Source organism: Micropterus dolomieu, linkage group LG19 (genome assembly GCF_021292245.1).
Source record: "Micropterus dolomieu isolate WLL.071019.BEF.003 ecotype Adirondacks linkage group LG19, ASM2129224v1, whole genome shotgun sequence".
Taxonomy (NCBI): Eukaryota; Metazoa; Chordata; class Actinopteri; order Centrarchiformes; family Centrarchidae; genus Micropterus; species Micropterus dolomieu.
Genome location: NC_060168.1, coordinates 28,365,847 through 28,510,025, shown reverse-complemented (window position 1 = coordinate 28,510,025; position 144,179 = coordinate 28,365,847). Strand labels below are relative to the sequence as shown.

The window sequence follows — 144,179 nt, the reverse complement described above, 5'->3', positions numbered from 1 at the left end:
AATTGTTGGTATGTAGAAGGACACAACTTCCGGACATCTGCACAAAGATCAGATACACCAACATCTCAACCTCCACAGCTCTAAATAAAAGGCCCACCACTCCCTGCATTAACAGTGAAGGTTGGCATTAGACAGAAATTGTGTGCTTTAGAATCATCCATTATAAATGGAAACCCTTGGATACTGGACTGAACTGTGAAGTAGCCAGCTGCAAAATCACATCTGCCATTAATTGAACATTTTTATATAATGCATTACTTGTTAAGAGTAGGTTATGATGCAGGTTGTAACAAATATCTTCTACTTGCGCCCTTTTTCACTGCAGGTCTGTCTCAGTGTATGTGAAATCTCAGAGCTCACACAGACCGAGTCAGTAAGTCAGACATGAAAACATGTAGACAAACTGTGGCCCCTGTGAAAGGGGTCAGATCTCAAATCTCATGCAGATGATCTCTAAGCAAAACTTTCCATCTGCTCTGCCATGCTGCCCTGCTGTCCCAAGAGAGTGCTTAAACAGACTGTCCAGAAATTAGGAGTGCAACCAGAACTCTCTTGATTGAAAGGAAGAAAGTTGTCTCATTGTTGGAAAGCAGTTTCTCAACGGATATCATGATACGAATGTCATGATGAATAAACACAGACTTTCTGCATAACTGAACATGCATTTTTTTTTACTACATCACCAATCAACCAGGTGTTCACTTAAATCAGAAATAACTGCAGCACTATCTGACTAACTCAAAGATTCTACCTTTTATTCAACTAACATTATCATTGGCCCTTCAAATACACCTTGAAACACATATGTTTATAACTGCAGACTCTACAATGAGTCAGTCAGTGTTGCTACGGTATTTATCACATGTGGTGCGTGAGATGTGATACAGATGATAGCTACTGGATTTTACCACTTTATAGTTTATCTGGAGAAAAAACAGCCCACTATGCTAAGAATTACATCCATATCAGATAATTCCACACTTCCTGATTTATGTCCAGAGTCACCATTCAGTGCTAGAATGTTTGCCTTTTCATTAGTCATTATTTTGGTATTTCCCTAGCTGTAACCAACTGTTGACAAACCTCAGCCAGTTAATTTACCTGAACCTTGATGTTTCCCAAAAAAGAATGGGAAGGCTGCACGCTCAAAACTCAGATGCAATCATTTATTTCAACTGGGGAACAACATTTTAAATTGCTTTCTTCTTTCCCTAACTTTAATCAATCTGCACAGGTATTGAATAAATCAAGAATTTTTTACGTTGATATTAGAAGTAAAAAAAAAAACTGTCCTTGAATGTAATTTCAGGTTTTGCAATATTGACTCTCTTGTCTAGCAGTAAGATTGAGAACAAATAAGTCTGCTTGGCTAACACAGGGTGTAAAGTAAAGTCCTGCCTTTAAACCTTACTAGAGCAAATGTTTGTATTGTCAACAAATAAAAGTAAAAGTACCCATGGTGTAGTAAATGTTCCCTGTAAGTGCTTTACTATTATGATGTTTATGGATTAATAAGATATTGATGATATATCCCATCCCAATGGGAAATAGCAGTGTCATAGTTTGCATCAGTTTACGTAACTAAAATAAACATACAATTACAGTTACGAAACACACACAAAACACACATGTTTTTTGTACCAGTCATTGCTGCAAAGTTGAAGGAGCCTCTGACTTTGTTTTCTGACCATTCGTTCGTGCAGAGGATGTGAGGATTAATATTCCTGCTACAGTATGTTGCATTTTACAACTGTGGATATGTAGGGTGGTGCTAATTTTAACTACTTTATATACTGTCCGGGTGTTTAATTTGCAGCAATGCATCATCTTCTATAAGATTATCATGTGTCAGTAGCATCGCTGTCCTGTGAGAACCAAGTATCTCAAAAGAAGTTAACTATTCATGAACTCAGAACAACAGCCGTTTCCAGCTGATCTAAGGTCAGTTTTCATAGTTTATTTAGATGAAGAAGTAATATAATTTTCTCAACCCTTAAAGGAACACTCCCCCCTTCTTTTTATCAGAAAAAAATAAATTCAAAATGAGAAGTACAGTTTTCACTGGACAGGAAAGGTACGAAAAATTTCAATTTAAAAAGTACCTATTAATTAAAACTGTCAGAGAAATGTAGTGCAGTAAAAAGTACAATATTAGTCTTGTACTTAAGTGAGTAAATGTACTTACATTCCACCACTACTGAAAGGATTTGAATGTTGAGCTCAAGTTTGCAGAGCAAAACACTCACATAAGCTGAACATAGCTTAATTCCTTGAAGCCTCTCTGTGCTCTTTCCATCTTCAACAGGAGCTGGCATTAAGCACAACCAGATGTATCTGTTTTACGACAGATACATCTGAAAATAAAATGACAGCCACCCATATTATCTCCTTATATGTCCCCTTGTACATCTACCCAGCTCCCCATGACACCATATTTCCTGTAATCTACACCTCATCCTAAACTCTGCAACCAGCATTTCCAAAGTTCGGATCATTGATTGGTAACTTTGACGCCTGGACTTTGGCCCCAAGCCCAAAATGATAACTGTTCATATGGGACAATGGAGCTAAGTGCTAAATCAATGAGGCCAGCCTCTCTGATGTGGATATAGCGTTACCGAGAAAGCCAGTGGCACGAGGTGGGGAAGATGTTTCCCTTGGGAAGACTTTTGGAGACACACCACCACCGCCGGCCAAAACTTCAGTCCTGGGGTTCATCATTCACACGATCAATTACAGCACCTTAGCAAAGTGCCTGTTTTGAAGGAGTCACAGTTTGTCTATCAATGTCCTCTCGTGTGGCTTAATTGATGTTACAACAATCATACTCACCAACAGCATTAATTGTCTTTGTTTTTGTCATGTCTGTCATCTCTGTGGGCCAGGTTTAGGGTTTTAAGAAGTTCTAGTCCGAGTTTGGTCAACAGTGTATGTAGGTATGCATATGATCTTGTACATGTGTGAATAACTGAAATAGTGAAAGTCAGGCTGAGGAATTGATTGAAAGAAAGGGAATAAGGTCAGGAAAAAAAAGCAGAACCCAATGAGTTTGATTTGCCCCAAAGCTGCAAGGTGTCTCATTAACGTCAGGACACTTCGCTGTCCAAATATTTCCTGTCAGGTTGCCATGTTATCACAGGGATAGGTCATTTTTTTTAAAACCTCAGCTTCGGTTTCAAATGAATTTCCGGCTTTGTAGCCATGCCTAAGCTTTGACTGGACCACAGTATGATTATGGTAGGGGGCGATTTCGGCGGCTTGGTGATTATTAGGGCCGCACAGTATTGTTCTTGGGCACGCTAAATTAGCTCGCCCGTCCCAAATGGACATTACGCATGCACACAACACCAAACTGCGCTGTCAGGGAGGAGTCTGGGCGATGTTGCCGCCACATTAAGTTGTTTCCATCATTAGGCTCACTGTTGCTTATTTCCCTTGTGAGTCGTGTGTTTTTGTTCTGAGGGATAGGTCTATCAAGGTCGGATGTGAGGCTCAAATGTACTGTTGAACAGTTATGTGTCAATGATTATGTGTCCCACTATATGTCTTTTTTTTTGGTTTTCTTTTGTCTCTTTAAATTAAAAAACAAATCCCATGAAACGCATCGAAGAAAATGAGGATTTAAGTTTCAGACAACACAAGCATTTGCCAAATGAGCAATTTCTCAAATAACACCACAGTATCCGTAATCAGCCCCACTGCCAGGGTCTCTGTCTCTTACTGTGATAATGGTGGCTGATGTGGTTGGTTGAAATTAGCCTTCGCATCTATTCTCTCCATTGTCTTGGATGTGATTGTGTCTGAAACTGGATGTCAAGGCAGGGCACAATGTAGGGGTTGGTACAAAGCATTCAGTTAAACAATGCTTTACAGAGAACTGTATAGAAATTCCTTTAAAAAATCAAGAAATTGCAGTTATTTGTAAAAAAAAAAATAATCTAAAACGTTAATAGAAGGCAGGGCATATAGTCAAGGATTATGGGATTTGTAAGAAAGATTTTGATATATAGAATCACCAATGAATGGATGATCGACAAAAGTTCATTTGATGCTTCCAGCTACTAAGGGCACAGCTATTTCTGATTCAGCTCTGGGATCTGTGCATCTATCTTTATTCTCTTAAGGGTAAGAGTTAAACTGCTTACCCAGGAGACCCCTCTGCTGACCAGCTCTGTGAACATAAGGGGGCTCTAAAGACTGGGCAGCTAGCAGGCAGACTGAGCAGTTGTGTCTAGAAACCTGATAGAACGCCCCTCACCCAAAACTTAAAATACCAGCAGAGATCAATAGCTGCAGCATGTTATCTATTGTCCAGCACAGAGTATCGTAGGTCTGAACGTTTCAGCTAGGCCAGATAGATACCTAACTCATCTGCAACAGATCTTCTGTAGATCTCTAACTTCAGTCAAATGTACCCACAAGTAAACACAGTTATGGTGATTTTAAGGTCAGAGACATCCGGGCTAAAATGGGCTAAATTTGAGTAAAATGTTTTTAGTCATTTCAATTTAGTTAACTGAAAGTTGTAAAAACAACAATTATTTTCCACCAAACGTGGCCCAAAATCATCACATTTCATTATATGTGGTTACTTTGCAAAAACCAACAACATTCCTTGTCTGGGCTTTAGAAACTTTTAAGAAGATTCAGACTTTATTCAGACTTCATGAGGGCAAGCTCAGAAAACAAAGATTTTGTGTGAAATGCATCTTAACGCTTTTTCATCAGCAGAAGTAATAAAAGAATTGTATATTAATGTTTATGTAACAACTATCGCCCCACAGGTCCCCCAGAGGAGACAAAAAATGCAAATAATTGTACATTTAATGAGTATCCTGTCATCTTTGCCTATTCTAAAACAATATGGAAGACACAATGAATTATTTCCCTGTTTTAAATAAAGAAAAATAAAACATTTCCCTGTATAATTAAAAGCTGGTCTGCAGCCTCTGGGCGTCTCAGACATTGTCTCAAACTGTGAGAAAAGATGAAAAACAGATCCTGCATAATCAACAACGCCCTCTACGAGTCAGTGCAAGCGCACCTCACTCAGACGCCTGTGTGGAATGCATTCTGGGTAACGTGCTGTCTAGCCCTCATGTCCGTCATCTTAAATAGCAGCAAAGACAGAACACTTGTGGACCTCTCTGGCAGATTTATGGGCTGTTAATGTCTTCCCCCTTCACCCGCTGTATTCCTGCTGCTTTTGTTTTGACGGTGCTGAATGCAGGTTGCGATTCTCCAGCCTGAGACTTGATAAATCATTGAATCCTCTCAAGTTGAGTCACTTCTAAGCTTTGGTTTTCTGGACAGTCCGGTGAGCAGGATCTGGCGGCAGAGGTCAGCCAACCCCTCGGGGCGGCGGGGTCAAGTTTAGTGAGACTTTTTAGCAGATGGTGTTTGGAGTTCAGACTGTCACTCAGGAAGAACAGAGAAAGAGGAGAAAATACACTTTATGGCATTAATTGACTTGTGTGTGTCTCAATATTGACCCTGCTTCCCCCGAAAACGCTCCCCACCTTGTCTCCAAAATGAGACACTTAAGGTCAAAACGTCAGCAAAACAGTCCTTAAATACCACTTATTCACTGCTCACTTAAATATTGATGATAAACTGAGTGGCTCAGTCCAGTTCTTCTTCAATTGGAAATCAATTCTTTTAGCTTCTTTTGCAAACATCAGAAGAGTAGGATACTCATTAACTTTGTAAATTGGAAGTCATTCTTTCCACATAAAACAATCTTAGAAGGTTTAATCTGACTTTCTTTTGCCAAAGAAAGTTACTCACACAAAACTATTTTACAAAATATTAAAATTTTGAGTACATTTTATTAGTACTTTTATGCATTAATGGCCATAGAAGTTTTATCTCCAAAGTCACAGTGGCAGGAGCTAATTAAGGCACCTATGGTTCTGTAAGTAAAAATCCTATATATTTTTTACTTAGTCAGTGTTACATGACCCACAGTTCTTCCACATCTTGGATTGGCATGAAACTCTCTTGGTTGAATCACCAGTCTAACTGCAATAGAAAATATCTTTGTCAAAAAGTCATAGGTACAATCCTGTGTACATCCAATCTTCAAGGGTTATGTTCATAGGTGTAATTTACAGTGGAACATGTCCCCACCACTTTTTGAAATGATTTCAAAAATGGCTGACCCATTTTAAACCATAAATTGTTGCAGTGCAATGAAATATAGAAGGAACAAATGTGCATCAAAGACGTGCATGCACCAATCAGAAACTTTTTGGCCAAGTTTTCTGTTCTCTCCCTTTGAAAATGACAAAAGAGGAGGGTAAGACTAAATCATGCCTGCATACAATATCTCACAAAAGTGAGCACACCCCACACATTTTTGGAAATCCTGGACAGTTTCACTTAGGGTTGTACTGACTTTTATTGCCAGCAGTTTAGACATTAACTCTTCTCCATAGCTACGACGGCAGAGGCCAATTCGGTATTTAGAACCTAGAGCTAACTTACCTTCTATAAGGTTCTACCTGCAAAGCAACAATTAGTGCTCGTAATGAACACAGGAAAACCAACCAAGTCCCTCCTCTTTACTGTGCCACTTCACTGCTGTAGGACTTAGGTTAGGTTAAGGGTGATGAAAAGATCATTTAGGTTTTGAAACCTTGATGCAGAATTATGACAGTGACTACATCCAGAGCTGAGACTTACTGAAAAGTGATGTCTCCAGCTTGTCAGGTAAAAAAATTGATATATACAGATGCATTATGTTCTTTGTTACTTCACACTAAAGGAATCCAGCCTCTGCTTTTCTTCCTCAGTATTTTTTTTCAGTCTCAATCAATCACCTGTTTTGTTGGTTGGGGAGCCATCTTTGCATCCTGATGTTAATCAAATAAACGGCACATGTTTTACATGAGTTTACCATCCCATATTCATCACAGCTTGCTTGTATTCTAATGGCGTAATTATTCTAATGTTGATTAAGCCACTTGGGTAATTAGCATTTATGATTGCGACTGCATCCGCAGGTGAATTGAAGGGAGTGAAAAATAAAGTAACAAGACACAGCCCCAACCACATTTAGACATGTTGTAGAAGCTTGTAGTAGCTGCAGATAATAGTGTTTTATACAGAGAGACATTTGTGCAAATCAGTAAACTTAAATTCTGCTTCAAACTAAATTTCTTCCTTAATTTAACATTTAAAGTTAAGGTTAAAATCTATACGAGGAGAGCAGGTTTAAGCAGTGCAGCTGAAGGAAGCCACAGTCTTTAAGTGAGTGAGATCAGGTTCCTGAAGCGAGATAGCTCAGTGAACTGAGCCGTGACTTAAGGCACCGCTCTTAGTGTACTTTTTTCTTGCTTTGGGAAAACATGTCTGTTGAAACAGTCAACAGAGTGCACCGACGCACAGTGGCTTTACCCTGCATTTACTCAGGTTACCCCATATGGACGCCTCGCCACATGGTCCCCTCGGCCCTCCAGCAGCAACCACAGCTCCCTGCCCTTGAGAGGGACAGAGGATACGTTGAGAAGACGTTGTGTGTGTGTGTGTTTGAGTTTGCATTTGTGTGTGTGTGGGTTTGTGTGTTTAGTTGGTCTACCACCTCTAAGGCTACATTCACAATGCAGACCTTCATGCTAAATTACAAATTTGAATGACTGATCTGTTCAAATAGACATGACAATACCTGTCATGTCTCTTTATGTACATCATAAAGATGTACATAGCTTTTTTTTAGCTCTGTTTTTGGTCTCCTTGAACTACCTGGCTTTTTATGCTCCACTATGTCCACTGTGCTGGACAATGTTAGTATTTCTTTTCACCTGTTGAGACAAAACATACTGACTAGTGCATCTTTAAAGATGGAACCAATATTATTAGTAAAAATGATTTATAGGTAGAAGAAAAATCTGGAATAAACCAGATAGCAGAAAAGATGATTTTATTAAAACATCAGAAATGTGACAGGAGCTAAACAGTTTCAGTGACCAAAATACAGACATGCCTCTCTGCAATGATGATGATGAGTTATTACTTCTATCCAAATTCTGAGAAACAGCAACAATTTATGTTTATTGTTAGGCTTCAACCTCTAATGCCATATTACAGTAACAAAGAAGGAAGTCAGGTGAAGTTTAAAGAGTGATAAAGTCTGCATAAGGTGGTTGGGATGGATGGATTAATGGACGGATGGGTCAAACAAACGCAAGACTTTAACCAATAAACAAAGGACTTTCACACTGAGGTCTGAGTCCCATGTAAAACCAAGTCAATGTTGACTAATTTAAAGCTTTAAGTTAAATAACATTATGTAGGAGACTTACATCAAGTGAGTTAAGTCTTACATACATAGTTATTTTAACCCAAACCACGACCTTTTCCTAAATCTAACCAAGTAGTTTTGTTGCCTAAACCTAACCTAATAGTTACAATAATAATTACTACTGTTTCACAATGTTAACCATGTGTTTAACGCCATGTGACTTATGTTACGTGACATATGTAATGTGCTTAAGATCCAGTATGCCTGTCCCTGGATTGGTACTTTCCAACAGTCATACAGTGTGTTAGCCTGAAGAAGCAATGAGCGAAACGTGTTGCTCACAATAAATGCAATAAAGTCTCATGCGGTAGTTTGTTTTTGATTAGTCATGTTGTTTTGGAGTTTAATTAACCTTTTTTGTTGTTTAGGTATTAGGACATGTTGGTTGCTGGAGCTTTTAAATGTCCAACAGATAGTGTTTGCTTGCCTGTCACAGATCAGTTCGCTGATGTTTCAAGCATTGATGAGGTGGGTTGGTATAGGTTTTTTTTAAAATATGGGCTTGAAATGTGGCAGTTTAGACTATTCTGTCTCCCCTTTCACAAGTGTACTGAAGAATGCAAATAAACAATCTTTATTTTTGAATCAGATACCCCTTAAGAAATATGATTTTGTTCAAGGCCTTGCAAAGATCATAAATGATACACTTTAAAAATGAGTAAGGAAACATTTAAAATGTGTAGTTACGTGTTTATTCTGGGACAGTAAAGACAGAGCTAAAGGGTGCTGGATGCTGGGGGTTGGTGCTGATGGTGGGGGTATGATGAGCTGTAGTGCTCATCCATCAAGACCACTTACACGCCATAGGATCTGCTCTATAGCTGAGGGGGGAAATTAAGTTATAGACCCACATCTGCTGATACCCGCTGGTTCATTAGAGGATCCGCCTGCTTAGACAGCAACTGTGCGGCATCGAACACACTGCAAGAAATGAGGAGCTTGTTACAAATATGCAACCTATCCTTTGTGGAAAAATACCTGAAGATTATCTTTTATCTATTATCTATCTCTGTTAAAGTTAAAGATGTCCTGTCCAAAAATATGTTTCTATCCTTGAAACAAACACATTTTGTAATGATTTTTTACATTTAAACAAAGTGAAAATCATTCAAACATGTATTTGACATGATGTGAAACCAACTGGTGCTTTAAGATATCATAATTTTTTTAAGTGTAAATTTTAAAAAGACACAGTTCTTTGACTATAAAATAAGCTGTCCAACGTATTGTCTGATTATACTTATTTAAACAATGACAATCTTGTAAGAAAGAAGTCGAGATTGGCATGAAGATCTAGATTTCTTACAGTGCATCTCTTCAGTAGCAGAGCTCTTTAGAAAGGAGGAGGGTGGAGTAGAAAAGGAGGAAGGGCAGAGATTCAGAGTTCATTTTAAACAAGAGGCCGCTATCAGCATGAGTCTGCCACTACAGCCCAATGCGAATTAAACTGATTGGATGCAATTGGTTTGGTGCTCATGTTGCTGACATTGACAAAAAGTTAGTTGGTTGTTGTTTCAATTAGTGGAGGTGGGGGCGCTGACCGATGGGAGCAAGGATATAACTGAGGGCAGCTGAGGGAGGAGATGGCTGCTTTTACTTATAGAATTTGGTTGTATTGAAGTTTATCATGTATCATACAGATTTTTACAGATTTAATTTTTTTTGCTCCAGTATTCTGGTGCCAGCGTCTAACGTGCTCCCAGCAACTCCTCGCCGTTTCTGATTAAATCGCCTTCATTCAGCCATCTCCACCACCTTTCCTCCTGCCTGCCTCCTGCCATCATCAGCCATGTTTCCTCTGTCCATGAGCCTTACTTATTGCTGTCTTAACTTTTTTCTTCACATTCACCATCAAGTCTGTGTCCTCTCTTGGGTCTGTTAAAAACTTAAACCTAACACACATAGTTGTTTCATTGTTCGTGACAGAGTCTGCCATTCCCACATTCAAATTAACTTCACATGGACAAAGGATTCACAGAAAGTGATGCGTGCATGTTATCCATTCTTACTGTATTTAAATTTTTATCTCATTGACATCAGCCTCATTGTTTATTGTTCACTCTCCCACAGCTGTATCAGAGCTGGATTAAGTTACTACTAATGAAACTTTAAATTTCCTACTGCTGCTGCTTCCCAGCAGGAACAGCATTCAACTGGTGAAACATGGGGTGTCTTTTACTGTTAAGCAGTCACAACATAGACAATATACTCGTCACAGATGTTAGCAAAAAACAGGATAACAGGCATTTTGACAGCTATCAGTTTTAAATATTGAAGGGTGTGATGGAAGAAGAAGGAGCAGACACAGTGCGCTGCAGGCTGCACACCTCCAATTTTACTGTCTTGCAGTTTGTGAGTCGAGTGCAGCATGAAATCAGATCGCTGCTGCTCGTGGCATGATGGGAAACAACCAATTATTGAATGACTTTTTCACTGAAGACATGTGAGCGTGTTTGGTTGCACTGCAAACAAATACACCGGTTCTTTTGTATTTCTCACAAGGTAGCTGAGTACAAGGTTCTTCTGCTTTAAGGTTCAAGGTTCACACATAGACTACCATTTCAACATTCAAATTATTTACCAAAGGGAAAGCTGTAAGAAGTGAAAAGTGCAAAACTTTATGTTGAGGAATTCCAAGTGAAATGCTGATCTACTTGCTGAATTAGTTTCAGCACTTTGTTCTATTTCTAACTAAAGACAGTGTACAGTTCTGTATGGATTTAGGCACTTGAAATATTGTTTTGTAGTTTTGTTGTCATTTTAATGCATTTTGTTCTGCCATTTCAAAGTGACAAAATTAATTAATTAATTAATTAATTAAACTAAAGACAAACAAACTTTGTAATTGAAGCTACATGTTTACAACAACAGCTAAGATATAGAAAAGGCAATAAAAAGAATATTAGGTGAATCTAGCAACACATTCATTCATACCATCAGGAAGAAGGTATTTTTACTGCTGACCATTAAGCCGCCCCAAAAAAAAATTTGTTCGCATTTTAGGGTCTCAGATGACATTTTCATCTTGACTATCAGTGATAGCATACATCTCAAATATTAAAAGTAACCAATTTTTAGGTGCTGGGAAAACAAAAAAAACTAGAATAATTGATATCAAAAAGTTTGTATAGTAAAACAATTAAAATAATGGGTAACTGTTTTGGAGGATACATTCATTGCTCAATTTCTTAATAGATTTTGAGGGAGTGGAGTATGTTATGGTCCGTTTAACCCTCAGCAGGAATTGCAGGAATTCAAACCAGCAACCTTCACATCAAAAACTATCCTGTGCTACCTTGTGGACTCTTTGGAATGAAAATACTTGAAGCATACTGTGGATGGTCGTCAAATCCTCAAGTTGCTCCAGACTGTGGAGCATTTTTCAATTAAGCATTTCATTTCTGACTGTTGAAGCGAAACTGCTGAGGCTTGAAATGTATGAATGATGGCACTTAGTGAGAAACTACCGTCCACACCCCATTAACCACCATCATTCACGAAGTAGATTGCACGATTAGGGCAAATCATAAGTCAAATGTGCAATTCAACATGCCTTCCTCTGGCCCCTATCTCCTCTCAATTTTTAGATCTGCAGCAGTTGGAGATGTGAGAGTGGGACGATGCTGGCTGCTTGACTCACTCGCCCCATAAGGGTACTTCCTTCCTAAGTATTGCTTTTCCCCTTATCTAGATTCTTCTGATTAGCCAATCTGGACTATAAACAAGTGTTAGGTGTCAGGTAAAACATTCACAGCAGACTAAACTGACTTATGTAAATTTACTTCAACCACAGGTTTACAGTTCAGTTGGTAAACATGTTAAGAATTATTTATATAAACCTGTATAAAAATTTGCACACAAAACAAAAATATGAACTTACTTATCACACTTACATTATCTTTATTTAAAAAACACATCCGTCAAACAAAATGAGAGCTAAATAATTTTTTTGCAGTATATATTTTGCACTTTAGTGTGTCACTTTATTATTATTGTATATATGTACAAATGAAGGGCCAGTTTTGTGACATTTTTAATGGCAGTATTATCGAGATAAAGTGGAGAATTTGATTTGCACACATAATCACTGAATACAGTAGATAGACAAGAATCACCACACCTGACATGCAATCCAGTACAACACTTCTGCAATAAAAAATGCTTTTGTGAAGTGTATACATTACATTGTTGTTGAAACTGTGGTGTAGAGGTATTTATTTGAGATTTTGAGGCATTTGTTAGGTGTTCCTCTTATTGTATTATTTTGTTTTATGCTCTGTAAATGCCCTGTATTTGTATACAGAGTATATATACCTTTATAGTCTTTGCGACCACTCAAAGCGCTTTTACACTACATCGCATTCACCATTCACACACATTCATAAAGTGAGCCTAAGTGCTCAAACAGAAACTAACATTCACTCATATTCATACACTGGTGGAGCCAGTGCCACCAGGGGCAATTGGGGGTTCAGTATCTTGCCCAAGGACACTTCGACATGTAGCCTGGAGGAGTCGGGATTGAACCGCTGATCTTACAATCAACGGGCAACCCTGAGACATAGCCACCCCTATTATGTCTTCTAATATGAAGTAATAATTTATTAGCTGGCTTGCTGTGTCTTGTGTTGTTGCGCTTTCTTGATGTTTGGTTGACGACTCAGCCAAAGGTTCACAAACAGAGGTTTAGCCACTAGCAATAAATCTCGAGTTGATATCGGACATTGGTAACATTACTGTACAGCGTGTTACTGTAAGTGCTCTTGTGTCGGTTGCTGTCTAGATTTGTTGGCTAGCTTGCCACCCAAGTTTCAAGAAACATTATGCTTCTGCAGGACCCAGGTGAGCTGGCAACAGAACCGGTCTCAACAGCAGTGGCGGCTCCTGCCAAATCTCTCAGGGGGGGTCAAATGTTGCGATGATGGCTAAGGTGACCAGTTCAGTGGTCTTAGTCTGCTATAAGACAAGGATTGTTCCTTAGGCTACATACTGTACTGTATTTGTGAACAGCTACATCCTGAAGTTCATTGTCAATGTCTACAATGAATGAACAATCCACAGTTAAGATCTACCGATCTTTAGACCTTTGGCTGTAAAGGCAACTACTTTAGCAATAATGAAAAAAAGAATGACTCTCACAATCATGTGATTTAGCAGTGACAAACCTTTTATTTAAGAACAACAAATCCAGAATAAAGCGCACATGCACTGGGCTGATGATGTGCAATGAATAAAATTATTTACAGTTAATCTTGCGTTGCAGCTAAGGGACCCGTCTCAAGTAATAGGCTACAGTAATGTCATAATGTCACATATGCTGTATATGAAGGTGGATCAAACGTAGCTAATCTTAAATGTTTAAAGGGGTACAGAGGAGCACAGTATTTATTTTATTCTTTAAGTTACACACATTACACAAGACTAATAAAATCCACTTTTATCCTGTAGATACACAGTATTATTAGGGGTGTGGGCTGTATTAATGTATCCACTGTTCTCCTGTACTCTATAATCATACAGTAACAACGAGCTATGTGCTGTTCTCCCATTCTCACTATTTACACATAAACATCAAGGTGTGTAAGGGGAAATATAAAAGGTATATTCTATTTCCTTTCCTACTTCTCCTTCTTCTTTTTACCCTCCTCTGACATGATGCCAGTGGTGATCACATCATGCTACCTCCTCTTTCTTCTTCGGTTTCTGGCAATAAAACAAAACAAGATGTCAAATAATTGTTACTGGTTAAGTGCAGCTAACTTTAAATTGACTCCACCACCAAACATAAAACATGGTTTAATAACAATCACATTTAACATAAGCATAAAATTCGGCTTAATAATAACTATCAAGATTATTAGCTTAGCCTATGGCATTTTACGGAGCATAAATTAGCCTAGCGGCTAGCGGACTTTTTCTCTCCTCATAGCTTAACAAATTACATGTATTATTTATACTGTGTCTTACTCACCGCTGGTAAAGTCGCTGCATCTCCTGACACCACAGTCGAATTTTCAGCCTGAACGTACGTTTTCTACAGTAGCTGCTCGTAGTGAGAGCAACAAGCTGGAGGACCGCCAAATCGTTTTCAGGTGGCAGAAGCGTAGCCCTCCCGGAACCCGTAGAGATTGCATTGCAGCGGCCGCAGCTCGAAAAAAACTGCCTTTACATGAAAGTCTATGAGAGAGATCTGGGTGATTTACTACCAGACTGAAATCGCACCAAAAGAGGCGGGACTCCCCGGAACAGGACGCTGCGTGGACAGTGATATTCAGAGACAAACTGTCTGTCAGTCAGCAACAGTCACAGCTAACTAACAGTGTGATAGAAAGTGTGAGAAAAATCCCCTGCCTTTCCCGGCTTGGCGGTGCGTCGCCCGGTTGCCCTAATGAACAAGCCGCCCCTGCTCAACAGCGTCTTTGGACATAACGTGTTGTAATATCAGAGGTGAATAAACTGAAGAGGACGTTGAAGGAAGAAGCTAAGAAGAGAAAAGGAGAGTGACCAAGCAAGATGCTGCAAGACAGACACTGAGCGGGTGTTCTTATTGTTGGACTAGTAAGTAACATTGCAATGTCCATATCGTACTCGCTTGATGTTTAGCTGTGTTAGCACAGGGGGCGAATTGCTAGTTTTTGACCACATCTTACATAATGTTGCTTTAAACAGACTTTATTGGCATTGTTAAGCAGACCCAGAGCAGTGAAAGTGAAGAAACAAGTCCAACTACAACAAGTGAGTCAGTCTCAATGGCTAACAACACTTCACCAAACCAAAGTTCTTACTGCGGTTTTACTACAACACCCAGTAAACATTTCACTGTTTGTACTGTTGTTTTAAAATTCACAAGCTGTGCAAAACAAAATGTATGATTTCCGTCATATAAAGCACAGCTGTTACACTGGTACTGACAAGAAAAACTGGAGCAACAGTCCTCTGTCTTATCACAAAAGATTAAAGGTTTCATCAATGTTACCATCTTCACTGTTAATGGCCATTAACCTGATCTCCCCTCAGTATCCGTCAAGGTGAGGGTAATGCAACTCAAGCAGAAGATCAGAGATAGGCTGTTGGATGAATGAATCTGGGCCGGCTTGATTGAAAGTAAAGCCATGGTGGTAGTATTTGCGTTTCTCCAAACACTCTCAGCTTTGTCTCTGGATTATTATGGGCCAACATCAATGGTTTGAACCCCATATATCACCTCTTCAGTGATGGTGGCTGAGGGTGTTCTCACGCGCTGTGAAGGAGACATCCTGTGAAAACCAAGAGATCTGTACCCAGACTTTATAAAAGTAACAAAACTGCAACGGGTCAAACTTATTTCCCTGTTGATCAAAGCAAATGGTAATGACTGCAAATTTTGTCCTGTTCATGATGTGTTGAATATACTAAGATGAGATTCTAAAATTTATGTTTGACCCCTGTAGGTTTTCATGCTGTATGATGAGAGCTGAAAGAGATATTTTATGTAGTTGTTTTGTTTCTAATTGTTCATTTATATGTTGTGTTTTCACCGAGGAACCATGGCAAAGACAATTTACTGTCACCTGCAGAGAGACAGACATTAAATTTTTGCTTATTCTATTTCTAATTATTCCTACATGGAACATTTGGAATAAGACTGCCATGTAATGCAGTTTCTTCATTACTAAAGTTTTGCACCAAGGTAAATTTCGCTGCTGTAGTACTTTAACTAGGCAATATTTTTCTGTAAAATTACACCCAGGTGGGTGTCCTGCTTGGTAGGCCTTATCATGTGATCACATGACATCCCTGCATTCATGTCAGCCTGAATCACAAAGTGGGGCTGCAACCGTGAAACATGCCCCATTCTTACTAATTGAAATACTGTAGACCCTATTGCCCAAATGTAATTATAACGTCAAGTATGGGCACTAGAGGAAACAGCAAGAAACAAATTGAAATTTAAGAGTGAAATACAAACTGTCTCCAGCAGTGCATGAGTGCTCATAGTGCCCACAAGACCTGGCCTGGAAAATCTGGTATATGTAAAAAATAAATAAATAAATAAACATCCTGGGTCATTAGAATTTTAAAAACTAAAAACAAAAAAAATCCAATACATTATTTTGGACACCTCTACCCAAGTCAATCTACATTTTTCTCCACATATTAGAATTTAGGATTAAATGGACAGGGGGGAGGCTGGGATTGAACCACCTACTATACCCATAACTTATTGAGTGGGTGCTAAGATCACAGGTGCTCTGGCTAAATAGTTGCACATTTGAAAATGTGTGCTTATTGCTGCCATAATGCCATTATCTGTCGGAAACAATAAGAAAACTTTAAACAGTATTTTTCAGAAAATGCCCATGCCATGGACAAAATCCTTTTTGTGGGGAGGTTCAGTGGTAGAATAAGTACTGAGATCTTTAACTTAAAGGTGCAATGTCTTAGATATGACCAGAATTTTAGTTTAAAACATAAAAAAATCTTACCTTATCAATAGAATGTGAAGTAGTAACAGTTCTGACCTCTCCTGTCCCTGAACGTGCTGTGTCTTTGATGTCCCCGGACTCAATATTGGTCGGAGATGCTGTCTATCACCTTGGTACTGTATTCCCTGGCATCAAACTGGCCTACAATGGTCTCAGAGGATGCGTTTGGTTCAGGTCTGACCGTGATCACTGGGAGGCTGAAACGTGAAGCACATTTCTGCCAAAAACTAGTAATTACAGATGTCAAATAACTGTAGTGGGGTAAGCAGTTTACTATTTTTCCTCTGAAATGTGATGTAGGTTTTAATGTAGATAGCAAAAGATAAGTACCACAAAAGTGCAGTACAGTACTTAATGCACGTAGTTACTTTTGACTGTTGTTTTCTATGCCACTATATTTTGCGTTATATTCACACTTTTTTACACTTTACTCCTGACACTCAAAGAAAAGCATTATAAAATAAATGAAGGTATCGAAAAGGGACCGAAAAAATGGCAATGAGTTGTTTGCAATGTTCCAGACTGCATTATTTCTTCTTATTAGGCATGTAATTTACCCATCAGCCCAAAAGGACTCATGTCACTCCATTACTGAGTGACCTCCACTGACAACTCATGGCCTCCTGAATCAAATTCAAGTCACTATTGCTTGCATGCAGAGTGACTACTGGGTCTGCACCCATCTACCTAAACTCCTTAATACAAGTCCTTCTTGGCCACTATGCTCCTCCAACGAATGCCGCCTGGCTTTGTCATCCCTTCACACAAAGCAATCTCAGTCCGTGTTCTCATCTGTGACACCACAATGGTGGAACGAGCTACCACATGCCATCAGAGCAGGGGCGTCCCCCTCTAACTTCAAGAAGCTCCTGAAAACTCATCTCTTCAGAGAATACTTTCTCTAACTCATCTCTTCTGAGAATGACCTCTAACTTCTGTTCCTTCCTGTGCTCTTCTTCTTCTTCTTCTTCTTCTTCTTCTTCTATCCCCTTACAATTATCTTGTATTGATTGCACTTTTTGTTCACTCTTACTTCTTTCCCTAGATGTTTACCCCATTGTTGCGATATGTGGTATTAGCGCTTACCAGTATTTATTAGTGCTCTTACTAGTATGTATTGTCAGTTGTAGATCTCGTGCTGTACTTGATGCTTTGTTGATGCTTGTATGTTGTTTCTCAAATATAAGTCGCTTTGGATAAAAGCATCTGCCAAATGAGTAAATGTAAATGTAAATATAATTTCTCAAACTCTTACCTCTCGCTGACATCAGGGGTTTAAGGATTAACTATCATTGATTTTCTACATGTTAAAATTCTGTTCCCTACCTTAACAGAGATATTAGTTCCCACAAAGGTTAGTTTTAATTGTAAAAGAATAATGAGCACTCCATCAGCAGAGGAACATAATGATAGCTAAGAACAGCGTGTAGGTTGTATCAACACTTTTCCCCCGGCGCTGCTGTTGTGACTCCCCTCACGTTCAGAAGCTGTCAGCAGGTCGACCGCAGGGAGCTCAGAGTGCAGATGACAGGTGGAAGAGCAGAGCGGCTGCACTGGAATGAAAATGGCACAGGCTGGACAGCATGGCGACAAAATGTTTCAAGAGGCTGGATAGTTCAGAGGATCCAGGCAAGAGATGCTATCCAGATGCCTCTTTTCAGCCTTAGCTGAAGTGTTCATTCCATGAGTCAGTGTGTCGATCACTGGTTGTGAGTGAAGGGGGGGGGTTAGTTCCACTGTTTTTCCAAGCTATGATTTTCAGGCTTCTGCTTTGGCAAGACAATGGCAGATGGGAATGCGTCGATATTAGCAAAGGCACTCTGCGTGCAAGGACACGCCGTACAAAGTTCAACGGTATCACGCTCCTTCTCTGACTATGCGGCTGTGTAACGTTTGTGTACAGTTTCCTTCTCTGAACCACTTAAGTAACTCTTGTAAGCTGTGAAAACTTGTGCCTGCATGTTCTTGTGTTTGTTTTTCTAAAGCTCCTTAGGGTTTGTTCCAATAAAACATCATTATTTTGACTGATATTAAATTTACAAACCGCTAATCTTTGGAAATGAAAACATTTGGATTCAGACACAACCTTGAGACAGAGCCAGTTGTTGTTCTGAGGTTAAACCCCACAACACCTGCTTCATCATTAACATAAGAAGCAGCAACAGGCTCATTTTAAGCTCTGACATAAATTAACTTGTGTCCTTCTTAATAAAAGCACCATATCTTGTTTCCGGAGGACTACGATCCATTGGGACTAATGCATTTTCCTCCTGCTGGAAGGCTGTGCTGCCGACGACAGAGCCGTTTCACGCAAGCTGCTGAAAATGGCACCCAGTTCGCTCAGTCTTAATCCAGATATTTCAATCTTGACACTTTTATGGGTGGACAGTCAAAGAAGGGTAGAGGTTGCACTGCCATGGAACAAAACAATTCCCTGAGTTACAGTAGCCAGGAATTTGGCCGCGGTGGATAAACCCAGATGTGGAAGATCACATTTCAGATGATATGATACAATAAAAAAGCCCAGACAAGCCTCTGCAACAGCTCTTTGTAAAGGTATGTGCCACACTTTCCACACTTTCCATGGGTGATCAAGTTTTTGATGACAAGTTTTTGATGACTCTTCTCAGGGCTTCCTCAAAAAAAATGGATCTTTAAAAGTGCGGACATGGCGAAACAGCTGAACTCTTGAAATAGCTAACATGCATGCTGCGGCTGTGTGTTTTCATCCACCTATGGCGCCCTCACCGCTAAATTCTAGTCACCGCAAGTGGATTGACCTCTCTTTGTAACCGGAGATGAAGTTGTACTTTGGAATTCACAAACTTTCATCTCTGCAGTCAAAACCTTTCATCGCAAATGGCTCAAAGTCTTGATCTGCCGTCAGTTATCTGCCAAGAAAAGTAAACAATGTCCACATTTAAAGAAATATAGGGTAACAGAGACACTGAGAAATATTTTAATTAAGCGAAGCTCATGGAAGTTTAACGTGTTCAAGTGATTCACAGCCCCAGCCCATGAGTAGACACAAAGAGTGGAAGAAGTAATCAGATCCTTTCAAAAGTAGCGACAACACAATAAAAAAGCATAATTGTGCATTTAAAGTGCACAATTTTTCCAGTGTATGTGTCATGATTTGGGAAATGTATGTATTTTAATGTACCCGGATAAAGTGGAGCTAATTCGACTACTATATAAATTGTTGTATAGTTAAATGTCTTATAATGCATCGCATTTTGGGTGGTGATGGTGCAATGGATAAAACACATGCCTTTGGTGTGAGAGACCTTGGTTCAAGTCCACTGTGACAAACCAATGTGTCCCTGAGCAAGACATTTAACCCCTAGTTGCTCCAGAGGCGTGTGACCTCTGACATATATAACAATTGTAAGTCGGTTTGGATAAAAGCGTCAGCTGAATGACCGCTAGATTTTATAAGATGATCAGTATACTTGCTATGTAAAATTGTAATCTTTTAAATCTTTAAAGCAACGTGTTACCACAACTGTCAGATATATGCTGTTCACTATGGTCATTACATGTTACTACTTGTTTTATGTCTGTTGTTGCTGTATGTGATCTCCTGATGTGTTTGTTTTTGTATTATGTGGGCTCACCAAAGTATCAGCTATGTTGAAATGGCATATATTGCATTGGATCTGTGTAAAGATTACAATTTGTCCAAGACTGTCCTCACCAGAAAAACTTGTTAAAGCTTAAAAGTTATGAACAGTTGTGAACAGAATGCTCAAATATCTATTTTTTGTGGAGTTTTCAGCAGCATCTCATACTTTAGCAGAAGAAACATGACATTGATAAAACACCCCAAAACATATTAGGAGGAGGTCAGGGGGCACAACAACTTCAACTTTGACACCCAATATTGAAGTTTGTGTCCTGTCTACTACGAATCATGAGTGTTGGCTTCTTTTACCCTGAAAACCGCCTTTCCATAAACATATAGCTTTAGTTTTGTTTTCAAGAAAAAACATTGAAAAGACAACAGCTGAACAACTTGGCACTAGACAACTGTTTTGATGTCTTCCAGTCAGGATATTGTCAACACCACAGCGCCGAGACTGCGCTTGTTAAGGATTTCAATGACATCCACTTAAATAGTGGTAGAACATTATTGGATCTCAGTGGTACAATCGACACGGTCAACCACAACATATTACTAGACCAACTGGGAAACTGCGTGGGACTTTCTGGCACAGTACTACACTGGTTTAAATCTACAAGGATTTTAACGACAGGGACTACTTTGAAAAAAATGTTTTTGGATCCGAAGGAGACCGCATAAAAGTCACCGCTCTCCTTAAACATGCCAGAAATCTTGGTGTAATCATGCACTCTGTCCAGCAGCCACATTAAAACAATTACAAAGTCAGCCTAATATCACTTGAAGAATATATGAAGGATTAAAGGACTTACGTCTCAGCAGTATTTGGAAAAACATTTCTCTCAGCTCTTTAAAATCTTCAAGGGTGAAGTCTTTTCTTTCTGACGCTGCCTTTTGTTAAATTAAATTTAAGGCTTTTGATTAATATCTTACACTGCACTGTAACTTTTACTCTGCTGTTTTAGGTTGTTTTTATTTTCTATTTAACTCTTTTTAATTGTATTTAAATGTCTTTTTATATTATTTTGCTTTTATGTTTTATGTAAAGCACTTTGAATTGCCTTGTTGTTGTAATGTGCTGTACAGATTAACTTGCTTTTTTTAAACCTTTATCTATTCAGGGGAGCTTCACTGAGAGCAAGTCTTTTTTTGCGGGAAGACCCTGATCACATCCACACCTCAAAGCTACTCAGTACAACCACAGTCTGATCTGCTGGCCACTGAGCATCTCCACTGGAACAGTTGGGGTAGAGGGCCTTGCTCAAGGGCACCTCAGTGGTGGTAAATGAGGGAGGGCAAGTGCTGCATGTTCACTTTCCACACCCAGCCTTGCCTTGCTTTGCCTTGCCTTAGGCAGGATTTTTGTTAAAAATATGTTATCACCAAGGTCAAGCGGAGATAACCCTCATGACAGCAGTAGTGTTATTTTTTGAAGATTTGACAAAGCTCATGCAGAGACACATCACCCATTTTCACTTTTTTCTTACAAGGTGAGTAGTCTCATGTAAAATCAGTGGAATGGGGGATTCCACTGATTTTACATGAGACTACTCACCAGTCACTTTAACCAGTCGTTAACCATAGAAATGTCAGATCAGCAATCGTTTGTTGTTTTAAGAACAGTCAACACAGGAGACACTGATAAACACCTATATCTATCTACCTACCTTTCCATTTCCAGAGACACACAGACACCTTTCAGTTCAATAGGCTCTTAAATAAGGCACAAAGACATGCATGTACATGCACACACCAGTCGTTGTTTGTTTTTAACTGATTTCAACCACAAGCAAAGTGAGATTGGAGTGCTGCATACATGCAGCTCACTGATTTAAGATTCCTTCTCTTCCCTCTTCCTGCAAAAGAGCAATCATTTCTTCATTAGCCTTTTATTTGTTTCTAACTGTTCCACTTCAGGGGTAACACACACAGTTTATTTGGGTACTCTTAATTACAAAAGGGAGATTGTGTGCCCTCCTCGCCAAAATGAATGTCTCTCTCAGCCTCCCAGAGGGCAACGGCAGCTTAGAGTTGGACTGTATCTGATTGCATTTTCCAGGATTGATGAAGTTATCGAAATACTGACCAGACTGACTTGGACCTTATCTCGCTTGTGTACGGCTGTGAAGTCTTTAACCTGTGTCTTTCACCCTTAAGGTGAGGAGGATTAAGAGGAGAAATGCCTTTATTTCCTATTTGTTACTTTGTGAGATTTTTTTTCTTTCAAAGGAGAAGCCTGAGGGCTGTGAGCTCAGTCACGATAAATTGCATTGCAGTGCTTTTTCTCTCTTCAGATAGCCGATAAGGAGGTATAGCTACCTTCAGGAACTTTTCATTTTTCTTTCCGTTATTAAACACAGTGATAGAATCGGTTTCCCCTAGTTGATTCAGAAATGTCAGGGTTGACAACAGAAGAAGAAATATAGCTTGCTGTTCGCAGTTTACTGTCAACTTCAACATCAGACATAAGACAAAAACAGTTTTGCAGACACAAGTGAACACCACACATGCATGCATACAGAAATCTCCTACAACTTAAGTTTATATGAATCTACTTAACAACAACTACTGGATAACAACATTTAGAAAATGCAGGACATACTCATACAATATAGTGCAAGGAAACGCAAGGTGATCAGGGAAGTGGTTACCATACAACTTGACTTTAACCATAGTCCCTCTTTTTTTCTTAAAAGTCCTGAAAACTTGATTTCAAGGTAGGCAAGTAGACTTTAGAATGTATCTATAACATTAAATAGGCATGTTTATATAAGCAGCAGTTAAATGAATAATACGAAATTTGGGGAAAGATTTAACCTTAGTGGCCTGGCAACACAGGCTAACATTGAAACAACTGTCATCAACTTTTGATTCAAATATTGTTCAATCCTGATTGGTGCACAGGTATCCTATACCTCAGCAAAATGCTGACTCGAAAAATCAGGGTATCTTAAATTAACCAATTGCTTTAATTTGCCTTAAAGGTGGGTAACCTTGGAGAAACCAGCAGGGATCCAACAGAAAAAAATCCTAACCCCTCCTTCTAGGCCTCCTTCAAAAGTCACTCCCCCAAAACACATTTTCATGTGCAATGAGGTGCAAGTACGAGCAGGTAGGCAAGTAGACATGTAGGCCTATTAAATGACATGCTACGACCATCTCTTTATTTGATTGCTGTCAGTGAATGAAGAGAATTTCAACAAAAATACATCTGACATACATTATCTAGCCAGCAGCACCTCCTCCGCAACGCCTGGCAGGAAATCATGGCTCTGTGTCTTTGCATAGCTTTTTTCAACTGTGACTAACTTTGCTTAGGTAGGTCTGCTTAGGTAGGGCACAGTGGCCTTTTTTTTAATGCTGAAAACAGATACCTGTTGCTGCTTTAAACAGGTTTAACGAGAACCTTGAGACATGAGCTAAAAGAGGCTAAAAAGCTCTAGGCTACAGTTAGATTCAAACCCCAGTCCCCCACACACCAGGCACATGTCTTATCCACTACACCATTTCATATTTAAATTGTTTTAACCCCAAATAACCTAATCATGCTTAAGTTGCATGACTGACTATTGTAGAGAAAGGAAAGCATTTAGGCAGCACAGTGGCGCAGCGGATAGCAAGAAGGTCCGGTGTATAATCCTTAATCGTGCCTGGCCTTTCTGTGTTGAGTTGGCAGGTTCTCCCTGTGTCTGCGTGGCTATTTTTTCGGTGCTCCATCTTCCCCCCACAGTCCAAATATATGCAGGTTCATCGGTGTGAGTGTGAATGGTTGTTCCTGCGATGGACTGGTGTCCTGTCCAGGGTGTACCCCGCGATTGGCTCCAGTCCCCCTGTGACCCTGTACACAGGGTTAACGGTTGACAATGAGTGAGTGTGAAATACGTTGACAGTAAACATTTAGTAGATAACTTCCATACAATTATAATTACATATATAGTTATTTTTTCATTAAAACAGGGTATCTGGTATGTTGTTTCCTTCAAAATGTCATGAGCTAATGCAAAGTAGTTTCTCATACACATACTTGAAAAAAAAAAACATTTTTGAAGGGTGAGGCTGAAAGGCCTTAAATCTCATCCACAATTGATAATGGATTATTTTACTGTACATTAATTCACTTTACAGCCATTACAAGAAGAAGAATGCTTGGGCTTGCAAATGGCAAACTACGACTGTCAACGGCATGATGTATGATAGCTTATTATATTCCCCTCATTATGATTAATAACATAGGAAGGAATCCTCCTTTCTTGTCAAGATGGAAAATGTAATTAGCCGCCTTGGCTGGTGTTGCAGCCAGGCATCCTCTTGGCTGCTTGCTTCCCCAAGATAAAACACCCAGTTTACAGCGGGAGACTTAGCATCCACTGCATGGAAACCTGCTACCGGTTATACTTCATATGCATCCTTTTCTTTCTATTTTTTATAAGCTGTGTTTAAACAAGGGCTGGCAAAATTGGATTTACTCATGATTTTAAGCTGACATGAACCTTCATGGTATAAATCCTTTTACTCTTTCTAAGAGGTAGTAAGATATACAAAACTGCTGCTTTATTTAAGGAAGGTTGCTGTTAAGAGAGTTAAAAATATAATAAACTTGACAGACTTGTTCATATTTGTAGTTGTGTGCCTAATGATGATCACACACTGGAGGTCATGGTTTACCCATATTTGTATTTACTACTGGGCAGAGGTGTGTGAGGGGTTTGGGGTGGGGTGATGGTGGTGGTGGAAGTGAGTAATGGCAAAGAGCAATGGGAGGGCATTCTCATCATTTCTGCTGCTGCACCTGCAATCACCACCTATGAGACTGATCGAGCTAAACATCAATTAATGCAGTGATATCCTCACTGAGACCTGGCTTGCTCTCACCTGGACTCACAGCAGCAGCCTCCTGATTACAGTAATAATTCTGTTCAACCAAGAGACACTGATGGAAGATGGTGTTTGCACAAACAACATTTCAGTCAACTTGTTAATACTAAACCAAATGTGATAGCCGCCATCTGAAATATGAGGCTGCTTGTGTGATGAAAGATGAAAGTAAAATTGTTTCTCGAGACCTTAACTGTCTCAACATACATTTAAAGGTCGTAATGATTTAATGGGTTATTGTTTTTTGTTTGCTTGTTTCTAATCTAACTAAATCATTGATGTAGTTGATAACAGTAAGAATAGTAAAATGACTTAATGTACTTAGTAAATTATCTCTAAGCTAAACTGGTTTAAAGACAGTGCTGCCCATTAAAAAATGAGCATAATCAGATTACACGTCTGAGTTGGTAAATACAAATGATTGAAGTGGATGATTACAGTTTCATGTAGGTATTCAGAACTAGATCACATACTGAAATTAAAAACACAGACCCTTCTCATGATCTCCGCATGTAAGAGGAGGGAACCAGAAGGTCACAGGTTTGATCTGACACAATCTTTGTTAAGATTTCTTCACCAGAAAAAGAGCAGAATTCTTATCGAATGCTTAAAGATGGCTGTTTGCGTCTCCTACCAACTCTCATCGTTGGTTCCTTTTAACCATGACCACAACTTTTCTTAACCTTGTCCAAGTACTATTACTTGCTTAAATGTATCCAAACGATAACCATTGCATGTATTGTTTTCATATATTGTTCATATCATCTATCCACGAGTATTTGTTGACCGTGATGTGCTGCCGATTGGGGCGCCCAATCAGAAACCCCTCATGTGGGTTGTTTTGGAAGCAATGCCTTCACTAGACAAGAAGGTTTATCCTGGATGATTCTGCAGATATTACATTCAATCCCATTCAAGTCCATCACCAACAAAGTCTCACTTTACAGTATCCATGCATGGCAACAGCAGTGTGGTCAAAGTTAGGGTTCAGCAACACTTGGTTATGGTTAGAGATACTGGACTGTTTGGAAGGTAATGACAAATTACAATGACACTGAATCCCTGCCTGCATTGTCCTTGGATGATATTTTGGATAAAATTACAAAATTGTGATAAGTTAACATTTTTGTCAGTGGGAGCTACAGTTGAAAGTGTTCAGTTGTTTCAAATGAGACACAAATGGTGAGACACAGATATTTCTTTATTACCATGTTAGATGTGTGACAAATACATTGAAACATATGTTTATGTGGAATGTAACATTCTGAATGTATCCGTTTTTTTCTCCAGAGACATTTGTTATTGCACTCACAGCAGTTTCACTGAGCCAGTGTTAGCATGTTGGACTATAACACAACAATGCAAAGAAAGCCAAATAGCTTTATTTACAGTAATTGTTATTCAGGGAGACTCTGTTTAGACTCTGTTTTACACACTGGCTCATACTGTAAGAGCAACTGAAATGTGTTTGATACAGAAATGGATCACATCTAAAAATAGATGAGTACAAACAAAAATAAAAATTCTATCTGGCACCAGCAGCAATTAGAAACTGGACATGAAGTCCTGTGCTGTGAACATTACTGCAGTCAACACCTTGCTGGCTCTGCAATCACCTCTGCCCTTATTGGCCACGGTTCAACCCCCATCAGCCCCGTCTGCACTGTCTCTCCCTCTCAGTCTTCCTACAGCCTCAATAAAGAAAATATAAAGAGTGTGTGCGTGGACTGAGCAACTCTCCTATTAGAGGAAGGGGAGAAAATCACCAACAGCAATCGACTAACAGCAACTTGAGATGGCGGGCTCTCATCCATCACTCTGCATGTTTGCGGACGCCATATGAAAACACAAACAAGCAATCAATTGTTTTGCTCACAGCTTGGGGCCTCCTAATAGAGCACATTTATCTGACGCCGTGGTGGTAGCACCAGCAATACTTTAATTTGTGAGACATTATGTTGAGTTAATGCCTACCAGGTTGCTGTTCAACCGGGGGGACTTGGCACATTTGGCGGCGCTGTAAAAGTCGGCATCGTGCTGTATTGTACTGGGACACGGTGATGTAAATGATCTCACCCGCTGTATCTTTAATGGGTTGTGAAATGAATTTATGTGGGAATATTTAGAGAGGAATATTGCCTTGTATCATGGCATAATTAGAAACTGCTCTGCCCTGTACTGAAGCTGCTGTACTATGGTTGGCTCACTGTTTGTCCTTCGACCGCCCCTGTGATTGGATGAGAGAAAGCCTGTTAGAGAGAGAGAGAGAGGGAGGGAAGCCAGCCTCTAATAATGATGTGCCCTTAGGCCTAATGCTCTCTCTCTCTCTCTTCTCTTCTCTTCTCTTCTGGTCTTCTGGTCTAGTAAACACAAACACACACACAGCACAGATTCATTCTTCCTCAGATGTGTATGATGCCAATAAAGAGTTAATCACATCATTACACATTAAAAGCCTGTTTTTCCTTCATGTTGTTGCAAATAAATTTTAAAATCTTGATTCCTGGAACATAAACAAGGATCCAGTCAATAAAATGTTTTTTTCTTCAATCAAGAAATTAAATGACCTAAAAACCAACATGTTTTTTTGTGATGTTAAGTAGTCTTTTTTCCAAATTCTGGTTAATTGATTTTGGATACAACAAGGGTTGTAGTTTTAGTGGAGGATAAATATCCCAAAACAAATTCATATATTTCTGAAAATACTACTATGCTTTCCTTACTTATTGTACATTTGTCTTATAATAATCTCCAGCTTCAGGTCACACTATAACAGCCTTGCTGCCTATGTTCACGTTTTCAGTGTCTCTCATTGCATCAAATGACAAGTCACAAAGCCTGGTGACTCAATCTAGTATGTTCATTTTCTTAAACCCACTGTTTGTTATTACACTGTCTTGCTTTCATTTAAATGGGGCTTCATCTTGAAAAGGCTGCTATAATTTTGTCTTCCAGTGTCTCGTTATTCTTGAAATAATGGACTGGCTGCACCATAAAAATGTTTAGTGTTTTTGAAAAATAAACCATATGCTTGTTAATGAAAAGGGAGATAAACTCTAGCTGTTGATCATCATTAAACATCTATAATTCTAATTGCCTGTATTTTAGAAAATCACCATTTTTTGTTTTCTCCTCTCCATCTTCACCAACCCCATATTCCTGTGATGATTTGATGTTCCTTCATATAATGTGGCTACATGAGTATGATCTATCCATTTAGCTTTGCAAGTCTCTTGGCCCTCAAAGGAGATTAAAATGTATGACCTACAGTGGCTCATCATCATCCCCTAAATAACAACCCATACAAAAATCACCCAAGCTATTTGCAGAAAATTATTTGTCTTTTTCCTGACAATAGAATAAAATGGAATTTAATTGACTACTGTGGACAAATGAGATCGTTGCTGCAACAAATAGAATGCTTAAGGAAAACACACACAAAAAATAAACACCAGTCTACAACAACAACAACAAAGGCATTAAAATATATGAAAAAAAAATGGATATATTTAGATTATAAACATAATAAAACTCAACTCAAAAATTACATACAATATGAATGAATGGAAGTATTAAGAATGTGATGACAAGGGACACAACCTTCTTCAGTTTGCCTCTTCATTAATGATTAGAATATAGGCTACTGATTAATGAATACTATTACATTTTACACAGCTTTATAACCGCTAACCCATAGAAACAGGAATGGGCTTACCCTCCATTACATCCCAGGATATCATTCATGTACACTTTTATTTGGAGGCAGATGTCAACCTCCTCCCCCCTCCTCCCTCTCCAGAATCGCCCGGAGCCAGTCTCCTGCCCGCTGCCCGGGGTTGGGGAGGCTGAGCTCGGCCTGACAGGCGGCTGGTGGCTCTTCAATGCGGCGGAGGAAATTAAATTACTGCTCCTGTTGCAAGCTTTGTAAACAAGACAAAAGCCAATGATACGGCCAATTACACTTAAATACGACGCATGTGTACAACAGGCTCTCAGAGCAGCCCGGTTTTAGACTGTGGAATCAGGGGTGGAGAGGAGGATAAACAGAGTGGGCAGCCCTTTTTTGTTATTATTTGTCTTGTAGAGATTTACCACAGTTTTACCCAAACGCCCAAATTATTTTGATTTATTTCTGTAAATTTATCAAAGCAGTTTGCACAAAACTGGTGCTGTCTTTTGAGCGAACAAGATGTGACACATAAAAAACGTTATCATCAGGCTAAATCAAAGGTTCGTAGGCTATATCAAAATATCCATGCAAAATAAAAACATGCATTTCCTATAAAAGATCCAGGTTAAATTAAACTATATAAAAGTATACATATACATACATAGGGTTAGGGTTGTAATTCCTGAAAACACCATTATTGGTCGTTAAAAATACCTAACATATATTTACATTTTGTAACAAAGCAGGACGTAGGACATCCAAATAATTAAGCAGGACGTAGGACATCCAAATAATTAACATCTGTAGTGGTGCATCTTGCAGCAGTCCTGCAGCTCTGGACGAAAATTTCGTGACTCCTGCAGATAAAAGACAAATGCTTATTAAAATGATGATGGCTAGTCTGTGGATTTTATTGATTGGTTAAAGAGTATTGATTGAGAAAATATGAATGGCTTTTTTGCAGGCATTGACTTAATTGACTCAAAATATAGCTAGAATCTAAATACCTACTATTGTTGGCTGTTATTAGAATAACAACAATGCAATAATAATAATAATAATAATAATAATAATATGTGTATTTTCTATACAAAAAATTGACAGATGACATTGCCAGTCGTCAGTTTAAACCTACAAAAGAATCCAAAAATCCTCCACAAACTCTGCGCTCATAGTCTCACAATAAACCCCCGATGAAAATGGCGATCAGAGTAAATAAAATAGATGGTCTTTATCAAAGTAAATTAGATTCAACTAAATAGTTCACCGGAGGGGCAGAGCAGTTCCTGTAATTCACTTTAAGGTTCACCAACTTACTCAATAAAGCCCTGGCTAGAAATCTAACTGATGTCTAATCGATAGGTTTATCTGAGGCAAACAGCTGGGAAGAGCAAAATGAATCGGTTTGCATTTAAGGAAAAGATAAAGTCGAGAAATCTGACGTCGAGTAATGAAATGATGGTTTTATTCTACTTTTTTGAGTCGATTTTTTTCCCAGATACACTGAACTGACAAGGGAAAAAGTTTAGAATTAAACACTATTTACCTTTTTTAAACAATTTAAATATTAATACATTATGTTTTACACGTAGGCTATACATCAGTACTTCTAGCTGCTACAACAACTACAACAACAACAACAACTACTACTACTACTACTACTACTACTACTTCTAATAGTAATAATACTAATAACACTTTTAATTAGCCTACCTGTGTTTTTTGGAGCCTATGAGGCCTGTAACGCTAAGTGCAGCAACATGACATCCCTCCATCTTCCTTGTCCCAAGCCTGCATTTCAGCGATTTCTTCACTGTTTTTACTCCCCCCCCTCCACCCCTCTCCTCCTTTCCACTCCGTCCAGTTTCTAGTCGTCTGATCCGAGCAGGAGGCGCCAGGTTTTCCCCTGAGGGGAGGCGAAGAGTCAAGGACTGAACCCTCCAAATGCAGAATAATGTAATTCCACACTCTCAGTAACAAGGGTGCCACAATTCAGAATGGTTCTTTTTTAAGGTGTAGCAAACCTACACGCTGAGCAAAATATCCTTGATGCTACAGAAGAGTGATTCTCTTGTTGCACACTCTCAAGAAAAGAGGTTTCACAGGCTGCAACAGCATAAATAATGGTTCTTTCTGGTAGCATGCAGAAATTCACTGGTGATTAATTGTAACATGGTATTATGGCTATTAAGGGAAAGTTCATAGTATAGTATTTTTTTATGCAATCACTGCAAGTGGTTATGATATACCATATTGGATTCAGCCACTTAATTATTGAGTAGTAGGGACATGGTGACATCAGGACAAGCAACAGAAATGTGAAAATTTTTTTGGAAGTGAAAATGAAAGTGATTGCACCTTTTTTTCTAAAGGAAGGCATTGTAGGTCAATGTTCTTAAAGTATCGTTTTTACTTCAGTTTTTTTCTTTTTTTTTATTAAACCTGATGATAAGACACATGTCTTAAAAGCTCAGTTTTCCATGAACAAAATATGTCACAATCCAGTACAAAAACAAAAAACAACATCCATATTTTCTGACATAACTACACAATTGTATTTTTCTCTAAAAATGACACCACATCTCTTTATTTGATTGCCTAAGTTTTTGGCATTTAAATCAGATGGCCCAGTCCATGAGTCTTTTCAACTGGAAAACACAACATGCCCTGTTTTTGTACAAATAAGTTCAAATTTCATGTGAGATTTCTATACTGTCAGCTAATGTTCTGGTTGAGACAGCAGATCAATGAAATATGCACAACTCTTCTCTCATGAGTTTATTTCCCATAAAGGTTTTTGGGATTCTCTGCCCTCATCAGGGTTGCAAAAGTGTTGGGGAATAAACATATGGGCATGTGGGAAAACAGTTGTGCAACAAGAGATTGACTGATGTTTGTTTACAATGATTTTAGAGAACCATGGAATCTACACTCACAGTGAAAATGTTTGTAGTTGTTGAACCACAAAATAGTACTTGGATCATAGCAAGTAGTGTGTTGGCATTGCAGAATTATTTCATTCTGTAGAATCCTGCTGGGTTGGTACCATGATGGAGAACCTTACTGAATGTGTATTTAATGAAAACACTTATCAAGGATTCACAACCACAAAGTGACTCTCTGGGCTGCAAATGAACAATACAACACAGTAGTCATCAGACATAGTTATGTAAGTCTTTTTAACATTTATGTAACATTTATGTGCTCATCAAAAAACCTACCTGACTTGGCCTGCTGGTTTTTAATCACTAGGAGGAGATTCTTTAAATTGTGACCCTGGCAATGCAAGATGGTGTTTTTCTATATATCTTAGGTCCAGCACAAAAATGAATTCTTTCTGATCAATAATTCCACCTAACAGGTTCTAAATGTGTTTGAAAGTGCATTTAGACCTTTATGTAAGGTTGGGGATGAACCTTACATAATACAGAACTGAACCATTAAGTTAAGTGAACAAATAAATGATATATGAAACATATAAACTTGAAAAACATTTTGGGGTGTGAAGGGTGGGTTGAGGGCAATGTGGGTATTTGGCCTCAGTATTTCTAAACCATCGAACCCTGTTTTTTCTGGGTGTATTGTCTGAAATTCAACCTAATAGCAGAAGAGAGCCAAACAGGGCCTGGGAGGGAGGAGGATGACAGGCTTCGTCACACTAATCTCCGACATCCTTGATTGCACAGGCAGCTTTGTCTTTCCTCCTCAAGTCTGGGATCATTTCAGCTGTCAATTTAAATGTGTCCGTTATCGGACAATTAAGCGGCTAGACATCCATTACGACGCCCCTACTGTCTGGTGTGCTTTTTGCCAATGTTTTTTTTTTTTTGAAACCCAAAATGTAGACAAGACTCCACCAAGAACTAGCTGACACCATGTTAGGGAATTTAACCATGCATGCACATATTGTTGCTACAAACATTCATATTTTTGGATTAAATATCAGTTCGTTCTCCTGGTGTTTCAGTGGGCAAAAGCAGGCCAAATATTTTGTCATCAAATAGCTCTTGAAAGAGAAGTGAAGAATCATTTAACAATATCCAATGAAAGAACTAGGTTATTTTAGGTAGGATCTGCACTGTTGTATCGTCAAATCACTGCACATAATTTACACACATAAGAAACATAATTTGCTTCTTTCAAAGTGGCCCCTCACCATTGTCTCTTTACAAACTCTAAAGGTGATGATACACAGAGCAACTTTTAAATTTAACTGACGCTTTTATCCAACGCGACTTACAATTGTTATACATGTCAGAGGTCGCATGCCTCTGGAGCAACTAGGGGTTAAGTGTCTTGCTCAGGGACACACTGGTGGGGGATTGAACCTGGGTCTCTCACATGACCAGAGTCGTGTGCCTTATCCATTGCGCCATCACCACCACGGTAACCGTGAAGGCAACGTTGCCGTCAATGGTAATGAGTAAAGATTACTACCGTAATCCCCTTCCCCCACCACTCCGCCACCCACCCCGCACCGCTGCTATCCGTTCAAAACATAGTCGGACTTGGCACTAGCAAGATTGCCAATAGTAACATTGCTCAAAACGTTGCCCCGTGTATAATCAGCTTTAGTGAACACCAAGCACACCAAGGAAGCGTTTTCCATTATGAACTGTGGAAAAAAAACCATTGACCAGTAACAAAGAGGCTTTACACAAACTAATGACACAAAACAACATCTAACAATGTTAACAGCATCAGCAACAGCAGTAACAGACTTAAGCGTCTCAATAATGATAATACTGTAAGCTACTAGCTCAGTGGTGGAAAGTATATTGGCTCAAGAACTGTGGTTACTCGTCACTTTGCTGCATCTTATAAGATATAAAGGATTACACATGAAATATAATTTAAAAAATTGGTCCATCCCAACATTAGAAGACTTCTAACACATCATCATGTCATTAATAAAATTACAATCATTATGTTAAATTGATATTTTAAGAAGGAGTATTTGCATAATGAGTACTTTTACTTTTCATTTAAGTAGCCTACATTCTACTGATAATATTTTCCACTTTAACATTCCATAACATTTTTTATGGAAGACTTTGAAATATTTTTCCACTGGGTTGTTTCTACTTTTGACTAAACAATCGGAATAAGTAACTACTCCACCATTTCTCTAGGCATGTACATGTAATCTTGAGTTTAATCTGTTCAATGGATAAACTGCATCCGTTTGGCATCTAATTAATTTTAAGTAACATAAATATTCCATAAGCACAGACCTACATAACCTTGTCTAAATAAATGTAGTGTCTAACTTAAATGTTTGATTACCTATACAAGTCTTACATGTTTTAAAACTAGTCATATAATCCACAGCTCTGATTGGCTGAGGGCGTTCGAAAGCGTAAAGTATAATTAGGATAGGCTTATACGTAGCCATATACATTCATTAACTAACATTAATGATAGGTAGCCTCCAAGGAAACAAGAAATGAATAATAGGGCCTACTGGTAGTTTCATATTGGTAGTAGGAGCTACCTCCTTTTTTGTTTTAAATGGCCTCTACACTAAGCCTTTAATGGCTCATTACTTGACTTTACATGCGTGACTTTCCCTTTTCTGCCTCTTAGTTTTTCTGTTCTTTTTAATTTGGTGTGTAGGTCCCTGGCCCCCCAAATGAAGGCTAAACCGACCAGTAGGTCGATAATATATCGGGGAGGCAACTGTGACAAATTCCTATTGTCTCCGCTTTGCTGGTACTTTATTACCCAGACGGGCAACATGGCCTGGAGATAACGATTCATCACGCACAGCCGGCAACCATAGACAACGCCTTTGGGCAAAGTCAGCGAGGGGCTTTCATATTGTGAGAGAGAGAGAGAGAGAGAGAGAGAGAGAGAGAGAGAGAGAGAGAGAGAGAGAGGGGGAGAAAGAGAGAGAGAGTGAGGGAGAGAAGGGGGGTGCCTTAATTGGCAATGGGTTTTTATTGCATTAGTAAAATTGCTGATTACAATCCTGCACAGCTTACTGTCACGTTTACATTTAAAACCTATAGGTAGACCTCCTATTGGTCTATTTTATAACTAGTTTTATAGTGGCATCCCATAATAAGTCAGGAATCTTTATTTAAAAAATAGTAATAATGGTTTAACTTCCCTCATGTTTTGCAGCTATAGCTTATTAGATGAAATTTAATGATCGTTATGGGAAAACTGCCTAAGAAAACAGTAAAAATAGACTAATGAAGACACTTCAACAAGAATTTACGGCAGGAAAACAGGGAACACAAGTAGCCTGCTTCATACCCTTTGCAGAATGATATGTCAAACACACCTACATCTATGCAGAAAGACAGTTTTGTGTAAAAGGTTTATATAAAATTTGGCTAAATATAATGTCACTGGATTATCCTTTTAAACACTATCTAGTCAAAACAAGACACAAAAATACTTGGATGGATGAATAGGAATATTTCCTTTTGAAGATTCAATAAAAACACAGAATCATTTATAGCAGTAATTATTTTGTTCTGCTCAGGTTTGTGTAGACTACAAATGTAAACTGAAATGAGACTATATGATGAGAAATTTCATGGTTAAAGGTGACATATCATTCTGAAAAGTCCCAAACTGCACATTAGAAATCAGATGACTTTAAAAAACAATTTTAATTCCCTTTTGCTTCATTATAACAGCAGCTTGTGAAAATGAAGCACAGTGAACAGCCTAAACTGTTGAGAATAATGAAACAAGACACTTGCTGTCTTATTGAGTAAGCTCTGATTGTCAGGCTCAATAAAGAGAACTCTGATATTGCTCCTAATAATTAGAGGTTTACAGTTTTACCATTGTTTCAACAAGGTGGCAAAGAGCCTCAATTATACACATACAGGGCCTCGGCTTATATGAACAGGACTTGTAATGGAAATGTTTTAGGTGTAGGATTAGACTTTCAGTGAAATTTCCTGCTTCCTGACATGTAATAGTTTCTACCAAAAATGTGTTATGTAAAAATATATTAAAAATCTGGGGGAAATTGTCTGGAAGTTTTGTATGAAATTTGTACATTGTACAATGTAAGAAGATATTGGTGCACCAAGCATTGTCTTTTCTCTCTTGGTACCTTGGTGTCTTAATTTGGGCAAATGTAATAACTCACAGGATAGCAACAAAAGCAAAATCCATTAAAAAAATAATAAAAAAAAATACTATGTCTTTGAGTTGATAAATGTGACATCTTTAGAAAGAGTTGGCACACAGAATATATGCTACTTTTTATTGCTTTCACAGTTACAAATTCATATCGTACATCTTTCAGTGGTTATCAGAAAACTTAGAATGTGAAGGTAATTTCACTGAAGAGGGAAGAGTCATCTCACAACACCAACCACAATTGATAAAAAGGGGCAGTTATTGAAAGCTTGGCCTAACATGTGAACACTTGTAGGTCTTTAAAGGTTCGGGAGTCCCCTATGTAAAAATTATAACAATGCCAGATTAATCTTCTAAAGTGTAAAAAGCATTCCGGTGTTCCAGTCTGAATAAATGTATTTATTTATTCAGAATATATAGATATGAATAAATTAAGGTAGTGAAACAAGAAATTCCCAGAGCACAGCAACAATAATCAGGTGCTAGTAGATAGCAGGATACATGAAAAGTCAAAAAACAAACTATAGCACACTGACCTGACTTTACTACCTTTATTGTGAGGAACGCGTTTCACCCATTGCTTCTTCAGGCTCACTCAGTGAAATTACAAAAACACACAAATAAATTAAGGTATTTGGCTTATAGCTAGGCTACTTTTGAGAATGGTGTCAAACAGTAGCTACATGGACAATACAGAGAAACCTAATATTAATTCTAATATAGTAACAGTAACAGAATAGATGTGTACTGTACCATAACAGCACATAGCTCTCCAATAAGCACTTTGAACTAACTGCATTAACACTCATGCTGAGGGTCTTGTGAGAATGTATTGATGTGACAGATTTGTAATCTGTTGTTTACTAAAGCCTGAAACAACAGATTAGGATTTTTAATAAGTTGCCACAATTGTGGATCAGGCATGATGATGTTTGGGAGCCCCTGTGTTGGTGCACATAAACAGCTTGGTTTGTGGCACTAAAGGTGACGCACAATCAGACATCACATCCCTTCTGCTGGCATCACCAACAGGGAGAGATAGGTTACCCCAAAGAGGCTTTCAAACATTATTTTCCGCCTTCCGGCTCATAGATCTCCCTGGTTTTGCATAAACGGCCAATTACCTTGTCAGTAAACTGATCTGAGGCTCAGTGCATCATCTCGTCCCTATTCATTTTATTGTAACGCGCAAATATAAACAGGCCTAATAGCAGCTACACTCACACTGTCCTCGTCCCCGCACCGTTATTGATATGGCCTTGAATTCACACAATTGATTTTTATGCTTCCCCCTAGCCACCTTGTGCAGTTGAGAGATATCTTTATTCGCACGGAAAGTGAAATAACTGCGTAATAAAACGGTGATATATTAAATTCGTTTTTCCCCGTGTCGCGGTTATTATGAGCCATTTTTCATTTTTATTGAATTGAGACCCTGGCGATCCGCGTCGACGCTTCGGGCGGAGAAAGGTTAAATAATTTGTGCAAATCAGCAACGCCGCGTTTCTTATTTGGCTTCATGATCTGACTCCAGCTGCTATTTAATTGTTTAATTATCTATCTATCTATCTATCTATCTATCTATCTACCTATCTATCTATCTATCTATATATATATATATATATATATATATATATATATATATGTATGTATCTATCTATCTATCTATCTATCTATCTATCTATCTATCTATCTATCTATCTATCTATCTTTCTTTCTCTTCATTTGGAGATTAAAAGCCTTTATTTTACCCCTGGGTCTAGGCTATATGTTGTTTCCCATACAGGCTAAATATCATTTACGGTTGGTTTACATTTCATTGCTTTGTGATAATCTACGTTGGAATGGGCCAATCAGTGCCTTTAGATCAGGCCTACTCTCTGCACACTTCCCGTCAATATCAGCGGATTTATAGCTTCATTTTGTGCAACAGATTATTGCTTCAGCGGCTCACAAACGCACGCGCGCGCGCACACACACACACACACACACACACACAAAGCTGGTCTATTATTGTTGCCCGTCTTGTAGGACATAGTGTACTGATGCAACCTGTCTTTAAAAATAATCGGATGACAGATCCATCCTGCAGCATGATCAGCATCTTGCCATCAATGCTCATTGATCCGTATAGGCCTGGTGGTCCCCAAACTGGGGTGCTGCGAGACTCTAGGGGTCCTTGGATGAGTTATATTGGTGGCTGGTTTAATTGCACAGACAGTGAGCACACATAAAAAGGCACCCATGTTGCATTGCTGCTTGAAAACAAAGTGCTGTAAACCTGCTGTCAAGTTCTGTATCAAATCATATCCAACAGCAGGAGCCTTCTCGGGTGACAGAGAGCACCCAAACAAAATCTTAGAGGATTCATAGAGTCATAGAGGAGTCTCCAGATGTAACATCAAAGATCAAACATTTTAAAGCCGGATATGAAGAGTCTTAAGAGAAAAGATGGACACATTAACTGAGCATTTACAGTGGCAGCCTCATAGGCCCACCATGATAATTCCACAATTGATAAATAAAAGGATCAAAAATCAAAAATGTCCCCTTGTCAGATTAATCTTGTGATTTTTTTTTTATTACCTTGAATGAATGAAATGATTAATCACAGTTTGTTTTTTTGTTTTTTTACATGTAGACGAGTATTGATTGAAAACTGTTCGGAAGCCGCTTGGCCCGAGCTCTCAGCACTAAAAGGCACAAAACCTCCTGTTTACTACCGGGAAAGCTGCAGAAAATAAAGAAAGCTGCGGCTTCTTTAAGACATACGAGCAAAACAACTGCCCTGCCGAGGAGAGTGGGAGGAGAGGGAGGCTTGGCTGACCGAATGGCAGCTTTTACGCAGAGGGCTGTCTCACCTGCTGAAACGCACTTCACCATTCAGCACAACAGAGCCATCTTTCGCTCTCACCTCCAACTAATACACACGCCAGTGAGGTCAGTGCTTTGTTTTCGCCTCTTTGGGTTTGTTTTGTTTTGTCTGTTGCTTTATTTTGATGCGAGGAGCTTGGGTACCATACAATACCCTCTACGTATGGATCGTCTCTGTCAGAGAAGGCGAACAAAGCGCATCAAGCCTCTCCAGAGAACTGCTTCCCCCCTAAAATCACGGATTTTTTTCTGTAAGTACTCAGGATAACCATTTGGCATTGTCGGCTGTTTTCTTGTTGTTAGGCTGCCGTGTGTCTAGTTCCCTGGGAAAGAACACAAGATGGATACGCTTCTTCTTAGTCCGATGGATAGGCATTTAATTTAGGGAACACCCGATCCCAATGCTGGACAAAAATAATGGCAAGATTTTTGGATAGCGCTGGACGCGTTGTTGGTTTCCTGGGAGTCGAACAGGCCTGCGTCGATGCTTGAAAACAAAAATTAGCTCGATATTTCAGCGCACATACAAACATTTCATTCCTCATTTAGCCTACTATATGACTAAAATACATCCAAGCACTGATAGAATATAGCCTGACAAACACATCACCGACAAAAAAAAACTATGGAGCACACCGGGATCGATGAGGTGAACCAGACGCACCAGCAGCAGCATGAGCCCATCAGCTTCGGGATCGACCAGATCCTCAACAGCTCGGACCAGTCCAGCGGCTGCATGCTGCCCAACCGGACCGGTGACCCGGATTACGCGCTGGCCTCCAACGTCTACAGCAACGGGTACAACAGCGTCTACAACCCGGCCTGCTCCATGGCGGCGGGTCTGGCCGGCTCCTATAATGTCAACATGAACATGAATGTCAGTATGAACATGAACGTTAACGTGAACTCTGGTGGCGCCGGAGGGGTGATCCGGGTGCCGGCGCATAGACCCATGCCGCCGCCGCCTGCCGCTGCTGCTCCACACCCGCCCACATCCACGCATCCGCCGGGCATCGGACCCGGCATCCCCTCGGTGCCCGGGATGGGGATGGGAAATGCGGGAAACTTCACCTTCCCTTGGATGGAGAGCAGTAGGAGGTTTGCCAAGGACAGATTAACAGGTAAAATGAGTTTATTTGTGATGCTGCAACACCTGTAGTCTGATTTGTGTTTCCCATTAAAACAGATGCCATATGATTATAGTATAGGTTACAGAGTACCATTATGCACCTTCACCTTCATTTCACTCTCTAATGAATGAGCCCAAAGACTCCGGCACAGTATTCTTGTATCTTCCTCGTGGCCTTACAGATGTGAGTTGTGAATTTTCTGACATTTGTGTCAAAAACAAGCCCTGCGTGATGCGGTGTGCTGCTGAACTGGGCCTAATAGCTCGACAAAGTGGAGCTGATTTCATCTTTAGGTTGTAATCTATAACGAATCGTAGGCTATGCAAACACATAGTCATTTTTTTTTATGGAAGGGCGGTCTGATAAACGAGGGGAGAAATTGACACGGACATGCTGATGAATCAGTATTGGTCCATCACTCTCCATTTACAGCGAATGACGGATAACGACGTTCCCCATATTTTCATGAGGATGAATGATTTGTTTTTTCGGTTGTGAGCCAATTGAGAAAGCAGAAACATTAGTCACAATAGCAATACAACAATGGCAGGTTAAAATCTACATAACATGCTTATTATTATTATTATTATTATTACTATTATTATTATTATTACTATTATTATTATTATTATTATTACTATTATTATTATTACTATTATTATTATTATTATTATTATTATTATTATTATAGGCTACATTTACAATGTTTGTTACTACACAAATGTATCTGCATAATTCACATATTGTCATTTAAATCACTGGACTTATGGAGCCTATAGAGTCTTTGTCATCCCAGATCCTTTACAAACGTCTGATATTAATTAAACTGCTCAGTTTCTTTCTCTGTAAAATTTAAATTTAAAGGAAAAGCAAACATCAACAACACCTGATAGTCGCTGTCCCTTTGCTCTGCTGTGATTAATAAATGCCATGACGCAGCAATAATACAATAATAAAACAGCAGTAGACTCTAGATAGACTTTGACTTAGCCTATGTTCGTATTTTATAACTTTTAGACATTCTTTTTGTCTTTTTTGAAGAAGATAATAAACAGAAACCTGACAAATAACTAATAAGTAACTTCCTTGAAATAATTTTTTGCCTTTTCACAAGTCAATCTACATCCACTTCTGCTTGTAGTTACATAACACAGTCCAATTGTTTCTAGTTACTTGCTCACATGATAACGTGAGTTTTAACTTCAAACACAGTTAGCCTACACTTATTATAGTAATAGTATTTTTATGGCCTCATGTTATTCAAATGTTTTTTTAAATCTGACCTATAAAAACAAATAATCACGTTTTCTTTTTAAGTCAAAGAAAGGCATTTACAGATTCAGAGACACAAAAGGCCACTTTTTAATTTACGTGTTTTTTTACAGGAACAAAGCACATTGATCAACATACCTAATAATGTACCAGTGTTATCAGCTTTTGTCCCTTTGCCAGATGTTGAACCACAGATCCATTTTGTCTTTGTACAAGTAAATTCAAATAAAGAGCATAAATAAGATGCCATTTTAAAAATGATTCCTTTAGTTATTGAGTGAAATCTCAGCCTGAAGGATTATGTCAGACTTTCTATTAGTGTCTCTTTATTTGATGTCTTTTATTTTATTCTCTTTATTAATTTAGTTTTCGGGAGGGGTGGTTGTCATGACCTCATCGTTAGGAAGATGAAAATGAAGAACATCATGGATTTGCGCACCCTCACCCCCACCTCTCCACGCATTAAATATTCACAATTCCGTTCTTTCTACCTGATTAATTATTAAATGCTGGGGGACGATATGTCAACTGCAAAAAGATACAGTGTAAATAGGCTTATCAATTCTACTCATAGTCACCGAGGGCCTCTCGTTTAATTTCTCTCAGCTTTGTGTCGCTGTAATTATTTCGCAGCTTATATCTTTCCACTGTATTGATCAGGAATGGATCAGCAGCAGCTACAGTAGCAGCACACACACACATACTCACGCGCGAACGTACACACACACACACACACACACACACACACACACACACACACACACACACACTATCCAGATTTAGCCTTCTCTGTTTCCTATAAAAGGCTGTAAATCAAATGGACTATCATCTATCCTGATGGGCAGAGTACCATTTTAAATGTTTCTCTCTGTTTCTTGTTTTTCTCTTCGCTTTTCAAGTTGAAACCGGAGGAGAAAAACGGCCCATTTGCAGCTTTAAACAGCTAAACATTTTGCCAAAGGGCAGCCGTGGGAGGTTTTTGCAGTGATGTAGCCTAAACGAAACCTGTTAAATTGCACAATAGACTTCTCTCATTCTTCACCCTGACACGCATCCTCGTGCTCTAAATTCATATTATAAAGCTGTGTCAGACAGAGGCTAAGGATTTCATAAGGGTTTTATGATGGTCACCAGCTTCTCTCTGTATGCATATTTACTCAGGGCGTATAGGCAAAATGTTATTAATTTACATTAAAAAATTTATTTAATAAGAAATGTGTCTCACCTCAAATTTTACCTTATAATAATAATAATATTTTTTTATTATTATTATTATTATTAGTAGTAGTAGTAGTAGTGGTAGTAGTAGAAGAAGTATTTTGGCGACAGCAGCGTTATTTGTCTGTGTCATTCTGCTAAATTGCCAATTTTAAACCTGCATAACGCTTGGCAACTATTTTGATGACATAAAAACATAAGACAAACAAACATAACAAACAAAAACACATAACAAAAATTATGTAGTAGTCCATCTGTTTTAAAAAAAACTTACATCACAAACCATTAAGTCATAACGTGACAGTTTAAACTCATACAAATAAGTAATGTACAATGGCCACACTAATCCAATCATTTAAAAGCTGTTGTTGTTAAGCACTGCTATAATAATCATAATAATAATAGAATATAAAATGGATCGTTTGGGCATCTTCACAGGTTAAACGTAACCATAATACAACATGTGTAGCTCAATACGCTGCCTAGCACCAATAAAAAAAAAAACAATTAAACCCTTTCTCTCTCCAATAAATCTCAGTTCGGGTGTTAATGGCAGCAAAGTAGAAAAATATGATTTGGATGTTGAACCCGCTCCTGTCCTCCTGTTTCCACGCTGCCCTGATTCTCCGTGTGACAGAAGACAGTGTCCCTGCCTTTTGTCCCGTATAGTGTAATAAATAGCAATATATGTTCATGTTATATTTCAATATCCCCTTTAGAATCCTTCACGGATATATTTATTAGATTGCTACAAAGGTAATATCCGCAGTGGGGAAGGGAGGCGCTGTCACCAGAAGTGTTATTAAGTATAGGTGGTTTTATTATGGGAAACATATTCTCCATGGTAGCATTTTATTTTTTGATATGCTTATGCTAAATTGTATTATCCAGGCAGCAGATTTAGTATTCTTGCTCGTTTTCTCTTTCATTTGAGGAAGGGGAAGAAAAAGTCAGATCATTTTGCAATATATTTTTTTCTTTCTTCTCTTCTTTAATGGGAACAAGATTGTCTCTCTTTTTCGATATAATAATTTTCCAACTTCTCTACACATTAACAATTTCACTTTTTCCCCCAGGATAATGTTATTGACTAATTATTCTTGACAAAGTGAAACAAATTAAAATTCAAACTTTGGATTGTAGAGGATACCAAAAACTGTTAAGATTAATATAAGACTTTAGAATTTTTCAGCACAATCACGTCTTATCGCTTGTGATTTAGAATCTCTCCAGCAATATTATATCATAGGAAATGACAGGATAGCTCCATGAGTTACAATTAGCTACCTTTAATATTTATATGTAGATGAATGTGCTTCTGACTCTCAGAATTGTGAGAATTTTGAGAAATCACACACTGATTCTCCCACAAAATATTGTCTTCATATTGCTTTATTGCTTTGTACCTGGTATAACACTAGAGACAAAACTGGCTAAATATAAGGGCAAAATAAATACATCTCTGATGCAGTTGAGCAGGGACAGTCTTTTTGTTTAACTTTGGTTTAAATTTCAGCCAATTTTGTGCATTTAGGAGCACCCAATCTCAAACATTAGCCTGCAGTATTTCTTCCTCATTTCTATTTACAGCTTACATTGCCAATAATAATAGCAATGGGTAAATTAGAAGGCATATCTAATTCCTGAACATCTTAGCCTTACAACTTCTGTCAAAACATTAAACGTGACTGATGCGGTCTCCATAGCATCACTGTATTGTATATTTATCAGCATTTTGCAGACTGTGAGGGAAAGCTTTACTGCAGTTGGCAGGTCCAAATGCTCTACTGCTGCATGTTGTGCTCCACTTGGGTTGCCTCTGAACGTGCTTGTATGTGCCTGGTCCATTAGTTAGCCCACAGATGGCCTGAAATAGCCATCTAATGCAGTATTATTTAGCCAGACCTGCCGCTGGGAGCAACAACAGACCTGCTCGCTCTCAGCATGTGACCTGTAAGGCTACACATAGTTTTGGGCAACTAGACGCCAACCAAAAAGACTCCAATGTTTAAATGTCTGTATGTTAAAAACACCACAGAAAAGTCACCATATGAATAAGAACGGGAATCATATGAGATTTAAAACAGTCTACTGTGAACACCTTATAGAAATATCAGAAACATTATGGAAACTGTGTTACTATAAATGCATTATTAAATAATATATATGGCTGTCTATGTCCAACAATGAATATTAGAGGAATAAACATCATTTTTATCATTATTGAGCATCAGAGCAACAGCAAATGTGAAAGCTGATAATAATATTATAAAAATATTACCATAGGAGATTAACAATAATAATGAGAGGAAGAAAAAGAAGACATGGTCACTATAAATCCAGTACCAAATATAATAAAGGGTAGAGAGTTTTCATTTCAGGCACTGAATTTGCATTGCTAATTTACACTCAGGTAATGTTAACCTTATGTGACCTACTGTTACAGCACATTGCAGCTATTCATCTTTATTTTACAAATCATTTGCTCGCGTACGCCTCAATTTGCCACTCGTGTTCAGTACCACCATGGGACGTCACCAGCTCCCTGGAAATGACTGCAGAGTGCATAATAGCTTCATGTTCCATTTTCCATCCAAATTGTCATCGTCTGTGCAGCAAATGAATTTTCAGGTCGTTGAAACAGCAGCAGCAGCAGCAGCAGCAGCAGCAGCAGCACGTGGCCCTCAGGGGACACCTGTGTAGATGTTTTCATATTCATTTTGGCTTCTGGTGAGCTTTTCTGACAAAACAAAAACAAATAAACACCCTGTAAGACAGGAGGCAAAACAGCTTGTTGGGGAGAGATGACACATACTGCAATAGGGAGAGAAACAGACAGAAACAGTTTTTTTTTTTAATGTTGTTGTTGATTTCCATTCTGCCTCAAAGTGAGAATGTGGCTGGGGAGTGGATCTATGTCCAAAAACGATCTCATTTCATTTATCGATCATCTGTTTACCCAAGGCTGACAAAATAGACAGGATTCATAGATATTTTATGATACAGAAGATAAGTTGTTATTAATAGTCAGATACAGTGATCTGTGAAAGTGAACCACCAGGCAGTGAGACACACAGTGTAGGCTCATATAGTAGCCGTGTGCAAGTTTTTTTTGAAGATACACAATGACAAAGCAGTTGAAAAGACACAAAACAGTCCAATGAGTAAATGTAAATATATTATCGATTTAAACTAATAGACCGTTTCCTCAAATTCAGCATCGGTATCTGTAAAATATAGGAGGTATTTTCTGCAATAATTATGTAAACATTTTGTTATTGTGCATGATAAATCATGAAATATTATTGTTAGGAGTTGTGCTTAATGTTTTATATGGAAGATATTTTGTGCAAAAATGTAATATGTGTAAATTTATTTGGCCTGATGGCAAAAATTGTACCGCGTTAGGTTGAAAGCCTGTGAAATCCTTATAATTAATAAGTGATTAATAAATCACATTTTAACCTTCACATTGTCAGTGGATGTCCCTGATTGTCTGATTCTGATTGGCTTACTAGTATGTGTTTGATTTATCTTTGTAATCCTGCTTGTTGTCATTTATTTATCTAAATGGCAGATATCTCATTTTGAAGCAAAACATTTCAGAATGCTAGCTTAAGAGTCTATCAGGAAATTAAATTAAAGTAGACTCTGTCCATCATTCAGGCTTCCTTCATGTGATTAGCTGCAATGCGTCGGCGCCTGCACAGCGGCTACTGCTGCTGTGCTCCAGATGTGGGACCTCACTGTGTCTCCCTTTCCTTTAGGGGAGCAGGCAGAGGAGAGCCGAGTCGGAGAGGCCACAGGGGGGCCGGGGGCTGCCGGGTCCCTCTGTCCTCTCCCCAAGGGAGACATCGGCAGGGTCCCTGTCTGGAGCACTGTGGAGACATTAGCCAAATGCTATTACCCTGAGCTCGCTCACCTGCGAGACGGCAATGGCCTTCTAGCAGACTATCCTTTTCCAAAGGGGGCTTGCCCAGGTGAGTCACCCCCTCCGTCCACCAATCACCTCCCCTATACCTCACCTATCTGTGTCATGGTTTATTTTTAAGTGCATCCCTCCTGTGTGTGAATTATTATTAAAAGTTTGTTTTCTTTGTAAAAATGTAAAAAATATAGTCTTTATTCATACTGATCTTTTAACTTGTAACTTAGGAGGCCAATTTATTGCCAGTTGCAAGGTATATCTTTTCTTGTTTGAAAATTGTCTTTGGAACTGAGGTCCTCTATGACTTTTCCTATGACTACCTCTCTGTACAAACCACTGTGCTGTTTGGTTTTCAAAATCTGGCAGGGGAATATTAGTTGTAATTACATTTATCTTCTTCAGTTGGCAGCTTCTGGGCCTTCTCTTAGACTCTCTAAACCCACTAGCTTTTCCAGAGTTAAGACAAAATGGACAATAATTCTATCTACTCAAGGACTGGAAAACAAAATTGTGTTTATAACATGAGCGTATACAACACAAACCCACAAGGGAAATAATTTTATATTTCAGAAGCACATATTATGCCAGTTTAGAAATGGAAATTGCTACTCACACTAATGATTATTAATCTTGAACCCTTGAAGTCCGAACACCTCAATTACTTACAGTATTGTTATTGCTAATTAACCAATTTTTTTTAAGAATGACTTGCATGATCAAAGTTATAATCCACCAAGTGAATTCTATCAAACAAAGTAAAAAAAAAAATCCTCTTTCTTTGCCTCTTTCTTTGCCCTTTTCAGCTGCCCTCTCACCTTTCTCCGTGACCCGTCGCATCGGTCATCCTTATCAGAACAGGACGCCACCCAAGAGGAAAAAGCCTCGCACTTCCTTTAGCCGGGTGCAGATCTGTGAGCTGGAGAAACGTTTTCATCGGCAGAAGTACCTGGCGTCGGCCGAGCGCGCCACCTTGGCCAAGGCCCTGAAGATGACAGATGCACAAGTCAAGACCTGGTTTCAGAACAGAAGGACAAAATGGCGGTAAGATTGCAGAAGCGTGTCCCTTCACTTAAAGTTTAATCTAGTACAGCTCAAAGTAATTTATTGGTGTGAAAGTGGAGAATAGTAAAGCTAAAGTGCTATAATTCTTTCTTACACGTTTCATCATTTCTTCTCCTTCATAATCTGCCTAAGCAAAACAAAGATTTTTCAGAAGCAGTTTGTCTTCATGAGGGCAGGTTGTTAACTCAGAAGAGCCAGTCTTTCCAATTTTTCTTGTGCCATAAATTGACAGCACTGAATGTGTCTGTGTTTTTGCTCTTGGATCCAAATGCTTACCGATGCTATACTTTAAACACGTACAAGTAACAAGTAACAAGTAAAATGGCCCGCAGCTGAAGCATTCGAGGTGTCGTACAACACAATAACTATTTTGCTTAGCCTAGCTGCCAGTCGAGGCCAGTTCACTTGACCAAGCACAATTACTCCTGAACCTCCTGAAAGGCCTTTTAGAAACCTGCTGTCCAAAGCAATACTAAAACACTCACAGAAGGAAATTGACTGCCAAGTCCATAGAAAAAAAACACACACACACACACACTCCTTCACTTCATTTTAACTGTTGTTTATAGCCATTTGGAAATAAATGAGTAGGAAATCAAATTATGAAGCCCTGCCCGTAGTTAAAGGCACAGGAAACATATTTCACAAGCATATTACAAGTTGCTAAATTACCTTTTGGTTTTAATGTTTAAATGATCCTAAAGCTTTTTAGAATGAGCTTTGCATTAATACACATACAAAACACTTAAAATGTTTTCTTGGCTGATTAGTGTGAATGCTCAGTCAGCATTCACACTGTTGTTATTAACATTTACGATTTAGTTCATTGGCTTCTTTGTCTTAAACAAACTTAAAATACTTTTAAAAAAGTGAAAAAAAGGTGCACTTATTTAAAAAATTACAAAAATCACATCCAATAGCAGGAAATTTCCAAGACACAGTTTTCACTACAAGATGTAAAAACAATGAAATTGCTTAATATAAACACCCCCAAACTGAATCCAAGACTGAACGGCTTGTCACAAGTAACAAGGGAAATGGCTTAACTCGTTTTTCTGATTTCCTAGTTTTGCAGAGATTTATGCCATTTCCCTGTAGTGTGCACCTGATAGCATGAGCATGAGGGATGTCTTTGCGTGACGACTACACTAGTAACAAGAGGATGATCAAATCAACAGCCAGGGAATCAGATTATGATAATGATGTTAACAATAATGTGTGGCTAATGGATGGAGGTTGGTCTGCATGAAAGAGTGTTTTAGAGGTGTGTTTCCGCCTGTGATTTCTACCTGCAATTTGTATTTTTTTGTTGATATTGATGGAAATCATTTGTTTATTATAGTTTGTGCTATTAGTAACACCACCATAAATTTAAACGAGCCAAGTAAATTCTTTATTATGCCGTCTTGGAAACAGACACCTATTTCTAGGAAAAAACGTCTAAAATAACATACCCAAAATTAATCAGGAGTAACTCCTCAACCATTAGGCCTAGATGCATAATTCTGGCTAAGGAATTTGAATCAACTCTATGAGCCTATTTATTTTGCTATTAAAGAGTAAATGGAGATGCAATAAAGGAAAATATGATATTTTCATCCTTGCCTGGTATAAACTCTATATTTTAATAGCAATACCACAATCAAAACCATCTTCCAACTGATTATAATGCAACTGAATATCTTTTCTTTTAATATCCTGGGATACAACTGTAAATTTGATGAAAAGAAACTAATATACAACAGAAACCTAAGAGCTCAGGGATTGCTCAATACCAAGATGGCGCCTGGGAGGTATTTTTTACACACAAACAACAGCTGTTTTTGGAATGAAAACAGCAAAAATGGCAAAAGTAAGTCAGTGGTTGTAACTGTATATGTATATTGGTGCATTTGTTGTTATTTTTATCCGGCTAATAACTCCGTCATTTAGTGATATGAGTGATACAGCTTATCAGAGCTAGAGCTGAGCTTTCTTTAGAGTGGTCGGACGGCTGTGTCGGATGAGATTAGAGATATCTAGATGGCAATAACTGCAGCCATGTACAGTGTTTACAGAGCGATTTATGTTGTGATATAAGCTCATTTAGATGCTTGGTGTTTGATGTGTGTTTGGTTTGGATAAAAATGGTTGGTTTAATGTTCTAGCGGAGCCTCCTAGCTTCACAAAGGTGTGTGGCATGCATAGAGTGACAAAATACTAGGATCAGGCATGGATTTCTTATTTGCATTTTCCACAAAAATCGATCGTCCTCCCCCCGTACTGGGCAAGTCCGTGCTCAATAGGTTTGCTGAAAAGGATCTGGCAATTTCTTGACTAAAATTAGCACACACACAGAGGAGAACATGTCCTATTAATATGTAAACATCTGTCAGGAGAATCAATTTGAATATACTTCAACTCAGGAGAAGAAAAAAAATGATAAACACAAGCAGCATTACCTCTACTCTGAATCACAATGGGAACATGATTGGAACTTGTTACGGATTATATACTCCTTTATCTACTCCTCATCCATTCCCTTTAGTCACGTTCCTTCACCAACACCTGTTATTCTTCCTGAAGCTGAAATAACTGTCACAGGTGTTGAATAAACATACAAGCAGTCAATTTACAAATGAACAGGATTCATTTGTAAATAGTTTGAGACAAGTACAACTGTGCTGCTTGTCTCGTGACCCCTTTTCTTACTTTATCTTCTTGATTTCTTTATTGCTTTGACACCCCTGCCTTTGGCTGCTTACATTGACCAGCTGCCAGAGAGAAAATATACACCCTAATATTTTATAAACAACACTGAAAATACAGTTTTAGGCTGGTATTCTTCCTATTTATGTTTATTTATAGTTTTTAAGAGGAGCTACAGCATCAGTCTGATTTCCTTTAATGCAGTGCCTTCCACCCTTTTTGGCCTATGTCCAATTAAAATGAAGCGTTGTCTGTTTGTGACCCTCGTCAATGGTTGCATATGGTTACTTGTTGTGATCAGCTAAACCAAAATGGGATTTTGTTGTATTAAAATATCATATTTAGAGGCTTGAGGAGAGAAAAATATCCAATAATCTGCACGAAAAAAGGGGGAATTTAAAAACAAATCTTAAAAATATAAACATAATTGCAGCAATCTTGTTTTTCTGCTTACCTAAAATTTTTCTTATCTTACAACCCCACAAATTGCCAGCGGGGTCCTGACCCCAGGTTGGGAACCAAAGCTTAAATATAAAAAGATGGTTAAACTGCTTCTTTACGAGGATATGGGTTAATTCATTCCGAACAACCTTGTGTACATGCCCCATAAGAATAAACATTATATATGTCTTACATCTTCCTCTGTTCCTCTTTTGTCTCCTCCTTCCACCCAGGAGACAGACTGCAGAGGAGAGAGAGGCCGAGAGGCAGCAGGCCAACCGGCTGATGCTGCAGCTTCAGCAGGAAGCTTTCCAGAAGACGTTGAGCCAGCCTTTGCAGCCAGACCCCCTCTGTCTGCACAACTCCTCCCTCTACGCCCTGCAGAACCTGCAGCCCTGGGCAGAAGACAATAAGGTGACCTCCGTCACCTCCGTGGCATCTGTAGTGTGAACGTGTGTGTGTGTTAAGAAGAGAGGGAGGGAGGGATTATCAAAGTTTTGTCAGTGTGAATAGACAAAGGGGTTGAATCTCTTCAGTCTATTTCTGACGTGTCTGACGTTCAGAAACGCAGCACCATTATGGGATTGTCATAGGTACAGGAGATGCTTGCTTTGGAAAAAAAAGAATTTGAGTGGACATTGTGCTCCCTCACTCATTGATCGCTACCAGCAACATGGTGGGGGAGCATGTGTAGAGAGAGACAGCTATATGTTACTGCCAAGACCTACAAAACACTGTATGCAGACAGCACAGGAGCCACACTGACACTACTGTTATCTTAAATATCTTAAGTATGTTGAGTCATTTTCCTGCCTTACACCAAGTTTCCGCTTTCCCTTCAGCTGTCTGTCTAAAAGAGAGGAGGGCACTTTATCCATACGTGCCAGGAAACAAATGGACACCTCTGTACATGCCCAACTATCAAGACTGTCCCCCTTTTGCCTCTGGATCCCTAACGAGGCAGCAGAGACTTTCTGCCAATAATGGCAAAAAAAGACCTCCTGTTTTTCGCTTTTGACTTTGTACAATGTAGTAAATGCATGTTTCAACCCTTTTCTGTGTGCACTCGGAAGTACCATTGAAGTCAACTGCCGTCAAGGTGGACTGCAGTGTTCAAGTGGTAGTGGATTAATGGAACTCCTGATGATGAATTCCTCATTATGTTAAATTTAAAGGTGTTTTATATTAAATGATATTGTGACTTTTTGAAAAGATGACAAAGTTCTCTGTTTTTCTTCCCTCTCTTTGTGTCGTTAGTCTTTCACTCACTGCCTGTTTGTCACCATTATGAAAACCATGCAATAATAATTTATGATTTTACCGAGCTAGTTAGCCTCATGGGATTAAGCTATGATTGCACATTAAAGTTTCAAACCACCCAAAGGTAAGATACCATTGAACTGTATCAGAAGGACGGCGCAATACCTTTTTTATCCATAAAATCTGATGGCTACGGCTCCCAGGTGTGAATGTGAAGGAGGGCGTTGCCGAGAAACAGCAAGCACGCTCAGCAAAACCGTCCCTGGATAAATAAAGATTTGAAAACTGATGCCAGCTCAAATTAGAATGAGAGGAGAAAATAGTGCAGCTGCCAAATAAACATTTGAAATGCAGCGGTCTGGCTTTTGTTTATGTTTTTTGTTTTATTCCAGTGATTTTAATGGAACAGTTTAACAAAAGATTTGTTCAATGGTTGGAGAAGGGAATCTATAACACACTGAAAAACTGAAAGTCTGTGTCACTTGTCAGGGTTGTCACCTTTTTGTTTTTCCTGCTGGAGTTTGCACGCAGTCAGCACGGGGCTCAGGCAATTATCAAGGGCCACATTTCTTTCTTAAGAAGCCCTTTGCTGCCTTCATTCTTGCTTCTTGTGAAAAACAACTTTCGCAACAGTGACAGAATCAGTCCTAGTAAACAATTTTAATGATTTGGTAAGTCCCTCTGTTTTTGTATCGCTGCTGCATTGCTTTACGCTCCGCTTCCAGTCAATCAGGAGGAATGGAAAGCTCTGCCTTCAAACGATCCATCAGACACCTGTCAACTGACAAACTTTATCATCATACCTATATCTTTTTTCAGGTTAATGTTTTTTAGTTGAGACAGGAGTTTCTTTTGATCTAAGAAAAGTGAGTTTAAAAAAATGTGCATAGATGCTGGGGAAAAAGTGTACACATGGGCTATAATTCAAAATGAGGCCAGTATAATCTTTTTTCATTCCTTTTTTTGGATGTTACCTCCCACACCATTTTTGGTGTTGGCCTCCATTGTTGTCTAGGTGAATCATGATCACATAGACACCAGACAGCCATAAACATCTGTAATCACCACATCTACCCTATCATGCAAGTGCTTATCAACCAAGTCATAACAAGAACTGCCTATCTAGAAGCACAGTAAACACATCATTCAGGTTCCTTGCTCGTAAATGAGCCTTCATAATCATGAGCGTCACAGGAACTGGACCTTGCCAGGACTGGACCTAGCACATTTGTATCCCTAGGCAAGCGTCCCCTTCACAAACACATCTCACAAGCCATCATGACATACTTAAGTTTCGCAAACTCCACATCCTGTACCTTTTGTTGGAATATCAACAGCATCTGGCTGCCCGAGCCAAGTTGTTGCTCAGAGCAGGTTGATGATCTGGTTCGAAACAGCTGTCTGCAACTGCAGCCACCCCCAACAACCCTCTCCTTTCTCCAAAACATAGCGCCTATGTTTAGTCAGTTTTTAGGGCGTCTTGCCTGGTTGGGATCCTGTCAATAGCAAGCAGTTCTCCAGGTGACGCCTCCTCAACCCCCATTTCCTCCGCTCCCTGGTGCTTTCATCTCTCTGTCTCGGTTGTCTTGAAGACGTGACTTGGCCCATTCTGGAAAAATTCCTCTCTTTACTGTTTTCAAAACCGTGCATTGTGTTTTACTACAGGTGCTTAAAGATTTTTCTCCTCTCTTGTCATGGCTCTGTAGGTTTTTTTTTCCTCACTCAACCCCCTCTCTCTCACCGCCAAAGAGCCCTGTCCTTATCCAATAAAATGTCACCACACAAGATGAACAAGAGCAAGAGGCTCAGGGTATATCGGGCTTCCTATCAAGCACCCTGTTTTGAACAGGGGCACCAAAAAACTATTCACCGCATACTGTGTTGTGCTCTGTGTAACGCTCTGTCTGCTCCGATCAGTTGTTTCCATTCTTGAGAAACACAGTAAACACTGAGTCATTTTCCGGCTACTGATGTAGCTTCAGTGATCCAGTTAGTTGATCACTGCCAGGTTCTGAGTTTGATTCCTAAAGAGAGGCTGATAGACATTCTGACAGACCAGCAAATGTCATATTTTATATTAAATGGTCACTAATACAGTGCAACATTATACAGTTTATTCAGACCATTCAATACTTATACTCAGCTATTAGGTAAAATCAACTAAAGTGTTCAAAAATGTGTCATTTGCTGCATTCCCATTTTTTACACATATATTCAGTTTATAGATGACAATTTAGACTTGAAATAGTTCACTGAGACTAGGAAAGATTGTCAAACAAGAAGAAAAGTTCTGTGCTCATGCATAAATGGAACAAAATAGCGTTAAGATTTCAGATCCTTAAGCAAACCAGTATTGAATGCTGTATCTGTTTAAGAGACACATTTGTGACTTTTTACAACGCTGAGAATTAGAATAGGATTGTTGAAATAAAGAGTAATACTGGTGAGTATGGTTTATTTACCATGTTGACCAATAACTTGACTTGTAGGAGCCTAAGCTTGATATTGTTTTTTATTTCTTTTACTTGATCCCAGATGTAATAATATCAGTCTGCATTCCAAACAACCATTTTCAGGCCATGACAGCTGCTGTAGCCACAAGATTTTGTAGGAAAGCAATGGCTGCCTCAGACTGCCAAACTAGATTGCTGCTAATGTGTTGACATGTGAGGCTTTGTTGACAAAAGACTTTTATGGTTCTTGACTTCAAAATACAGCCACGGCCCCTTAGCTTGATTTACTTTGAAAACTTAACGGTTGCACATTACAGAGGAAATCTGTTGCAGAGGGACAACACTTAGTGTAGTGTTAACTCCAAATCTATAATTCTACAATAACAGGGGTGGTGATGGCACATAGATGAGATGCTCGCCTTCGATGTGGGAGACAAGGGTTCAATTCCCACTGTGAGCCATCCACCAATGTGTCCCTGAGCAAGATCCTTAACCCCTAGTCGCTCCAGAGGCGTGCGACCTCTGACATAAATAGCAATTGTAGGTCGCTTTGGATAAAAGCGTCAGCTAAATGAATAAACGTAACAGGCCTACATTATGGTGCAATGATCTCTACAGTTTCCGCTCGATGTTTGGTCAAGTATAAAGTATTCTTGCAATACATTTTCATAAACAGGTTTTTAAATGCAGTTGAAATGAAATGAACAAATAAAAATCTAGTTTTGCTCCATGTGAAAAAGACATTTAATCCCTAGTTTCAACTCTGATGGAATCAGCTTTGCATTCAAAAAGAAAACGTTTTACATCATGGGTCACAAGTGATTTTCCCAGAGCCATTTATTTTTGAACCTATTCATTCGTAATGGCTCAGAACCGCAATGCTCTGGAGATGTAAGGAACAATCCCATATTATTTGTTATTTTGTGTGCAAATGTATTATTGCTCAGGAAACAAATGTTGCTCTTCATTATGTCTTGTGGCTTCTTATATTTCAAATGAGGTAAACCTCCTGAGTGGAGCCTGTCTTCAGTGATGGTAACTGGTTTGACTATCCAGATTAACGTTTTCTGAAATGTTTTTAATGCCATAACTTTAAATTAAACTTAGAGAGACAAGAAAAGACAATTTCAATTCATAGAGGACATTTAGCTAAATGTTCTTATGTAACTACGTTGATTCTGTATGACAGAGACGTCGAAGGGACCATGGTTGAAAGTGCTTTTTTTAGTTTAGTAAGTTATCATATTTAGGATTGATTATTTAATAACTGTTGGCTGCTGTAGCAGGAAACTCCTGCAGCATGTCAAGTCAACTCCAGCTGAGTAAGGTGAAGAAAGAAAAACTCTTTCTGCAGTCTGAAAGTTTGACTGAGATTTCGGAGCTAACTCAACCTGCTGACGTGACACACTTTCATGATCCTTCCTCTCTCTCGTTCTCTCTCTTTCAGCTACACATATTTACACACAAATGCATACTCACTCACCTATAAATGTACAAAAAGCAAGCTCTGATGTTGACAGTGGGTTAAGCATTAATTTTGTATTAAATAATAATAATAATAATTTTAAAAAAGCTACTTCTTATATCCCTGCACCTTCAGGAATCTGTAGTGCAGCGCAAATGTGTTGAGTAGCACATATCAGCCATGAGAACAAATTTGCAGACGTGTCTTGGCAGTCTGTGACACATTAAAGCCTTCTCAAGCCTTCAGGCATGCATGAAGACGACTCATTCCTTTTGAGTGATACTGGTACTGCGGATCAGTGACTCAACACCTGCTCAATGCCAGCCAGCTACTGACAGACTCTGAGGTTTCACTCTGAGGCTTAGAAAGACATAAAATAATAGTACTTACAATAAAGGAATGGTACAACTGATAGGCTGTAGAATCTTTTAACATCCCTTGTCTTTTCAGCCATATTTATATCTATATCTATCTATCTATCTATCTATCTATCTATCTATATATATATATATAATTAATCCTCTCATTTATATTATACTCAACTTAAAAGAGAATATATTTTTAATTTAAATCAACAAAGCAAAAAGAGGAATGTATTTATAGACTTAAAATTGGCTTTAGCCATTTCCTTAAATTAAACCATTGACTGTGCCTTTTATTAAATTATTGTGTGGACAGGTTGGAAAGTTTAATACTGTTGTGTAATAATAATGTTTATTTATTTTGTCTGTAATGTCTGAGACTGCAATGACTCTCATTTTATTATCAATATTTTTAACAACCACAGAAGACTCTTCAAAGGCTGCAATCGCCCCCTGGGCTGGACTTTTAATATCACTGGCCAAAGGCCTCTTTTATTTAGTCCAAACAGCACATTAAGCGATGGACATAAGGGAGAATATCCCAATCTTAATATAAAAGCTGTAATAATTTAATGAAGCCTTTATGAATTAGGAAGATACAATCAACTGTACAAAGACCTTGCAGATAATCAGGAAAGAGGTAGCCATGCAAAGAACACCTTATATCTCATTATATACTGATAATCAAACATGTGAAGTTATTTGCCTTCTCTGCTGCTATCTTGTTGTCTGAGAGGGTCTGGAACACCTTGCCTGAGGAAATATGGCAGGCTGAGTCAGTGGCTTCTTTTAAATTTAAGTAGCCTATAATTTAGAGAGATTCATCCTTGATTTCATCTGATTCTAGGTTTTTATTCTGTTCTTGGGTTCATTTCATTATCTTTTTTTCATGTGGTTCGTTTGGTGTTTTTTCTGTGTTACTATGTTATGTTTAATGTGTTCTTTGCTTGCTAAGTGAAGCACTTTGTAACTTTGTTTTAATAAGTGCTATATAAAATAAAGATGATTATCAGGCCTATTTATAATACTCTAATAAAACGCCTCTGTTGAAATATGATGTATAACCTCAAACTTTTATATTGCTTTACACTTTGCTTTATATTCGTTTTTATGTTTTTTATATTTTTTGTTTACAGTAGGGGACTCCCTCAATATATTTAACGACACCTCCATCTAGTGTTCATCTATAATAAGAACGAGTAGTTTCATTTGTCCCGCCCAGTCTCCAATTCTATTGGCTCAAGTGTTTTAAAACGTCAGTCATGTTCTGATCCCCCACTGGCTTGGTGATGTGTACGTCACACCAGTTTACGGAAGCGTAACCAGCCACTACAAAAATGGAGGACGACATCTCGGATTTGAGCAGACCACAAATGTACTTGTTTGGTGAGCTCGCTTATTCTGACAAACCTAATATTTTTCGGTTGCACAATCAGTTTTACTGCCATGTTATCATGCACAAATAGCCATTTACGATTTTAGCTGGATGAACTTAATAGCTGGCTAACCTGCCTGCACCGACTCGCGCCAATTCAGCTCTTTTGTTAGCTAGGTCGAGCAAGGCAGCGAGATACATAGCTACAAGCAAAGACTAAACCCTCGCACCTCAGACAGTGCAATGCATTTGTGTATGTTGATCAAGATGAGTGCAAACATAAGGTTCCTTATCTTACACGTCGTTCCCTAGGTTGCACCCTCAAGTCGGACAAAAGGGAGTTCAAAGTTGAAGTAGACGACGATGATACGGAGCAACAGCTGTCACTCAAAGCAGTAAGGAAGACTCCTTCCATTGCATGCATAGTAACTGTTCTGCAGAACAATACGGCTGTAAGGGTCGTTATAAAGGGAAATATCTTAAGAGTTAAATAAAGTAAGTTACAGTTTGTTTGCACGGAGTGCAGATAAACTTACATCTGTCTCTGTCAATTCCTATTTGCTTTAACGTTATAAAATCAGTGTTGCCAGAGCATATTTTGTAATAGAAACATGGTGGAAAAAATCGTGCCATCATTAAATGGCAAATAACTGTTACATATAAGTGAAAAACCTTCTACAGTGTACATTAAGTAAATTCATTAAACATGCAGTGCACGTTACCCTGTGTTCATGTGTTATGCTGGTTTTAAAAATACAGGTTAAAGGTCAAAATCAATATTAATTCCATACAGTACACATGTTTTATACATTATTCATATGTATTCATATACTTTCATTAAAGACAGATTTGTGTTGACTGGTTATTTTGCATCTGTCTGTCTTGCCTTGTATTCTTGATAGAAAATAACGTTTTTCATTACTAGACAGGGTAATTAAGCTTAAATAAAGATTTTCAAATCTTTGCTAGAATAATTTATTACTTTGGACACATATAGAGTTGATGCACAGGTGACAGTGGTTACATATGCCTATGTTGTTGATTTCTAAGTGACCTCTTTTGATCAAAATAGTTAGATTGTTATTATAAGTTTACTATCAATTACCAGAGACCAAATGGATGTATTAAATGTGTTTCCCTTACTTAAAAAAAAAGCAAGAAACTTGTCAATGTAACATATGAGCCTGACCAATAAAGTCTGTGCTCTTATTTTACCAGCTGTACCCCAACGTTTTTTGGTGCCTTCATTTGGGGAAATGGCTTATGCAGCTAGAAATATATTGTCCAAATAATTAATCAACAAATTGTTTCAACACTTTAATGATATCCGTATTAATCAGTCAAACTGGAACTGGAGTATTTAACTGGCCATCACCACCAGGTATTTCAGAAATTTCAACCCATATAGTGAAACTTAGATTTTCGTGGTGCTTCAGGCAAGACAAAGGGTGTCAGGAGCAACATTTGCCTGATGATGCAGTGGAGATGGTGTTGTGTAGAGTTAGCTGTGCTGCTTTTCCAGGTGTGTCTTGGAGCCGAGGCTGAGGATAAGTTCCACATGGTGGAAGTCGAGGGCCTAACTTATGATGGAAAAACGACCAAAGTGCCGCTGGTTGTCCTGAAACCGTCCGTCCTGCCCTCTGTGAGTGAATGCCGTACCCGACAGCATTTTGTAAAGTATTATAGGGTCTACGAAATGGTATATAAACAAAGATCTCCTTATTAGGCAATATGTATAATCTATTATGTCTAGTTTTTTAGCAACAGTCAAAGGAAAATAACTTTCAGCCCTTCTCATGTTTATTAAAAAATTAAAACTAAAAAGGAAAACTCATTCATACCATGGATCAGAAGTGAATAACTTAAATACAAATTCTCCATCCTATTATTGCAATTATTACATTGTTTTATTTTGTTGTTATAATTATTATCTTGTCCAGATAAGTTTAGGTGGATTTGAAATCACACCTCCAATTACCTTCCGTCTCCAGTCTGGCTCCGGACCAGTTCACATCAGCGGGCAGCATTTTGTTAGTAAGTATTAAAGCAACAGTTGCTGGGGCTGCTGTAACCTTTTTTCATCTAGAATTGCAGACATACACATAATAAATATGACTCTGGTTACAATTCACCTCATTATTGATGTGCTTACTCCACAAAAGTAGACAGTTAGCTCCACCTTCCTTGACAGTGAAGTTGACTTATTGCAAATGGTGATGGTCATTTTAGAAATAGCTTTAGCATGTAATACTACTACAGTGATTAATAAGGAGACACATTGTTAGAATTGTAGCATTTCACTGATTCATTGATGTTATCACTCTCTATTTCCTATGATGTCCATACAAGGGCTGTCCAGGTAAATCTAAGTTGAACAGAATCCATCACTCTACAGTACCAGCAACCAGTGTTTGCTTTGTAGGTGTGAAGGATTCAGAGGATGAAGAAGAGGAGAACAATACGTCCCCTGTGAAGAGGCCTGCGAGCCTGATGTCGGAGAAGAAGCCTCCATTGGTAGCTACCTCCGTGTGTTCTTTGAACTCATTTGGCTACAGAGCTGCTTTCACCTTTTAAAGGGAATTTATCCCAAAGACTTTTATCCTTGTTTTTGATGAAATGATTCCTTCCGTCTGTAGAAAAAACTGAAGATGGATTCTGATGACGATGAAGACGACAGCGACGAGGATGATGATGAGTATGTTTTTTGTGTTGGGATTGTGAATGCTTCAAAAAATGCCACATTTACCTGCCTTCATTTTTTGTTGGATGCACAAATTTATATAAGGAATAAATGAAGTCAGAGACAAGTCTGTCACATCACTTAAGGTTTTTTTTGTCTTTATTCTTTTCTAGTGATGATGAAGATGATGACGACAGCGATGAAAATGATGTGAAGCCTCAGAAGAATGTCGGAAAAGAGTTAAAAAAAGTAAGCCTGGTAACACTTGATTGTACCTGTGGGGGAAAAAATAAAAAAATAAATAACAGTAGCTGCAGGATCCTGTAGAGCAGACGTATACAAGACGTTTTCAAGTGCACCTCTCCAGGGGGCACATTTCTAAATTTAGCTTGAAATACACGTTCTAATTATATTTTTATCTCATTCCAACGCTTAATGCATTATCTTTTATAACATGCGGCAGAATACTTGGGTTTCTTAGAAGCAAATCATTAAATCTGAATGAAAATAGAACATCCCAACCAAGAGCTTCTGTGGAGCAATTTATTGAGCTATGGAATATTTTTCTTGGTTTGGTTCATCTAGGCAAAAGATCAATGTTATTTGAACTTGAGTGGCACCAAATAATCATATTAAGGCAGGCTGCAAGATAAAGTTTTTGATCTTGTTAAACAAAACATGCAATTTTAACATTAAATGGTTATGGTATAAGAGGATGATTGCTTACATTTGATAGGTACCAATGTTTTGAAAGCTAGTAGTGATAAAATCAGCTTGAACTGATGCTCCTTTTCCTTTCCTTTAGTTACAATTACTAAAAAAAGACTGCAAAAAGATTAGTTGTTGTTTTATAAGCTCTCTGCAGTGTTTGTTCTTACCTTCAGTATTGTCAAGTGAAAAATCTTCTACTGATTCTTTTTATAAAGGACTGTGACTCATCCGTTGCATCACTTCCATCACTGTTCAAACCAAAGTAAATGTCATTGTCACTGTAGGTCACCAAAGGGTAACATCTACAATGTGTTTAGACTGTTTCCAATCCCCTGTTGTCCACCAGGTGTCAGGGTTTTGTGTAAAAGAATTTCTCTGTGTTGCTGCCATCTGCCTACTCCCCTTATGTTTCTACCACATCATTTAAACTCCCACAGACTTACTCCTATAGTAACATTTTATTTCAGAAGGCTCTTCCCATTCCTGCACTCACTGACCGTCCACCTTTTAGTATGAGACAAAACATGGAGCTTTTTCATCCTGTTCGCTCATGTACCCACCTGTTTTTCACGAGTAAAACACAGGGTCTGTGTGGCTTAATGATTGGATTTCTCCTCTGTAATCTGCTTGAATTCTCACTGTCTCACTAACAAGACAGCACTGTGTTATCCTACACACACACACATACACACACACACTCAAAATTATATACACACACTGTAGACTGTACACTTATATGTGTATTATAAGTATACTTGCAAAAATGCAGTCTGGAAACATTAACAGTACATATATACAGTAGATGCAGAGAAGCACACACAACATAGAGTTTCATACACACACACACACACACACACACACCAGTTATGGGAAACATCTTTCCCCATTTTTCTGTAACACTGCATATCTTTGTCCCTCTGTCATCCCACTATTAATATGATTGCTCCTTTTTATCGTCTCTCATGCCATTTCAGCTTTGCACCTGGCCTTTGCCTTTGAACACTCGTTTTGCGTGTTACCACAATCATTTGCAAGTGTGTGGGTGCATGTGTGTATCTGCCTCATTTTTACGTCTGTGTCTGTTTGTGATTTCTTTTTTTCTTTTTAAACACGCAATCCTGGTGAAAACTCTACCAGGCAAAAGATCAAAGAAGGGCAGATGCGCATACCTGCGACGTGAGCGCCGATCCTTGCCTCAGGGTTAGATGACAGCTGAGCATTTCTGTCACCTGTTGATTTATTCTGTTGTCTTCTCCTCCTAATTCCTCCACCTCCTGCACCCTCTACCCCTCCCCTCCATGACCTTAATCCTTTTCTTCACCCTTCTTATCTTTAGCTCCATAGCTATCCTGTCTCATTCATTCAATAATGAAAGCACTAAACTGTAGATAGTAGGGCTGGGAACAATTTGTTTTTGGTCAATATAATCATTTTTCCTTTTTTTCTGTATCAAACCTCATTACCTCTTAATCTAGTTTACTTCTTCTTTGATCAAGTATATTTGATCTGAACTGAAAATCGGGAAACACTGCTAAATTTAGACTTAATTTTACACTGTCAAAGTTGTAGTATGGCTGATTGTGTTAAACGTTATTTAGTATTAAATACGTGTCTTTTCCATGGTACTGAAGCTCATTACGTGCTGAGACTGGTAATCCCTAATCGGAGCTTTTAAAATCAACACAGGCACACTTTCAGCTGTGTTTTTGTCACATGATTTTTTTTTTTTCTGCCATGTGGGAAGAGCAAACACGTTTATGGATTCTTTTTCAATTCTCTATTTGGACCACATGGGATGTGCATTACAAAATAAGATCCTAATGCATGTGGCCTACATTTGACTCATGTTTGAATTGCAGTTTTAACAACATTGCCATGACAAGTAAATCTAGTCTAAAAAGAACACAATGAAGACACCAAGTGAAGAGAGTCAGTGATTGATTGAAACATAGTTTATTTGCTGATTGTGTCAATGTGGTTATCTGCTAAATGAGTAAAATAAGCAGTTCTTCGCTACAACAGAAACAGGTGTCTAACCTGTATAGCCAATCTTTCCACATCTGAACTGTTTTAATGTCTCCATCCAAACATCACATTAACTACACAATGTGTTCTTGTCATGTTCAAAACTTGTCACAAACAAAGCCTACACTTTAGTCTCTTAGTAGTGTTCTTCACTTTGTAGTAGTAGCCAAGTGACTTTAAATAATTGACTATTGTAGTAACACAGAAAAGATATACAAAATCCCAAGGAAACAATATCATCTTATGTAAAAAGTTATTCTGGGTACAAAAACTATAAATAGTATGGTATACCGCTCAGGTACATCTATGAAGGATCTGAAGCCTGATTGAGTGCTGTCCTTTGTGTATTAATGTCCTTCTGATTTGGAAAAAAAGCTTTGCAGCCGCGCTGGTACAGCGCCGTGTATTACTAGGTATTGCTCTAGGAAATAACATGTGTAATTGCCTTGTAGCAGTTATGTCAACACAGGCAATTACACTTCTAGCCCAACCCAAGGTGAATACCAGTGATTGTGAGGAAAGGGTTGGTGTTCAGGAAATGCAGGTACTTGCCTTGGCTATTACAAGGTAATTACACAGGTGACTGAGAGCAATGGAAACCTGACGGGAAGGCTTCCAGTGTGGAGAAGAACAATGACAGGTTTTTGGGGTACTAAGTATCTGATCACTGGCAAATTACCAAGAATGTCTAGTGCTTCCTCTGTACTGCTTGAAGATAATTTCAGTTTTGGTATCATCCCTGATTTGGTTGCAGTTATGCTTTCAGTAAACAGCCTGCAGACAAACCTTGAGTCTGAGATACTAAATAAGAATAGACTATTAATTCATAACATCAAGACTTCCACTACTCCTAAGCATTTTCCTTTTTTTGTTGTAGAATGTATACATTTTTGTCTTTTTGGGTTAAAATGCTTCATGGCAAAAGACTGGAGGAAATTAACCACCGTTGCAAGAGGTTTTACGAATACAGTTTACATTATGTTACATGCAAGTTATAATTTGTCAGCTATAACAGAGGCTTGGCAATTTGTGCTTTGAAATGGGAGTTTTCAAAACATGACACAACTACTAGTTATTTAGATATGAAGTGTATAGTACGGTTTGCCAGAAATCTAAAATAATCTACCTTTTGTAGCAGTTATCATTCAGTTACTGCCAAGTTGGTCATGTAAGGTACTTTTTCATGAGGTGTTGGTAACATTTTCAGCTGCTTATATCTTCAGTATGGCACCCCCTGCTGTCGCCTCATTCTCTTTTGGTTTTGTTTACTGTGATCAACTGTGAAGTATGATCAATTTAGTATGCATTTTCTGAGCTTTTATTACAAATGCAGTGTTCTGTTTGTTTTCATATGATCTCTTTTTTCTGCAGAGCAGACTGATAAATAGACCTGGTTAAAGCCCACATGTTTCCTAAAGTGTGAGATGTTGTACTAGGGATGTCTTATTAATGAATTTTGTCTGTGTTTATCTGCTTTCTCAGACCCCAGCGTCTTCACCAAAGAAGCCCGACAAGACTCCGGTAAAACAAAATGGCCCCGCAGGAAAACCATCAGGATCAGCGGTCAAACCGCAGATTAAGGTAGGAAAGGCTGTGTCACCTGCTCAGCATGTTTACTAGTGGTTATTTAATTATTTGGTTGACAGACATTTTACTGTTGAAAGGGGTCAGCTATTAGGGTCAACTAAGTTTCAGCACTGTTTATTGGAAGGGCAGCGCAAGTTTACAGGTGCAATGAAGACATACTTGGTTTTTTTTTTATTTAAACAAACTAATGGATGCACATTCATCTAAAATCCAGAAAAAAATTAGAGAACCTATATTGCATCCCTTACTGTATAATTCCCATCTTACCCCTCATCTTAGGCCAGTTTCTTTTCTTTGTTAATGTTATTCAAAAATTTGTTTGGAAATAATAAAGCTAGATTTTTGTAGAAGGTCAGGATGTCATCAGGCTGTAGTCAAAGCCAACAGCTCTATTTCTAAAGAAAGACATCATGTCACTTAAAAGTATGCAGAAGAATTGTGGATGATGAAAGTGGGAGTTTTAAAGTAGAGTAGCAATGCAATTATCGACTGCGTCATTAAGAAACAACTTTGGTAGATGGTTATGGTGTTATATAACGGAATGTGTCCCCTTATACCTTAAACCTTGTATATGCAAAAAGAAATTAACTCCACAGAATTAAGCTGTGGAGATCAACAAATTTAAAACATATTTCTTCTTTGCAAACAGACATGGATCTTACACGAATTATAGTATGTCTGAAGTCAAAACGTGAAATGCCCTGCAAGCAAAATGCATTAAACAATGTCGTGTACTTAAAAAAGAATCATAAAACCCCCTCTTCAAACAGCTTGATCTTTTTGTGTTAAGTTATTTGTGCTCAAACCAGAACCTGAGAAGACACAAGGTGTGTATAACCAAGGATAATTGTCTGCATTTATTGACATTTACATTTAAAGCGTGCCAAGAATAAAAAAAGCCTTGAAGAGCCTTCACATTCCACGGCCAAGGAATGTGATAAATGCACATTGCAATTAGCTTCAACTGATAGTTAATTTCTTGGATGGAATGCATTGGACAGCCGCCTCTCAAAACGCAAAGCTTGAACTCTGCCTCTCTTTAAGCAAACACACCTGACCTCTAAACGGGATTCCTGGGGCAAGGTTTAAACCTGTGACCCCTTGGCCTGACCCCGCCGTCTTGTGTTGCAGCCACCTTTGATGCCTCCCAACCTCCCGTAACACACATGCACATCAGGAAGACGAATTAGAAAGCTTCTTTGTAAGTGTACAAATTTCACAAAGCATGTTCCTGGAATGTGTTGGCATCAAATGCTGGCTGCTTGTAGGATGCTAAAGGCACACCATCTCACACACCAAGTGCACAGGAGCATTGTCATTTCTTGTCTGATGTTTATGAAAGGAAGCTGTGTAATTTTTTATCTATGTTTAACACTGAGTCACATGATTAATTCCTGAGGCGAGAAAGCGATTCCCCCCAGGGCCTGCTCTCTTGGTGTGTGGGAGAGCACAGCTAATTCTGTAATGGCTGTTGTCCAGACATAACACAGTGGCTCTTGAAATGCTCTGGGGGATTAGCCGATGGGCAGCTGAACCACCGAAACCATCCCGCCAGTTTAACTTTCTGGCTCGTGGAGCTTCAACTGCCCCCATCCCCTCTCTACTTATGCACAACAACTGTTCCCTCTCTACAACCTTTTCACACCCCTCACTTCCTGGACACACCTTCTCCCAATTGCTCTCATTACCAGTGTTTGATGTCTGGTGCAGCTTGTGCTTCCAGATGCCCCTGAGGAGCGAGGAAGCGGGCGTGGATGTCTGTTTTTTCTTTTCTAAATGCAGGTGACTGGTCATTAGATTGGCTTGTCAGATCTGTTGCCAGTATCGCAGTTCTCACCTCTCACAGCCCAGCATGAGGCTGCACCTTCTTGTGTAACAGGCTCGACATGAGAACCAGCTAACTCGAGTTGTACTGATCTGAAGTAACTTTATCTTGCAGCTGGTGTCCTTTGATTGATGGTTTTTGGAGAAGTTGATGCCTTCAAGCACACTTCACAGTCGTAAAGTTGTTAACCACTCCACTCAGGCTTATCCCAAAAGGGTGTGAGTCATTGTTTTAGCGACTGATTGTCATGTGTTACAGCAGGTGCCTATCTTGTTAGCGTTTACTTTTCCCGTGAGTGTAAGGATGTTGGCTTCAAACTTTGACCCTTCCAATTGGACCTGTTGTGCATGAAAAATGTCCAAAAGACCAACCCCTTTGCTTGTATTGCATATACAAGTCATAGGACTGGAGTCACAGTTCACAGTGACCTGACATTTTCCCCAGACAAGGGCCTCCAAGGCTCTCATTCCAACAAAATGACAGTTACCATCCCAGGACAGACCTGATGAGCAAAGGTGTCACAACCATGTGTTTGCACCGGATTGAAGACTAGAGATTGCATCAAATGGCGTGCTTGTGATTAAGTTCCATGTCTTGTGGCATCTGTAATCAGTGTCTGGCTCAGATGAAAAAGCTTGCTGCCTTTGTGTGTTTATCAGATGTTTCAGGTCCACAGCTGTCCTTTAGAAGTAGAGAGCTGCCCATAAATAATAATACGTAGTGCATTATCTGGCCAGGAGCCAGCAGCATATGTGCTCTTTTTTTGTAGTGTGGTATGTGTGCGTCAAAGAGTTCTTCATTTTATACCTTTTGATCTGTGCTATAAAATGCAGATCTCTTGGGGACAAGGACTGTAGACTTTATTTTCTTAAGCTCATTCCCCCTGTTTTCACCCTTATCCAGTCCCTGGTTTTGAAAGTCAGAAGTTGCTAAATGTAGTAACACATGACATTTATTGATTGCTTTGATCCAAACGATGTTACCATTAGGGTTGCAGGGTTTTTCCTGGCTCAAAATGAGGTGGAGGTGGTTCCATCCAGATCATGTGGACATGTGTGCATGTGTACTGTGCCTTTAACTGGCATAAACAAACACTTTTTACAAGCAACATATTTTAAGAGCGCTAATAATTATACAGTCATTAAATTTTAATGTGCAATTCTCTGTATTGGTCCCAGTAATATTTGTTCTTACTGAAGCATGTCACATGACATGGTTATGTTTGAGACTGAGAACATGACCTCAAATACTGTTGTACTGAATATCTTGTAAAACAATTTAATTCTTCTGGAAACATATTATTTACACTAATGTAGATCGCCTCCTGTTTTTGAAGCATTTCAAAAAATGTATTTTAAGTTATTTAGAACCTATTTTGTTTATTTTACTTCCTAATTGAAATTATTTGCTTTTATCAGTGTATGCGGCAGTCATGTTCTCTGATGTAGATATTTTAATGAACAAATATTGGGTTTGATCTTTGGTATTCGAGAAAAAAAAAAAAAAAAAACCTAGATTAAAAATGTTAAAACGTCTTTATTTCCTTAAATTAAATTTAACTGCTGTAAACAAACACACACTGGCTTTGTAGTCACTCTAGAGGATGGCATTTAGTTACAAAAATCCAGAGTGCAACGCTTGCAAGAAAATAGTGTTCACCTTGAAGACACCCATCAGAGTTTTGTTGAGAGCTGGAGACATGATGAAATTTAAAGGAGGCGGATGACTCGTAATTCTTTATGCAGGATTAACCATAGCTTTGGGTGTGGAGAACTAGCTCTGAATTTAAACCACTTCCAAATATTTAAGTAGTAGAACATTGTTAAGAAATCTGCATTTTGATTCCACTTGTGAATTCGTGAATGCAACCATTTTAACTGCCTACACAACAGTTACCTAGGCTCAAGACCACGTACAGAGCTCAGGTCTCTATAATGTACATGTCTACAGTGTGGCAGACTGGAGCTGCTGTTTGTGCGGTTAAACTGCACATTCAACACAAGCAAACATTCAGCTTGTGCATGGAAAAGTATAGCATCTCTATTTTCAATCAAAGTTTTCAGCCTAAATCTGCTGAAAATAAACACAATAAAAAAATTTGATTCTCTGATTCAGAGAAATTATAACCAAACCACATTTCAACCAAACAGAAAATAACTTAACAACTGTCCATTTGCTCGTGAGGTCATGCTGTTTTTTGACTTGCAGGGTAAAGAGTTCCTTTATACATGCCTTTGCTCTTCTTTCAAATGTGTCTCTGGCTATCAATGAAACCCTGCAATTTCACTGGATTCCACACTGACTTTGCATGTAGTGACAAGCTCTGTGGCTTGTGTAATATGCAGTCACAGCGTATGGTGTGTGTGTGTCTGTGTGTGTGTGTTGTTGTGTCACATTCATACACTTCTAATTTAGGACCTCTGGGGCCTCGACTTCCCAGGTCTGGACACACCTGCGGGCCCACCAATTCGAACTTCATGCTGCTTGCATCTAAACAAACACAGGAGACTCTTTGTGTGTTGAAATACCACCTATAATGTCACCAAAACAGATAAAGAAGGGCTGCTTGTGATAGTACTGTTTTTAGTCTAGACCATTCAGAAACGTTGAACTCATTAATTTGATGTCACTATCATTTTTATTTGGGAACAAACACAAGAACATTAGGCCAAGATGCATTTTGACCTTTTTGTTCTTTAGTTCAGTCGTTGGGATTTGCCATCAAGGGAAAAACACTTTTGACAAACAACCTCTTTCGCTTAATGGAGAGTCAGGGCTTGCCCTCTCTTGCTTGCAAACAATAAAAACATAATTTGTACCTGATGTATTTGTAAAAAAAGAAAAGATGGTGTAATTAGGCCAGAATCTGTTGTCCTTTCTGATGCTTTTATCCTCTTCCAGCTGGTTCCCCACGCCAAGCCTGTAAACACAAGCCCAGACAAAATGGGTCATGATAGAGCTGTGGCCCAGACTGGCCAGTTGGTCAGCAAATAGATTAATCTGCAATAAGTTAGAATTGAAATTAAATGAAAACACAGACAAATAAAAGGCAATAGCAAGACCTGAACTTGAGTAAAAGAAGGAAGTATTATGGTGTAATATGAAGTTATCTTTTTATCTACAACTCTATAAATCTGTCTTTATTTGACATCAATCAGTGTTTCTTATCTAACTGATGTATTTTTTCAAGACACCTGCCCCAGGAAAAGACAAACCCCAGGCTGGCCCGTCTAAATCTCCCTCTCTGACTGAGATTAAAAGCAAGTTGTCAACGGCAGCCATGGAGGTAAGGCTGTCATCCTCTGTTGCAAATTACTGCTCTTAATTGAATGTCTGACGCATGGTTAAGCTGATGATTTAATGGCTTTTTCCATCAGGGTAAGCCACTACCGAAGACGGAGCAGAAGTTTGAGAATTTTGTGAGGAGTTCTTTTAAAATCTCAGACAAAAAAGTAAGTAATCATGAGTCATTTGAAATATTGTGTATACTTTTTTCCATTGCCCTTGGGTTTAAGAGCCCTAATTATGAATCATCTGAGGTTGGTCTTTGAATTTTATTATTCTTATGACAAGTGTTACATTTTTAACTCTTACATCATTTGCAGTCGCTTTTTTGCTTTTGCGTCTATGCATTTAGTCTTATAAACACTTATGAGAGATTTGTTTGTTTTCTAGAAATATTCTAGTCGCTGGGTGTAAGTAGTCATGGGCACATTTATATCAACCTTCATTTGAGCTTTAAGAGCTTTTGGCCATGATGGATACCCAGGAATGCATTATTGTTCCTCACACTGTCCTAATACCTTTCACTCTCCATTATGCCTCAAACGTCTCTCCAGCACAGTGTGTTCTCTTTGAATTATATTCATTTTGTGTCAGTGGGCTCTTTCGAGATGAAATGGGAGTACACCTGCCAAGCCAAACTCTTTCGCAGTGATTTACTGGAGTGTGTGTCTTTTGTAGCCTTAATGAAGGGACTGGTGGTATGTGGATGGTACCAGTCTCTTTCACATTCAAGGCCTTTGACCAACCCAAAAACATTTTTTTCTAAATGCCGGACTTAAATCTTTTCTAATGCTGCATGTCATTTCAGAAGAGAAACAACAGCCCCTGCGCATTGTTTTTCCAAGCATGAATTAATCACATAAAAATCTTTACATTATCACCACTGCTTAAATTATTCTAGGCAGTGTGTCAGATAATAATAAAGCTGCATTTTCTGTAGCAAAGCATCTGTAAGAAGGCAATCAGTTGTAAAGGGCTATTTGAACATTCTTTTGTGATTGCATTGCAGTGTTAAAATGTTAACTGTACAGTTATGAGAGCAGGTGAAAGCTCTTTAGACCGCCACAAGGGCTGGTTGGACAAGGAAAGAGTGGGGGTGGAGTTGGGTCTGGGAGAGCTTGTTGATCCCAGTGTGTAGAAACATCTGTGGAAGTGCTTTGGTTTCAGCAGCCAAGGCTGAGATCTGTCAGACCTGGAGCACCTAGTCATATACTCTGGTATGTAGTGGTGCCCCCACCCAACCCCTCGTCGTTCCCTAACAGCCTCATCTAAACTCAGTGTTCCCACAGACTAGACGCACAAAAGCATGTTGTACTAAAATGTGAGTCTTATGTCTCATGCTGTATAGCACTTCATTTGGATGATTTATAATCTCTCTCTTTTTCTTCTGTTGTTATCCCGCTCTCCCTTCTCTGTACCGTCCTCAGGTGGTCAAGGACCTTTGGAGTTTTGTACAAACTCTGAAGATTGAGAAGAAGTAACAAACCTTGTATCTTGAAGCATTTGTATGTTTTGCATCCTGCAAGACATTTAAAGGCACAGTCAGCGAGATTTCCTACTTGGCCTTATTATGTCATCATTGCTTACAATGACTTGGAGTGAACAGAAGGACTTAAAATGGGTAAATCCATTAATAATTCAGGTGTCATTGTTTTTTTAGATGCGAAGCACCTCCTGGAGCTAGTTCATAATTCACTCACAATCTCACTCATCCACGTTTGGCAGACTGCGGTTTGCAGAAGGGGAAGCTGTCCATATCACATGTCAATCTGCCCCTCCTATAGGTGAGGAAGCTAATAGCACATCCAATTAGGACCTGCAGATGTCTATGTTGCTTTCCTACAGGAAAGAAATAGCTGCTGCAATTTTAAGACTTGAACCATTTTCAGGCAATAAATGTTACACATGCAGATTTTTATAACTGCAACAAATGCCGGACAGACCGTCAAGTTAGTCATTGCTTTTTTTGCCTTTTCAGGCCATTCGGAACATTTTCTGATCCTACACACATGTTTTTCGATGTAAAATATAAATCATCAAAGCAAATGCAGGTAGTGTAACTGTCAAATTACAGAAGCTATTCCTTTCCGTGCCTGAGAAGGTGAGATCAGCATGCCTACGTCTACTTTCTTCACATATAGTTTTTGCATGTTACATTGGAACTGCAGATATGAAACTGCTGGTGCTGCAGCAGCTTTGCAATTTGATGATGGCTGAGCCTGGTTTCAGGTGCTTCGCATCCACGACACTGTGTGTCCTTGTTAAGTCAACAATGCAATAGGAAATATATTGCAGAATGTGCCTTTAAATATCTCTACTGTAAACAGATTAATCAAGAGTCCCAATTTGTGTGAATTTCAGCAGTATGTACAAGGGTTGTTAATACAGGGGGACAATGACGATATATTTTTTTCTAGAAAACATTTTGTTATTTTTGGTTCTGTCTGGCTTTACAAAGCATTTTTAGCTTGCTTACAGATTGTGCTATGAATTTATCTGGCATAATTGCTCTATACATATTGTACGGAAATTCATCAGCATATGTCAAGATAACTGTTTTTTATTTTGTCACTCACTCTTCTCATGTCAACTCCTGCAGCAGAATATGCAGTTACTGCATTTTTTTAACAGCTTGGCCAACAACACCAAGGGTTACTTTTGTGTTTCCTGCTGTGATAAAACAAAAAAGGAATGCAATCTAGAAACCATATAGTATATTCACTGAATGTGTGCAGTTTTAACCTTGCTACTCTTACATATCTTTACCAGTTAATCTGTTGAGTGAAAAAGAAATGTTTCATCACATTTTTACCAGGAACACACATGACATTTCTGGACAAGAGCAGTTTCAGTCTTTGCTTTTTTTTAATACTTTCAGTACGAACGTAGTTAAGTTTATATTAGGATCATGAACTTGCAGATCCTGCACATTTCACATACCTATTGACTGGACCTGTTTCAGATGGCATATTTTGGAGTGTGAATTCATTTTAAGCCCATTAACATCTGTGATACTGAGAGGGTATTCATTACAGTGATTATAGCCAAAATCATGTGTACCAAAAATGTTCATAAGAGAAGTACAGAAAACATTCTAAGTATTATGAGCTCTATAAAACCAACACAGATACCCCAACTATAATGTTTTTCTTTAATATAATATACATTTAATAAAAAAAGTTAAAAACAAGGCAAATAGATCGTTAACCAGCTCCGGGGGTATATTTACGATGTGGCACTAACAGTGTTTCAATGTACTCTAATTTACTAAAAACAGATTACCAGCCTATGATTAAAGCAGCTTATTTTATTTATTACAACATAATAATAAGGTGTATACATCAGAAAATTACATCAAAGTAACCTTGCGTCACCTTCACAGAAACCCCATAAAGAACTCAACTGGATAATTGTTTCATTGTTGTCTCATATCGGCACTCTGATGACAATAAGCATACACTCGCTCTGTGCTTATATGTTTATGGTCCTATATAATGCCTTTTATGAGCCAAATGTTGGCAGATGGATACCGTTTTTAACAAATCAAATTGCTTGGTTCAGCGTGTTGTCTGTAAAGGATATTTGAAATTCCATAGCTGTAAACTGTACTATAACTAGGTCATGAAAGTTGCCCTGGTAATTGACCTACATTTTGAATATGTGTAATGTTCTCCTGTGAGGTTTCAGAACGAGCAGGTTGCCATCACTAGGATTTATTTTGGGCTTGTGTGTGAGTTCATGGTGGAGTCCTTCATTATGGAAAATAATACTTCCCTAAATGAACTTTCTGTAAATAAGTGCGGCAGCTGAACAGTGATATTTTTAAGTGTATGCTTAATTCGCCCTTGCTAATAGCTGGTTTTGCAGCTTGGATCTGTTGTCATGATCTTTATTTGAAATATTGTGTTCTAGTTTGGTATAGAAGTGTTTTATGTTGAGTATAAAACCCCCTTTAAAATGTTGGAAATATTGTCCTGTTTTTGTTGACTTTTCACTTTAGTTCTGCTGTTGTCATCTTTAAGTTGTCCTTTAATTCTGTACGGAGTAATTTTGAAGCCAGTACCTAAATATTTCCAAGTGGAGGGGGAAAAAAAAGAGATTGTGATCTTTGTTGATAACCTGATGTTTAAGGCTCATTATTTTTTAATTAATACAAAAATGTGGTTGAAATTTGGCTGTCACAAAAAATATTTATCAGCAAACACTAGTTTTACTCCTAACAATGCATGGAAGAACAGCATTGTAAAGTTAAGTTTTCTGGATTGTGAGTAGTAGTAAATATCTACCATTGTATCTGACAAAAGTACAGATTTGTCTATAATTTTGATCTATGATTTATACTGTATTGATCCAGTGACACCCTTTGTTCTTTATCCATCATATTGCCTTGTGTCTGTGACCAGAAATACCTACTGTAAAACATGAGTATGTGGTGATTGTCAAATCTGAATTGGTATGGAGTAGATGACAGGTAGGCTGACTCAATGTGTTTAAAGAAAGTGCATTTTGTCCTTTAGTCAAACTTAATTGATAGGTTCCTGCATAATGGCTGATGGTGGATATTCATTCATTCATGGTTTGTTGAGATGAACATATCCATCCTTTTTTTTTTATCCTATCTGTAACAGTTACCTGAATAAAGTGAACCCCAGCTTGTTTTGAATCACACATTTGTTTTTTACCTGGTGCAGGGCAAAATATAATCCTCTTATCTCGCACAGAACTGGACGACATTACACTCATTATTATATATATTTTTATTATATATATTTTTTTCCTCCTTTAAACAGAAGCAGAACATCAACAGCAAACCCGTATTCCTAAGACTATGGACGAAACAACCCACTCTACTTTGAAGAGTTCACTACAAGTATGGTTCATCCAGCTATGAGAGACACAAACATGAGCAATACAGTGGGGAGAACAAGTATTTGATACACTGCTGATTTTGCAGGTTTTCCTACTTACAAAGCATGTAGAGGTCTATAATTATCATAGGTACACTTCAACTGTGAGAGACGGAATCTAAAACAAAAATCCAGATAATCACATTGTATGATTTTTAAATAATTAATTTGCATTTTATTGCATGACATAAGTATTTGATCACCTACCAACCAGTGAAGCTGATGATACACACAGCAAATTTTAGAGCAATCATGCAGTGCAACATTGCCGTCAATGGTCATGAGTAAAGATTACTACCGTAATCTCCTTCCTCCACCACTCTGCCAGCCGCCCCACCACTATCCGTTCAAAACATCATCGGACTTGCCACTAGCAAGATTGCCCAGCAACATTGCTCAAAAGTTGCCCCGTGTAGCTTAAGAGTTCCGTGTCTCTCAGACTTGTTAGTTCTTCTTTAAGAAGCCCTCCTGTTCTCCACTCATTACCTGTATAAAAGACACCTGTCCACACACTCAATCAAACAGACTCCAACCTCTCCACAATGGCCAAGACCAGAAAGCTGTGTAAGGACATCAGGGATTAAATTGTAGACCTGCACAAGGCTGGGATGGGCTACAGGACAATAGGCAAGCAGCTTGGTGAGAAGGCAACAACTGTTGGCGCAATTATTAGAAAATGGAAGAAGTTCAACTGTCATGGTCAATCTCCCTCGGTCGGTGCAAGATCTCACCTCGTGGGGCATCACTGATCATGAGGAAGGTGAGGGATCAGCCCAGAACTACACGGCAGGACCTGGTCAATGACCTGAAGAGAGCTGGGACCACAGTCTCAAAGAGAACCATTTGTAACACACTACGCCGTCATGGATTGAAATCCTGCAGCACACGCAAGGTCCCCCTGCTTAAGCCAGCACATGTCCAGGCCTGTCTGAAGTTTGCCAATGACCATCTGGATGATCCAGAGGAGGAATGGGAGAAGGTCATGTGGTCTGATGAGACAAAAATAGAGCTTTATGGTCTAAACTCCACTCGCCATGTTTGGAGGAAGAAGAAGGATGAGTACAACCCCAAGAACACCATCCCAACCGTGAAGCATGGAGGTGGAAACATCATTCTTTGGGGGGGGGAGGACAAGAGGGACAGGACGACTGCACCGTATTGAGGGGAGGATGGATGGGACCATGTATTGCGAGATCTTGGCCAACAACCTCCTTCCCTCAGTAAGAGCATTGAAGATGGGTCGTGGCTGGGTCTTCCAGCATGACAACGACCCGAAACACACAGCCAGGGCAACTAAGGAGTGGCTCTGTAAGAAGCATCTCAAGGTCCTGGAGTGGCCTAGCCAGTCTCCAGACCTGAACCCAATAGAAGATCTTTGGAGGGAGCTGAAAGTCCGTATTGCCCAGCGACAGCCCCAAAACCTGAAGGATCTGGAGAAAGTCTGTATGGAGGACTGGGCCAAAATCCCTGCTGCAGTGTGTGCAAACCTGGTCAAGAACTACAGGAAACGTATGATCTCTGTAATTGCAAACAAAGGTTTCTGTTTCTGTAAATATTAAGTTCTGCTTTTCTTATGTATCAAATACTTATGTCATGCAATAAGATGCAAATTAATTATTTAAAAATCATACAATGTGATTTTCTGGATTTTTATTTTAGATTCCGTCTCTCACTGTTGAAGTGTACCTATGATTAAAAAATTACAGACCCCTACATGCTTTTGTAAGTAGGAAAACCTGCAAAATCTGCAGTGTATCAAATACTTGTTCTTCCCACTGTATGAGTGGGCTTTGTAGCTCGATTTATCTGCAACTTGGGTGTAGTTTGAGTATCCTAGTTTTTCTGTGTTGATCACTGGTGTTAAGCAGTTTGTCAACTGTTAGACTGCATCTTTCTGGTGGTTAAACTTTCCAGCTTTAAAAGCTGATGAGGACTATGAATACAGAATTGAGAAAACCGTTAAGCATTTTGGGTAACAGTGCCTTTAGATATTGGCCAAAGTTAGCTTTTTTCAAGTTTCAAGTTCAATGCAAAATCCTTGATGTGGTGTCTATTGGTGCTTCCAAATTATATACAATTTAATAATTGTAACGGCATTATTAACTTGTATCTGGATGCTGGATCTTTTTTCCTCATTGTCAAAATAGTCTTTTTTCCTCCTAAAAGCATAGATAAACATTTATTCTTAAAATAACACTAAAAAAACAAAATGTACCTTGAAAGCATTATTGGTCGCTGTTAGTGTTCCTCCTGAAGAGATTACTTTCTAAACCAATTATATGTTAGTCCTTGTTCTGTGAAAAAATTACTTTTAAAGTTCAGTTACAGCTATTAAGCTTCAACAGTCTGCGTTAGATGAATCAAGTAGGTATCTTCCACTGTTAGTGTTTTTAGTACCAAATTCCCTTTTTTTGTTTCCTCAGACTGGCTGAACTTCAGCGAACACATTAACAAAGACGTTTTAGCTAACAGAAAAGACTTAACTTTGATTTGACTTACTCAAACTGCTGAAACCTCATATTAGCTTTAGCTGAACTTTACAATCTTAAGTTCAGTTTTGTCAGTGACATAGGATAGTGGTTTTTGACCCTCATCACTTACATTGAAATTGCTATGAGAAGAATGTTTTTCTGGCCACTATGGACTGCAGGAAATATTAAAGCAATTGGCAGTACTTTCAATGACCATATGGGCATGTGAGAATTGTTTTAAGACATACTTGAAAAAAATGTGAACCTTTCCTTTAATTGTAATAACAACCCATATTTGTTGTCACCACTGGGTGGCACTAAAGTCCAGATGTTAACTTCAAAGCGATACTTCATAATGATATAAATTGATTAAGCTTTTACCTGAAGTGTGAGTCAGGCATTACTTCACTGCCAGCTGAACAGTTTTTGCCCTGTAGCCACGAGGAAGTGAGGCGGATGCTGCCACGGGATGACGCACAATTTTATGTTCCAAACAAGACGACCGAGAGGCACGTGGAAATCCCCCCTTTGTGGTTGACTTGAATTCCAGTCCAGGGTTTGACTGAACCAGCCTCAGGGTATGAATACACGCACAAACACACACAAATCAAAATCCCAAAGCGTGCACACATATATATATATATATATATATATATAAGAATGTCAGGTCTACAAGTTTCTTTATATGTAAATAGAAATAAAATGCTAGTATTGACGCATGCTCATTTTGTTGCCATTAGATTTTCTCTAATGCCAACAAAAAAAACCTGTGTAAAAAGTAAAGTCCCTTGTAGAAGCAGGCTAAAAAGGTGATAAATCGTATTTGTATTAATGAACAAAATGAAATAAGAAGAAAAAAACTTGTCAGAAAAAGTGAAATGGTAAAACAATATGTTTGTTTAATGTGAATTTCAGAAATCTGAGACTGGCATCTCAAAGCCTGCATAAATTAAAATGCATGGCTGGATAGCAACAGAGGTCATCAAGAGATGTATGCTGCTTTTGTAATTTGGGTGAACTGATACTTCAGTATCAGTACCCTACGTGTGGCTGCCAAACACAACATTAGGCCATTAGGGAAATATTGCCCTTTTCTCTAATCCAGCAGTCACACGATATGGGACAGGAAAGTCATGACAGTTTGTTTTCAGTCATAGACGCTTCCATCTGAGGACGACCTCTTCTGTGTGTGCGCTCTAAGGAGAACAGGTGTGTTTTGTTTGTGTTTGTCCCTTCTATGAAGAATGTATGAGTGAGGCACAGGATGTGCAGTTTGTGCAATATTAAACCAGCTTGTTCAGCCACCTGCCTTATTAAAAGCCTGTAGCCTGTGTGTGTGTGTGTGTGTGTGTGTGTGTGTGTGTGTGTGTGTGTGTGTGTGTGTGTGTGTGTGTGGTGTAAAGCTTTTATCCACAGTGAATCATTTGTACTGGTCAGGGCATTTTAGCACAAGCAAAACATAATTTGCATGTGATTTTTATCTAAATTGAAAAAAATATATATATAAAAGCTCCAGGGATGTGAAGTTAAAAACACAAACAACTGCAAAACAGACATGTTCACAGACACACATTTGTTTTCACAACACTTCTTAATGTTATAGACGTTAGAGAGAGGAGGTATAGTAGATGACATCTAATAGGCTCAGGCTGTTCTTGCGCATTCAAACCTTTTTATAGCTCTTCAAACACTGAACCAGCATGTCATGTATTACAAGTGGCTGTTTCTAGATGCTAATCTGAAAAACATCTAGCTAGACTAATATGCAAAATATAAATAAAACATGAGAACCAGCTTAGAGCGAATTCTACTTAAAATGCAGCAAATTACAATATATTACAATACAATACGGACAGAAAGAAAAATGGCTAAACTGCAATTTAAACTGTGTTAATCATAAATTTAGGAATGTGTTGGTCCTTCACTTTTTTCATCACAAAACTAAAGCTTGTTTTGTTTTCTTTCTACCCTGCACTCTGTTTTTGACCACCCATTTCTCTCGGGTTACATTTCCTCTTTTTCCAGTCTCTTCTGCTTGTTTTTTGTAGGGCATTTAATTTATGAAAGCAATACCATAAATAGATACTGGTTTTTAACAGATGACATCCAAAAATATATCCCTACCAGGAAAGTTTTGGTCCTATATATGATGATATCAGATCCTTTCCAGAGTTTAACCCATTTTAGTTGAACTCCGGTAATGATGTTCAAACTCTGAGCTTGTAGGTACAACAGTTTAAATTCCATTTCGAATTAAAGGTGTCCTGTGGAGTTTTCTTATGAACATATAAAAGTTATATTCACATTGTGTTTTTCTTTGAGGTCTATTAAACATGTTGAATGCATTTCCTTCCTTGTAAAACATTTGCAAAGCACATTTTCACAATATTTTTACTTGCATTGTTTACATCTATTTTGCTGGTTTGTTGTCTTCTTTCTCACTGCCTATGTTGGCGCATTGCAACATTTCTTGGCACGTTACAGCCATCAACTGAATAGCTAACAACAACAAAACCAGATCAGACCATCCCCAAAAATACAGTGGGTACGGAAAGTATTCAGACCCCTTCACTCTGTTTCATTGCAGCCATTTTCCAATGATATTTGATATTATATTAATTTTATTTCTTATTAATGTAAACTCAGAACCCCATCTTGACAGAACCCCCCCCCCCCTGAAATGTAGAAATTTTTGCAAATTTTATTAAAAAATTAAAACTGAAATACCACATGGTCATAAGTATTCAGACCATTTGCTCAGTATTGAGTAGAAGCACCCTTTTGAGCTTGTACAGCTATGAGTCTTCTTGGGAATGATGCAACAAGTTTTTCACACCTGTATTTGGGGATCCTCTGCCATTCTTCCTTGCAGATCCTCTCCAGTTCCATCAGGTTGGATGGTGAATGTTGGTGGACAGCCATTTTCAGGTCTCTCCGGAGATGCTCAATTGGGTTTAGGTCAAGACTGGTCACAGAGTTGTTCCGAAGCCACTCCTTTGTTATTTTAGCTGTGTGCTTAGGGTCATTGTCTTGTTGGAAGGTGAACCTTCGGCCCAGTCTGAGGTCCTGAGCACTCTGGATGAGGTTTTCTTCCAGGATATCTCTGTACTTGGCCGCATTCATCTTTCCTTCAATTGCAACTAGTCGTTCTGTCCCTGCAGCTGAAGAACACCCCCATAGCATGATGCTGCCACCACCATGCTTCACTGTTGAGACTGTATTGGACAGGTGATGAGCAGTGCCTGGTTTTCTCCACACATGCTGCTTAGAATTAAGGCCAAAAAGTTCTATCTTGGTCTCATCAGACCAGAGAATCTTATTTCTCATAGTCTGGGAGTCCTTCATGTGTTTTTTGGCAAACTCCATGCGGGCTTTCATATGTCTTGCACTGAGGAGAGGCTTCCGTCGGGCCACTCTGCCATAAAGCCCGGCTGGTGGAGGGCTACAGTGATAGTTGACTTTGTGGAACTTTCTTCCATCTCCCTACTGCATCTCTGGAGCTCAGCCACAGTGATCTTTGGGTTCTTCTTTACCTCTCTCACCAAGGCTCTTCTCCCCCGATTGCTCAGTTTGGCTGGACGGCCAGGTCTAGGAAGAGTTCTGGTCGTCCCAAACTTCTTCCATGTAAGGATTATGGAGGCCACTGTGCTCTTAGGAACCTTGAGTGCTGCAGAAATCGTTTTGTAACCTTGGCCAGATCTGTGCCATAGCAGATCATTTGCTCTGACATGCACTGTGAGCTATAAGGTCTTATATAGACAGGTGTGTGCCTTTCCTAATCAGGTCCAATCAGTTTAATTACACACAGCAGGACTTCAATGAAGGTGTAGAACCATCTCAAGGAGGATCAGAAGAAATGTACAACATGTGAGTTAAATATGAGTGTCACAGCAAAGGGTCTGAATACTTATGACCATGTGATATTCCAGTTTTTCTTTTGTAATAAATTTGCAAAAATTTCAGTTTTTTTCTGTCAAGATGGGGTGCTGAGTGTACATTACTGAGAAATAAAATTAACTTTTTTGATTTTTGGAAAATGGCTGCAATGAAACAAAGAGTGAAATATTTAAACGGTTCTGAATACTTTCCATACCCACTATATGGCCGTATAGGTTGTCTGTGCAAGCAGCTTATTGTGACCATTACAACCTATATTTACATTTATTGTTAGACATAGACCTCTAGTGGCCGTAGTCATTATGATGGGGGTCAAAGGCGGACGTTAAGCGAGGTAGTAAGAAGAGCGACAAAGTCGCACAGGTCTTTAACCCAGGACATAGTTCATGTCCCATGTGAATCCAACAGTCAACACTTATTTTAACTTACATATGTAAGTTAAGTTACATTAGTAGTCATGTGATGGAACTTAACTTACGTAACTAATGTAGGCTACTTATTTAACCCAATCCATGATCTTCTCCTGAACCTAACAAAGTAGATTTGGTACCATAAGCCGAATGTTGTTTTGGGAGTCATTGGCAAATGACCTTTTTTTAGACATTTAGGAAAGAGGATGTGTTGGCTATGGCACTACAAGTGGTCATAAACTCCGCAGGAACCTACCTGTAAGCTCATTTGAGGACTGAATCACAAATTGCCTGACCTTGAATTTATTTTGGGTTGTGGATTCAAACCACAGTTGCCCCGGCCTTTCTGTCTGGAGTTTGCATGTTGTCCGTGTGGGTTTTCTCCGGGTGCTCTGGCTTCCTCCCACCATTATATGTGTGGCCCTGCGATAGAGTGCCGATGTGTCCAGGGTGTACCCCGCCTTTTGCCCGATGTCAGCTGGGATTGGCTCCAGACCCCCTGCGATTCTGTACGCAGGATAAGCGGTTGACGATTAATGGATGAATTTATTTTTATTTTTAACATGAAAATGTCACATTAAGTCTGTATTCAGTTCAAAGGTCAAAGCCAATTGTGGCTTAGTCATTTATTAAAAGTTTAAAAATCTGTTTACATAGGCTTGAAGAAACAAACTCTCAATTTCAAATAAAATTTCAGATGTGTGTTGTCACTACTTCATCACCTCCTTTGTTAATATGGCTTGTAGCAACTAGTATCAATTAAGCTACAAATTTCCATTTGATACGATCACCTGTGTTGTTGCCAAGAGTGTTGCTCCACATGCTTCTCTCCAGACGACTTGGAAGTGTCAGTATATTTTTCTCAAAGCCCAGGCATTCTTTTCCATGAATCTGAGGCACAGATTATGCAACCTCATCCTACACTGTTCTTTAAACTGCCTTCAGGGAATGCTAACACTGCTGTCAAACTGACTATATCACTCCACTCACAATGCCTCCGTCTGCATTTCTACAACTCCAGTTTTGATAGCTAAAAGATTTGGTGGGTAGCAAATAAACCTACTCTAATTATTAGGCTTCAAGTAATGTCACCTTATGTGTCTATTTGTTGTTATATATCTGTTTTAGTGTAAACACCAACTTTTTGTTAGGTGTTTTACTACATTAGAAGTTCTGCAAAAGTTCAGTGAAATTATATATTATCTGTCAAATTGTCTTTCTAGGTTTTACCTGCAGTACATCTAATTGAGAACAATATTTTCATACTCATCTTTGGTGGAAAGAAATGTAAGGTCATGTCTCTGCAGGCATGCACATTTCCGCCCTCTTTTTTCTCACGACCCAAAGGGATGTGGGATTTTAATCACATCTGTGCGCCTAGTTTGAAAAAACGCACTTCAGGACAACAGGTGTTGTTAACACATGATAATACTATATAATAATTCTGTGGTTAAGACATGTGGTCAGTACTGTAACTGGTGGTAAGTGTGGTTATTAAGAAAGAGTGAAGTTGGAAAGCAGGATTTGTCCTCCAAAATGGGACATGCATATGTGTTGAAAAAGAACCATTCTTTGTAAAGCTGCACTGCCAAATTTGCACTTTGGCGGCCCCAAGTGGCAGTGAAAGACAACTTTGCTTTAAATTACGCTTCATCAGTCATGTAGTGTGACCATGAGTGTGACACAATGTGACAGATGGACAACGGTTGTGATTACCGTAAACAAACCATCTGAATTTCGTTTAATATAGAAATATGGCAAAACATATTCTCCATTAAAGGGATCAAATTCTTTTCTCTGCAGCCACAGTTAGTGATTTAGACTGCTTAGAATGTTGTATTATCATAACATTTTGTGATCAGATGTAAAAGCCTTTGTCAATGGCTTGTTTGAGTGACCATGTTGTTAAAATATCTGTTTCCTTGGGTAGTTAGTAGTTTAAGTTTGACATTTTAAGTACAGACTCTCTACTACACACACACACACACACACACACGCCCATTCTTCCCATGACAATTGTTTTGACCTTTGCTCTGAGGAAATAAGGCCGTCTGTGCTTGATGTGGCAGGTTGGCACATCACCTGGATACAAGCAAATAAACGAGCAGAGGGAAAAATATCAAGGGAACATTTCAAGCATTCACAGAGAGCTTTCAAAATGGAACAATGACTTTGCCCTGGGGGGAAAAGTGATCATGCTGGTATGTTTATATTAGACGGAAAGGAAGCCATCATTGTCATCACCAGTGATTTTTTCTTTCACGGCAAGATTTTGACAGTTGACTGTATCTTAATAACAGTTCCTTCTATGTATAAGTCAATTGTCACGGATGATGCGCTTATGTAAACATTTTTCTTCTCCCAAAAAAAAAGCAGGCAACTCTTTTCCTGTCAGGATTTGTCAAGCCTGTGCCATTATCACAAAAAAAGTGTGAATTTTAAACTATTTATTCATAAATTAAGTCCTTGCACGCTATTGTTCAATTTCTTTATGTTGTATTAATTTTTTTATTGCTTAAATCTGCTCTTGGCATATGTGGGGGATGACAGGGTTGAGATGTACAGGGGTTGTTCCTTCAGTGATTGGGAACACTTCAGCCAAACAGACATCAGGGGAAGTAATTGTGTAAATTCGAGGAAGAGGTGGGGGAGTTCATCATCTATCTTCCCGTAAGCAAACCATGGCCCAGTAAAAAACAGCCCAGTTGGTACAGCAATAGGACATGCGGTTATTAATACAGAAGAGGGAGGTGCGCTTACCTCGACATGCGCCAACACGCGAGCACATTACCTCTACGGCTGCTATGGCAAAGATGTGAGCTGCATTCCTCTGCCCACAAACTCAGAGCTTTTTTCCCCTAACATAGAGGATAGGCTTCAGATCTGGGGCAGGTTAAGGGCTCAGGCATTGCTAAAGAACACACACCTACATGTTTTCTGTGGCCTCATCTTCCACATTTTCATCTTTCTGACATTATTTGCATGATGACTGTGGAAAAGTACTGTTAATGTTGTCGTTGCCATTTGACTAAATTGTGGCTGTGAAAACGACTGTCTGGATACATACTGAAAAAATCTATTAGAATTTCTGTTACTAGTAAAGGTTGAACTAGATAGGGAATGACTAAGAATAATAACGGCATTATGCAGCTCAGTTTTTTTCAGAAGATGATCTAGTATTCAAAACACATCCAGTGAGGAGCCAAATTCTGTATCACTCAATGTTATGTTTGGTGTGGTAGCCATCACAATGACTGCTTTAATATTCCATGCTCTAAAACAATTGACTTAAAAACATATTAAACCAATCCATAGGATGAATAATTAAATTCAAACCTTCAAACAGGAATGTAGACAGGTTAAACCTAAATGGAAATCTGATTACTTGAAGCTTAAAGAGCTCAATGTTTCTACACAGCCACAAAGTTAAAGATACTAGAAAATCTTCTTACTTGTAAATCCCGGCCCTATACCATAGACTACACCAAAAGGTTTCTGCCCACTTTCTTGTCCAAAAATTGATGCACTCAGCAACCTGCAGGACCTTTTCTACACTTTGTCACCTGTAAAACATTCTTCCAGTTGCTCATGTGTTTTCTCTTACATCCTTAAGGAAGTTATACTAGGTATTGCCTCCAGCTTGCTCTTAATTACTAACAATTCCTTCATTACTGGTAATGTCCCCACCTATTTCAAGAATGCCATTACTAAGCCTCTCTTGAAAAAGAAACTAGCCATGATCCCATTGTCCCGAGACGTTATAGCTGTTCACAAGCTATGTGTGAACAGCTTCTTGGTTAAAATAGATGTGAAAACGAATTGTAAGGCATTCACTTAAAAAATGCAGATGAAAAGCATCTGGTGCGGACAGGTTGTGAGACAGTCAACATGTAAAGAATGTCTAGGATGGCACTTGAGTGGACTTCATCTGTCTCAATAGATAACTTTTTTTTTGTCCACATCAACTTTCACTTGTGAAGTATCAGAAAGATACATTTTTAGATTAGTCCTGTTTTTATTATATACTGTATAATAATGGGAGGAAAATTGGTCCCAGGTAAGAAGACAATCTAATTGTGATTTGAAGATGTCTATTGACCAGTGTCTTAAGAGCAAAGTCACTCAGAATAGTGAATCCTGGGTAACTATCTGGAGCATTAGGCTTTGGAGGCGAGCCTGGCCACAGACAGCAAGAGCTGCTGTCCTGGAGGCTCACCAACTGGGTGTGGGTGTTGAGTGTCTTGTGTCATGTACGACTGCGGGCCTTGGTAAATGTCACTTATCTAGTGGTGAGCAAGCCCCCGTTAGATTGAAAAATGGAGCAAACCCCCAGTTCTGGAACTAAACTCCTCATTAAGGGCCTGGCTCCTCTCCTTTTGAGATGTTGAGAGATGTCCATTATGAGATGCATGTGGATGTCATGAGGTCCTGGTTCTACACCAGTATGGTAATGTTTTCTCCAGTGACTATAGTGTTGTCTCAATGCAGCAACTGCTGTGCATTGCCGAACCCCCTCTTCATAAAGTCTTCAACTGCATCCTGGGGAAGGTTGGAGACATGGAATCCAGATTTGCCAAGTTTTATTGCAGAAGTGGGTGGAGTTCTGTCAGGATGATTATTCGTAAAACTGCCATGTTTATATCTGCAATATGTCTGATCATCAACCATTCCTGTCATAAAGGACTCCAATCAAACGGATGTCACTTAATCCCCAGGTTTGAGTAATTAAATGATAACAGGGGTGGTGATGGCGCAATGGAAAAGAGACATGCCTTTGGTGTGAGAGACCCAGGTTCAATTATATTAAAAAAATATATTTACCTATTAAATTGAGGGGTTTTATTCTTTAAACTGGAGACAGTTACCTTGTTGTGACAGGTACGTGTTTAAATTTTACTTAAATTTTAATGTACCACTACAACACAAGTTTACTCACCTGAACGCACATTTATCTGTTTCCCACTTATCTTTTCAAAATCAACAGCAGCCTTAGGCAATACTTTTATCATATATTTGACAGACATGCCTCACTCAAGCTAGTGTGGTCTAACGAGGTAATTTGTCAGTCCCCAAACATCAAAAAGCTGATATCTGTAATGACTTTAGCCCCCAAGCTCTGTGAGGCCGTTATGCACCTTGCATGTTGTCTCACTTCACATCTTTTCCAGCCTCCCAAGTTCTCTACAGGGTTTTAACAAGGTGAAAGCAAAATGTGACAGCTACTATGACTGGCTTGTTTACTCTCTGACAGTGAAATTGTTGTTTTGACTGTCTGGAAGTGAGTGTATACATAGACATCAAATCAAGTGAAACTTGTTACTGACACAAATACACTCATCACGAAGTGCAGTAAAAGATAAAAGCAAAAAATTAATAAAACTGAAATTTATTTGATGGCTATTTACTTTATTTCAGACATTTTGTCCAAGAATATGATAAAAGAGATGGCAGACTAGAGGAAAGAAGTGACATAAACTGAACCTTAAAATTATCCATTACATACAATCGTCATTGAGTCTTTCCCCCCAAAGGTAGGAGAAAATGCAGGTATATGATATTACCACACTACAAGTGTTTGAGCCTATAAATTCTAAGTGCCTCTTTAAACCTTGAAAACCAAACACACACTTTAACTTAACCATGTGTTCCTCCCCTGCACACGCAGGCAAAGCTACAGGGCTATTAACAATTATGAATCACATTTGAAAATGGTTTTCACAAGAGGAGTATGGAGGAGGGATAACATACAACTGGCAATGCAAAACATCCAACACTTTATTTAAGTTGAGCTAATGCACCACTTTTATTTTAGCTTGGCTACTCCTGTTTATTTTGTTAAAGTAGTAAAGTATCCTATCAAGTCTACCACAGAGACACAATACACAAAACACAGCAGCTCCAAACCCAACTACCTGACCGGCTATGACTATCAGTTAGCTTATTTTTAGATGTCTGATGTACATATCATTAATGCTACAAATTAAAATGTATCATTAAAAACTGAGCTGAGTGCTGATTTCAGTATTTTGCAGCGTTTTCTTCTTGCTTGGGCTTTTGCCTTAAATGAAGTATAGCTGGAGAGGGACAGCAACTGTGTGCCAGAGAGAAGGGGGGCGACATGTAGCAAAGGGCTACGGGTTGGATTCAAAACACGGCCGATAGCTCAATGCATCACCACTGCCAGGATCAACAGATCAGGTTTATTACCAAGTATGTTTTAACAAATTTGCTTTGGTATTGAAAAAAAATGAATAAACAAAAACAAGTAAAAGTCAAGACATATAAAGAGAAAATAGAAAAATTGACAATACACATACGGAGTTAAATATTATAAAACGTATGTACAATATATCTGTTTTTAGACTGAAAGTATAAGGAATAAGTGCAATGTACAGAGATGATAATGAGTAAGATGTGGAGTTTGTATGTTAATATATCGTGTGGTGTCTATAGAAGGGGAGTCAGTATCGGAGGGGGGTGTCTGAAATACTGAAACTCTGCTGGCCTCTGAGTGGAGGCATACAGGTCCCGGAGAGGTGGCAGCTTGCAGCCAATCACCTTCTCTGCAGAGTCAGTGATACACTGCAATCTGACCTTGTCCTTGGCAGTGGCAGCAGCATACCAGATGGTGATGGAGGATGGACTTGAAGGTGGTTTAGAAGTGCACCATCATTGTCTTTGGCAGGTTAAATTTCTTTAACTGCCACAGGAAGTACAGCCTGTGCTGGGCTTTCTTGGTGTTTGCGCTGATATTGAGCTCCCTCTTGAGATCCTAGGCGATGATGGTGCCCAGTAAAAGCAAGGTCTCCACAATGTTCACTGGGAGTCACACGGGGTGATAGGGGCGGGTAGGGCTGGGTTCTTCCTGAAACCCGCAACCATCTCCACTGTCTTAGGAGAGTTGAGTTCCAAGTTGTCTGGACTGCACCAAATCACTAGATGGTCGATCTGTAGGTGTAACAATCATAACATCAATCCTGTAACTGATAACAGGGATACACCCTATTCTTTATCAAGATAAATTGATTTTGTCAGTATTGATTTGGGCATAGCTCCAATCTTAGAGATAGGCTATCCAATCATTTGTAATGTGGATATATTGACTAAGTGTCATCTGCCCAGCACAATAACATCACAAAATTAGAAAACACTGATAAACGATATCAGCGTAATGACATTATATTCATAGATTACCCAGTAGTAAATCATATTAAGTAAAATTACAGGAACTCAATTAAAAACAAAATATGTTACCTTCAGGACGACAGCGCCCTAATATCTACCAGGTTAACAAACAGTCATCTTACATCTTAGCTAGCTTGTTTTTATAGCTTTTGCGTCCTGATGCATGACTTGAAGGTTGTTCTACTGTTGCATTTAATTTAAGTAATTATAGATGAGAGCAGCTCTAGCCGTAAGGTGAAGCACATACAAACAATGTACAGCAAACATTTTATTGTGGTGACCCGCAAGTAACACTAAAAGAGACATTCACCAAGGGACTGTACCTTTAAGGGAAAGGTGTTGGTTAGAGAGTTCCGGGTTAACGGGTTGTAGTGTTTTGATCTCGTACGCTGTACAGTGATATATTGAAGTGGAGAGTAAAGCTGACTCGACGCATCTCTGTCTCTTGTCTCCTCACTAATTGCACTCCACATTTTTATGAATATTTAGTTTGGTGCCTTTTAGCTAATAGCGACTAGTGAACCTGTATCCACGTCTTCTTAAGACTTCTGACTCAAATAGGAAGTAACGTTTTAGGTGGAAGGATTATACTCACTATAAAAAGTTTCATCTAAATGTTTATATACTTTTTTACCAAGATCCAGAAACATTCCCAGGTGAACTTCAGCAACAAATGATCCTGTAAGATCTCAGCATGCTTTGACAGTACGACTGCATCAGTCATATTTTATTTTATCATTTATACTGTCTAAATTTAGTTTGAGCTGATGCAATGCATCACATATTTCTTTGAAGGAAATGGCGTTGGCAAGGGCAGAAACAACATCAGCCATATCAAAGCTGGATGGCTGTGGAAGGATCCAGCCTTTTTCTCGGTGGGTGGAGGTACCAGCCTGCCTTCCCTTTGTACATCTTACATCTGGAATGGGCACATTTTCCCCCCTCTTTTCCAAATAACATCTGCAGCTAAAAAGCCAGACAGGTAGTTAGAGTTGATTGGTCATGGATGGATTTTCTCTCTTCTCTTTCTATGTTGCTCTCTCTCTCGCCCCCTCCCTTTTTTTCTATTCTACAAAGCCCAGAGGCTAGTATTTCACTGATTACAGAGTCCCTCCATTTGAATAGTCGTTTGTGTATTGTCAGAACAAAGGGGCGAGCGGCCTCTGAAGAGGTGCTAGACAGGGGAATGGATTGGGCTCAGCGATTAGGATGAGTGGAACTACAGGTTCAGGCTAGTTTACCAGAGCAGAGGAAGCTCAAGGAGGGACTCCACTCCAACTTCTGTGGGACCTTCCGTGACTGGGAGGACTTGTGTGCAGCAGCTGCACTTCAGTGCAACTTATTGTTGAACTTAAATTGTAAGGGCGAGCATCAGGAATTTTATAGTGGACTAATTGACCCCTTGTATTGCTCTGGATTGAGGTTGTTCCTCTGTCCAGATGGTGCAAATGTGAAACCAGGGTTAGGATTAGGTTCCCTCATTTCAGTTAGTCTTAAACAAAAAGTGGGCAAGCCGTATGTTAAAACACCTAATCCTGCTTAAATGAGATGCCATACATTTTTCCTATTAATGTGGCTGTGTTTTCAGGTTTGGACTAACAGGAAGTACTGAATTGAAACTTAGGAATCAAAATTGTCTTGTTAACAGCGACTAGCAGAGAAAACTGGACGTTTCCACTTTATCCCTCTTGTCATTTGTCATAAATTTACCAATTTTGAGTCAGCAATGTTTCTGAATCTAGCTTTAAAACAGCATAACTTTAGTCTGAACAATGGGTACATGTGGCACATAGTGGAGTAGATACAATGATACTTTTTTTAAAAACAAAACAGGTCTCCCTTTTCAAAAATTCATTGTTAATTTGATAGTTGCACAAGATGAGACCAATTTCTTGTGTTGCCACAACAAGGGCACAACCGACCAGTTGCACCTGAGGAAGTGCTTTTCAGACGGCACAATAATCAGATAAACATTAGCCTGACAGGTTTCGGCTTTGAACACTCACTTAGTACTTCTCACCCGTAACATGAAGGTAATGACTTAAAATCAAAGTCCTCATCAAATTATGTAGGTGAGTCCAGGTCACACTCTTGGTGGGCTTCAACATCCTTTTGATTCTAAAGCATCACCTTTTCAAAGCTGTTTTTAAGCAGATTTTTAATTTACTTTGTGTCATTAAGGAGATATATAGACTGCCATTTCTTTAAGAGTTGAAGATGCATTCACATATCAGAGCAGGGCAGCTAGGTGTTTTTAATAATTGTCAAAGAATAACACATTTTGTGTCAATGAATATAACCTTAAAACCTTACCAGTTTGTATAGCAATTTTATGTCACATTACAAACAACCAGCCCCTAAATTTGGTAATTATGGCTATCCAAGAAAACGATAATTCAGGTTTAATTCAGGGAGGAAAAAGAAATTAAAGACCTGACAAAAAACACTTACATCATTTTACTTCCCAAACTTTCACCTCCAGTCCACCCAACTCAGAAGGCTTATTATCTCATTAAGGCACTCATATTGTTCATCAAAAGTCTGAGAACAGAAACGAGACTTTTTGATTACCTCTGCTCGTCCAAGGGACTTAACATTTATCTGTCAAACACGGGCCAAAAACATAGAACACATGGCGTCTGTCAGCTGATTGTTATTCAATTGTAGCACTGTGACACATTTTGGCAGTTTATCTTTACTGAGCAATGGCCAAAGAATTCATCCAAGTAAGAATAGTTTAGTGATGTCTTCAAAATGCATGTAGTCATATAAAGTTATTCCACGTGTTAACAACTAGCAACAAGAGAGCCCATACTTTTGTCTATGTTTTTGGACAACTCATGACTCCCCATTGGATGAGATGGAGCAAATCATCATTAATGTCAAGCAGGCAACTGAAGTCAGTGGAAACATTAATATGTTCTGCATGTACTGCGGTGCTCAGAGATGATTTGTTGAAGAGCGACGCTTTGCTTTTCACTCTTCACTCCCACTGCCTCTCCCACAAAGAGCACCCGCACCCAAGTTCTGTGGCCTCTTCCCTTCAAGGCAAAACCTAAATGGCCCTTAATGACTCCATGCAAACAACGTGTGACGGGGGACAAATTACTAAAACACTTCCCGCTTTTTTTCCTCCTCCCTCTCCTTCAGGTGATACTTGAAAGGTCTCTGAGGTAGCTGGCTAGTTGCACCCTCCCTCCTCTGTCTCCTCTCTCTGTCACCCTCTGCAATGTCAAGGTGTCGCGACCCCGTTACGACCCAAACCCACGTTACCCGTTGGACTTCAGTAGCCTGCAGAAAGGCATGGCAGTGTGAAAAGGGATGTGAGTGTGTGTTTGGAGAGACGGGGGTAGGGTCAGCATTTACTAATGGGGTGAGGGTGATTTCAGTGAGATGAGAGGAAGAGGGCCGTCCTGTCTCACACGCTTGTCGGCCTGTGACTTCTAGTTAAAAAAAGGCTTCTGGGTGGCTTATATGACTCAGTGGTCACCCCTTTGCATCAATCGCCTCACCTTGAGAATATAATGGGACATAACCCCCCCTCCCCCAACACACACCACCACTACCCACCCCTCCTTCGCAGCCCTGGCACCCCTCCTTTCCTTAAAGTCAATATGTCCGTGTCAGAGATGAAAGTGCAAAGTGGGAGGGACGCGGAGGGGGTCCTGACACTAATGTAGTACATTGGGCTTCACTTACTGATCTGCCAAGTTCTTTTGTCAAGCCCTAAATGCCTGCTAGGGCCCTTTGAACCGCTGAGCGCTCGCCCGGCCCTCAGATGCCTCCTCTTTTAGCTTCAATGAGATATCCTCAGTGACATTCCCACAGTCCCGTCGCTGTGGACAGACACGCATTGCTGCACGGACGCGGCGAGGTTCAAATTCAAAGGCTTGAAAGGGGTCTGAGAGTTGTCTAAATAATAAAATTCGGCACTTTGCAGCTCTTGACTTTAAAGTTAAATTTGTTTTCATCAAAATTTAAACACAGTTGGCAAATGTGGCTGCAGAGGACCATTTCAGGCATCGTTTGAATCTGTGGTTTGAAAGCACTTTCATTGGCTGCCAAGCAAAGGGAGCCAGGTAAACTAAGACCTTTAACTTGCTTGCTTGTTTTTGTCACTCCCTCACTCTTGTCAGCTAATCTCTGTGGGTAACCTTATCCCAACTCTTGAGTGGCTGCCCCCCCCCTCCTCTGAGCCTCAGAAAATGGACTGGGAAACAGCTCTCCTCATTCATAAAGCTCACTCTTGTTATGCTCGACCAGCGGCGAACTGCATGTGATTGATTCTTGCTGTTTTATCAAGTTTATTTCACTTTTTAAAATGGTGTCAGCAGCAGGCAATTTGTAGGAGCCCCAACTCTTTTGACTAATGGTGTGAAAATTTATTTTGCAATCCACACCTAAAGTCATTACTTTTAAAGGGTCAGTTCATCCAAACTGAAACAAATATTTTCCCAGTTACCTCCAATAGTTTCTTGTCATGCAGATTGCTTTGATTTTAGTTGCACAGATCTTTGCCACTACATCATTACAATAGAGGTAAATGGAATGTACTTTATAGTGCTGTATAAAGCACTGAACGATTACATTTAAAAAATTCAGCAGCAAAAACAATGTCCCACTTACTCTGGATAATCCGCAGGACTCACTGAAGTACTTTTACTGAATTGGTGGGTCGACAGAACTCTCAGAGATAGATTGATAAAAAAAAACACCAGGCAAGTAAATGTAAATGTAAATGCTCCGTACTTGTATAGCGCCTTTCTAGTCTTTTCGACCACTCAAAGCGCTTTTACAGTACATCTGCATTCACCAGTCATACACATTCATACACTGAGCCTAAGTGCTCAAACGGAAACTAACATTCACACACATTCATACGCTGGCGGAACAGCCGCCAGGGGCAAATCGGGGTTCAGTATCAGTTCAGTAAGTAAAATAGTCTGGATGACTAGATTATTTAAAAAATATATTTTTAAATAAGTTGTGTGAACCAATCCTTCAAGTCTGCAATGTGCCAGCTAAAATATTTTGTTTGTCGCCTGTCGCCTTGTATTTGACTAAGTATCACTTTATGCTCTACAACAGTTGCACAGTTGTTTTCTTTGTGGATTTGGTGATGAAGGTTCCACAGTTTCAACATTACACAGAGATAGATGTGGATAAACATCGCAATTGGGTCTTCAAAGTGGACATAGCCAATAAAGTCCTTTAATTTCAACAGAGAACTTAGGTCATTATAAAGACCTTTTTGTCAGTCAGGCTATGTGTAGGCAGAACAGAAAAGTACTTAAAAGTATTTTGTATTATTAGTATTATTTCTCAGTGTTGCTTTCCTTTGTGCCACATATCAGTTTACATTTCTAGAATAACTTGGTCCCTCTGACTCCTGATTGGCCAGCTGCCAAAGTGACTGGAAGTCCAGACAAGTGCATGGCGGAACTATCCAAAAATTGGCTTGTAGCCATTACTTATTTCTCATACTCTTGAGAATGATAAAATGATAAAAGCCGTCTTAAAAATCTGGGATCTTCCATTTTGCCATGAGCGGAGATACGTTTCCTCCTATTTGTGATTCATAGGTGGCCACATCCAAGCCTGCTGCTGGGCTCTTTATTCCTAGTTGTGGATTTACAGTCATGCTCCCAGAAGTTTGTCACAAACATGTGCTTAAGAAGCGATGAGTGACTCCACAATGCTGGCTCCTTCACAGTCAGTGTGGTAATTGCTGTTTATCATCCTGCCTTCTTAAAATCAGTTGGGTGCCTTTATTTTGGACTTTGAGATAAATCTTTATTGGTGGTGAGCAGCAGCTGATGTAAGCCTTATTCGATCAAACAGAACCCAAAGCCTTTTTTTTGTAAAGAAATCATCAAATTATCTGTTTGGATAATTACTATTTGCTGCTTTTTTTCCTGTTATTTCCCTCCCTTAGGCAGACAAGTCTAAATTAGTCATGCTTTAAATGATATTATACATCAGTTGTGTTACAGGGATGATTAAAGTGCACTGTGGTTGACAGGATCAAACCTTCTTGTTAGGCAGACTGCCATGAATCACAGCATAAACCCACATCAACCCACTTTATCCACATTTGTACTTGCAGACAATACAAATTATTTTGTGATTTAACTTGTCATTATGAATCATAAACACTTGTAGTCTTTCAAATAACATGCATGAATATTCTTCCAGATAAATAATTAATTTTTGTTTATTTTGACTTATGTTGACCAGCAACTGGAGCTCTTAATAATCACACACTCCTTTTCATTTCCTTCTGAACTCACTACAGGAGACCCTTTGAATTCCCGAACATGTGAAGTTATGTATGTAATCATATAGAATCATTTTGAATGTCAATGGGGCCGGAATGTCGAGGATCCAGTTTTAATGGGACAATAAACGCGAACCACAAAGGTTTTCTTTTCTTTTGTAAATGGCAGCGGGGATGTGGGCTCACTTTACTGCTGCCAGCTCGTAAACACATTCACACCTCTCTTTCATTTAAATGCGGGATAAGTTATAGCACATTATTGAAAAAAATCGAGCTCGACAACAACCTGCATTTGAATGATGTCTGGGAGAGCCGAGGCCAATCCACAAACCAGCAGCAGTTTCCAGCACAAATAACAGAGAGACAAGCAGTTTCTGTAGCTGTTACAAAAGAACAACTCTTTATTTTTCACCAATGGTAAGAATGTATAGGCTGGTAATAAGTATTATAATAATTATTAATTATTATTATACAGGCCTTAAAGTAGCCTAACAAAAACTAAAGATTTAGTTTGTTTTAAAAGTTAAATTAAATGAAAACTTGTTCTGCTCAAACTCATATAAACCAAACAAAATAATTCGTATCATCCCATGCCTCCAATTAGACATTAATATTTTAAACTAGGTTGTCGTTGTCAATATCTGAATAGGTCTGCTAATTAAATCATTTACCAAACTTACTTTAGCAAAAACTGATTTAGAAAAGGGAAAACAAAACAAAAAGCAGTTCTTGTTCTTGTTCTCCTCTGCGCAGCGCTTTGCCCAGCCAGAGGCAAAACCCTCTCAAGCTGATGGTCCCTTCAAGATTACCCTATCAGGTGCAAACCGCTGACGTTTCCACCCACCAACAACAAAAAAGCCTCTCTGTGCCCAAATCTCAAGCCGCAGACGCACAAACACCACTGACAGGCACTGCTGCGCCATCATTAGCCCCCAAACCTCTCCAGGGATCCGCCGCTGCGATTTCCACAAAACTTTTTTTGAAAAACAACTTTTTTTGTATTCCTGGATAAGCAAGTTGTTTGCCCACTTTTATCGACTTGTTTTTGGCGGAAAGGCATTTTATTATCCACCGCGTTTCCCCTTTCCACCGCAGCACTTGGTAGAATAAAATGACCCATGCAAGGTGTAGAAATCCCCGGCAGGTACGGACGGACTTGAGGAGCCTGTGATCTCTGGAGCAGAAGGATTGGGATTGTGGGGAAACTTGGCTGAAGGTGCTCAAAACTCAGAGGATAATTTTTTGAGCGAGTTTTTTTTTTTTTGGAGGGGTTGAATTCTGAATCCTTTCCACGCTTGGTACCGTTTTACTGGACCTTGTGGGATTTCGGGGAGCGGGGGGACTGAGCTGGGAAAAATAATCTTCTGGATAATTCCCGCAACAAGGAAGCACCTAATGTTGCACCCCGTGACTCTGCTGCTGCTTTCCAGTGATATATCCTTACATTGGGATTCAGTCTCCTACTTACCTCCGGAGTTGTGTGCGTAAAGGACGCCCAGGGGAGCGAAAGCGAGAGAGAGGGGGGCGATTTCGCCAACCTTTCCCGGGGCTCTAAATCTGTGGAAGCAGGTGTATTTCTGCAAGACAAGATGTATCCGCTGCCTTCGAGGTTCATATACGTGTAAGTGTTCTATACCCCCGTTTGCCTTTTGCACATAAAATCATGCATTCTTACCAATAGAAGTCGCCAAAAGCTTCACATTTGCGCATTGCTTTCGTTCAGGTTGGCTGCCTTTATTATTCATGTAATTGTCTGTGTGATTCACTCCCCTCCTCTCTTCTCTTTCCCTCTCTCTCCACGTAGGTGTTTACATTTTCTGGTACTCTATTTCCAGCTACAGGTATGTTTTCTCCCACGTTCAACTCCTTTTTGTGTCCATGTGTTTGCATGTCACTGTGTAACTTTTTTCCCCGTGAAATGTGATAATGCTGATGAAAGGTATAGGTTATTTCAGGGTGGTCCCTTCAATATTAAACCCAGGTTTGACTGGCCTCATTTAAATGCATATACATTAATATTAATTATGGCCCTGAAAGGCCGGTCATTTTAGAAGGAAAACATGTGGTATGGAAAAAATAAATGATAAAATCAAACAAGGATATTGCAAAAAAGTATGTGTGTGTGTGTGTGTGTGCGCGCGCGCGCGTGTGTGTGTGTGTGTGTGTGTGGGGGGGGGGGGGTTCAAAGTACAATGCATTTACTGAAGATACAGGAGAGTATAGACGTGCCAAAATGTATGAAAAAGTAAACGAACTGTAAAGACACTACAGTTTGCAGTTGCATTAATGTTATAGCAGCATAACCGCGATACGATTTAGGAGATACAAATGCAATTATTGCAGTATAGTCCCTATATTCGGGAAACTCTAATCTAAATCTATCAGATGTTTTGTACCCGGACTAATATTTAAGAGCAATGCTTTTAGACTATTAGTCTGGCAGAAATTTATTTAAACCTGTTGTTTTAAATTTGGAGTTCAAGTAGCAGCTTCAGTATTTTACAGCAGAATTGTGTAGTAAATATTTTGATCCCTGGAGTTAAAAGTTGTTCTGTGAACAGATGGGCTCATCTGGTGCTTGTTGCCTCAGTTTTTATTAGTTGCGTCTCACTTTGAACAGTAATGAGTTGCAGGCACCCATTCACCTAATTGCGCGTTGTGATTCAGATAAGATGCAAAGAGAGCGCTGCTTACCTCATAAAGCTATCTGTTCTGTTTATTGGTATGACGTGTTTGATCATAATACTCCACGTGCTTTTGTTTTGCATTAATTTCTCAGTGTTGTTGTGATCTTAAATATTAAAACAGGATAGACTCATCCATGTTTGGGATGCATTTTCTTCCAAATTAGTATCCAACAGTTGGCAGCATTTTGATTGTAGTTTTTATGTAATTATATCTCTAAAAGATTGTCGAGAATATATACATATTTGTCAAAGAAAACTGAATCATACCAAGTTTTTTTGTAAACTATGTAAAATTCATTTTAAGTTTTTTCCATTTTGTGCTGCTGGTCAAAATGACAGGTCTAACTCGTGGAGTAAATTTTCTTATCCATTTGTCTGATTTTTTATTTTTTTTAAATCCCAGAGACAAAATATAAAACTGGACCCCCCCCCCCCCCCCCCCCCAAAAACTAGAACCTGCTATATTATGTAAGTACATGTGCTCTGATTATTCCAACAGAGCTGGCACAAACAAAGCTAGTGTCAACTGACCACTCCTCAAATGTAAGACAGGATGAAGTTGCAGAATTCTGCAGGATGCAGAATGTGGGCCAACCAACGTATGAGATGGACTGATGAATGATGTTTTTTGTTGTTTTAATGTGATTTATGTGTTTGTTGTAGTTTAGAAAAAGTCAGACTAGATAAAGGGATTGTTTCACAAAGGAAATGGATTGTGGCTCTTTGAGTGCTTTCAGGCTGATGATTAAACAAAAAAATGCGGGAATAGCCCTTTAATGCCCTCCTGTCATATTGCCTGTCCATGTTGTCGGCACATTATGTTTCTCAGCACTGCTACTTGCAACTAATGGCTCTTACATGCTGTGCTGTGGTTGTGATTTCTTGAGAACAACAGAAGCAACCACAGTTGGAAGTAAACTTTAAATATATCAACATGAGAGAGTGTCTTTCCCTATTTGTGTGTGTGACCCTGTCTGTGTGTGTCAAGCACATAGCAAGTTGTATCTTAGATGGATGCGACAACTAAGCTTCCTGGGCGAAGATGAGCGCCAGACTTTTGAAGTTTCAACCATATCCGTTTTCATGCTGTGTCTTTGAAGAAAGGAGACAGGGTGATAAAAAAAACTGTTGTCGCTTGTATTCACCTCAGCCATGTGCTTAGGCTTGCCTTTCCCTTGGCGCAAAGTGCAACTGTCTACCAAACACACCTTTATGTTTGTTTAGAGATGGCGAGATTTGGGATAAATCCCGTAGCAGCCTAGTTATGCCACGTTTTGTTGTGTGTTTGTTTTTTTTTATTGCTCATCAGCTTTGAGGTTCATTTTGAGAGAGAGTTGACAACAGATGATGCTAATGTTTGACTTTTGAAATGAGTGTATCCTTTTCAAGACATTTGTGTGTAGTTCAGGATGAACACTTTGCTGTTGCATTAATGTTTAATTTTAAATCCGCATACATTAGTGGTAATCCAGCTTCTCTCTTTTTTGTGAAGTGCAGAGATCATGTGTTAGTCAAACAATTTGAGTGCTACTCTGATGTCTTCTTCCTTGGATGAAAAGTAGGTGTAGGTGATGCTTTTTTCTTTGTTTGTTCAGCCATTGTGACTACTGCTGCTCATGCTAACCGCTGCAGCTCTTAAATGTATCACTTTCTGGTGTTAGGAACACCTACAAGACACCAAATGTTTAGAACATCAAATGCGAAAGCTTCCAGGAGCAGGACTCTCTGTTGGGATCACAAATGTTAAAAAAAGCACCATTGTTGTTAAGATAGCTTTTTCAACATACCGCTAATTTCAATATACAGTAAATGTAGTTTTACACATTTTGTCTGTATGCATTTATTATGAGAAAGGTAACACAAATCCTTGTACAGAATTGAATCAGCTTCCTGATCTGATGAAAATGTAAAATCACTTGGTTGAGTCCTGCTTGTCCTGGTAGAGTTTATAGGTTTAAGGAACAGGTTGTGTGTGACTATAGAGTTATTTTTTTTTTTAGAGCTACAGAAAGTACTAGTCTTGATTCATGTATTTTTTTAATTTATTTATTATTTAAAGGACAGTGTGTTGTCAGGGCTATGCAGTTGTGTTATGCAGGTTGTGTTGTATGTTGTAATACTTACTTGGAGTAAAAGTGTCTAGGAAAAAAAGTGGTTGGAGTTGAAACTACGAGGGGGAAATGAGCAAATAGAGCAGTGCATGAAAAATGTATTTGTGAGAGAAATGCAAAATCTGCTACTTCCAAGAGGTACTGACCATAAAAAAAATAATAAAATAAATATTTGCCCAATAAAACTATATTTTAGGAGTGTAGCAAAGTCATCTCAATTTTTAAGTTTTGATGCCTTGAAGTTAATATTAACACCACAAATTTGTTGCAGTAATGCATTTTGATACGCAGCCTCTCATTTTCTACACTGCCTGATGCCAAAAGTAACATTATGGGCGTGTTTCCTACGTGTCAAGATACAGAAGCTGTGTCCCAGTTCAGGGGCTGGATCCTACGAGGTCCACATTTCTAGACCGAATATGTCATAATGAGCCAACAAGTCCTTCCTCTTACAAAGTGTTGTCCAAATGTGGCAGAGAAATGGTGTTTATGTATGCTATATCTCATAGTCTATTGGGCATGAGAGCAAAGTGAGAGCAAAAAGTGACAATTTTTAACATTAGAAGTTGATGTCCACACTTTTGGTGGGCGGCGTAAATCCAATCTGAAGGACCCATCTTCATAGATGGTCTTCTTTAAGGGATTAGGTGCCGGAATTGGGGCACAACTTGTATGACACCTGGTTCATAAGAACCATGTTTGGAGCCTCGATAAGATTTGCTCTCAGATTTGCAGAAGTAAATTTTTCCTCTCTGTGTTTAAGGTTTTATTCTTCTGAGGCCACACTTTCAAATCATGTTTGCTGCATGTCATTAATTTACTGAAGTTAGAAAAACAAGGACTTCGGGGTATGTAATGTGTATATAATTAGCCACCTGAGAACAGCCACATAAAAAGCCATTACTGTGCAATTACCACACCATACAGCTGGAGAAATGGGATCTTGGCGTGAACTAAGATTCCAGGGCTTCTGAAAGTATACCTTTCCTCTTGCTCTTCCACATGTTGGGTGACCGCTGTTTTTTTGACATGCTGTCGAAGATTTCCTCTATTTCTTTGTCAGGTCTAAGGTGACACGTAAACAGCCGGCTAGTGAATTCTGAAAGATGGATTTGGACAATTTGATCCAAATGTCCTCCTATAAGTGTTTTTGTGGTTCATGGTGCCTCTTGCCATCTCTTAGTCCTGTCTTCCGCCTGCCGCGCTTCCTAATTTATGGACCCTACTTCGCCTGCAGGCAGATATTTGTTTGATGATAGTGCAACAGGTCTGGATGCTTCAGGTGTATAATTGCTAGTGGCTTGCTTGCTTGTGGAAATGGAGTGCAGGTTTCTCAATATCGCCTGGGGGACATAGTATACTGCTGTCTCAATACAAAGCAACAGAAGGCTGCACTATAGGCTTTGCACTTGCTCTGTGTGATTTTTCCTCAAATGGTGACTTCATTAACATCTTATAGCATGGTTTTCAGCTTGTAAATGCAATGCATATCAAATGTGCCAATTGAAAGTGAGAAGAGAAACATTAAAAAGCCACAATTTCCAGGTTGGTATCTGAGTTTTTTTGCCCCTGAAGCATATTTTTTTGACACAGTGCCCATAAAAGCAACAGCACACATTACTATCAACACCTGTGCCGTGATGATCTCTCACTGTCTGTCTTTCCCTCTTTCATCTTCTGTCTCTCTTTCTCTTTTCTCCTGTCTCACACCTCTATATAGGAGTCCCAGCAGAGCTCTGCTGATTTTAGGTTTTACATTGAGAACCACACGAGGAACCCAGACGACCTCAGCCGGAAGCAGGTCCGGATCTATCAGCTCTACAGCAGAACCACAGGGAAACACGTCCAGATCTTGGGGAAGAAAATCAATGCCAATGGAGATGATGGGGGCAAGTATGGTATGGGAGAACTCCTGTGCATCTCACCTGACACTTTAGCTAGTTTGTTATAACAGGAGGAGCAATCACTACCACCTATCAACTAAATTCAGCTGCTTCTCACTCCTCCAGCCACTTTTACTTTATTCTACCCATTTTTTGGAGGTGGTTTTCATGCTCTATTGTGAAAGTGGGCAAAGTGGAAGGTGACTTTTGAAAGCCACCAACTACTGGTTCAGGTGGCTGAAAACATTATGAAATTACTGCCTATGCAATGGATGTATACTGCAGAATTTGGGTATTCAGAGCAAGTCTACTTTTATGTTGATAGATTTATAGATCAACAGTGTGAATTTCTGCCAGAACGCCTAATATGGACCAAAACTGACATGTTGATTTGCCATTCTGCAAAATAGTCTACTCAACTTTATTCAGAAATTAACATGAAAATGCATTAAAACACAGATGACAAAAAGTATTTGGCAAATTTAGTCTCAGCTTGTTGAATTTAGCATTTTCAGATAAAAATATTATGCTTCTATCAACATTAAGCAGATCCTCTTTGCTTTCTATGTGGACTTACAAATCAAAACAAATGTTGTGGATGAGTAAATTGATGGTCAGTGTAGCACTCCTTGGTGCAATAGCACAAACATAAGGCAACAGGACTTGTGTTGTGCTTTCCTGCAGATATTTTGCTCTTAACAGCTGACTCACAGCTTGAAATTGCTGGTCTTGAATGCCTCTGAGTGAGTGTGTTCAGTCACAGATGCGCCGAGGCGAAGTTTCCTCACTGCTTGTTAGAGCTTGAGTGGAAGCAGATCCAATGTTTCCCATGAGGCCTTGCCAATTCTACCCTCCACCCCTCCTTCTCCTCCTTCTCCTGTCCCCCACCTCCCCCTCTTCCTCCTCCTCCCCATCCAGCTGCAGTACCTGGCACCTGTGAACTCCTTTGCACTCACTAATAATGTTCATGAAGATACTCTCCTTACCCTAATCCACTCTCAGTCACTTCAGCTTCATGGTGGAGGGCTACAAACCACCACAGAAGAAATATATTGCTTCGATGTAGAGGTTTATTACCTCTAAGTCCATATCAGTTCAGCCAAAGTGAGGGTGTTATCATTCTTCTAAGGTATTAGTATAGCATATTCATTACTTTTAAGAGACTAGAACAATCCCTGTCCAGAACAATCTGTTGTAAATGATTCCTGTTGTCCATCCAGAGTGATGGTAGGTCACTGCAAAGGCTTTTAAACTGATAAATGCTGCAATGTGGAATTAATGCAGGAGTCTTTGGCTTTTTTGACAGGTGACCCCATGCTGAGGTCAATAAATGCCTGTGGCCGCACATTGTTCATATTGCACAGGTTGAGAAGTCACTGGCAGTGGGATTTAATGTTAAAATATTGATCAGATATTCTAAAACGTCTGTCACATATTTCATTTTTGTCCTTTTATATGGCAACTATGGCCCCAATGGAGTCTTGAGTCTGAGAGTTGTTTAAAATACCCGGACTTAATATACAAAACATTGCAGTGACTACTCACTGACTCAAATATATTTGCTCTTGGATGCTGTTCTGATCAAATAAAATCACCCTATATGTTATTTTACCATCAGCAGAGGAAAGCTTATAACATTCCTGCACTCAGAGGGCTGTGTCCTGTTCATACATTTACAGATATAGCAAAGATAGGGTTTGGACAGTGTCACGGACAAAGCATAACTTACTGTAGGGAGGGAAATATTGTTTTATCTGATGTTCTGGATCGAGGCTTTGTTCTTGAGGTTGAATTTTGGGTCTGTGCAAAACCGCCAAAGTTTTGCCAAATGACTCCTGATTGGACTTTGAGAGCTGAAATATCTTTTTAAACATAATCCAATTTATATAAAAACCAGTGTTGTTGGATTTTATTCCTTCTCAAGGACCCCAAAAAGGTCCAAACTGACTGTTCCAGTGATAAAGAAGTCAGAAATGCTCTTCTTTAGTTCCTAAATAAGACGTACAAACAGAAGTCTCGTGAAACAAGAGAATTAATAACTTCTACGTTCCATTTGTTTCACCTTTGAGACAGGTTTTCTTATTCTCACTTTCTTCCCAAGGTTGGATTTTAGGGTGGGGGGAGTTACTTCTACCCTCGAGCCTGTCCCATCCCCTTCGCCTATTCTTTCTCTGCTCCCTTGAGCGCTACTGAATGGCCCTGTGTGTTAAACAAATGGATCATCTTAACTTTTTGATTGAGTGAACACAGACTAAAGGGAACTTGAAACCTAATCCTGAGGGGCACATAACCGCTCCACAAATGTTTGGCAGATCTCTTTGCTGGTCGAGGGGCAAGCAGAGACAAAGGTGACCTCGTAGGGGTTAACAATTGGGATGGTGGGGAGGGGATTAAAGAGCCGCCGGGATGCGTCTCGGTAGCTCTGTTGCGTCAGGTTGAAGTGACGGTGGCATTGTTGGTTCATATGTGGTATTGTATAAAGAAAGTTTTACACTTTATATATATTTAATAGACAAAGTACTGGCTCTGGAGACCTATAATGCATCTGTGTTTGTTATTTTGTGTTTGAAACAAGTAAAAACTTACTGTATTTCTCCACATTCACAGAAAAGATTATGCTCACACAATGTTTGCAGTGGGCATCAAATCAAGTCAGTTTATAGCCCAAAATCACAAGTTTTAATGTTCTGGATCTTACAGATTTTTGTTGGTTTGTGATTTTCAACTATTAAGATTAGCTAATTATGTCCTGTAAAACTTGATGAAATGAAAGGGAATTTAATCTCAACGTATTCATGAAAAACCAACTTAATGACCCTAACATACTGTAAACAATTTCATTAGTGCACACTGTGTTTTCTTTATTAGGCTCAGTGCTTGACAAAGCTCTGTGTTATCCCTTCAATTGTAGAGCCTTTAGTTTGCAGGGTTCCTTTACAGTACTGGGAATTAAATATGATAATTGTAGGTCAATTTAAGATTATTAGAAAAAGTACAGGAGCCCGGACACCGTTGACCGTAAGTGAAAAAAACATACCAGATTTATTTAAATGTATGGGAATCCTTGAACTATGTTTGTGTGAGTAGAAAGACTTAAACGTGCCCTTAACAGAGTCTACTTTTTCTTTTCTTTTCCAGCCCTTCTTGTTGTCGAGACAGAAACCTTCGGTAGCCACATTCGTATAAAAGGAAAAGAGAGCGAACATTACATTTGCATGAACGAAAAAGGCAAAATAGTTGGAAGGGTGAGTATCTCTTGGTTGTAATTTTAGGAATATTATAAAAATGGCTGATCCTTTAGTAAAAGCTCAGTATTTTCAAAATTAAATTGCTACTTACTTCTATATCAAAATTAATATTTTAAATGGAGCTGTTAATCCAGGCTGAATTCAACATAGCATCAGATCTGCTTTCTCCTGCTGTTTTTGTACACCCTAACAAAACCCCTTTGATAACTTACAGTCCTTCTTCCATTACGTAATCGGCCTACTCCTTTGACACTCGATCAGTCAATTATGGACTGCAATCACCACAATGCATTGAGAGACTAATGGTCACTTAGGAGGAATGCCATTGCAATTATATCATTTAGTCACACCAGGTGGCCACAAGCGCAGGATGACTACACGTGACTCTGTGGACGACGGCTTCGATATGGAAAAGAAGTTAATATCTGAAAAACGTACACTGTGGAGGCACACGTGTGATTTTGTTGCATTAATAACTCATGCTGTCAACATTGGTGGGGCTGCAAAAATTCACACAAGTTTTCACTCTCTCATCATGGTCATCTGTTAGAAACATGCATTTTGAGTTTTACTTGCTGGGGCCTCTTTGACTTCCTCCTTTAAACCACTGTAGGATTATTTTAAAAATGGGATAAAATTACATTTAAATTATTGATTGTTGGTGGATGTCAGCTTGCTTAATGATAAAAGTAATTTGAACTGTAAATCACAGAAATTTGGACTGATTCAATTAAACTAAAATTTTAGAAAAACATATTTTCTGACTTACCACTTTTTCTATGTAGACATGAAGATTTTTATGGGCCCAGCTTTTGAGATATCTGTCCCTGACATTTGTTACCTTGGATAATCCGCAGACCTCGCTAAACAGTTTTCAGTGGAACTATTTTCTTCCAAAGAAAATGTCTCCATGAAATTTGTTTACAGTGAGGTGCATCTTAATAAAGAACCATATATTCAGAGTGTTGTAGAATTGCATGACTTCTTAGGTTCATCACTGCAAACGGTATGCTGTGACCATAGAACCCTCTAGATTTCTATTAGTTTTTAACATTTGTATATTTAAATCACTTTCATATTGCATATTAATTATACACCATGCACATGTTTTTGAAAGAAATTGAAGCCAGGTCTTATTCATTGTCATGAATATATAGCTCAATATCTGAAAGCAAAAGATGTTTTTGGAAATTTGCTTTGTTGTGGAGATTTAGATAAGAAGATTGATACCACTCTTTCATCTATCTGTTAATTATGAAGCTAAACAGGCCAGTCTTTATGTCTTTATGCACATTTAAGCCAAGCTAAGCATCTCCTGGCTGTAGCTACTTATTTAACTTACACACATGGAATTGATAAGGAATTTCAAAACTCTGTAAGGAAGCGAATAAGTGTATTACCCACAATGTCAAACTGTTCCTTTAAAATACAGCTACTGTAATGTGGTCTGTGCCCAGAAAGTGAAATAAAGACTTTCTTCAGTTATTAAAATATTGTGAAAAGGTACAACTAAACAGGAAGTAGTTTCATGTTACAATTGTGCAGTAGAGAGGGTAGAGGCATGTAGGTAAGTGCACTAGTCATGTGAAAGTGAACACATTTACATTTAATCTTAGTTTCACTCCTAGCTCATGGGAAGACCTGTAAGAACAACAAATATCAGTTTAAGCCAAGTTGTTCTTTTCAAACATAATTTAAACCTTGTGCTATGCTTCAGTGACATTTTTCGTGCCTTATTGTATCTGTGAGCTAATGTTTTCGATGTTACAGACTTGTGAAAATTAGGTATTTGACTCATAATCAAATCACATTGAATGAATATTCTCACATTATACATAACCAGCATTTTATATTTTATACTAATTTACACCAAACTGGAAAATACAAAACCACAACAAAACATTCTGAGCCCAAATACACTGATGCAATGGAAATAAGCCATAATGTTAGTTGAAGAAAAGGTAAAGAAAAGATCATGCTGCCATGGTAATAATTAATTAATGTCCTAATCTTTCCTTCTTTCAGCCCGATGGAAGGAAGCAGGAGTGTGTCTTTGTCGAAGAATTCCTGGAGAACAACTACACAGCTCTTGTGTCGGCCAAGTACAAAGGATGGTACCTCGGATTCAACAGGAAGGGTCGGCCCAAGAAAGGCTCGCAGACCACGCAGAGGCAACAGGAAGTCCACTTCATGAAGCGCCAGCCAAGGGGCAGGGTAGACCCACCAGAGGTGTTTCGTTTCACCACAGTAACAAAGCGGACACGAAGGGCTCGGCGATTAAAACCCAACTCCAAGAGGAACTGATGGGACCAATGAGACAGCATTAATTTTCCTCGGCGGTGGGGGGGGGGGGGAACTATATCTGAAAATCTCAAGCTTCTTGTCTTAAAAGAATCACCTTAAAGTCTTCACTCCTGTAAAAGAAAGACAGACAAAAAGAACATAAAAATTCAAAGATGTTTTATTTTTGTATTTCAGGATGACTGAATATTTCCTAACTCTTGGATTCTTCTGGGTTGCTGTCATTGTGCTAACGTGCCTGTCATGTTATTTATACTGGATCAACTAAAGGACCTCTGAGAGAATTCCTGTTGCCGTCGTCCTCAGCTACGTTTGAACTGCAAGCTGAAGGCATGCTTTCTTTTTGACACTGGGGGTTGAAGCAGGAGCTGACACAATGTTATAAAAATCAGCCAACTAGAGATTTATTGGAATACCTGTCGGTTTTTGTTTGTGTTGCCCCTTACAACGCGGATCCCATACTTTCCACTGGAATCAGACACCATGGAGATGAAACGGAGAGAGGTGGCAGGCGCAGGTGACACTGCTGCCGGGATAACTGTGTAGCTTTGAGTGCAATATTTTACAGGTCTTTCTCTTCTTCTTCCCCCCCCCCCCATATGTCTGTCAACCTCAGCTTCACTCGTTGCCCCTGGAATGCGCTGAACCTTCTGAGTACCGTGTGTGATTTCCTTGACATTTCCATGCAGTCTGTGATTCAGCTAAAACACGACATGCTTCGACTAGTCAGGCACCAGCTGTGGCTTAAGTCTTGTTTAAACACACACAAAACAATACAATACAAACAAAAATATAACAACTGATGTGATTCATATTCCACAAAGTCTTCTAGCTTCATCACATTCAGGAGACAGATTTTAATCCCTTTCGTCTTCCCTTGGACTCGCTTTTTAACAGCTCATCCTCACATGTGTTAAAGTTGTTCCAGAAAAGGATGCCTTGATTCTTTGAGTGTGAGCTAGCTAATATTTTGGGGTTGGTGATGAAGACTTCCTCTACCTCCTTGTTCTTTTTGTTTATCTTTACCTAGTCTGACTGTCTGTGTTCAGTTAATCTCAAGAAGAAGAAGCTTTCAGTCGACACTGAGCTGAACTGAGCTCTTCTTTTTTTTTTTTTTTCTTCCAAAATCATCTTTTGACTGTGAGCTCATCTTCGCTCCTTTCCCAAAGATGCTTTTGGGAAAGCTTAAAATTGATCCACAGACAGGAATTCTGTAGCTCCGACCAACCCAATCACTTCATAAATCCACATTTGACAATTAAGACGACTTCTCAGATGAGCAACTTGTCCAGGATTCTGGGAACATTTTCTGCAACATGAGTTTGTGTCTGAATCCTAAAGGGAAAAGTCTGTCTTTCCTTCTCTCACTGACGATAAACTCCAGCTCCCTTTTCATCAGTAGTATGTATTCACCTGTCTGCTGGCAGGTTTTTGTATGAGTTGCTACTAACAACATGACACATTTATGATTTTTTTTAAACAAATGTAAGCAAAAATAATTTTATGACTATTATTAAGATATTTATTGCCTCCCTTTGTAAATAAAATGTGATGAGTTTTATTTGGCCTCTGTTAATAAAATGAGGACTATATTTTAAAAGAAAAGACCTATTATATGTCTTTGTTTCACTGTGGAGAAACCTAAAAGCATCTTTATATCCTGGTTTAGACAGGAATTGTACAATGTGCACATTGAATATCATGCTGCCTAAAAGAGAAATGCAGCAGGTAGCCATTGGTTGGACATAGAGTACATTCCCTTCTCTGCATACTGCCAAGGTATGCATTTTTATATACAAACCCAAAGTGTGAGGACTGCTTTTAAGGTCAGTGGTTTTTAAATTGAGAAAGGCCTATTGCAACATCTCTGAAGGCTTTTTATATCACTGAGAGTTCACAGTTTGTGCTTTTTTTAAACATTGATATCATTGCATGATTATAAAAAGTTTTTTGGCAAAGAAAGTAACATTTTATCTTTGTATGTGTTTTTTTCAGTGTCAAAAACTAAGATAGACATGTATTAATCAAATGGGATTAAATATTGCATCATAAACCACATCGCAGCTGTAGTGAGTGGCATAGAAATCACAACACAAAAAAATAAATTCATATTATCTGTCAAGAGTGAAGAGATGATCAGAGATGTACCTTTGCTAACCTTTGAGTACTTAAAACGCAACTTACTTTGATGTAAATGCTCTGTTCTCCAGACCAGTAAACATACAATATTTTAGACATTTGTTCCATCTTTTAAAAGCGCTAAAGGAATGTGGAGTAGCATGTCTTATAATGCTGTGTGCTGGAATGATGTTTACAGGAACCGTCAGACTGAAAGATGGCGGCTTTGAGGGAGAAAAAAATACTTTTGTTTAAATTCCTAGCGATGCTATCAGCCCCCCCCCCACCACCACCACCACTCCACTCCGGTAGTTACCTCCAACAGACCCAGAAGTCCCCCGTTCTGTCATGGGATTTTGGATGTCTGGCCTGCTTTTAAAGGTGGAAACATAGTGCTTGATGTGTGACCCGGTAATTCACCATTAACATAATGGATCAGGGCTGAAGATCCTGTTCGTCTGGAGAGGCGGAGCAGTGAAAAAAGTAGCTGAGATTTCAAGGAATGTTTTATGTCCCGTCATCTCATCATCATCTCTTCCAACTGCTTATTATCTCCCTGGTATGAGAATGATATTAGTGAGAGAGAGGAAAAAATAACAACACGTAACAATAAAAGATAAGAATATGTATTAAGTATGTCTCAGCAACAAAGTAATGATTTGAAAACATTACGATTGTCATAAATAAATACTTTTAGGGCACTATCTCCCATATAAATTGCCATTGGTTTGTCTTGGGCATCACTGTCTACAGATATGGAGTGTTCTGAAGGAGTAAACATCAACCGTGTACATGGTTGAGGAATTTAATCAATGCAAATTTTGAAACCCTCCAAATTCTATTTACGTGAGCAAGAAGCTTTTCTCTTTTTTCTCAATCCACATACTTCAAAGTTGACCAAGCACAGCCAAACTGCATCTGGGTATATTGACATTTAAACGAGTGCCGATGGTTTCCAACGTGTCGGCTGATTCGCAATAAGGAGATGACATTTTTGCATAAGCCTCCTGCTAGGCTTTTCTCTGACTCGACCTTTGATCATTGGAGGCTAGATGGGTTTGGAACTGGACCAATAACTTCAAAATGAAACATAGAATTCCCTTTTGCAAAGCCCAACCCCTTTTCAAAGGAGGTGGAATCTTTAAATGCAGTCCTGCTTGCCAAGTAGTTTATATTCTATTATTAGAAAATCTTAGCACACTGAAACTGTGCACAATGGATAGAGTATGACCAGAAAGCAGTGCCAATTTAGAGAAAGGTCTGTGGTTATGCATAAGTTATACAAATTTTAGTGGAACAACCAAAAGTGGTTCTTTGGCTTTGAGATCAGCAACCACACACTTAACAATTAGCCCTGTCAACAGAAATGTGTTCTGTTGGAGACATAAAACAAGTTTTGTCTCTCTGAATATTACTGAAATTGTCCCTCAAGGTCAGTGAAAAACAAAACTCCAACGCCAAACAAAATAGAGTCCAAGCTATAATATACCTTGTGCCATTAAATGCAGTTTCACGTCACGTCATTTACTGTCAAAACAGCCACTACAGCCCTTCTAACTCACGCTAAACACTAAACCACAGTCGACTGGTCGCCTTTTATGACTGTGAAATCCACAGGGGAAACACTCTGTTCTTCTCAAAGTATTTTTGAACATACGGCTGAGTTGTGTTTTTACAGGATTACAAATGTGCTTACTGTACATACAGTTTCTGGAAAGCCAGACCTCTTCTGTGTTCTCTTCATAACAACATGTAGGTCAAAATAAAGGTCAGTAGGTGTAAAATGTCAGCCTTATTCCATCTTCTTCAAACTCACTGGAAATATTGCTATAGTCTAATTTGGATCAGATAAATAGAAAATATATTCAGCTACATAACTGAAAAGTCTGAGTTGAAAAATAAGTATTTTGTGGTTTTTTTCTACGTGTCACATTAACTTTTTTAAATATTCTGTTCACAAATTTTACCTATCTAAATAAACCTTTGATGGCATCAGAAAAGATTATTCAGATTTAGTTAAGTTGTAAGTCTTAGTCGACCTTTCAGTCAATTTGAGAGTAGTCACAGCTAAGTCTTGTATTGCAAACTTGGAAGCCTTGAAATAAAACTTTAAAGGTATATTCACACCAAGTGTACACTTGAAGATGAATTTATTTGTCATAAGAAATATATTACACAGCCTGTAAAAACAGTATTCTGTCTTCTGTGGCTCTGGAAGGAGATTCGATTTTGACCTTTCTTTTTAAAACATGTCTATGGAAGTGCAGTATTAAATTAGTTTAGTACCATTTTCATAAATGTATTATAATCAATATAAACAACAATAACTTTCATGAAATTCTACAGGGCTGGAAAATTGCATTTGCACTGATATATTCTTGGAATTGAAAGGTAAAGGGATGTTTTTGATCTACCAATCATAATTATACACATCCATGACAACTGATTAAGTAAGAGCAGTGGCAGCAGAATAGCATTGACTGATTGTTTGTTTAGAATAAATAGGTTGTTTAGAGCAGTGACAGTCACTATGGCTGAACAGACAAAGTTTAAACATAGTGATCACATGGCTTCAAAGATGGGGACAAAATAAAATGCATTTCTTATAATTTTCCTTCACACCTTTGAATTATGACCTTTATCTGCTGCATTGTCCTGTCTGTTGGGTAATGTTGCAGGAGAAAAGGGACACACAGTGATGAACCAAAAAACCACATGTAAACATACAGAAAAACTTTGTCTCTCTTTCACATGTACACAAACACACAGAGACACTCCAGTCAGGCCTTGTCCCAGCATCAACAGATGCCAGGTGACACAGCTCATTAACTTCTCCTTTCTCCTATTCTTTTGGCTCCTCATTGTCTTGAGATATGAGATGAGCCTTTGTTGAAAGTTTTGGCCCCTTTTTCTCTCGGCCAGGCAGGGCCCATAATTAGTGCTTTGCGCTGGGCGTACTTTCTCACAGGGATACGACACAATTAGCACTTTCCCACCAATGGGCAGGAGCCGCTTGATTCTATCAAGGCCAAATTTTTAAGTTCTGACGCCTTTTTCCAGTAATGGAAATAACAGGACACAACAATGATCTTTAAGAATAGATGCTACATTTATAGGATGACAAATTATTGAATGCGTTACACCATTTACTCCTTTTAAGTGTGGTCAAATACTTTTTGAAAGTACTTTTTATGGTTTGTTTAGGTCTGCATAAGTGCCAGAATTTTGGGTTTGTTACGTAAAGTTGTGCAGTGAGTGCCAGAAAGTTTGGTCTGTCACTGCAGAGTTTTTGTTAATCACATTAGTTCAGCAGCAACTTACCTGACGTCTGAGCAGTTCTGATCTGGTAACAGTGCAAAGAAGTATTTGCAAATGCAGGTAAGCTCAGTGTTAGTGACGTCGGCAACAGAGATTTATTTTCTTACATCTGTGGTCTCTAAGGCCTATCACAACTGGGGGGATGTCATGACTCAAAATTTCATTGATTTTGTTTGCAAAAAGCACCAAACAGATGAACAGTGACAACACAATGTAGTGTGTGTGTGTGTGTGTGTAAATGAAAAGGTCAGAAAGACAAGAAGAGAGAGAAGACAATGTGGATAGTTGACAATTACACAGTACACCACTTAAATCAATGACTTGATTTTGCTGCCATATTTTATGTGAAAAGTGCAAAAGTGTATTCAAAACCCAAATCAACCACAATGAACAAATTAAAATAAAAGGACCAACACATAAAACTACTCAAATAGAATAAAACATAAAGACATAAAATTTAAAAGATCAAATTGTATGAAAGGATAATTGAAAAGTGAAATAAAAAATACATTCACAGCTTCTAACCACACCAAAAGTTCAGAAGGAGCAAGGAGCAGGAGAAAGTAAAATATGGCTTTCACATATGTGTGCTCTCTGAGAAATAGTTATTTCACAATAAAGGCCTGTAAATCATGAAGAATGAACTGCCTGGTAATGATGAGTCACGGTAACTGTAGTCCATAATATATAAATTAGATAGATGTCTATGAGAATGTAACTCTACTACTCAGACTTATTTGCAGTCAAATATTTCAATGCTGAACACAAGTTGCAAGATGTTAAAAAAATAAGGTAATGACCTCTTACTCAAAATACAAGCTTTTTGACATACTTCAGATGATTATAAATAACATATAATTTTTCACCTTCAGTGTGGAACTCAACCTTTTTAACAAATCTCTAAAAGACAAATCTACAATTGTGTTTCAAGTCTTGACAGGTGAGACATTTTGTAAAATGAGCATAAATTGATATGCTGGACATAGAGCAAACATTGTTCAGCTACAAGGAATGTGATTTTGCAAGAATACCACAAACTTGCAAATCATGGTTCTCTCTTCATCTCATGAAATATATATTGTTACATTTAATTAAAGATGCCTAGTTACAGTTAAAGGTAAGATGTGATATTGGTTAAATTACAAAACAGGGAAATTATTTTGTGCATGAGGTAAAATGCATGCACCAGTTCATTAGCCAGAATAATGGAATAATCTTACAATCCATTTATGTATTTCATTTTGCATTACTGTCTTTAGTTGTGTTTTCTAATCCTATCGCATACGGAATCACATTTTCTTTGACTTTCTGACCATAGAATTTATATTTATATTATTATGTTCATTTTCTAACATTTCAAGACATCCATCTCGTTATACTGAAACCAGGTCAAATACGAAATACTTCCTCTTTGTCTTTATAAATATTAAAATTAAATTCACATTACAATTAAATGCAAAGTTAAAGGAAATGTGTTTACTGTAACAAACCAGGTATTTTTAAATTATTTTTAATCAAAATGTATTTGATTATTCCATTTTTTTAATTTTGCTTGTGTTAGGTTACAGTATCCGATGCATACTTGGATAGGACAGGGGATGTTCACAGAAGGGAGGTTGGCAGGGACCTACAGTTGATTTCTTCCCCAAGGACACCCTGGTGTGTTACCATGGCCACATAAAGCTCTGAGTCTGCACACAAGTTCAAAAGATAGAAAACAGCACACGTAGTATGGCCTGTCTACAGCAAGATGGCAAAAAAGACACAAACGTATTATCCTACAGGCCAAACTCAGACCATTTAGTCGCCCAGCTGGTTTAAAACTAATGCAAAGAGTAGTTGGGTCTGGGTCTACTGGTAGGAAGGACGAAGAACAGTAGGAAACCAAAGAAAAAGAAAAAAACACTCAAGCAGACCTTTCACCTGAGGTCGAAACACAAGTCCTCTGCTGCTAATCTGACATATGTTTTCATGAGCCAAGACAAGCAACCCTGCCATGGTGGCTGCTCTCCAAAACTAATGATGTCAAGTGATTCCCTCAAACAGAATCCCTTTTAAAACAGAATGAAAGAAGCAGAAAGGGAGGGAAGTGCAGGGGTTCTGGGGGTCCAACAAGGGGATGCAGTTGAAGGGTGGGAGTGGAGGGGGTGGGTGGGCAGGTTGGAGCAAAGAAGAAGGCAAAGACGACCTCTGCATTGTCAAAAAACTCGACTTGGTGTAGCTCAAAGACCCTACTAGCTACTTCCTGTGCCAAATCTTACCCCTCGCCACTATCATATCATTGTACAAAGAGAAAAGGGCTCACTTTTTATTTACGCCATTGTTATTGCCAGAATATTGCTTTTAATTGCTGTCCTGGATTCCCCGCTGCGGTATAGGATGAGTCTGAGACGATTACTCAAAGTAATGGAGCATAATGATGTCTCAGAATGGCCCCTGAAGCTCAGGTCAGGGGTTGGACAATGTGAACATTCAGCTACTTAGCTTCCTTTGCAACTTTGTGACAAAATCTGTTTCCCCAACACCAATTAAGATGCCTCTCTGAGCGCTCTGGTCAATGGGTTTGACGGAGGGGGTCGTCCAACAAGTTGACATGTCCCTGAGCACGAACAAGCTGGCCTGTGTCCTCGCCTCAATAATTGGTGTCCCTTGCAACGTGCCGCTTCCCAGGGTTGTCCTTTGTGTCCACATGGCAGTCCTAAATGAGGGGAGTCAGGGCTTTAATGGGAGTCCTGTTAGTTTTAAACAAACACAGGGCGACCCCCTACTGTTCAGCATGTTGCATAGAACAGCTGGGAGTCCACAGGACTCTCACTCGGGAGCCGGCAACCCCCACAGGGACCCAAGGGCCCACTGCCCACTCCCCATTGTGCCTTTGATGACGTCCTCTTAGGAGCTCGACAGTAATTCTGTGTTCACACCACTAGCAGCTTGATGTTCTACTTTATGTGTCCTGATTGCAAGGTAGGGTGCCAACGGTGTCACAGAGTAAGGCAGAACGTCATGTAGTACTGGTATATGATTAGCTGCTAGAGGGAAATGTTAACCAAAAGTAGAGCGTGTCGTCCACTGGTGGTAGAGTAGGTCACCTACTGATCACAGGGTTTGCGGTTTGATCCCCACCTCCTACTGTCCACATGTCGAAGTGTCCTTGGGCAAGACACTGAACCACTACCCAGGCCACAGGAGTGCACAAGCCAGTGCATTCCTATTTGCTCGTCCCCTTCAGGAAGGGCATCTTGCTTAAAAACCCTATACTAAATTAAATATGTGGATCATCAGGGACCCGGTTTGCCAGCAAGATGGAAACAGATGATCTACGGTGGCAACCTCTACTGAAAGCTCAAAGAAGAAGAAACTGAAGAAAGAAAACATGAGGGTGAAGTTATGGGAAACAGTTTCTGACAAGTTTCTTTGTTCTCCCTCTGCCTCTACACACAGTGTTTGTTCATATATCTCCTACTACACGAACATAATCATAAAGTTCAAGTGTAGTTCTCAACAAACAACAGAGCTTCACAGTTAAGATTAAAATACTGAAAAATATCATAAAAATATGTGCTACAATCATGAGTGATGTGGAGAAAGGTTGCTCTGGTAGGTAGGAAGGGGGGACCTTCTGTGCACAGGGGCCCATTGTCTCATGATCTGAATTGGCTGAATTCTACATTATTTCAAACTTTTGGCCTTGAGGCAGTTTATTATAAACTCCACTTGTGTCAAGTTCATGTGCCAGCACATGTCAGTCATGTTGACCTGTCTGCTTTTAAACAACATCAAGCGGACAGACAGTAAACATAATGACACACAACAAAAATCAATTAAAGGAAAATAAGTTTTTCTCCAAACAGACCATTTATACTGAAATTTCACTCTACTTTTTTGTTTTGTTATTACATCTTGCCCTTAATATCAGCAAAAGGCTAAGCTCAATCATATCATGAGTCACTGTGTCAGAAATACACATTGATTATATAAGGATATATAAGCATCATATTCAGTTATTGTTGGTTGAAGATTAAAACTTTGAACCCTGCAGTTTTAATTATTCTTCACAACATCATGAATTTCAACATTTAAGCTCCTTGATTAGCTGGGAAAGGAACATCGTGGCTCCTCGTCTGAATTTCATTGAGAAAGCAGGGAGGATTTGTCAATGGGGCTCTTGAGTGCAGTGTTGATGTTGTGTGGCTAATGTGTTTGCGCTGGCTGTGATAGAGGGGATTAGCTCCTTTGTGGTGGTCTGCTGGGACCGCAGACTACTGGACTTTGAATGCATACTTGCCAATTTACTCACAGGCAAATCAAAGCCTGTGAAAAATTGTTCCCTCAGCACCTAGTTGACTGCTTGACCTCTGTCAGAAAAGGTACAAGCATAAACACACACACACACACACACACACACACACACACACACACACATAGAGGCTCATCAGAGTCTGTACCTCATAGTGTTTGTAGAACGGCTTAGGGTCAAGGTGACAAATGGCAAACACCAAATAAATCTTCTGGTGATCAGTCACTAACTAGTCAGCCAACAATTAACATACCTCCTCTGATATGTCACTGCTAGAGTCAACAACACTTTTTCTCCTATTACTATTACTACAACTGCCATACACCTCAAACCAACCTTTAGATACAGTTTTAAGTGGTTTTATAACGGCTGCTTCTTGCAGAAGGCATGTGTACTTCATACATAGGTAGTTTTAATAAGATTGTCATTTATTTATCATTTTTGGAAAAAAAGAAGATTTGTTTTACAAAATTTGGAAAATCTCAAATAATCCCACAGCAATAATAATGCATTTATCTAGTCAAAACACTATGTACACTAATATGTACTATGTACACTACATATTTTCATTAGTTTCAAATATCTAAGTAATCCTAAATGTAAATCCAGATAGGCCTGAAAATGGTTCATCAAATCAATATTAGCTATTGTCATCTTTAGCACAAAATATAGAAAGATAAAACTCACACTGGTCAAAGTCACTCATTACAATCAAAAATACTCCACAATCTAAAGGTTTCTTTACTTCCTCTCCAGTTTTCTTATTATAAAGAGAAATTCTCCATCACTAACTGCAACTTAACTCTATGTAAGCACTGTGACAAAAGCCTTTTCACCCGCACACAAACACTCATATATGACCCCTTGGATGGCCCTGCCGGAGTGTTTACAGTAAACGGAACCAGTCCTAAGTGTACCCCACAAAGGACCCTGCAGGCTTTGTTTTCTAGCACACTCCCAGGGGACTGTGTGAGGATGCAACAGAGATATGAGCAGCTAGAGTTACCTCTAAATGAAACGTATCAACACCACCAATCACAGCAACACAGATTGTCAGTAGTCCTTTGCCACGACTGGAAGAACTCTGGGAGGGTGAGAATGAAGCTAGCAACACAACAGAAGAGGAGAGCACAACAAAGAGTATTTTTCACGCTGTGTTGTCAAAATATAGACATTTCTGGGAGTGAATAACAGAGAGAAGTACAATAACTTCATGCACACTCGCTGCCATAATTTGTTGGATAAGGCTTCCTACTAATGCAAGTATTTTATTTGGCTAAACTAGCATGAATCTATGGCATTTCAGTTGGTCGGGATGGAAGTCTTTATTGTTGCAGCCCCACTTTGAGTTCAAAGTTTAAAATTTTTTTTAAAGCTACACTAATCTGTATTTTTCTATAAACTACGGATAAAATACATACAAATACAACTTTATGAGGCGATAATAGCTCAGTGATACAGCTTGTTCTGCTGCCCTCAAGTGGCCAAAAACAGTTAGTCAATTAATGCTGCTTAAACCTTTATTTAATCAGAGTATTTAAAGGTTAGGTTATCTCTGTTTTTGGGATGGTCCTGTTCAGAAAGGCAGTACAGTTTACAGTTTGTATTTTGTTTCACGATTGCACTTTGGTCGCTGAAGTTAGTCAAAATATATGCACAGGCTTGTCCAACACCCTCAAACATAGTCACCTGCAACACAAAAACAATAATATGTTGCTGGTTGTAATTTTGCCGTAAGTTTGTTGCTTCAGCACAGGTGTTACTAATAACAATAATAATGACTCTGTTCTATTCAAGTCCCTCCCATGTCAAAATATCTTCAGTGAAAAAAGCCAAGAACTTGTAGCCTGCTTGGATTTAACAGATGAGTCGGCTTCCTGGGAAGGATATCCATTAAACTAAGTGTAGGCTTTTATCTACAACAGTTAATCCTTCCTGAGACCCATCTTAAGTTTGGATCAGTGATGTTTTAACTACGTAACCCTGGACTAAGTTAAACAAGATTAATTTCAATCACCTGTGGTAGTCCTCGTTAGTAAGAACATGTATACACAAGCTCTGTTTGAGGCTGCTTTTCAAAGCTGGAACAGATCACTAAAATCCCATAATTGGATTACTGTGCTTTAGTTGTGTGACTGTGCGAAAGTGAAAAATATTGACTGAATGAATGTTTTGCCGACATGTTCAAGAAGAACAATTTTTTGCTGATAAAGTCCTAAAAATGTCAGCAAACATGCAGAACATGTAAGCAAAATCGTAACGTTATTCAGTGCTTTCTTAATTGATGTTTACATCTAACTACTGATAGAGCAAGAGTCTAGGGCACAATGTCCTTAGAAGATATCTAACACATAGTCTTGTGTATAATCATATATATCAGACATAGTAAAAAAAAACACCTTGCTCAGTTTGGCAGCGTATGTGAAACTCTAGATAGCGAGATAAAGAAAGGAATGTCAATGTTTATTATTTTAGCAGCTGAATCATCTGAAAAACTGTCTCTACCTTTTCCAAAGCCAAAGTCTTCATGAAGTCTTGTGGCTTAATAATATTCTGCAAGATTAAGCTTCTCCAGGGAAATTCCCAAACAATGCTGAAATCACACAGCCTGTTGTAATGGGACAAGAGTTATTACAGGTAAGTTGCAGCTGTGGGACAAAAAACACAAAGACAAGAATGAAAAGAATTCTTATTTTCTTATTGACAACCAGGGGTTTTTGAAATAAATACAGAAGTGTTTTTACAGGTTTTAAGGCTCTGAGATCACAAAATTCACCAAAAGATAACAGAAGTTTTGCATTGCAAAGTGTTATACCTTATTTCCATAGGCCTGAAATCAAAGATGTCATCATCCCCCACACCACCCAGGCTAGTGTGCTGCTGCTCTGGCTTGAGAGGATCAGTACACTATAGAGTTAGATTTCGTCACTGATTCATATTCCTCCAGGTGGTGTCACTTTAAAAAAGAAAATCTAATTACTTTAAAATAAATGTTGGGTATTGTCAGGTCATCATTAACAATTACTAAGATGATGGACCTTGCTGAGATTACATTTTATTTCCATCCATCTATCCATTGTCTATCCATTGTAAATTTACTAATTCTTTAAAGGCAAATATCTATGCTCTACATGTATCACTATGTATGGAAATTAACCTGAAACTGAAGCAGCTAAATAGATGTTCCTGTATCTCCAACATTCAACTTTGCAGGAAGTAAGAAAAACATTGTTGTCTTCATCTCTCATGTTTGTCGTTTCAAACGGATTTCAGAAGCCTAAATCAGTCTTATCTAAAAAAGATCAGAAGATCATTAAACTTGGAGATACACGGTGGATGGCGATGTATTGTGGGTTATGATACATTTTAGTTTCACAAAATGCTGCTTCAGAGGATATTCCAGTGTTTACACTAAACAATGAATTTGCTGAAGTATGTTTCTTTGTCAGATTTATTGTGACTCTTCAGCTGAATGGTAATTATAGCTACAACAGGAAATGCTTACCTGAACTTTACAAAACACATACTTTAAATCCCCAAGAAAGTATTTTCTACTATGACTATATTTTTTCAAGAGAGTTGTACGTTTTCTTCTGATTTTTTACCTTGTTGCTATTAGTTCCCACAGCAACCAGTTACATTTTTGCATAGCTATCCAGTGCATTGTGAGAATTGCAGGCACGGATGGAACGCATCATTGACCAATCACTTCATTTGGTAGTTGTATAATAAGCTGTGTGGTCTGACTTCATAAGGGAGGAAAATGGCTCTGAAAGTATGACAGGTATGATAAACCTTTCTCTAAATGTAGTCCAGTTGGAATGCACGTCTAAATAAAACACAGACAAAGTGTTGCTACAGGTGACAAATAAAATAAACCGGTGAGAGTTTAGCAAATATGAAGAGGTTGTTTCCAAACAGCTCCGTATGAAGTCATGGTTACTATCACAGGCGCCAACACCAGAAATACCAGTGACTTTAAATAGTTGAAGATGATGATTTCATATTTAACTGCTGTTACACTTCAACTGTAAAATATCCACCAAGCACTTAGAGCTCTGGAAGAAGGCAGGGGACCTTATGTCTCGCCATGCTCAGAAGGCTTCATAACTTTAACTTCCAGTAACCACTTTAATTATAGTTCTATTAATATGGACTACATTACATACCACTGCTACCGCTAGTGGTATTACTATAAGCTGCTACTACTTCAATCAACTACTGCTTATGCTACTACTGCTACTTCTGCAACTGCCACTACCTACTATTTGTACTACAATAATTACAACTGAGACCGGTACCATACCACTTTAAATACTGCTTTTAGAACTAGTCAGTAGTGGAAGAAATATTTAGATTTTTATACTTAGAAGTAAAAGTATCAAAACCACAATAAAACTATATTGCTTTAAAAATAAATGTCATGCATTCAAAATCTTAACAACAGTACAGTAAGTATTAGAAGTGAAATGTACTTTAAGTATCAAATAGAACAGAATATTATTACTGATTTAATAACATATACATTAAAGCAACATTTTAATTTTGTTATGGTAGAGCTAATTATAAACCTTCTAAACTTTTGAGCAGTTGTAACAATGCATACTACAATGCATACTGGCCACATGTAAGTTAACATTTGATTTGAATTATGTGAAAAGTAACTAGTAACTACAGCTGTCAGATAAATGTAGAGGAGTAAAACAGAACATATTTTGCTGAAATGCAGTGGAGTAGATGTATTGTAAAATGTAAATTGACAATTAAAGTATTTTTTGAGTATATCTCAAACGTGTACTTAAGTACACTGCTTACATTCCCCTACTAGAAATATTAGGACTAAGCATTACACATATTCAACCTAATTCTACTGCTACTATACTAAGACCACTATACTTTGCTATTACTGGTCTATAAACAATACTGTTTATTTTGCTACTACTTCTGTCACTTACTGCCGATACTACTACTACTACTGCCACCACTGTTGAAGTTATCATCTACATTCAGCAGTTACATCTCATTATATTAGTTTTCATAGTTGGTGGTGGAGTCTGCTAGCCTGGGAACCAGACAAATCTGCCAAGCTCTTATTTCATATACTCATTTCAGTTTGCCCCCCTCCGATTCAGACAGATTTCCACTCCTCCTGGATCTGACAAAAGCCATTTCTTTTTTGACAGGGGGTCAGTTTTGAATATTGCAGGGAGTAAATGAGAAGGAGCTGCCACTGTGAGCAGGTAAAGAACATGGATAATATCTTTAATAATAATAATAATAATAATAATAATAATAATATAATATAAAGATAATAATATGGCTCTTAAGTAAGTAATTCATTCCAGTAAACCCGAATGCACCATTAGGACCCTGTAACTGGTGCATCTAATCGCAATGCAGTCATTATTAATGTTATTAATTACACCTGTGTTTTTCCTGCATTCACATGTCAGTGTCTTTTGTAAAAAAGTTATAGTTTGAGCACCAACACCAACAGTTTGAGTTAAAAGTTCACTTTTTATTTTACCTTTTTGATGTGCATGGTGCGCAATGGAAAGAAGAGTTGTCTTGTGGACTGAAGGCAAATGTGACTCAACCTTTATTGTTACTACTATAATTTCTAAGACTACTGTAAGTGTCAATATATACATGATTGATTGAGCATTTTGTTGTTAGTAAGCACAGTCAATAAAACAGCACCAAGCTTTAAAGTGAATTTTAAGGTTTGCATGAGGGGTACAGCCAACCTGTGTTCAATGCCAGGACACACATGAAGAAATTTTTCTTCACTGCTTCAGCGCTAAACAGAAATCTTCAAACCTGTCTGTGTGGGACTTTCCACCGTGACTATAGCTACACTCATTAATCAGCCCCAAAAAGCAATGTCAAACCATATTTGTCACATTTTTATGATTCATTGCTTTGAGAGAGGAGGAGAAAAACTCTCCCCTGAAGCTGGGATTTCACCCGAAACAAGCAATTCAAAGGCAATTTGTTGCTTTGTCATGTATAGGTTGCACTGATAGTGACGGATTGCCCGTCATAGGGTTTTTGTTTGCACAGATTTCACTGTAGTGCAAGAATTTGGAGGAGTTAAAAACTGAGACTGTTTTCATACAGCTGTGATATTTGATCCCACAGATTATCCTCAGATTACAGGTGCTCCTGCTGACCCATGTTGTAGATGGAAGGGCAGGCTGCCTCAGTCCAACTTGATTTCACTAAGCTGTGTGGAAAATGATGAATGGCTGCAGTACATAATAAAGCAATCACAAGGGTATTTACTTTTAAAAGTGGTTATGTAACTCTGTTCCCTAATACACTTTTGCAGTTAGTTTAATTAAAGCCACTATGTGTGCAATTTTACAGGGTCAGAGAATAACTGAAATTATTTTGATGGCATTTTTGTTTGTAAAAAAAAGAGACAATTACATTGAAAATTTGAGTTTATGATGCATTTGTGTTTATCTGGGTGTTGAATTCATAGTTCTATGCCACAGTTTTTTTATACTACCACCAGGGATTACCATCCATCCATCCATCGTCAACCGCTTATCCTGAAAAAGGGTCGCGGGACCAGGGATTACAAAAACGAAAAATGAAAACTTCTCTTAGTCAACTTCTCATTATGGTTTAATGGGACCCCACATCGACAAAGTGTTTTCTGCCAAAGTTAAAACTGTTTTTGTCATTTCACAGCAGTGCTTAGTTTGAAACACTTATCAGAAATTAGCTACACACATTAATCAAATTATGATGATAGTTGGTGGTTTGTGTGTTCACTGTCAATCAAATCTGATCAAACTGCACCCATACAGCTAATTTCTGAGTGTTACAATGTTTATTCATCAATATTTAATGGTAATAATAAGTATGATAGATCGTGTCATGCGGTCATAATAGCTTTAAAAGAAAAAGTGGACAAAGACACCAATGAAAAAGCCCTTGCCTCCACAACTGCAGGAACCCAGGTCAATCCCTGGCTACAATGCCATTGGCTTGCTGAGACGCTACACTAGGAACTCCTCTTGGTTGGTTGTGGTCCATGTGCAGAGGGGGTGGGACCTACAGTGGAAGTGGCTGGTGATTACATGTGTATCAGAGAAATAACCACACCCTCACCCTCACGGAAGAGCAACAGTATGAGCTAGCAGTGATAACAAATGGTGGGAAACAACACAATGCTTGTAACACAGGAAAAACCCCCTTTTTGGCATATGAAATGAATGAGCAACTTTCATTGAAGTGAATGGGTGCCATCACGTAGTCTGATATCCAGTTCTCATAACCCATCCTTAAATTGTGAGCAATGCGAGTTCAAGTGAAGAGGAGTTTAAAAGCTTTAATTCAAACTGCATTAAGTGATATTTCTTGACATTGATACTAAACCAAATGACTCCATGCCGTGTGAAATAGCTGCTAGTAGGCTGACAACCGCTAATAGAAATAGAAATGGTGAGAATGAGATACACTTTTTTTTATATAAACAACTTCAACATTATCTTTGGTTGCTTAGCACATGCCCTAAATATGCATACATACAAATTCTGATATAAATTAAAGACATCGCAACATTGTGTAGCCTCCTCCTGTCTTGAGAATGCATGTTGAAATACTTTCTCACAGATTCTTAAACATAAATATAAGTATAACCATAACAGTGTTTTAAAAGAATCACTTGACAGTGTCAGAAAAGCATAGCAGATGTGTGCCTGTGTCAGCTCCTTCTTTCTGGGGAGGGAAAGAATTATAGAAATGCCTTCACAGATTTGTGACCCTTTGTTTTGAATCTGGTCTTCTGCTGTCTTTTTTCTCACAAATCTTCTTAAACTTATAAACGTCTGGTTTACATTGAAGGGTGCTCCGCCCAAGTAGAAAGGGGGCAGATACCATGTTCCTTGCACCAAAAAAAGAAACATTTTCAGTTGCTTCCAAAGTGTTTAAGTCTGGTTATTTTATCAGATTTTTATCGATGAGTGGAGGAGGGATAAAATAATTGGAATGTTGTGCCAAGAGGTAATAAAAGAAAATGTCTTGGTCTTAAACAGAGCTTATCCTTTAGATGATAATACTATTTGTCTGTCATCAACCCTAGTAGAGTTGTGGTGCTGAGTGTCCCTTGACAATTAAGCGTCATTAAATTCACTGACTGGAGAAGGATGTAATTCAGAAGTTATGGGAGTGTTCAGAATATCCTTGAGAATCCAAAGTAATAAGCAGTGTTGCTACAAAGTAACACAAAAGAGTATTCAGATTACTTTTTTGTTTTGCAATCAATTTGGTATTTGGTTATTTAATCAAGTTTTTTAAATGAGCAAAGCTGGTTTTGTTAAAATTTTATTGGATTGGATTGACGTATTCAAACTGTTTCTGTTCCTTTTATACTTCTTGGAGGGTAGCTGCATAATAGTGGAAGGTATCCATCCTACGGTTGTGTTAGTGCGCATGTGTAGCTCAGCAAGCAAGATATGGCAGGGAGGACAGCCTTTACGTTGTGGAGGTAAATAATTAAGCATTGACTTAGTTAACTGGTTGCATGTTGAAACAATGTACTATAAGCTATACAAGCTCATGTTTTATTGTTTTCACAGAGGTATATGTGCATAATGTGCCTATGCCCAGTTTGCTGTCAGTGTCACGATTTGGTCTTGTCTGCTTTGTGTTCCTGTGTCTTGACCTTTGTCTGTTTCTCTGTCATGTTTGTAGTCTGTGTTATCAGATATTTAGTCTGCTTGGTCTGTTCTGTGTTTTGGGTTTTAGTCCTGTTTGTTTCTTGTCTTGTGTTCAGTCTGCCTGTTTCCTGTTCTGTTCAGTGGCCTGTACTACGGAGGGAGTTCAATCTACTCAGAGTTAACGCAGGGTTATCAAGCAAACTCAGGGTTGACAAACTCTGACTTCCAACACCAGTGTTAAACAGTACTACGACGGCAAATAAGATGTTAATTAGTTGAGTTGGTGTTAACTTAAAAATAATAAGAGTTTGTGCATATTTGCATAAAAGGGGCGTGTTCGGACGTTTTTTGCAAGGGCGCATGCTCCTTATTTTCCCCAGAAGAATGCACAATGATTATGTCAGGATATGAGGAGTTTAAAGAGGAGTGTTAATGGCTAAATCTAATATCGTAGCGGCCGACAAAGCCAGGGAGCCTTGTTGGCATCACACTGAGTAAATTTGAAATTATCTTCACATTGTATATTGTAGGCTAATTCTCTATTATGTAGGCCCTATTTTATGGGCTCTTCTTTTATGTGTAATATGATTAAGATGTATATTATGTCCACTGTAATAATAATAAAAAAAAAAAAAAACTTGTATTCTCTGACTTTATTATCATACCTTGAAGAAAAAATTCAATTTGCAATATCACGCACGCAAGCTCCTCCCGCGGGTTGCCACCAAGTGGTGCAACCAGGAAGTAACAGAAAACTGCAATTCATCGAGTGGCCACTTGAGACTGGCTGCAGAAGGGAGTCAATCTCCATTGACCCCCATGTTAAAAAGCCCAACTTTACAGCAGAATAAAACATGTTTACAGCCTGGTTCAAAAAATGGTTTTAGGGCATATCACTAATTTTGCCCTTTGTGACAACTGTGAGGGTTTTTTTTTTTTTACTGTTACGTCCCACCCTTTGGTGGCAACATGGGACGAACAACACCCCAACACTGACCCAAACTCAACACAAATAAACACCTTTAAAACAACCAAATCAAGGGAATTTATTAACATAACTAGACAATAAATTAAGAACACCAAAAACACAACACAAAAATGCCCCAGGTGGGAGGCAGCAAGGCTAGCAGTCCCAAATCAAGAAGGGTCCCCTCCTGACACTTGCACAGCAGCTTTTAAGCCCGCCTTCCAAGGCCAGGTGGACCTTATTCAGTAATTAGCTGGAGCACTCCCAGAGCAGAACTGAAGGACAGAAAACATGGACACAGCACAGGGAAATACATACAGCCGTAACATTACTCACCTGTTTAAATTATATTAAGCCTTAAAGTTCTGCATTACTAGGGGCGTGGCTGCTTTCATTGACAAGCTCCTCTCCCCGCTGTAAATCCTAGCACTCGGTCCGCCGTCTGTTAGCCTCACTCAGCTAATACACAGAACTCTGAGGCTCACCCTGTTGGAGCCGTTTGGACATTTCTACATGCAGATACCGGATGAATAATGGCAGGCTGTGCAGTTTATTGGCAAAAGAACTTCCAGGAAGTCCGTGTTCTAGTTGGTGAGTGAAATTTCTGTATTTTATTTATGTGTTAACAATATTTAACAGGTATCGCTGTTGGCATAAGGAGTTAAAGACTCAGCAAGAAGAGAGAAGCCAAAATTTATTAGATTAACGTTAGTGTTAGACATTAGGGTGATAATGCTTGGAAATACAGTACAGGCGTCTGTATGAAGTTGTAAAGTAAAGGCTCAGCTAAACATCTCTGGCTCAGCTCTCTTAGCTGACGTTATGTTACCGGTAAAAAAAAAAAAGGGCAATGTTAGATTTACCTACGTCCTGTAACGGAGTTGCTGTTCAGTTAGATACTAGTCAGATACTATTACAAGTGGCTGCACTTGATCCCTGAACATGAAGGGTTTAAAGGCAAAGAGCCGAAGGGGGAGCGGCTGCAGAGTTCTGCCTGAAACTGTCACACCTGCTTGCCGAGGAGAGCCATGCACCTCCGACTATAACGTTACTGTTTAAAAACGGTATACTATTCTTAGCGAGGTTCATCAGTGGGGATGATTGAAGTACATATTGAAGGACGTTTGTAGTCATCAATAAGTTATTACACTTAGTAGATGTAGCATTCCTTGAGATTCAGCAAACAATCTGAGGTCATAACTGCGTTTGATCAGCAACGTTTATGATAAGGAGCTTAAGAGGTGGATGAATAATTCGGCACAACAGATGTTGTAGGCTACCTACAGAGATTTGCATCCACCTTTTTGTCAGCATATAATGAGCGGTGTGCCTGCAGACAGGTAGCTGGGCTGTAACTAGAGCGATGGTTAATTTAAGGCAAGAAATTAGGTGTGTGAGAGCCGCCCCTGAGTTTGTTTGGTGAATTTGAGTTTGCCAAAAAGGGAGTACAGTTCAATAAAAAATATAAAATAAGATCCTTATAATAAACGTTCAATAAGATCTGACTTGAGTAGTCAACAGGTGTCTAGCAGCATGGATTATTATTGCACATATTAGTAAACAGCGTATTTCACATTGCCACCCCTTATTACTGTTACATGCCAGAGAGGTTATCATGCTGAAGCGATCTCAGTAGCTTTATGGCACTTTGGAAGAAGCTGCTTAACTGTCTTCCCATTGTTGTCTTTACAGGTGCTAGAGGAGCTGATTGCAGAACCCTCCAGATGTGATTAGCTGTGTCCAACTCTTCAGGAGATAACAACCCGAGGTTCCAGCTCTTCAGCTCCTGCTTTGCGAAGCCTTTTCTTTTTACTCACAAAACCCGAACACAACTGATGTGAAATTATGACACTAGGTTGTTATCAACAGATTCAGATAAAGAATTTCCCCTCGGGGATCAATAAAGTATTTCTGATTCTGATTCTATCATTATAATAACTCTTACAACACATTATTTCAAGTCATACAAACCTACTTTTACATTTGTTATTGTTTGTTTTAATATTGATCTTTTTATGAATGCAAGACAAGAGTTTAAATTGTTAAACTATTGCTTGCGTATTAGGAATACTTTGTCATAAAATTGATCAGACTAATTGTACATAATAAAATCACATTCATCATCAGTTTCCTATGTTAATTTTAAATAGGGTGATCTAAACCCAACAATATATTATAGTTAACAGTGGCAAATGAAAATATTAAGATGGTATTTATAGGTTAACATTTTACATATATGTTAGTAGAAAGTAAAAAATGAAAGGTTGATGTTATATACTGTTTTATTTTGACATTTCTTTAAGAGACAAATGTGACATTGACTGAGAAGTTACTCAGGTGTGAAAAACAAAGAGTTATCTGCACACTGAATAGTTTTGAAGCCCTGTAGGAGGTGGAATTTATTGCAACCTCTGAGATGGTCTTGCGTGGCTTACATTGTATAGATGTATAGATTATTTACTACATGTGCATTCAATTAGCTCTGAGACCTCAGAGTTTGCAAGGTCACAATAAAAAACACCTAGTTGGATCCATAATTACTCTGTGCAGATCATTCTTTGTTTCAGCACTTACCCACAGGATGGTTTCGATGTGCACACATTTGTCTGTGTTTAAACTAGACTTAGACAGCTAATTAACTCAAAACACCTGCAAATTTTCTGAAGCCTGTAATCTCTGTCTGGTTCTGGTGCTCATAGTGAACTTTTCCACAGTATTCTAACTTTTTAGATGATCCTCTAAAAGATGCCTCATTGTTTTAATGTTGACAGAACTATTATGTCACATACGTGGGAGAAAATGGAACATGGGAGACAGTCTTTAAATGTTTTTGTTTTGTCCTTTTAAGACAGACAATTTTATATCAGCTGTCAAATGTCCAGAAGCCAAGACTAGTAACGTTATTTTAAATTCTAAGTTTAAGCTTTCAGTAGCAGATGTGGAGGCGAGATCCTCAATGAGAATCTTGTGACAAATACAAAAAGTACCTTTCTCTCTCAAGTGTCCTATTCCAGACAATAATCCCACACAGCCCTGCCGACAGCAGCAACGTTACTCAAAATAACGGTGTGGGGAATTAATTAAAGTGATGGCAACCGTGGTTAACGTTTCACAAGTTATACAGCTTCCATCATGTAACTAAGGACTCTACCGCTAGCTTATTATGTTTAATACAAGTTAAATAATCAGGTGACATCCAAATAAACGACTCGTAACTACGGTTATGTAAAAGGGTTAAATTATTTGTTTGTGATGTAAGTAAACTTAAGGTAATTAATAACTGATTCATAGTTAACTGTTACGTTGGTCTCAACAAAATCTAGTGTTGCAAAATAACGTTACCACATTTATATATTAAAAAGCATTTAAAACCTTGTTTAGTATAATGTCAATAACAGATATGTGAGTTATTTTAATATTTTCCTGTGTCTTACCTTGACTGTGAGCTGGTAACAATACGGCCACAGGTTCCAACCTCCACCGTACAGCATCGTGGGTGCAGAAGCTACCTCTGCTAACGTAGAGTAGCATATACCATTAGCTCCTTAGCGTGAGCTAACTCGGTCACGCCAAGCTAGGCAGGAGTGGTTTTCCGCCATCACTTTTTGTAAAACTGTCAATATTCGAAATCTACACAGTTGATTTCTCACCTCAAAACTTCTCAGAAGAGGATTTAGTGATGAAATAACGTATGAAAATTGTAAATTATAAAAAATTATTATAAACTTTCTGCTGCTGCCCTCTGTCAGGTGCGGGCAATGATGACGCAGTGAAAAGTGACCATTCTCTCTGACCAATCAGCCGTTTTTTTCAAGTCACATTTTAGTATCGCCTCAGCTCGCTTCAAACTTCGACGGAGGTGATGCGAAAAATATATCTGGAAGCAGGTACAGGTACAACTTTTCCACAATGGAAAACCACTGTGGTGTTGTCCTGCGCCATTATGTTGCTTCATTGGTCATTATGTAGGTCACGTAAATTACAGTGACTGAGATTGGAGAAGCTGTGTACCTGAGTATCAGAAAAACAACAATAAATCTAAATTAAAAGCTACAAATCAAACAGCGGCAGATCCTTGCTAACAAGCTGTCTGCCCATGCCTTGCATCACCATAGTGTACTCCGCATTTTCATAATTTCTTGCAGCCTGAAATCAACACTTTGACATCATATGGGATAGTAATATGGATCACTTTAACTGGTGAAATAATGTGCAAGCCATGCAGCTTCAGTTTTTTGCACCGGATATTTTTAGCAATTGCTTGTGGTTAGCCAGCGAGCTAATGGTATCTAACTTGAGCCAACTAAAGCGCAAAATCACAATATGTTTCCATACTTTGTAGTGTTAGTTACCCTTTCCAAAAGGATGAAAACCAACTCTGTTGGTTTTATTGTACTGCATTTTGTTAGCTGTGGTGTTCACATACAGCTTCACATAAGAGGCAGAATAGTGGCTGTTGCAAGCAACAGAGAAAACAGGTGTGTTGTTCATTTCTAAGTGAGGTCACAGCCGGTTAAAAAGGCTATAAAAAAGTGATTTATTAACAAGTGCTTTATTTGAAAAACTACATAGCCCCTTAAAATATCGATTTTAGATTGTATATTTCTCAAACACAATAATGAGTGAGTACATTTAAAGGTAGAGAACATGGATAACATAACTTTTTTTTTTGGTAATACAAAAGTACTCTAACAAGTTACTTTTCTCAGTAGGTAATGCTGTAACATAAATTAATTTTGAATGGAAGAAATCTTGTAATGTAAAAAATTACTTTTAAAGGTAACGTTACCCAATACTGGTAATAAGTAACAAAAGGTGAAACATGAACCATAACAGCACACTGACATGCACACATGGGTTTTCACAAGTTGGTGGTGGGCTACTATTTTAGTAAAACAAAATGTTTATATATTCTGTGGCTGTTTTTTCTGTGTCCTTCTGGTAATTCTTGTTAATTGCATTTTGTGATAATAAGAATGAACACCTCCATTTTGTGAGTTTCTGCAATTTTCAGCAAACATGGTCAAACTGAAAGAATTACATCTTAGTCTTTTACATGAAAATAATCTAATCTAGAACCACTAAGATTAGTGAATTGACTCAAATAACAGAAAAAAAAATAAACGAAGAAATGAGCTAGTGTATTCAACTTCTGGAAGTTCTTTATCAGTGTAATTTTTTACAGCTGACATGCAGTTTTTAAATATTACTGCTACCTGTCACAAAATAACAATTTATCCAGCATAAACATGTTTTATGTTTTTAGTACACATGCATGACCATAATGATAAAGAAGTCTATTTACAGTAAGAGCATTGGTCCACTGAACTCTCAGGGAACACTGAGACCCCAAAGACAAAGCATCAGGTTCCTCCATCTAATAACTTGTGGACAGTTGCCTGTTACAGTTTATTGGGAGGATCTTGTAATGTTTATATAATATAGAAATATTTCAGTTCCCTTTCAAAGCAGTAACTCACCTGCGTTTATTCAATCCCCAAAGAATCTTCAGCTGCTGTAGAGGTGGAGAGACAATGATTGGTCTGTCACAGAGAGAGATAGTGGACTGGTGGTCCCCCCCACCTGAGACCTTGATTTCAGCTGCAATGGATCTTCAGTCGTTGATGGTTGGGCTTATGGAATATGTTAAACACTTAACCAAACCTGCCCCGAACTGAACTGAACCAAGCTCAACTAAACTGAGCTGATCTGAACCCTGTCAGAACCTGAAGTGGGTTGGGCATAAAATGCAAAACAATGCAATGTGATGTCTGGTCCTTGTACATGCTGGTTATACATTGTGTAATCAAACTGTGATGCTCTGTCTGTTTATTTTGTGATGAAATATTGTGATTTATTTTTATTTTGTGATGAAATATTGTGATTTATTTTTAGAGTACCTTCTTTAGAGTAGTGCTAATTAGCAGAGTTTCAGGAGCGGGACCACACATCAACCACGTCATCGCCAGCATTTCCATAAATACCCACACGTCCCAGCCCCTCTTCTTCGCTCTCGCATTCTGCATCCCACCCCCCCACCCCTTTCTCTGTCTTGCCTCCTGATCTCCTTCTTCCTCTCCATAGGGTTATAGAGGGTCCGTCGTGCCCAGGTACTACGACGGATTTTCCTTTCGCAACTTCCCCACAACGCTTTTGATGTCTATTCAGCAACTGGAAGCCTCGTACATCTTTCTGTTTCGATCGTGAATAAATCATTAAATCATATCTGTTGATAATGTGGTCTTTGCTAGTGAATTAACTATTCACAGAAGCATTGTTGGCCTCTGTCAATCCACACAGACTCAGAGACACTTGCATGTGACACCTGTCAACACAGGACCACCTGAGATTTTTAATGCTCCAACAATGATTGACCAAGACCACCAGTTTTGCTATGCTCTTTCTGGCTTCACCATAAGCTTCACAACAGTGTTGTCTAAACAGATTTATGTCTCTACAGTGTCATTATTACATTTTTATAAGTACGTACACTCAACAACAACTCATTGTGAGGTGTCCGTATATAACTAGGGCCAGGCGATATGGTCAAAAATGTTATCACGATATTCTTACACTTACCATACAATGGATCATTTAACATAACATTCAAAACAATTATGATAAAGTTTCAACAAACATGCATAAGTACAGTTAAGTAAAATCTCTTTTTCTCTCAGTCCCTTTTCCTCAACAAAATAAATAGCTTAATAGAAACATTAAAGGGGCATTATGTAGTTTTCAGCGGCCACTAGCGGTGCGGTTCTAAGATTGCAACCAGGTGTGTGCTCGCTTGAAGTCATGAGCAAACATAATCCGAAACACAACCACTTTCATACAGAAATACCACAATAAACACAGGAACACCAGCATGCAGGCTGTGGCTTTTCTCCAGACATGTTCAGGCTCTGTTACTTCGATGTTCCCGTCTCAGAGGCAGATCAACACCGGCGCCATACCTTTCATTCAGCGCAGCGAGCCGCATATCGGCACAATCCTCCCGAAAAAAGGCAGAGTGAAAGCGGCTATAGACAGGCAGGGAGAACAGACAGAGCTGGAAACACAGGTCCACTGCAACGTTACAGTAATAGTTTCATCAGCTGCAGGTTGAACTAATCCATGCTCGTTATATGATCACGGTGCTGCTTTTCAATAACTATCTTTATTATCTGTGTATCTTTCACTGGAGGCTCAGCAATGTCAGCACAGCTACATGTATTGGATGATAATGAAACAGTTAGTGAGCTGGAATGGATATTATAACGAGACTGTGTCACACTTTATAACAATTAGACCGCAGTAAGTAACCTTACTGTAACTAGTGTTGTTGTGCCCGTTTTGTTGTAGTGTTTTATGTTATGTGGGTCACGTTAGTTACAGCGACAGAGAGGTGGAGAAGCTGTTTACCTGAGTATTGGTAAAACCACAATAAAGCTAAACTGAACGTTACGAAGCAAACAGCGGCGGGTCCGAGCTACTGTAGCGTTAGCTGGCTGCTCCTGGCTGTGTAACTATAGGCTAACGTTAGTAAACAAATCGCTCCACATTTGTTTTTTGCCATTACATCCTTTCTTGCAGGCTAAATCAACAGTGGTACATAGGATAGTAACATGGGTGGCGTTAGTTGGCGAGCTAAGGTGACTTTCTCTGTGTTTCTCCAGCTTTACTAATGCTCACTTTGTTCTTACTCGACATCATCTGAACCTGTTTGGTCTGATGGGCTTCAGCGCATAAACCTTTTTTGTGGTTTTGTGTCCTTACGTGGAGTCGGTTGTTTTATGGTGTTAGTGGACTGCATGTCGTTACCCAGCAAGCAATAGCCGTCATTTCACCGTTTAGGTTTACTATAGACCTGATTTAGTCCGGCTATAAGTAACCCACTTCTAGCCGCAATAACTTTAAATGTGGTTACATGACGTTTTTGCCAAAATAACTTGCAATGTGTAAGATATTCCATCATTTAAGCAAGGTCTACAGTGATTACAAAGTTTTTTGTTTCATTTCTTTCACATGATTTACGTGCAGCCTGTGCGTAGACACGATTTAGCTCATAGACAGACCGGCTATTTGTAGCCCACTTTTAGTCAAAAAAGTAAAAAATGATTAATAGTGGTTTTTGCCCTGGCAGCACGTGAGATGGTTGATATCCCTTTATTTTTGCAATGTCAATAATATCAACAAGATATTAAGTGTCATTAAAATGACATGGTCTATCTGTAGCCTCAATTTAGCTCTTATTTGGACAGGCTACGTGTAGTCTGTTTTTAGCCCACCCGGCGAAATAGAGGCAATCAGTGGTCTAATATCAATGGCTTGGCTGTAGCCCTGTTTCAGTCTCCATGTGGTAGTGCAAGTACCACATGGACAGCATATGTACCTGTATTTTTATGGAGAAGCACGTCAGCCAGATGCTACTCTGTATGTGTGGTTTTCCCTTTGAGTTTCTATTTTTTCTGTCCTCCTTGTGTGTCTCAATCTTTAAAAATGCATCTCTATTGTGATCCCAATATTTAACATGTTCAGAGTGGCAGTTTAAAATGTATGGCTGACTGAAAACAATATTGACACACTATAGCTACTTCACTTGGCTACGCTCCACCAAAAACATGCAAAGAGTGCGGACGAGAGCGCATCACTGTTAACAGCAGACTCTCAACAGAGCCGGTGGCAGCAATTATATTTTGATATGATTTGATTTTCTGTGATTAAGCAGATAAGAATTTTGATGTTTGATTAAATATGTTACAGGCAAGATGTGACATAAAATAAACAGGATGAGAAAGATTGAAAGGCTACAGTATCAAAGATTCTGTTATAGTACAAAGTGTACTGGCTGTATCTGCTATACTGCAAGTCTTAGCAGGCATGAGGAGAGAGGAAGCCAGACTCAGAAATAACAGGAAGTAGACATACAACTACCACTACTGCAACCACCACTTCCAGCTAAATTCTTGACTTCTGCCATTTCAGCTGGTTGTACCTTTTCTGCTCCAACTCTAAAGCCGCCCAGACAACTTCTACAAATGTAACTACTTCTACTACTATTAGTATTACTGCTGTACTGCTGCACGTCTACTACTACAACTACTTCCACACTGCTGTTACTTTTACAACTGCAAATATTACATATGTGGAGGAATATAAGTAAATGCATTTACTGTACTTTATATCTAAGTAAAATTTTGAGGTAATTGTACTACATTTACTCCATTTATTTGACAACTATAATTGAATAGTTTTATAGATTCTACAACATACTGTATGATCAGTTTATAAAATATGCATTGTTAAAGATTAATCTACCTGTCACCAGCTGTAATACTAAACTTCTGCTTCCATAATACTTACAGGACTTGACTTTTGCAGGACTTACTAACTTGAAAATTAGTATTTTGTTTACATCAAGGTTGCTTCTTCCTTCCACTACTGCTTGATGTTAATGAAGATCTGAAGCGCTCTCCTCAAAAATAATGATAAACACCTTTATATTTAAATGCAATTAAACAAAGGATGAGCTGTTAAAGAGGAAAAAAGAGAGGAAGGGAGGGAGGTGAAATCCTGAAATGGAGAGAATGAGGCATAGAGGGGGGTAGCAGAGTGATGAGGGGTTCAAGTGTAAGTGGGGTCATGGGTTTAGCATTGCTCAGTCATGTTCTCATGGAGCGTCCTTACAGGCGGGCGGTGCCAAGTTAAGCCTCACGCTTTATGTAATGTTTGAGAGGTGGAGTGCCGAGCTCTGCTCAGAATCAAACCCGCCTTTGTTTAACAAAACACCCACTAATCTGTGACGTTGGAATATCTTAGGTATCTATTCTGATGGAATCGGACGCGGTCAGGTAAACTCGATGCACCCACAATGTTTTGACAGATTCCAAGGTAACTGAGGTATTTTGATGAAAGGCGGAGCAAAATATTTTGATAAGCAGGACGCTGTGATCCAAAATTAATAGCATTTGTTGGTCTTCAGCTTTCTGTTGCTGGATTGATTTGTGAAAAACTCATGGTTCTGTTCAGGCCCATCTGAATAACATAATCATTACATCAAAGTTCACTGTGTATTTAACTGGTATTTAGAAATTATAAAACTGCTATTAAAGATGCATGGCAAGTTTTCTGAGCTCCACGTGTGCTGAGTGTGCATGGTCTGACACAAAATGGCAGTGGTTCATAGCTTTTGGTTTTATGGTGCAATTTTGAAAATATAGTACCCTGAAACATTGGTCACATGTTGCTATAGCAACACCACAAGTAACTACTGAAATTATCAACAACAGACATGCCCACTGGAAGTTGTTTTTGTGTTTTCAATCATTAATGTATCAAAGCACACCAGCCTCCCACCCTGCAAGCAATCAGAGCAATGAATTGTGCTTTCAGTTTTTCCTTTATTTAAATAAACAAACTACTACTACTCACTTATTTCCATCTATCATTTTCTTTCATTTAATTCCATATTTTGAGAGTAGTTCATCATAAATAATTGGTCAAATAATTGTTTTCGTTATAATTAGCACCTGTATTTCTTTGCTGTCCATTTGTGCTGATTATTTTATAGTCGTTTTCAATTATTTGTTTATGTTTTCTTAGACTTTTTCTGCAACCTCCCACTTTAATCGAATTAGTTTCCACTTCTGTTGTCTTATGTGACTTTCTGACAACAAAGTTTCTTCCAAAACCAAATGATTGTTTCAGTGGTAGGTTTGGATATAAAAGCTACTTGATAAGGTTTGGAAAAAATCACAGTCATCATTTAAAAAACACTGGCAGTTGGGAGTAGAAAAGAGGCAACCAACAGTCTCCTATGTGCAGTTGACCCATCCATCCACCTTGGGCTCCTCCCTAGGAGGTTTTGCAGAGCTAAAAGAAACATAAAAATAAGTAATAAGGAAAAACACACAGTGACAAAGTGTGTACAGGATAACAAAACTGTCCAGTTGAAAAAGCACATTTGAGCAGAGCGTTGAAAACTGCAAGCAGTCCCAGTGAAGTTTGAGCATGCGTTCTTTATTATAGCAGTTAAATCCAAGAGAGGATTCTTTAACATCACGTGACGTGGCTTTGTACCATTTTAAAACAGTTTAATAAATTACAAATATGAGACTGATACAGTGGAGAAAGGAAGACAGATTGTCTTCAAGCTCCCAGGTTACCTTGAGTTAGTATCAAAACCATTTCCATTTTTCATAACATCCAGCCAGTGCATTGTGGGATTACCAACACGGCTGGAACGCATCAGTGACCAATCAGGTGGCTTGGCTGCAACTATCTGTTGTATAAGGAGCTGTGTGGTCTCATCCTGTGAATGTGAATGAGCATATTAGGATTCATAAGGGAGGGAAAGTATGACAGGTATGATAAACCTTTCTCTAAATGTGGTCCAATTGGAATGCACGTCTAAATAAAACACAGGAGAGACAGTTGCCACAGGTGAAAAATTAAATAAACTGATGTCCATTTCTTAAATACCATATATCTATTTTTGTGAGGAAAGTAAAAATTCATTGCTTGAATTTCTTCATTCATAATCTCTAAAGAAATATGTAAGATGCATTACATGATAGTGTTTTGTAAATCAAATCCTAAAAAAATTTGCCAGCTATTCTCTAAAAATAAATTGATGATTTCAATGTTGATATCAGATATGCAGTTATGAATCGAGCACTAATAATTTCATCTCTAATTTCTTTCCTTGTTGAAATGTGTGCATTGTAACATGTTATACTAAACCCCTGTAATCTCCCCCATCACACCTTGACATGGTGTATGCTGCAACACAAAACTGTGTTGATAGAAAAGAACATTATGAATGCGGTGGTACTTGTAAACCACATCATCGGGTCTTATCTTGCTGATAATTTGATTCCTGTGAGTGCTTCGTTTTTTTCCTTGGATTGAGATGTTCAATTTAAGTGGTAAGTACCGTTAAAAGGCTCAAAGCTGCAGCGAAGTCTCGCTCCGATGAAGATAAATGTCATCCCCTATTCCTACGTGAAGTTTGTCGAGTTGGGATGTGTTCCCAGGATAAACACCGGGTGATAAAAACACCACACTGCAAGAATTATGCTCCCCTAAAAGCAGCATAAAGCATTGAGGATCTATCATGGATTGTGGGTGGTTCTCAACAAATATAAAGACCTGAGGAAAGACATCTTGGCTGGATTGACTACAATTGCTCATCCAATGAAATACTGTTTAGGTGAACTTTTAGATTTTTCGGTCTCAGAGTGGACATTTTAAAGAATGTTGCTGACGCCTTGCAAAAATACATGTAATAGTGGGTAATTCCTTATTAATGTACATGTTACAAAAAAAAGTTAATATAAGAGTTTTCTAAACTGCTAAATTTGTTAAATTAAATTTCTTTGTTAAGTTTTGTTTAAGTTTGAACAACTTAAAGTACTTGGTTAAGTTTAGGGAATAATCTTTAAAGAAATGGTTAGTTTAGTTTAAAGAAAGCAATGTTGCTTTATACACTAGTATTGACACGTAACTCTCATAAAGGTTTTATGTGAAGCCCCTAGACATTCATTTTGCTAATCATATGTTATGTAGTCTGATTCATAGTTTTAAGTGGACCCTGAGTTAATATTGTTTTGTCAATAGTTTCATAATTGTTCACTATTTTGTTCTCATTCAGTAGAAGCAGATACTAGCCTTCTTTCTTTTTACGTCAAATGACATATCTCACTTTCCATCGCGACGTGTCTTCCTGAGCTTTCATCCATTGTGTTGTTTACAGGCCCGTGTTTTCTATGGGAAGCACTTTTCAGGGTTTTCTGCCATTGAGGTAACTGGTTGGAATCCTCGGCACACTGGCAAACAGTAGCTTTTGTATTCACTGTGCTGGATCACTGAACAAGGAGAGGGAGGGAGAAAGTGTATTCTCTCCTCTCCCCAGTTCGTCTGCGTGGCATTCTCCTCGCTACCTCATGTATGGAACCTTTTCAGAAACAAGGCTGCCTTTGCTTTGTGAAAAGACACAGACTCGTTTTGCATATTGCACATTCTTTACCCACCACAAATTCTTCTCACTGTCTGTATGAAAAACTTATATTTGAGCTTTCTGCAGGATTTCCATAAAAACCTTAGTTCACCTTTAAAGTCATCACTTTAAATCTGTGCAAAACCATGTAGACGATTATGCACATGAACAAAACTTATAAAACATGTATTAAATGTTTGTACACATGAGCAGGTAGGAAGAAATGTTGAACTTAAAGGTTCCTTACTTACTAGATTTCTCCAAGACATTTCAGCTGCATCTCATGTTCTTCTTCAGCGAATCGAGTTTGCTCAGTTTTCATGGAGAATTAGGTATTTGTAAACTATAAATAATATTAATAAAATAATAAACAAATATATCATTTTCCTTTTTCTATACAATTACAACTGTGTTATGTTATATTATCAAACATTCATTATCTGCGTAGACATCAGTTACAAATACTTTACAGTTGTTGACAAAAATATTAATAAACTAAGAAATGTCCATATCTCTGTTTAAAACAAACAGTATGTTATGTTGTTATAAGACATTTAATAATATTATATACTGCTTATAAATGCTAAAACAAATGAAATACTCATCACTACCCCCCAACAGCTCAACGAACCCAAAGGGGAATGTCGCTACAACCTACAAGGGAAAACTCATCACCACTACCCAAAACCACACACAGGCAACCCGGCAAATGTCAGCTGGATCAGCTGATCACAGTACGAACCATCGGCAAACTACAAGTGCTTTATTTAAGCCAAACTTCAGGTAAGAAGCTGTGCACACAAATAGCAAATAGCTTACCGACAAAGTCATCTTCAAGTGCGTGTCCTTCCTGTTAATCCAAACAAAGGTTTACCAGCCCGCACCTGCCCAGGTAAACCAGAGAACAAAGACCACTGAGCGCGCCAAGAGTGCTCTGAACAAACTTTACGCATATGCACATCAACTCCACGTGTGAAGCACAAAGCAAACCTACACACTACTAGGCAACAAACTGTAACACTAAGTACCAAATACAATTTTCAGTAATCTTACCAAACAATCACGGCACCAACAGGACAATTACAGCCGGACGAGCCCCCAATTTGTCATAACCCGGCTCAAAGGTCATGACAAATATGGAGAGGACATGGAGGATTGCCAAAAGTAAACATATTTATTATAACAACTTAAACAATGAAACTAATAATTAACAATGCAGAGTTGTTGTGTTGGTCAGTGACATCAGTGGTGTGGATGAGTGACTAGTGTGAAGTTTGAGTGTTGAGGAGTGGTAACAAAACATACAACAAAACAAAGATGTGCTGTTGCTGGCAGGAGTGGGACCAGATCAGAGAGAGAGACAAAGAGCAAAAGGGCCGGAGTATTTATCCTCCCACAGCGTCTGGCCCAGGTGCTTCCAATCTGGCTTACGGGCGCTGATACCAAAAGGAGAACAGTAAACTGCCCAACACCACACAGTTAAACACCCAACTAGGCAGGGCCATCACAATAGCATTCAGTAGTAGTACTCAAATAGCCTGTACTTTCAACAGATCAGATAGTATTCAGGTGGATGGCGATGATGAGGAGGATGAGAAGGATGAAATAAGGGATAGGGACAGCACACAGACAGAGCGGGAGAGTGACAGTGTGGAAACAGAGAGGGAGCACAGCTCAAACCCTTCAGGTAGTTGTGGTTCCAAATGCAAGACTGGGCAGAGAGAGACGACAGCCTTGGTAGGTTGCTCCAGTAGACAGAAGCAAAGGAGGAAATGAGAGAAAATGAGTGAGAGACAGCTTTAGGAGTTGCAGACAGATGAGCTGTCCACAAAATCATTCTCACTGCTTGACAACTCCACTGCATCTCGTATTGTGAATTTCCGCTCAGTGTGAAAGGTTTCTGTGCTTAACAATTTTTATCCGATGACAGATTTAAAAAATATGGACTTGGTGTGCAAAGGCCTTTACACTTCTGGCAGTGACCAGGTTAACCTTGCAGGATCAGTTTGGGGTTGTATCTACCTCAAAGAGACTATGATATTGTGTAAGCTGAGAGTCAAACCATAAACCCTGCGATTACTGCATGACCAGCCCTACTTGAGGGAGTCTCGAATGTGTAACTTCCATTTTAAGATGGATGTTTCATTTTGGAGCAAATCTTTCAAAAGTCAGGCTCCTCTTGGTGTCCAATAGAGCTCAGGTCCCTGAGTGATTCCTCCAGAAACCCATACTGTATTAACCATCTAATCTTGTTGGTCACGGATTAGAAAAGGCTACAGATTCTTGATTCCAGCTTTAGTTAATTTGATGACCTTATCACTGCATGCTTTTATTCAGAGGACACTGTGTCTCCAAGCAGGGCAGTTCTTGATTAGCTGAGAATGTGTGGAACACGGCCATGAACACCCTCTTGTTTTGCTTCACAACGCCGTCCACCACCCTCCTCAGTTTGTGTCGAACATGTTCTGACTGCAAGTGGAGCACATGTGCCGGCCATCAGCTATGTTAAAACGTGCGTATGTGCAATGTCACTGTCAAATAGTTAGGAACTGCCCAGCACCTCAATGCTTCAACTCTGCAACCACCGTCAAACACACACTTATAGAAAATCAGAAATATTTATCAAACAGTAAAGGGTCTGTAAAAGTTTGACATACAATTATCTTTTTCAACAGTCTGCCAGATATAATGTTATGCCTGACTGAAACCTTCTGGATAAAACTATACAGGTCACACATAAACATTTAAGCAGTCACTGTGCTTGAACTTAAAATAGGTAGAAGTACCTTTTCAAGGTAACTAACTTAGTTTGTTTGCTTTGTTGGTATCATGACGTTGTCTTGCTGATTACAGAGGGTCCTGCTTTCGCATTAATAAATATCAGACATTACTTATGTTTCATACCTACCAAAGTATACCAGCAAAATTAATAAAAACAAAAAAATAGCAGAAAGCCACTATCATCCAATCTGAAGCCCCTTTTTCACTGCATGGTACCAGCTCGACTCGCCTCGACTCTACACGTTTTTTTTTTTTTGGTTTTCCATTGTGGAAAAGTTGTACCTATGCCTGCTACCAGGTACTTTTTTTCGTATCACCTCCGTCGAGGTTCCAAGCGAGCTGAGACGAAACTAAAATGTGATGTGAAAACACAGCAGACTACTGATTGGTCAGAGAGAATCGTCACTATTCACTGCATCATCATTGTGCACCCCAGACAGAGGCCAGCAACAGAAAGAACAGAACAACAGAAGCAAGTTTTATATTTTACAATTTTCATACATTATTACGAATATTGACAGTTTTACGAAAAGTGATGGTGGAATAAAAATGTGCTTGAAAGTTTTCGGAGTTGAGAAGCTCCGCCAGTGGCGGTGGGGGAATCCTGCGGCAACCCGCTGGAGGAGCTCGAGAGGCCGGCCAGCTGCCCGCTCACAGAGTCCTCTCGTCCCGCCGTCACACAGACCGCTGCAGCAACAACGGCAGAGGAAAACACAGCTGGAAGGTTTTCATACCGCTTATCTGTCTTTATATTCTGAGGAATGTTGAAACGTTTTAACTTAAATCAAGAGAAAGCTGTGTATGAGTCGCTGGTGTGTCGCATTGAAAATTACATCACGGCAGTTGTGTGTGGCGTTGCTATGACGACCAGCTACATTGTGGGGTACTATCTCTGGGTACTATCGGCAATGGAAAACAGAGGACGGCAGGCCAAACTGAGTCTAGTAGAGTCGAGCCGAGGCAAGTTGAGCTAGTACTGGTAATGAAAAAACAGCGTAAGAGGGCATGAATAGGCTCATAAGAGGTTAGTAGATCTATGATATAATTAGGGGGCTGGTCTTGTAAAACCTTACAGTTCAACAATAAAATGTTAAATTAAATGCAAAGATATATGGAAAGCCAATGCAGGGAGCCAGAGTTAAATCCTCTTGTTTTGTTTGACTGGTGATAATCCTAGCAGCAGCATTTTGTGCTCATTGAAGGCAACAGAGGGAAGCCTGAGTAATACATGTGTAAAGGGCATTACAAATTTCTAGACAGGAAAAAATAAAGCCATGGACCTGTGTTGGTCCTCAAAGGATCAGAATGATCTGATTTTTTTAAAATTAACTCACATTGAAAGAAACATGAGTGAACAGCCTTCTTTACTTGGTCATCAAAACAAAGGCCAGAATCAAATGATACACCCAAATGTCTTGCAGTTAGTTATGTTATTTGATAAGGCTCCAAGAATTGGGTGTGGCAAATCTTTTCTGTTTTGTCATTGTTAAGTTTGAGGAAGTTTTGAGAAGTCCAGCAATTGATGTCAGAAAGGCATACAGTAGGTTGAGTTAGGCTGCTATGATTAGTGGATTGTAACAGGACATATAACTGGGTGTCATTAGTATAACAATAGTTATGTACATGATGTTTATTAATGACCTGACTCAAGGTCATCATAAAAATGGAGACCAGTAACTCATATTATATAGTGTACAGTCTAGACCTGCTTTATATAAAAAGTGCCTTGAGATTACTTCTTCTACGATTTGGCACTATATAAATAAAAATGAATTGAACTGAATTGACCCTTGAGGAATGCCATGAGTAAAATGGGAAACAGCAAATGGGGAATTTCCTACAACAGAAAAGGTTCTCTGTTTTAGCTATCAAGCCAATTAGTCAATTCTGGGGAGCCCCTCAGCGTAACAGTTCAACACACTGGTGGAAGCCCTGTAGCTTTACTTTTGAACGCTAAAGGTAGGCGTAGGATATTTAACAGAAAAGTC

At 38.8% G+C, this 144,179-nt stretch overlaps 2 protein-coding genes across 3 annotated transcripts; both read left to right on the top strand.

The window, feature by feature from the left end:
* Positions 1–39,540: 39,540 nt before the first annotated feature.
* On the top strand, positions 39,541–51,104 carry tlx2 (T cell leukemia homeobox 2). The gene is made up of 4 exons (XM_046030463.1): positions 39,541–40,036; positions 46,303–46,515; positions 47,267–47,504; positions 50,888–51,104. Exons 1-4 carry the CDS (start codon positions 39,541–39,543, stop codon positions 51,102–51,104), a joined length of 1,164 nt encoding a protein of 387 aa, XP_045886419.1.
* Positions 51,105–57,490: 6,386 nt separating this feature from the next.
* Positions 57,491–108,664, top strand: LOC123957571 (nucleophosmin-like). Of its 2 annotated transcripts, none has more exons than XM_046030462.1 (13): positions 57,491–57,580; positions 57,882–57,964; positions 59,092–59,211; positions 59,510–59,603; positions 59,992–60,083; positions 60,206–60,264; positions 60,423–60,498; positions 64,468–64,566; positions 69,588–69,683; positions 69,775–69,849; positions 101,348–101,516; positions 104,649–104,755; positions 106,784–108,664. In XM_046030462.1, the coding sequence occupies exons 1-13, from the start codon at positions 57,532–57,534 to the stop codon at positions 107,060–107,062; spliced, it is 1,398 nt and encodes a 465-aa protein (XP_045886418.1). In that variant the 5' UTR covers positions 57,491–57,531; the 3' UTR covers positions 107,063–108,664. The 2 variants fall into 2 exon arrangements, with proteins under 2 accessions (XP_045886418.1, XP_045886417.1); XM_046030461.1 differs by having other exon boundaries at positions 101,348–101,525.
* The last annotated feature ends 35,515 nt before the right edge of the window (positions 108,665–144,179 follow it).

What these genes read in the sequence shown, in the direction of transcription:
- tlx2 (XM_046030463.1), top strand. Translation starts at nt 39,541, where the DNA reads ATGGAGCACACCGGGATCGATGAGGTGAACCAGACGCACCAGCAGCAG. An exon ending in TGCCAAGGACAGATTAACAG is followed by an intron (nt 40,037 to 46,302) that starts GTAAAATGAGTT and finishes CCTTTCCTTTAG; the next exon opens with GGGAGCAGGCAGAGGAGAGC. An exon ending in AACAGAAGGACAAAATGGCG is followed by an intron (nt 47,505 to 50,887) that starts GTAAGATTGCAG and finishes CCTTCCACCCAG; the next exon opens with GAGACAGACTGCAGAGGAGA.
- LOC123957571 (XM_046030461.1), top strand. Translation starts at nt 57,532, where the DNA reads ATGGAGGACGACATCTCGGATTTGAGCAGACCACAAATGTACTTGTTT. An exon ending in CGGTCAAACCGCAGATTAAG is followed by an intron (nt 64,567 to 69,587) that starts GTAGGAAAGGCT and finishes TATTTTTTCAAG; the next exon opens with ACACCTGCCCCAGGAAAAGA. An exon ending in TTAAAATCTCAGACAAAAAA is followed by an intron (nt 69,850 to 101,347) that starts GTAAGTAATCAT and finishes ACCTCTATATAG; the next exon opens with GAGTCCCAGCAGAGCTCTGC.